Raw genomic sequence first — 144,179 nt, 5'->3', positions numbered from 1 at the left:
TTATTCCCTGGGAGACCTGTCTCCCTCTGCTCTACCTACAGGCTGGTAGCTCCAGCCGATCTCTTGCCCTCAATATATTCTCAGGCACAGAGCCCATGACTATTCTTTTGCCCTCAAGTCATGTGGGATTTCTGTTTTTCTCCTGAATGGTCCTGTCACCACCCTCCTGCTTGACTTGAGGAGAGAGGGAAGTCCTTCCTTCCATTCCCTCTGTGGGCTGGGGGAAGAACACAGCACACACTGTCAATGCTCTTGGAAGAAGTCATCCCTCCCCCTCAGACCCTTCAACTCTTTTGTATCCCAAAGTGGCTCATGAGCTCACAAATTCAACTTAGAGCATCCCCTTTGCAAGCCCAGCACGTTTGGTCTAGTATCCCACTTTGAAATATGATAGCACTTGGCACCTATTTTTTCTGTCTCAAACGTTGAGGTCTTAGCAGCAATTGAGGCACAAAAAGAAAGAGTTTCGTTTTGATAAATGACAATGGAGCATTTGACAAGTGCTAAAATAGAAATCCTTTATGCAGAGAAAGATGGCTCTTTTTCCTGGAGTAATAAGAAAAGATTTCACAAAAGAGTTGATACCTGAACTGCTTTCCAGGAAGAGGGTGTATTATATGCAAAATCATGAAAATACAAGTAAGGCATGCTCTGTGAAGGGCGCATTGCAGTGAGAACATAAGATGTGTGCTGACGATGGTGGGAGATGAACCTCAGCAGCCAGATTATAGGGGCCCCTTGTGCCCTGCTAGAGAGTTTGACCTTCCTTGGAGTACAAAAGGGAGCCGGTGAAGGAGGTGTGGTAAGGAAGAGGTCTGAGCAGTTCACATAACCCAGGAAGTTGCATGAAAGCTGACTAGGAGGAAGGAGGGAAAGGACAGTAGAGCAGGTGGAAAGGGTTTACATGGAGACATGAAGCTGTGCTGGCTCTCGAGCTTCCGTCTTGATTATTTGCATGCGTGTTGACTTCGAGAGCATTATGCCTATGAGACAGCTCTTGTTTTTTTAACTCTATGTTGATTTTCCACTGAGGTCATACTTTATTTTTAGAAACACATTCTATGCAAAATATATATAAAAGAAACTTAGAGTAATCCAAACACAGGACTAAGTACCCCCTGAGAAAAAGAAAACCTTTGGGGTCTTTTTCCTAACTGGATTCAGCCTTATGAAAAGTCACTTGAAAATTATTTTTTAAGTCAAAAAACAACAGAATCAGGTATAATCATGAACATCTGAGTTGCACTCACTAATTCTTTACTTGCAGGTCTTGTTTTATGATAGGTTATTCAGAAATAATCTTATCCCCGATGCTACTCATTTCTCCCCCACCTTACCATGCACACAGCTGCATATTATTTTCATGGAAATTTGGAACTTGCTGTCTCCTGAAAAAAACTCATAAAAATTCTGAGAGAAATAATAGCTAAACCATATAAATCCAGCCTAGGCCATCCTATTTGGTTCCTATTTGAAGGATTACTCAGTATGTTCCACACTTCAAGGCTAAGGGGAAAGGAGATCATTTCCTCAAAGTTACTGTCTCATTTTCCTATTTCCTTAATTGGGTTCCCTATTGCCTATAATATCAGCCTTTACCAAACATTATGATAATCTTATTGGAGTTTCCAAGGGGATTATGAGATTTTTCTTAATTAAACATGAAGCACATTTCAAAACTCAAATCTCATAGAAAACACAGAGCCTTCTTGTCAAACAGTTTCTAACTGTTCTTCTTATTACTAGACATAACTGTAGGTCAGTATCAATCACAAACCCATTGGTCACATGACCAAAACACCCCTAGAGAGGGTCACTCAAGTCCACTATTCTTCTGTAGGAAGATCCCATGACTAGGCTTAAGTTCTGCCTCTGTAACACCCACACCTCCCCCGGGCTCCCTGAAGGCCAATCTACGTCACCTTCATCTCAGCATCTCCAGAGCCCCACATCAAGCCCAGTGCATAGTAGGCCTTCAATAAATGTAGACTGAATTGTCTACTGAATTTTAAGCAAGAATAGCCAGACCTCTTAGAAATCATGTCACCAATGTTTTGAAGATCTTTTCTTTGGGGGTGGGGGGCTTTGCTCACAATCAGCAATTGTTTTATTGCTTTTACAATGAAAATTAAATCAAGGAAGAATCACTCACAGAAGGAAGTGGAGCTTCATTGATTTAAGGCTATTTCATGTCTCTCCTCTGCTCTGCTTTGGTCTTCTACTGAGCAACTATGCCTTTAGGTTTAAATAAAGAAAGAGAAAAGAAGAGGGGGAAAGTTAGAAATACTGGATCAGCTTTTCAGGAGAGGAAAGAAACATAACCTTTGTCATAAACTACAGGAAACATTTCTTGAGTGTACTAATTTGGGTGCAACTACAAGATCAATGAAATTACTTGGAAAGATCTGTTTTGGAAAGGACACCTATGAAGGGCAAAAGAGGCATAACTTTCAACTTGCTTAGACTGCTATTTTTTAAAAAGAGGCCTAAACTATCTAAATAAGACTCCAACACGCTTTATAATTTAAAAGCAGAATAAATTGTTGTTCATAATGTATTGAAAATATTCATTTTAATGTATATGTTAATTTTAGGATAAATTTATGATAGAGTAGGGTTTAGTTTTATGTTTTACATAATTCCAGGCATCCTCTTTTAATCAGTATGCTTATGACCTATTTTATAGGACTTAGAGCATGATTTTATTATGTTAAATTATTTTAGAGGTTTGCAGTTGTACTTTGTCTTTTTGACGAGTTATTGATTATAACTGCATTTTATCTGCTACTGAGTCCTTGGTCAGCCCTTAATTACAACCGTGTCACTAGAAGAGAAATGTTTCATTTTATGAAAGACAAGCTTTCTAAGAATACAATGTGGAAAAAAGAAGACTGGGAAAGGGAGGGCTGACTATAAAATCTAAGAACATGTATTTATGGCTGCAGCCAAAGGGATAACAGGAAATGTCTTAGGAAGAAGGAGCCTGGCTAACAGATTTTAAGATGGATAATCAGCAAAGACATTCCAGAGCAAATATGTCTCAATCTGTTATTTGAAGGAAAGAAAGTAGAGTAGATGAGAAGACACACTATAGTTGGTTACAGTTATTGTTATTTAACATCTGTTGAACAGAAAGTGTTTTATTTCTTAGGCCAAGTCACTCTCCTCTACCTACTCCAGTTACTCACACCAAGTAACAGAACACTCGTGGCATAGACAGTGTGTGCATTTGCTTTCCCTTATAATGTAACAAATCATTATTGTTTGCCTGCCATGACCCAGGCACTCTCCTGGGCATTGGGGACTGTAAAGACAATTGCAATTTGGTCTTCATTCTCAAAAGGTTTTCAGTCTAACGGGAGAGACAGACAAGTAGATAGTGCAGTAAGGTAAACGCTACTATAATAGAAGTAGTATTGCCCTGGCCAGTTTGCCTCAGTGGCTAGAGCATCGGCCTGTGGACTGAAAGATCCCAGATTCGATTCTGGCTGAGGGCACATACCTCGGTTGCAGGTTTGATCCCCAGCTCTGGTCCGGGCACATGTGGGAGGCAACCAATCCATGTGTCTCTCTCACATCGATGTTTCTCTCTCTCTCTCTCTCCCTTCCACTCTCTCTGAAAAGCAATGGAAAGAATATCCTCAGGTGAGGATTTAAAAAAAAGAAGTAGTATTGGAGCACAAAGAAGCCAATATTTATTTTTATTTTTTTTATGTTTTTACTGATTTTTTATGTTTACTGATTTAGAGAGAGAGGAAGGGGAGAGAGAGAGAGCTAGAAACATCAATGAGAGAGAAACATCGGTTGTCTGCCTCCTGCATGCCCCCTACTGGGGATCAAGCCTGTGCCCTGACTGGGAATCAAACCGGCGACCTCTTGGTGCATGGGACGGTGTTCAACAGACTGAGCCACACTAGCTGGGCAAGAGGCCAACATTAAAACTTTGTTGCACAAAGAAGGATCCCCAAGGAAAAGTATGAAAGGATAAAGACGTCCAAAATGTGGCCCCGCTGATCCTGCTAGCCCTGCCAGGGCAGCAGCCTCTCCCAAACAGGCAAATTCAGCCCATCTTACTCCCTCGCCACATAAAAACACTGCTCCACAGAGAAGACTCAAAGGCACTGAATTCTTCCCACTAAAGCCCCCGCTCCCTCCCTAGGATCAGCTGAACATCCCTGGTCATCCCATTGGTGACAGACCTCTCCCAGAGTCCCTCCTCTGAAACTAAGAGAAAACATTGAGCTCCTCCTAGAACTTAGAGACTGGGACTTGAGCATATGTGATGTTTGGAGAAGTCACAGCATTTGACTCCCCTCGTGTCATGGAAAATAGTGAGGTAGAGCGGCACGGGAGGCCCCCCCGTCAGCACCCCATCCGTGTCTCAGCCTCCCATTTCCTCTCCAGTTCTCCCTTCCGTGACCCAGGTGAGAGAAGTCTTATCTCTTCTATTCATCTTTTAAATCTCTCTGCCTTATACAAAGATCGAGACTTTTCTAACTTAACCCAAAAGTTGATACCTGTGTTCTCTGGCTTCACTTCCCCTTGGGAACTAGGGACCTACTTCTAGCTGGCCAAATTAAGGATGGGGTGATTTATCTATCTATTTAGGTACCCCAGGGCTTTTGAGATCTCAGACTTGTAACTCCAGCCCCAACTTCTCCCCTGAACACTTCACACCCATATGTAGTTGCCTATTTAAAATCCTTACTAAGGAGGTACCTCAAACTTAAAATATATAAAATAGAACTCCCTACCATCACATACAGACATGCATACACCCAAACATGCCTCCCATAGTATTCCTCATCTCAAAAGGCATCTCCTTTCATTCAATTCTTGCAATTTCTCAAGCTGAACACCTTGGAGTCGTCACTGACTCTTCTCTTTCTCTCATATGCAATCTATATCCAGGATCCAGTAACATTTTGCCCTCACTTCTGTCGCCTTGATCCAAGCCAGCATCATCTCTCACCTGGATTATTACAATAGCTGACTAATTGGCTTCTTTGCCTCCACCACTTCTTTCCTGAAGTCTATTCTCCACAGAGTAGACAGAGTTAGTTTCTTAAAATATTAAGTCTGATCAGGCTACTTCACTCCTCATAGTCCTCCCATGTCTTCTGTTTCACACAGAATAAAACCCCAAGTCCTTCACCAAAGCTTACAAAACCACCTGCCTTCCCTGACTTTGAAGCTCTGACCTTACCTCTGTCCCACCCCCTCAAACCCCTTCACTCTCTCTTAGCTCCAACACACAGGCTTACCTCAGACATGGAAGCGGCTTCCCCATCACCTATGCACCTGCTGCTCTCTCTGCCTGAAATATTCTTCCCTGAGATAATCTTTACTTGAAATTTCTGCTCAGATATCACCTTATCAGAGATGTCCCTGGCTATCCTCTGCAAAAGGCAAACTGCCCAGCCTTCCCCTAGTCCCCTCCCCCAGCCTCGTTTCTCCACACAGCACTCACAACCTGACATATTATTCATGTTTGTGTTTGTCAGCTATCTTTCCACGCTACTCCATATGCCCCATGAAGACAGGGACTTGGGGGGCATTATTCTCTACCCTGCCCACAGTAACTATGACCAAGGTTTGCACAGGGTCAGAGCTTTTTAATACTTATGGAATAAATAAACAAAAGTGTTTTAGAGACCCCAAGACATCGTGGTCCCTAACAGCTGGCCACAGGGTTGCTGGCTATCGCTGGAGGATGTTCCACTGGAACTGCCCTCCTTCGGCCAGAACAGTCAATGATAACCTGAGTATCATGATGAGTATTGGCAACACTCACCTAAAAGCATTATCCTGCCCTGGCACCCAACCCTAGAGAGCCTGCACATGCAATATTACATGCAAGCTTAGCTGTTATATCTCAAGAAAAGTCCAGATAAAAGCAAGTGCAAAGATCTAGGAACTAGAGAGGACTGTCAGAATAAGGAGTTGGCCATTTCAGTCTGAAGGGACAAAAAATGAGGAAACATGATCAAAACCTAGAAAACCATAATGCTGTGATCAAGCCCAAGGTGAACTTGCACACCAAGTCCAATAAAAAAAAAAGGGGAGGGAGGACTCTTTACAACTTGGGAGGTAGTGTAGTGTGATGGACAATGGTTTAGGCACACTTGAGTTTAAATTTAAGGTCTAGCTGCATGATCTTGGACATGAATTACTATGAACTAATGTTTGTATGTAAATTAAGATAATGGCACTGTAGGGGAACGAGTCACCCCAAGACCTGCCGCTGTGGAATGCAGATTGCTTTGAGCTGAAGGTAGCTTTAGCAGCAGGCTCAAATGAAACTTCTGCCCTTCCCCCATTCACTACCTAGAAGAACTTGAATTAGAGGGCTCGCCCATGAGAGATTATCAGAGATAACTTTTTTGGCTTATCTATAGGGCAGGCCAAACTTCTATTTGCAAAAAAGTCTGTTCTTTTTATCCTGCAATGGCCTTTTGAAACCCCCGAGGCACTTTACCTCATCCCTAGCTCGGGATGTCTTACATACCCACGTTCCCTTTCTATCTCTGAACCTCTCATTCATGTGGGGTCTCTGACTCTCTCAAGTATGTGGGGTCCCCATACGTATGTATGTATTAAATTTGATTGTTTTCTCTTGCTAATCTGTCTCATGTCTATTTGATTATTAGACAATCAGAAGAACCCTGAGGGTAGAGGAAGGTTTTGTTCCTCCCCCAACAGCATCCGTGTCACAAGCACCATTATGAAGACAATGCACATACAAGACACACAGCAAATGCTTATTCCCTTCCTATAATGAGGAAAATATTGGGATAAATAAAAGGAACTCCTAAAGCAGGAGGCAAGTTTAGGAAAGTTTTGTTATAAGATGGAAAAAGTAGGTGAATTAATAGAGGTAAAAAGCATGTATTATCTTATATTCATTCTGCATGTTACAATCATCAGACCATTTTCACTGACTTAATCTCCTTTGAACTCACAAGCTATCTTATGAGATAAGAAAGGTAGATGTTATTAAACCCATTTTACAGATGAGGAAACAGAGGATAGGGATTTTTTTTTAAGTCCTCTTAATACAAATGCAGGAATCCTCTCACCACTCCACAGGGCCTCTTTATACAATTTAAATCACTTCACAGAACAGCTTAGTCACAAAGGAGAGACTCACTATGGGTAATTAATGAAAACAAAGATGTCAGAGGATTTAGTCTGTAAGTGGGGTCAAAACCGACAAACTCTCAGCATACCTCATAGGTCTGTTATGAAACTATTTAACTGGATGGCACCTGGATCTAATTCTCTAGGGCAAGTTTCTCAGGCCACTGTTTGCTGTCCTTAACCGGGCATGAATGCAGTCCACCAGCGAGGCATGCCCAGGGAGATTTTCTTCCTGCCTCTGGTTTGGGAGGGCATGTTGTTATGCATTCCCAAGGGTGGAGGGCAGACTTGGGAAGCCTGGGTCTGCAGTCACAATAACCCCAGTTACCAGAAACAGCTAAACCAAATTTATAGCATATGTTTCCACAGCCTCAAATACCCATCACTTGTCCCATGACCTTCTGTCTTTAAACAAATGCCAAACAAGGAGATTCAATTATTCAGTCAGTCTAATAAGGAATCAGTTTATGCTGAAACTCGGTGCTGGGTTTATGTAATTTTACACTGTGGGTCATCCTGAAATCTTTATGGGAGCTTGTAGCTGCAGTCAAGGAAGATTCCTACCTTTCTTTATAGTTACACTAGTATCAAGGCAAAATTGATCCTCAAAGGAGGAAAAGCCAGTCACACCACGCCAGTTTTGGGAAGGAAAAACAACAGAGAAACTGTGTTCATTCATCCATTCAATAAATATTTACTGTGCTCTTTTGAGGTGGCAGGCACCATACAAGGTACTGGGAATATAAAATGAAACAAAGAATAAAACAGTTCTTGGTCTCAGGAGTTCAGGGTTTTGTGGTCTGGTAGACACTGAACAGTCTGAGTCATTTACAACACAAGGTAATAAATATTATCATGGAAAGAATGACAAAGTGCAGTGGGAATCTATGCTGCATAATTCCTAAGTGTAGCTAGGAGATGTCACCTCAGCAATTAGGGCGACTCATCCTAGTTAGCCGGGGACTTTCCTGGGTTCCCCACTGATGGTCCCATGTCCTGGTGAATCTCCCAGTTCCAAGCAAAGTGGAACAGTGGAATGGCTGGTCACCCTACCTGCGATGCTAAACCAAAAAAAAAAAAAGTTATTTTGTTCTCTTTGCAAACGATCAAGTTCATTCCCAGTGGTACGTGGGATCAGCATGGCCTCATCAGACTGAAGACTCAGTAGTTGATGGAAAAATCGATTGTCTTTTATGGCTCTGCCAGGCACAAATGAGATTCAGCCTGACGTGTTAATAGAACTGATCATACATGGTTTCCCTGGCGCTTGACTAGAGTCTTGGGCCATCTGTCTAACCTGTACGAGCATTTGTTTTGTTTGTTCATTTATAAAAGTGCTATAGATACGGTGTTAGAATAAGGCAGGTTATGCTGCTAAATCTTAGTCGCTTATAATTACAAAAGCTTATTTGCCTTTCACCTCAGCTGTGGCTGTGCTTCTCATCTCCTCACTCCAGACAGACCCTTGTTTTCTGTCATCAGGTCAGAAGAAAAGAGAAACATTCTTCCTGCCTCAGAAAATGTTTTCTCACCATCCACCAGCAATCTCTAAACGAGTGCCAGATGATTTTAGATTTTTTTTGCAGCAGCAGCAGCATAACCTGCCTATTCTGACTGATGGGGACACTCTATGGTACAGATGTGACCTATAGAGGAAGTAAAAGTAGTAAAGAATGTTTGGTGCTCTCTTAAGAGGTGATGTGAATGCGCTTGGACACTGTCTGCTCAGATTACTCATATAAACTTCCTTATTTAAAAACCAAAGTTAGGTTCTGCCCAGGGAGCTCAGCTGGTTAGAGCATTTGTCCCAATACATGAAGGTTTTGGGTTTGATCTCTGGTCAAGGGCACATTCTTGTATGAATGTATAACCGATGAACGTATAAATAAGTGAAACAAATAGATGTTTCTCTCTCTCTCTGCCTCATCAATAAATATTTTTAAAATTAAAAACCAAAGTTAGTGTTGAGGTTAAGGTTAGGGTTAGGGTGCTGCTGAGGAGCCAGCATTCCTGTTTGACCTTTATACAAATCTGTGAGTTTCTCACAGAGAAGCACCTTTTCCATAGCCAGAGACTGCAGCCATGGTCCCCTCAGCTATTCTGACAAACAATGAGCAGCTGATCACAGGGCCAGAAAGTGTGGTTGGCACAGCCATGCCCCTCATTGCTACTGGAAAAACAACTATGCTGCATCATTCTCATGCTTTAAAAATGGACTTTTTAAAGCCACTGGATCATTTGGAACATATTTCCCATGAGTTTTATAACATTTTAACTCTATACCCCTCCATTTGAGTTTCATTGTCAGTTTCCTGTTCCTGTTCAAGATAGTCATAAACAAACTCTGTGGTCTGTATCTCAAGAAGGGGAACATATGCAAAGTCCAATTATCATCACTTTTCTCTGAGAAGGGAAGAGCTTCACTCTTTGATAGGCAATAAATGACACATCTAAACTAGTGGCCTCTCCTTTTTAGAACTCACTTGAAAGGACTGGGTAAACAGCTATGATATATGGTTATAAAGTAAGTAATGAGAAGGTTTTCCACTGGAATCGTTCAGCAGAAGTTTCAATGTGGCTGAACTTTTTAGTAACTGAAGTCACTCATTAAGTTCTGATGAGCATTTGCATAATATATTGCCTATGTAGCTGGGACATCAAAAATTTCTGAACTTTTGGTTAAGTAAAATGAAGTGTTTCTCTAAGTTTGATGGATGAATGGGTATTTTTTTATAAAAAGTTTATAAAAGTTTAATTCTTTTTAAATGGTATTGCTCGGAAGTGAGTTGTCCTACAGCATGAGTTTTTTGGGGGGGTTTCATCATGTTTTATAGTGACTGATTTCATTTTCTGCTCAATATAGCAATTGCTTAGCTGTGTTCTTATGTATTAAAGCACATTCTCTTGAATTCAATTTAGTTAGTTTTACTCCTGATGACACGGAGTAAAATGCCAGCATAATCTCATAAGGATCCATGGACAGAAAATTGTCTTACTACAAAACCCCAGCGAGACAGCATCTAAAGTTGGTATTGGATGGTGAGAGCCTGGAAACAAGCACCAAGAAAATGGCTCCTGGGGGCAGAGAGAAGTATCCCAGGCAGCACTCAGTTCAAGAAACAATTCCCTTTCCTACCAAAATTCTTAGAGGTCTACTCGGTCACTCCTTTGTTCATGGCAGAAGGCCTTCACAGGCTCAGAGGCAGTGGGAATTCTAGAGGAGACATTGTATGAACAGTATTCTCACAATGCACTCTGAGTATAAGGAACTGCAGAGCCACGTTGCCTGCATTGCACAAATCTGTGAAGTCCCAAACAAGACCAGAAAAGGAATTAATATTTCCCAACATGGGCATCTCAGGTCTTAAGTTTCCATGAAGGGGATTAGGGGATTCAGAAACTATGCTGAAGATTCAAAAAACTCTCATTCACTTAATCATTGATTCCTTCAATGAGTGTCTATCAAGGGCCTGTTATTATTATGTGTAAGGTGCTCTGCTAGGCCTTGAGAATTAATCAGCAAATGAGACAGCCCTAGTCCCCAACAGGATGAAGTTCATGTTCTACTGAAATTGTCTGGCATTATACAACTATGTTCAAAATTAATTATTTAATTAAAATTATGGTAAATGTTGCAAAAGAGAAATATAAGATATTAGGAAAGCATATAACGGGACATTACCTGGTTTAACGTTCAAGGAAGGCTTCTTTGAGGGAATATTGTAGAAATTGAGAGGCACTGAAGAAAGAGTTACCATTAATTAGGCGAAGAGGTGAGGGGAGAACATGACAGACAGAGAGAAGAGGAGTGTGAAGGCCCTCGGGTGAAAAGGAGAATGGCTCGCTGGAGGGACTGAGAGGCAGCCTCGTGGCTGCAGCAGAGGCGATGAGCAGGTGAGGCGAGGGCAAGGCTGTAAAGGCTGTCAAGGGATTGGGGCCTGAGCTCAGGGAGGGGAAAGGGTTGACTATTAAATTATACAATTAATACAAGTTGTTTTACTTAGAATCTAACAATAAATCAAACCACATAACAAAATAATATGAAAAGCTCAATAAGAGACTCCTTTCTCCATCTGCCCTCCACCCCAATCTCATGTTAGTCATGTTAAGGGATAACCAGTGTGAACAGCTTTGTGTGTGGGTTTCCAAATCTATTGCTATAAATATTTCAAAGGGACAGTTGCTTTGCTTTGTACTTACATAAACTATATTATGCATATTATTGTGAAATTTTCCTTTTCATTTAGTAATACAACTTAGAAATCTTTTCATACTTTCCATATTTAGATCTACCTCATTCTCTTATTTAACTATTCTTCTATTAGTAGACTTTTTTTTTTCAAGGCTGTAAGTAATATTGCCGAAGACTTACAGAAATATGGCATTCTAACCCAGCACTGAAGCCTCCATCTTCCACTCTAAACAACAGAAACTCTCAACCAACTGTGATCAAAATAATGTTTTAAGTACATAGCTAAACTCAAAAGATGGAAAGGAAAACCTTCAGAAACAGAGAGGGAATACAAAGCTAGAATGGGGTATCAGTCTTGATTAGAGGCCTAGGCATCTCAGGCCTGCGGTTTCATGCCAGCAGGAGCAGGAGATGAGAACTCCATCCTGTAGAAGGATATAAGCAAGAACTTAGTTCCTGCAAGAAACTGGGCTCATCAAATGGATCAGTGAAAAAACGTCAGAAACATATGGTCTACCGACTCAAAGGAGTCATCAGTAAGCTTGCCATAAACCAAGACCATTCTTGGAAGAAAAACAATCATCTTGTGAAATTGAAACTTCAAGCCTGAGCCATAGAAGGTGTGTGGGAATCTCAAGGTAAGTAATTAGTATAAAAACCTCTACTCAGAAAACTATAAAACATTACTAAAAGAGTATAAAGGAGATAAAAATAAACAGAGGAGTATACCATGTTCAAGGACTAAAAAACTTTACGTTGTAAGATGTCACATATCCTCAAGCTGATTTATAGACTCTGCAATTCCAATTCAAAATCTCAACAGCTTTTTTATGTAAAAATCAACAAGCCAATTCTAGAATTCTGTGAAAAAGAAAAAGCCCAGAAATAGCCAAAACACTCTTGAAGAAGAACGAGATGAGACTTATTCTACCAGATATTGATATTTAGGGTTAAGAGAGTATGGTATTGGCATAAGAATGACAAATTGACCAATGGAGCAAAATAGAGAGTCCAGAAATAAATTCATGGACGTATGATTAAGACGGCATGCAGAGTAGTAAAGAAAGACAGTCTTTTCAATAAGTGGTTTGGGGTCAGTTGGACATGTATATGGAAAAAATAAATAAAACGACGTAACTCTCATGATACCCAAAAATCATTTCCAAATGAGTTACAGATCTAATGTGAAAGATAAAACAATAAAACCTCTAAGATTTAACACATAGAGAATATCTTTGTGACCTGGAGGCAGGAAAGAAGGGAGAAAATGAGTAATTTTAAAAAAAGAAAGAAGAAAAAAATGGAGAAGAGAAAAAGAGAGGAGGAGAGAGAGGTGAAGCAGACAAAAATGGAGGAGAGAAAAAGAGAGGAGGAGAGAGAGGTGAGGCAGACAAACCAAAAGCAAAACACTTCTGCTGGGAGATATCCAAAACACAGAAGACACATGAATCCAAAAACATAGAACAAAAACAATACCTTCTAAAGATGACCTCTCAATAAAATTACAAATCACACCCAGAAACAAATGCTCAATTGGAAATGCATTCAACGCACAGATTATCTTAAAGATAATTGCTGTATTTTGTGTAATAGATAACCTATTAAGTATTTATTATGTGCCTAGCACTGGGCTGTGTTCTAAACAGATCATTTTATTTAATTCTCATAATTGATACGCAAGTTAACTAATACTATTACTCTCATTTTAGAAACAAAGCAGCTGAGCCTTAGAGGAGTGAAGCGGCTTTCCTGAGATGACACGGGAAGGAACTGGTAAAGATGACGTTCAGACTCAGGCGGGCAGGCCGCAGGCTCATACCATCTGCGCAGAAACACGGAGCATATGCTCACAGATTCGGGTATTCTTTTTCTAGCTTTCAATACAGCTTAGAAAGTCTTTTAAAATATGGATTGACGTATTTTTATTAAGTTTGTTTCAAGGTATTTTATAGTTTTTATGCTAGGGTGAATTAGATTCTTTGTTTCCGTAACATTTTCTAAATGATTACTGCTAGAGATCTATTGATTTTTTAAATCTTGTATTTGACTACTAAGCTGTCTTACTAGTTTTTCAGTTGAGTCTCTTGGATATTCCAGATAGTCAAGCTGAGGTATGTAAATAATGACAGGTTCCTCTCTTTCTTTTGGGGCTACCTCATTTACCAATATTTGTGTAGTATGAGAGGGGGTGGGGAGTCTTTACTGCATTCCAGGCAGAAGGAACTCTAAGTTTTAAGCACAAGGTTATGAAACAACTTGACAGATTCTAGAAATTAGGAGTAGTTTGACATGACTGTGAGTAGGGTACAAATGAGGAAAGCAAAAGATAACTTGAAAGGGAAGACAGGGCATCTTGAAGGGTGACAAGCCATTAAAAGACTTTAAGCAAGAATGTGGCATGGTAAGATTTACATTTTAGGAAAACACCAAGGTCAGCAGTCTGAAGAATTGATTGAGGAAGGTAATACTGAAGAAAGGGAGAAAGGTTAGGAGACTAGAGCAATAATACAAACAAGGGATGAGCCATCCAGGAAATAATAGGAAAAGGGCATAAAGCTCTGAAGACGGAATCCCTACTCATTTAGCCTCTCTCGCTGCGATCTTGAACCAGTTATTCAATCTCCCCAAGCTTCAACTCTTCTGATCTCTAAAATTAGGATAATGGCATGAACCTGACGTGGCTATTAAGTTTAAGTAAGATCATGCGTGTGAAGTGCACTAAAAAATGATAGCTCTTTATTATTGCACTAGACAATGGTAGTGCGAATAAAGTTGAGCTCAGATTTGTAGAAATGCACATCCATCAAAGTGCCATGTCAAAGCTATCACTTCCTCTTCTTAGTTATCACAGAAGATAAATCTTGATGTCTAAGTTATGGGGGAAGATAAAGCTGCATTTTAGCACCCTTTCAGTCACACCCCAAGTTTCACCTCTCCAGTGCTCTTTGTTCTCTCCCTGCCCACACTCCACCTTGAACACTGCTGTGGGTGTTGGATATGTGTCATGACACAGCTGAACTTCATGGCTCAAAAATTAGTATGCCACCCTGGCCGGTGTGGCTCGGTGGTTCAAGTATCAGCCTGCGCACCCAGGGGTCTCGGGTTCGATTTCCAGTCAAGGGCACATAGCTGGGTTGCAGGTTCGATCCCCAGCCCCAGTTGGGTGCATGTGGGAGTCAACCAATTGATGTGTCTCTCTCACACAGACATTTCTCTCTCTCTCTCTCCCTCCCTCCCTCCTTTGCACTCTCCTTAAAAAAAAAAAAGAAAATGGAAAAAATATCCACGAGTGAGGATTAACAACAACAACAAAAAATAGTATGCCAACTCAGCAACAACAACAACAAATCCAATTTAAAAATAGACAAAGGCCTTGAATATACATTTCTCATTTCTCCAAAGAAGGTATACAGATGGCCAAAAAGCACATGAAAAGATGCTTATCATTAGGAAAATGTAAATCAAAACCACAATGAGGTACCATTTCCCACCTATTAGTATGGCTATATTTTTTTTTTTTCAAAAAAAGGAAAATAAATGTTAGCAAGAATGTGGAGAAATTGGAATCCTAGTACATTGCTGGTGGGAATATAAAATGGTTCAACCACTTGTAGAAAACAGTTCGGTGATTCCTCAAAAAGTTAAACACAAAACTATCATATGATAATTCTATCCCCAGTAACTCTACTTTTATATATGTACTCAAAAGAACTGAAAACATGTGCTTAGACAAGTACAGGTACAATCGTGGTATGGTCTGAATGTTTGTGTTCATTCAAAATCACATGTTGGAATCCTAACACCCAATGTGATGATATTAGAAGGTGGAGCCTTTAGGAGGTGATTAGGTCGTGAGGGTGGTATTAATGTTTTTATAACAGAGATTCCACAGAGCTCCCTAGCCCCTTCCACCATTTGAGGATACAACAAGAAGTCTATGACCCCAAAAAAGCCCCTCACCCAATGGTGCTGGCACCCTGACTTCAGACTTCCAGCCTCCACAACTGACAGCAATGAATTTCTGTTATTTATAAGCTACCCAGTCTGTGGCATTTTGTTATAGCAGCCCAAATGGACTCAGACAACACATGTTTATAGAAGCATTATTATAATAGTGAAAAGGTAGAAACAACCCAAATGTCTATTAATGGATGAATGAGCAGCAAAATGTTCTATATACATATAATAGGATATTACTCACCCATAAAAAAATGAAGTACTGATATATGCTACAACAGGAATGAACCTCAAAAACATTATTGTAAGTGAAAGAAGCCAGACACAAAAGTTTCCACATTGTATGATTCCATATTTAATACATATCCAGAATAGGTAAATCCATAGAAACAGAACAAAGACTGGTTATTACCATGGGCAGGGAAGAGGGAGAACACGGAACAATTACTTAGTACTTTTGGGGTGATGAAATATTACCGAACAAAATAGAGGTGATGTTTGTACAACACTGTGAATATATTAAATGCCACTGAAATGTTCACTTTTAAATGGTTAATTTTATGTTATGTTAATTATGCCTCAATAAAATAAATAATATATGTATTTTTTTAATTATTCTGCAAACCGCTTCACAGAAACTGGATATGATTGGCCATTAGAGCTCATAAACACCTGCCTCAAGTTACCAGTGAAATAAAAGCAGTTTGCATTCAACCACTGTGGTACCCGCTCCAGCCCGAGCTTTAAGGCCCACGCATTCTTGACTGTTTAATAAGGGCGTAGCCCCAGTCAGGAGCAGTGCAGTCCCCACTGATGTCTTTACTTTCCATCGAAAGCTGCATCGGAGCCCTCGTTTCTCCTCCTCATTACCTTGCCTCCCCACAGCCCCTCTGAACACTCCCAGCCTTGGGCTGGCTTCGGGGGCCTTTGGGAGGTAATTTTTCTTCCTCTGAGTTGCTAAATTTTCTTTGACTATAATGTCTCTTTTTAAAAGTCCTCACATACTGTTAGATGAAAGTACAGTACTATGTCTTTTTTTCTTTTTAAATATATCTTTATTGATTTCAGAGAGAGGAAAGGAGAGGGAGAGAGAGAGAGAAACATCAATGATGAGAGAGTCACTGATCGAGCCCGCAGCCCGGGCATGTGCCCTGACCGGGAATCGAACCCCGATCGCCTGGATCCCAGGTTGACGCTCAACCGCCGAGCCACGCCCGGCTGGGCCAGTCCTATGTCTTTTTAAGCCTAGACTACAAGCTCCATGAGGGCACGAACCATGCTGCCTGGTTCACCACTCCACCTAGGCCCCGTTCACACCACAAAGCAAGTTAGGCAGGTAGACGCCCATCTCAGTGGACCCAGGTATCCTTGCCTGGCCTTTTGCCTGTTTTGAGTATAACAGCACTTAAACCAAAAAGTCAGAGAAATAAATTATTTTTTAGTTTTAACATTTGAATTTATTATTATTCTCTGTGCACAGAAAGAAAGATTGACTAGAAACTAGCTAATGCTTCTCTGATAGCACGCTTCTCCTCCCCAATCAAAATGCCACCTTGGCTCCCGTGTCAGCTGAGAAGACAGAGGATCCTCTCAACCTCCTCCACCTGCAGCTCTCCCACGGCGCTTGTTCATTACGGCCTGAAGGTAGAAATTCTAGAAGGTTAATTCAACATAGCTGGAAAAGTGAAATAACATTTTCATTTGTTTCTTTCTACTCAGAATCCCGATTGCTTAAATTAGTTGCATTTTAAAAAGACAAAGCATTAAACGCCCTCTCACTTCATTTTCTCTTATTCAGAATGACTCGCTTTTGTCCAGTTACTGACTTCCTGGGCAATATTTCCAGTACTAGCTGCTGAGATTAGACTATTTTATTTTAAACAAAGCCTTAATCTGTCCTTAAGGCTCAAAGAAAGACTCTGCAGGTAATAATTACAGACAAGTGGTGTCCCAAAAGAAAAAGATATTTTGACACTGCGAAGAATCACCATGCGTGGGTGTCTCCGATGTCAAGCCCCATACGTAGAAAGAATACCAATTTACTAATCACAGACTTTGAGGTTTCACTCTCAACCCTGCCACTTACTATGTGAGCTTGAGCTAGTTATTAAACATCTCTGAGCATCAGTTTATTAATCTTATAAAAGTGGAAATAACAATTAATTCATAGGGCTGCTGTTAAATATGTTATTGCGTTTAAAGATTGTCTGACACATATTACGCTTTCAATTAATAGCCATAATTCCTATTCTAAGCAGGACTCATTGGGGTAAAATTTCATTTATCTCTTGTTTACACACTCACACACAAGCATTTTCTTACCTGATTTCTAGGCTTACTTAATAGTTAAACTGTCAAAAGATAAAAATAAGACAAACTCTCAAATGTATATAAGCCATAAAAACAGTTTTCAAAAACTCACTCTATGTTAATTCTGTTAGGTCAAACAATTCTGCATTCATTTTACCCACATTCACCAAATGTTACACAATTTTTGCTGCTGCTTTCCTTGCCACAATCCCTAATTTACTATCACAAATATATGCCCATGTTTCCACAACAGACGTGGATCCCCATGGGAAACTAAACCAGATGTAATAAAAATAGCATCGAGGAATATGTTTTCAAACACCGTCTGATTCTTAGGAGGCCCAGAAATGACTTTTACAATAATCTAAATTTAAATAAATTTAATAACTATTTAGAGGATGACTACAGTATTCAAGACACCAGAGAGATTCAAAGATAAATGCAATAGTTTGTGTCTTCAAGCAGCTTACAGTCTAGTAAAAATTTGATAAAATCATCCATGTGGCAGATTTTATTATTCTGACAAATCTACTTCATTCCAAGATGGTCTGTTCAGTGGTTCTCACGGAAATAGTTCCGACAAAATCAGTTGGAAAGAGTAGATAATTTTCTATATTCTTTGGACAAATAATCTTCCTCTAAAAAATAACAAAACCAAATAAAGGCTTTTCTGAATTACCTCTGTGTCTGGCTCTGTTGTTTGCATTCACCTGGAAATTGCTCAATTATCCTTTTCTATGTAGATGACACCGTTATATATGAGACCATAACAGAGAAGCTCCGGAAAGATTATTTGCAAAATGATGCATTTCCTATTTTCTACCAAACACCATGACATTTAAACAACTCAAGGGAAATAAATTCTTACACTGTGCTAGATATTCTGTGCTAAGAATTGTTATGTGTTGCACTAAGTAAAACTCCATATAAAATAATTTTCCCTAAGAAACAAAATGCTCACATAGACACCCTTGCTAATTTATTTATTTATTTATTTTTAAATATATCTTTATTGATTTCAGAGAGTAAGGGAGAGGGAGAGGGAGAAACATCAATGATGAGTCATTGAACGGCTGCCTCCTGCACTTCCCCTGCTGGGGATCAAACCCGAAACCCGGGCATGTGCCCTGACCTGGAATCAAACTTCAATCTCCTGGATCATAGGTTCATGCTCAACCACTGAGCCACTCCAACTGGGCTTGCTAATTTTTCTCATCAAAAAATGTTAATCCAGTCCCGCTAGGCGTGGCTCAGCAGCTGAGCATCGACCAAGGATCCAGAAGATTGTGGTTCAATTTCCAGTCAGGGCACATGCCTGGGTTGCGGGCTTGGTCCCTGGTCGGGGGCATGCAGGAGGCAGCCGATCAGTGACAACTCTCTCATCATTGATGTTTCTATCTCTCTCTCTTTCCCTCTCCCTTCCACTCTCTGAAATCAATAAAGATATTTTTTTTAAAAATGCTAATCCAAACTTTGACCCTATAAACAATACCAGCACACAACGAGTCAGACACTTGTGAGTCAATGTCATCCTCTGGTACAATAAACGTGGGGGGGATGGGGAGAGGAATGGTACATTATTTTCACTCCACCACTAGGGAACTATTTATAGTCCAATATTCTAATGAAAATCCTAGTGACCTGGAAAAGTTAATGTGCCTTTCAGTGTCTTATTTATACCCAGGGAATAACTCAGGGTCAAATCCAAGATGTATGTTTGTTTTCTCTCTCTCTCTCTCTCTCTCTCTCTCTCTCTCTCTCTCTCTCTCTCTCACACACACACACATACACACACACACACACACACACACACACGAGCTCATGAGTTCATCCCATTCAATACGAAAGCCAGAGTTACACAGTCTATGTTAATTTGGGTTCTCACATGGCACAACTCATGATCTGATGCTTGAAGACATTGCAGAATACTGAAGTTCTACGAGAAATGCCTCCAGGAAAATGATGGACCAAATTTGTTAGGTAATTAAGTCCACACACACACTCACACACACACAAAATCACAGAATTTCTCTCCTTAAAAACTTGAAAATCAAAGGCGACATCAGAAAGTGAAACCAGTAGAATGGGAAATGTAGCCTGTAATAAGTTTAAATGTCTGTTATCTATACTAATGTTATTAAGATGATAATGTAATTATTTGTGACATAAGAGTGTATCAGAGTTTACAAGGCCCTTTTCTTTTTTAGGTGTTTGCTTAGACTTCATTCCCCTTAAGAAGACTACTCTTTATTCTTCTTAGACCAGCCACGAGCTCCTTATCTTAGCACTTTTCAAGTAAGCCTGGCAAGACAGGTGTGGTTTTGTTTGCCATTTTAACAGGTAAGAACACTGAGTTCAGAGAAACTGAGTAACGAAGATCACAGAACAGAGCCAGGAACCGAATTCCTATCCAATGTTTCCAAAGCCCACAATCTGGAAAAGGTCATTCGGTGGAATTCTCTTCCACTTTAAGATTTCATCTATTAAACATTAAGAAAGTAGGAAGGTGAGCAATTATCTATTGGCTTTGGGCAATAAACATAGAGCATTTAGATAATTATGATAAGAATGTATTGTGCATCAGTGTGTGCCAAGTGCTCGGCTAAGTGCTTAGTGCATTCTCTCGTTTCATTCTCACAACATCCTGTAAGATACAAATGATGAGTATTCCCCTCCACCCACTTTTGCATTTTACACTTAAAGAAACTGAGGCTGAAAGAGGTTACACCATTAGAATGTGACAGAGCACAACTCTTTACCCAGGATTCTGACTCTGAGTTCACTTGCTTAACCACCACACCTATTGCCCACGTCAAGCCTCTCCTCCCAGACCCTTTTTCTTAGATATTTACTTAAGGGAGGGGATGTAGGAGCTTCCCTGAATTGTCATAATAACTGTTCAATTCTTTCTTTTTCTTAACACATATAGACCTACACTAAAAAAATTTTCCAGACTTGTGTTCTACTGGTTCAGCCACTTACTAAACGCAATGACTATGTTCACATTACTAAACCTCCAAAGCTCAGTTTCCCCATTTGACAAAAAAAGATAATAGGATGCAGGGTGGTTGTACCTGAAGTGAAATCATGTGAGTAATGGAAATCTTCTAATACAGAACCTAGTAGACAGAATCACTCAATAGATATCGAATTCATCTCTTTTCCTTCCCCTGAGTTCTAGCTTTAAATATGGATATAACTCAAGCCCATACTGGATAACAGAAAAATCTTCATTCATTTATTAACTCAGTCATTGCCTTAAAAATATTGTTGACCTTTCTTTTTTATTTATTTATTTATCTTTATTGTTGAAAGAATTACAGGTGTCCCCTTTTTTTCCCCATTGACCCCTCCTACCCTGTACCCACCCCCGCCCCAGGCCTTCACCACACTATTGTCTGTGTCCATGGGTTATGCATTTATGCATGACCTTTCTTGAATCTCTTCAGTTAAGGAGTTTTAAGATGACAACTTCCTAAAAAAAATTTTTTTTTGGTTCTATATATGGATGGCAACAGCCCTTGAACACTTACCTAAATTTGTTTGTATAAGTGCACAAATTTATCTATATTTTAAACATAGTATCTATGATGATAGATGCACTATTTAATTCAACAATTAAGTGCCACCTGTGCTAAAAACCATCCCTACCTCCAAGGAGCTCACAGTTTATTGGGTAAACAAACACAAGAATAGCTAAGACACTATGTAATAATGGCACCATAACAGAGGCATGTACCAAGTCCCATGGGAGCAATTAATCCTGCTTAAGGTGTTGGGGACTAGTTCACAACAGAGGTGACATTTGAATTTAGCTATGAAGAATGAATCAGCTTCTCCAAGAACTGATGAGCATTGCAGCATCAGAGTCAAATTTCAAAGAGGAAGTCTCGCTAAAAGTATGACCACAAGAGTGTCACATTAGAAAAAATTCTCTCCTTTTGCTTGGTCCAGATTATTAAAGACAAAACAGTTGTGATGACTTTCAGGGTTAGTCCGCTAAAGTCATTCGATGATGGTTTTACAAAGCAAATGGGTGGTATTTCACTATCCCAAAGCCACCATTGTGTAGCACTTAGGATTCTGGACAACGCAAGTTTCTCCTTTGAGGGCTCATATATAATGAATGTGTGTTACATTAGAGATTATTGAAGATTGTAAGCCTTCTTTTTTCATGTGTAAGATTGGTAGCTTTTAAAATATTGATACATTTGTGCAAGTTACTTGACTTGAATTTTACAGTAAACTCAGAAAAGAAAATGTCAAAGTTGAACAAATTTTAAATGAATTCTCTATAGAAAAAAAAAAAAGCTTCTTAAAATAGGTAACATTTTGAGATAAATTAGTCTACAGAGCTCATCCTGGATCTGAAAGTAAAGTAGCTCAAGGATGCAGAAATGAAATGGCAATTTTCAAGATTTAACTATTTTTAACTTGTTCTTTGTGTAACCCATGTTTCCCTACTTTTTGCCTCTAATCACTCTTCTTATGAACATATTGGATACACCGACACCTGCCACCATCTCTTTCCCATTGCCTCCATCCTGCCATCGTTCATCCTGTTCAGAAGACACTGCCACCTCCTGCCACAGCTGATGTCAGGATGACAAGCCATTAGTGTTGTGCTGCCCAGTTGGGAAGAATTTCTCTCTTCCCTTCCTAGCTTACCCCTTGTTAGGGAGAAAAGACCAAGGAAGACCTTGTCAGTGCAGTGGCCCTTTCAAGTTTTACTAACAAAGTTCCCATCCCCCTCTCCACAGGCTCAGATGTCAGGCTCTGGCAGGAGACAACCTTCCTGACAGCCCCAAACCTCTCCCAGTGACCAAAGCTTTGTTTCTGGGCCCAGCTTGTGCCTGGCTGTCTTGACTGTCAGAACAATCCTCACCAAAGAAGCCCTGGGACCATGTCATAGGGACAACCTGGCATGCCAGCTCCTCAGATACTTCAGAGATGTAATTGGTTTTGGATTATAGGATTCTTGATATTATTCCTACTTTCTTTAGTTACTTGGTGAAAATAGGTTAAGCTTCAAAACAAACCTTGGAGGAAGCTAATGTCTGTTTTTATTTAAGGAGGGGAGGGGAGGGGAGGGGAGGGGAGGGGAGGGCAGGGGAGGGGAGGGGAGGGGAGGGAGGGAGGGAGGGAGGGAGGGAGGGAGGGAGGGAGGGAGGGAGGGAGGAAGGAAGGTCCATTTAAAGCTGTAACTTTCCCCAAGTGAAGGTTTGGTAGAAGCATTCCGTCTATGTAACCACTTTGACTAGATCACTCTTAGGATTTCAAGTTTTTGTCCATTTTCCTTAAGAACAGTAATAGCTAAAATTGATACCACATTTTACAAAGCCTTTTCCATATACATTCAATCATTTAGCTTTGAAGTATCCCGTGAAATAGGTATCACTGTGCTCTCCATTTCTCAAAAGAGAAAATTAAGCAGTTCCTCTCGCGCATTAGTAACCCCGCTCCCTTTGTCACTAAGCTTTACTAACCCTTTAAGCTACACCTAGACATCGTTTTCTGCAGGAAGACCTACACGGGGATGACAACTGAACCCTCCTTATAGAGTTGTTATAAGGATTAATTTTTTTCTTTTTTATTGTATTTATTGGGGTGGCATTGACTAATAAAATTATACAGGCTTCAGAGGTACAATTCTATAATACACCATCTGTGTATTGTGTTGTGTGTCCACCGCCCCAAGCCAAGTCTCCTTCCATCATTATTTATTCTCCCCTTTACCCTCTCCTACGTTCCCCCCACCTCCAAGGATTAAATTTGATAATCTGTGTGTAAAGGATGCTCTTTTTGTCTCAGAATTGTAACTGGGGACCAAAACCACAAGTACCCCCATCACTTCCCTTCAGGGTTTCCTGGAAGGTACCAGTTCAGAGAACTGGGCTTACTACCCACAATCATGCCACCTGACTTCCACCACCCAGCCAACCTGAATTGACTCACAGCCCGGCCGATGAGGCTCGGCTGGGTGGAGCATCATCCTGTGCACCAGGCCTCAGGCTTGATTCCCAGTCAGGAGCATACCTAGGTGGTGGGTTCTATCCCCGGTCAGGGCTCATAAGGGAGGCAATGGATAGATGTATCCCTCTTGAGTAGATGCTTCTCTCTATCTCCTCCCCTCCCTGCCTCCCTCCCTAAAATCAATTTTAAAAAAAGAGATTCACAGACCTGCCTCATTGTGATCAGAGCCGAGGAAGGAGATGTGAGGAGATGGATGTTGCGGCTGTGCTGCTGGGTGAGGGGATATCAGTTCTGCAGCCCCTTTTCCTAAAAAGATAGATTCTGCACTTGGCCATGGCCCCAAGAATGTCTGGCCACAGAGGGTAGTTGGAACTGGGAGTTCCATCTTGCCATGATTGGCACTGCATGGTGGGCAAAGAGGCACTTGCAACAAGGTGTTAGAGCATGATGCCACCACCAGAAATGAGGGGTCATCTGGAGAAGATGACCTTGCGAGGGGTCACGAGTGTTTAGGGACACTGCACTGGGTGAGTTCCTTCCTGATGGGCCACGCTGAAGTCCCCTTATGCCCTCACCTGTGAAACGTGGGAACTGTGGGCCTTTCCCCACAGGACTGCGGTGAAAGCTCAATGAGATCATGTGTGTGGGATCCCCTCTGCAAAGCAGACCCACGATTAACATTTGTTCCCTCGCCACACTCCTGCTACTTGGTGTTTAAAGCCTGGATAACTACTTGGAGTGTGGGAAGAAAGCAGTAGCTTTTCATAATGTCAGGTTCAACCAAAAAAGCAAAGTCTGTTTGCAGAGTTCTATCTCCCTGGATTACCAGGCAGATTCTGAAATTTATTAACCTTTTTAGTCATTTGTGAGCACCAGCATGGGGACTTTTTTGAATAATCAAAAAAATCTCCTCACTCTGGCAGCGAAATAAAAGGAGGCCAGGTGTTCAGGATTAAAAATGCATTACCCCTACCACTGACTTTCTGCGGATGGTGTCAACTATTTTCTCTTTCATAATATGTACCTTATCAAAGTAGAGAAAGAAGAGGGCAAATGAACAGAGATGATAAGAGGATTTCAGGAGAAATGGGAGTGGGCAGAAAAATAGAGGGTGAAAGTGGCAAAGAGAAGAGGGGGGAGAATCCTATTTTGAACCAGTTATGGTCTTCTTTCCTCCACTCAAAAATAGATCCTCTCCCTGCCCACAGTGAATACAGTGGGTAATATCTGGGGTTGCATAATGCCATTTGTGTCTATTTAAGGCACTGATAATGTGTATCTTTGGGGCAAGTTTGGGCAAGCCTTTTAACACTAGATACACAACCACCAAATTTCCTGTAGAAATGTTTCTAAGAAAAATTTATCTATCATTTCTAAAAATTATCCTTAGCACAATAAAGCTATTTTCTTGAAGTAAAACTAGGATAATTTCTGGATGCAAGTAGTACTCCTAGCACACATTTTGACCGTATGCACTCTGGGCCAGGCACCACACTAAGCCCTTGACATTTGTAGTGCACTTTTGTTATCAGTGGGGAGTCATCTGCATCCCCACCTGTTGCAGGTGGAAGTGGGCTTCTTGGGGTGCCATGGGAATAAAAATTTCCTGAGGCCCCACAAGAGGATGAGGCATCATGGAAAGCTTTATTTCTGTGGAATTAAACTCCTGGGTTTCCAAGGTCCCATCTGCCTCCAGCCAGCCAGGGGAAAAGTCCCATTTTGTCTTTAGCAGGGGGGCCTGAGATCCAAGCCACTGTCCGAAGTTTCTGCTCCGTATTTGCACAGAGCAGTCCAGCATCCGGCTAGGTTAGCTCATATTCCCAGCTGCGGTCCACTGCGTGTGGGCTCCACAGGCCATGGCCCTGCGGCTTCTAGGGCCACCCGGCTATGGAGCCAGCAGGGGCACATGCAGGGAAGCAGGAGCAAAGCCAGAGGAGCAAGAAAGAGAGTTCTTTGTCTGAGGATCATGTATTCCAAAATTTTGGGGGCTTCCAAGGGGTCCTCCCTCCTAGCCAATGACCTTTGTTCCCAGGTTAGACTGAGAGACAAGCACCTTTCCTATGGCACCCTGACTTCACTGTGCATGAGCCCATCTTCCCCTGTCCCCAGTGACTTGCAGGGAATGCACCAGCAGCTGGTTCCCTGTAGAGCATAAAATTGGAGCTTCCTGGTAAAGCTGCCCAGATGACATGCTTACAGTGTCTGGCCTCCCCTTTGCTCCTTTGCTATTATTAATATCAGCTGGCTAGTTAGGACAATAACACTTTCGGCAGATGAGGAAATTAAGGCTCAGGAAGCTAGATACCTGGATCAGGGCCTCAGAGCTACTATGTGGTAGAATTAGGATTCAAACCCAGGTCTGCCTCCAACCCCTGAGCTCATCACCTCTGCCCTAACATCTACTTTAGAAACTTTCAGTGGCTGCCGCTCTGGCACCCAGGCTGAGTTCTGCCACTGAGCGCAGGAAGAAGCCTTGTTCATGGGAAAGGCAAGAGCTAAGACACAGAGCCGGTTGTTACAGAAAGGAGGATTGTATTGCAAACAAGCCCTTCAAACTTTGTACACAACAAGCTCATGGCGCACCATGAGGCCATTCTGAGGTTCAAGGATTACTTTGGAAAGCCTTCTGTCATTTCAGAGTTTAATAATATGAAATTAGACCCAGAATCCTCAAACAAACCCATTTCAAAACTACAATACCCTTGGAAATGAGCACTTCCATTAGATTTGAGACCATTACCTATCCATCTCTATGTGAGTGAAATGGATGCTTTTACGTTGGAACAAATACAAAACATCAGTACAATTTCATCTAGTACAATTTCCTAAACTCCTTTTATCCAATTTCCCAATTTTGTCAGATGTTTGAAACTGAAACAAAGCTCCCCTCTTGGCCCAGTTTCTAGTTCACTTTACTCTGCAACAAATTTATTCTTAGGTTTCATCATCAACCTGTTCCTTAGGTAGGGCTAGGGTTTCATTATTTAAACATGTGATCAAAATATACAAAGAAATGTTCCAGAAACAGATTTTTGTTATTTTCTTTGTAATATAATAATTAAATCTTTATGCCATTTTTGGTCAAGATTTGAGTGTACACAAACATTGTAAGGGAAATCATTAAACAGTTACAAATCTACTATAAACAATCATTTCTGATACTTAGGTAATGAGAAATGTCTACAGAAATCATAAACAAAAGACATTTACGACAGGATAAGTGACTGAACAACCTAAATATATGGAAAATATTTTTCCAATCTTATGTGAATAAAGGTTGCATACACCATAATTAGGGAAAGTTTTATATTTTTTAAACACAATAAAATGTTTTCAATCCCGGCCAGTATAAAAAAAATCCTCAGTTAAACATATTTATTGTATACAGTCAATTTTTACAAGGTATTTTTTACAAGGTATTTTCTATACAGTTGATTTTTACAAGATATTTTCGAAGACGCCATTGAGGTACTGGGATAAATAACAAATACATGAGTCACTACCTTCAAGAATCTTTCACTCTTGTAGGAGAGGTAAGAAAGTGTTTACAAGTTATAATATAAAAAAGTATGTGATGAGGGCCACAAAGAAAGGTTCAAAGCATTGTGGGAGTTCAGAGGAAAGAGGAGGGATCATATCTAGGTGAAGGCATCAGAAGACAAAGGGCAGGCCACTCCTGGCTAATGAAACACGTGAGAAAAGGCAATTAATACCTGCTCAGGAAAGAGTCTCCTATGACTGGAATTCAAGACGTCAGTGGTAGATACAGGTAAGAATGTTAGCCTGAAACCAGATCATGGAGAGTAAATGCCAGGCCGAAGGTTTTGGAGGTTATTCAATTGGAAAAACACAGATTACACTAGGCGTAGCCAATAGTTAGCACTTTACTTATTTTTATCTATCTACAATACCTCTTTTTTAAACAGCTTTATTGATTTATAATCGACATACAATTAACTGTAACTGTTTAAAGTGTAAAATTTGGTAAGCTTTCACAGGAGTATGCACCCATGAAACCATCACCACAATCACAATAATAAACATATCAGTCATCCCCAAAAGTTTCCTTGTGCCCCTCTGCATTCCCTTCCTCCTGCTTCATCCCCAGGCAACTGCCAGTGTGCTTTCTGCTATTATAGATTAATTTGCTCTTTCAAGAACTTTATATAAATGGAATCATATAGTCTGGGCTCTGTAGCCTGACTTCTTTCACTCAGCACAAATTTTTGAAATTCATCCATATTGTTGGCTGTATCAATAGTTTGTTACTTTTTACTAGTAAGTAGTAGTCCGCTGTATGGATGTACCATACTTTGTTTATCCATTGACCTTTTTCATGGGCATTTGTGTTGTTTCTTGTTTGGGGCTACTCCAAATAAAGCTGCTATGAATATTCATATATAAGTGTTTTATGGACACATGTTTTCATTTCTCTTGGGTTAATACCTAGCCATGAAGTGGCTGAGTCCCACAGTAGGTTTATGTTATACTTCTTTAAATAATTGCCAAACTATTTGCCAAAGTGATTTACCACTTTACATTCCCACCAGCAGTGTGTGAGAATTCCATTTGTTCCACACCCTTGTAACCACCTGGTATGGTCACTGCTTTTTAATTTTGAATATTCTAATAGGTGTGTAGTGATACCTTACTATGGTTTTAATTTGCATTTTCTCAATGACTAATGACTTTTCATGTTTTTGTCACTTTTATAGCTTCTTTGATAAAGGGACTGTTTAAATCTTTTGCCCATCTTAAATTATTGTTGATATTTTAGAGTTCTTTATATATTCTGGATATAAGCCCTTTATCAAATATATGATTAGCAAATATTTTCTTCCAGTCTTTGGCTTGTCTTTCAAAGAGAAGCCGTTCTTAATTTTGATGACATCTCATGTATTCATTTTTTATAGTGGATTATTCTTTTGATACTGCATCTAAGAAATCTTTGCCTAACTCAAGGTCACAAAGATTTTTCTCCTGTTTTCTCCCTGTTTTATAGTTTTACATTTAGGTCTAAAATCCGCTTTGACTTAATTTTTTTGTGTATAGTGCAAGGTATGGATTGAAGTTTTTTGTTTTGGGGGAGATTTCTTTGCAGTTTTGTTGTTGTTGCTGCTGTTGCTTGCAGATGAATGTCTAATTGTTCCAGCATTAGTTGTTGAAAAAATTATCCCTTTTTGTCTTTATAATCCTGATTTGTCTTTATACCCTTGTCAAAATCAATTGACCATTCTGTGTAGGTATATTTCTGGATGCTATTCTGTTCCATTGATCTATTTGTCAACATTGATGCCAATACCACACTGTCTTAGTTACTGTAATGTTATAATAAGCCTTGAAGTCAGGTGGTATAAGTTCTTCAAATTTGTGCTCGTATTTCAAATTGCTTAAGCTATTCTAGGTCCCTTGCATTTCCATATAAATTTTAGAATCAGCTTATCCATTTCTTTCTTTTTTTTTTTTTTTTTGCAGTCAAATGACACAGCATGTAATTGAGACCTCATTGCTGGATGGCTGAATTCCTCTTCCTCTGTGTAAATCAGAAGGCTTCCCAGCATGCCATGTCTACTCCTCTGAGAGGCAAGTTATAGCATCATTCCCATTTACAGATGAGAAAACTGAGGCACAGAGAGCCCCAACCCCACAGCTGATGAGCGGCAGGGCTAGCATACAAACCCAGGCAGTCTGACTGTGGAACCTATCTTCTAACTGCCAGACTCTGGAAGATAATTCTTTAGAAGTACGTATGCTGATGTGTGACACCCGGGAGGTTGCATTTTTTGGCCAAAAATTAAAAACAAAAGTTTTGTAACAGCATTTTTGATTTTCAACAAAAATGTGAATAATGAGCAGCTTATCCATTTCTATCAAAAAAACAAAACCTGCTAGTATTTTCATTGGGATTGTGTTGAATCTGTATATTAATTTAGAGAGAACTTAATCATGTTGAGTCTTCCAATCTGTAAATACAATATATCTCTATTTTTGGCCTTCTTTCACTTCTCTCAGCAATGCTTTATAGTTTTCCATTTACAGGTCTTTCACATCATTTTCCAAATTATTCCTTAAATATTTCATATATTCATGTTATTTTAAATGCCTTTTATTTCAATGTCTGATGATTCATTGTTAGTATATTGAAATACAATTGATTTATGTATTTTACCTTGTATTCTATAACCGTGCTAAAGCCACTTAGTTCTAGGAATTATTTTGTAGAGTACATAGAATTTTCTGTATAGATGATTATTATCTGTGACTAAAGAGACTTTTACTTCTTTCTTGCCAATTAGGATGCCTTTATATCTTTCTCTTGTTTAATTGCAATAAAACTATGATTGCAAGCTCCCAGCTTCCCCACAAAGAGCATCAGGTGCCTGACTTCCTGCTGCCCCCGGCACTGCTGTGCAAGGATCTCTCAAGTGCGAGCAGAGATGACTCTCCAGTATTAGACCTGCTGTGAAGACCCAAATCACTAATTTAAGAGCACTGAACTCTTAAATTAGCCCTTCCATGATTTGGTTTATAGTATGTACACACTTACACATACATATGCACACATTGTTTTTTTTTTAAAAAACACTCTCCATTCTAATCACTACTGGTATATGACCTTGGTCATCACTCTGGGTTCTCCTTTCTCTTATGGTAAGTTTCTCCTCAAAAGCAGTTTATGTCTTTGCCAAATGATTTCAGTTTGGTTCGTTTTAATCCATTTTTAATATTCTTCTAATAATAGTAAACTTTTAAATTAACAGTATCAGAGCTTGCCCGGCTGGCATGGCTCAGCAGTTGAGCATCGACCTAGGATCCAGGAGATCGAGGTTCGATTCCGGTCAGGGCACAGGCCCGGGTCGCGGCTCGATCCCCAGTCGGGGGCGTGCGGGAGGCAGCCGATCAATGACTCTCTCATCATTGATGTTTCTCTCTCTCTCCTTCTTCCTTCCTCTCTCTGAAATCAGTAAAGATATATATATATTTTAAAAAGTATCAGAGCTTTATCTACTGCTTCCCAGGAGAGTCTTTGCACCTTATGCAAATACACCTATACTTTTTTTTTTTTTTTGGCAACCTCCCAGAAGGGCAGTATTTGCCATATAAAACATAAGTTCTGTTTACATACTTTCCCCCAAATAATAATATCTATTGGCCACACATCTATCTTTAAAAAGACCATTTGAGAGATTCTTCTCAGATAAAAAGATACCTGACTCGGCCGGCTGGTGTTGCTCAGTGGTTGCGCATAACCTAGGATCCAGGAGATCACGGTTCAATTCCCAGTCAGGGCACATGCCCGGGTTGTGGGCTCAATCGCCAATTGGGGGCATGCAGGAGGCAGCTGATCAATGACTCTCTCATCATTGATGTTTCTACCTCTCTCTCTCCCCCTCCTTTCCTTTCTCTGAAATCAATAAAGATATATGAAAACAAAACAAAAAAAGATACCTGACACAAGGAAATTTGTAAATCTAACACTGGAAATAGAAGCTACTGACAATTTTGAAATAACAATGTATCCTAATTTTAAAAGACTATTACAACTTAGTCTCCCTGGGCATTCCCTTACAGAAGGTTTTCCAAAAGTAAGAGGAATGTTTTAGGAAAATGAATATAACAGTGATCTGAAGAGTAAATGAGAGTTAGAGAGTTGAGTCAGGAAGATCAGTTACTAGACTATTGTAAAGATCCAATTCGTATGTAATAAAAATGTGGCCTAGAGATAACAGTAATAAAGGAAAAGAAAGGATGAAAATAAGAGATTTTTAAATGGAGAGATAAATAAGATTTGGGGAATAAATTGTGGAGAACAGGGAGAGAAGGAAGTCAAGGATGGCAAATTAATGGAGGAGATGGTAGCACACCTTTAGAAGAAAATGGTCAGTACATGGAAAGACGAAGGGCAAGTCTGGATGGAAAGGTAATCAGTAAGATGGTGGACACGTTGAGTCTGGTTCAAATGGTGGTGATCAGGAAACCTGAGTTCTAGTTGTAGCTCTACCACTCACTCACTGTGAGATAGTGGCAGACACTGTTGGAACCTGCCCAACATTCATTTCCCACTGTACCTTCCTCCTTTCTAATCTAAGAGAAATCAGGTTTAGTTTCTGCATCTACTCAACTTGGTAGTGTCATGTGCTTAAGAAGAGGCTGGACTCAGCCTCAAAGACAGAATTCTGGTTGATCTAAGCCAGTTACATGTCCCATTCCCAGGGCATGTCACAAGTCTGACCAATGAGGCGTGAAGGAAAGTTGGCTGTGTGCTTCAGGGTAGTGAGCGCTCACTCTGAAGATATGTCTCCTTTTCTCACTGGACATTGTCAGGTCTGAATGGGACCTTAGGTACAGCTATCTAACCATCAGGAGCAGGCCTGGGGGACAGACCAACATGCTAAGGATGGCAGAGCCTGTAGATAGAGAGAACCTGGGCCTTTGACACTGCCATTGAACTGCTACATTAACCGGCCCTAGCATGCCCTACTCTCGTACTTCTTGTTACGGGAGAGCATACACTTACGTCAGTTACGTTGGAACTTCTGTTATTTGAAGCTGAAGCCACTCTTACTGACCCAGCAGCCTTGATCCAAATCAATTTACTCTTCACACCACCATTTTCTCCCCTGTAAATTGATATGGTCTCTCTAAGAACTCTTCCACCTACAATCACCCCAAGATTTTATTATTTCAAGTAGAAATGGATGTGTAGCAGTCCATTAAAAAGGAATAGTGAACATCTAAAGAAAGATCATAACAAAAATACGGATATAGGAGTCATCTGTGTAGTGTGAAACACACAGCTCTGGGGGTAAATGAGGTAAAAACTGATAGCTATATGTATTAAAAATAACACCTGATTGTATCCTCAAAAGCTTCTGCAAAGCTGACATCATTGCCATTTTCTATGAGCAAACCAAGACATAAATGTCAAGAAAAGTATAAAAGTGTCCCATACTCAAGAGATTGTCAGGATTTCGACTGCATCCCATGTTCAGACAGGTCAAGGGAATGAAGGCTCAGAAAAGGTCAAATGCCTTGATGATGAGGTGGTTCTTAATGCTTTCAAGATAACAGTTTCTGCAAAGTCCTAGGGGCAAAAGAAGGGAGCAAAGAGTGAGGGATGTTAAGGAAGTGAAGACCACTTTTAGCAGAAGCTTAACAGTCAAAGAAATGGGAAAGATGAACAGTACTTCAAGGGAGCAACAAGTTTGAGGGGAAAACTAGTTTGTTTTGTTTCTTTTTTGTAAGGAGGAAAAGACCCACCAAGCATATCGGTGGGCAGACGAAAAGGAGCAAATGGAGAAGAGCAGAAGGTACAGGAGCAGGAGGGCCTCACTGAGGGAGCAAGATCCCGAGGACACAGAAGATTCGCCCTTTGTTGTTCCTCCGTTGCTTGCTCCCTGAGCTCCAGCTGAAGTGAGGGCTCTGATCAATGGCCAGACTCAGCTGGTGTAATCACTGATACAAGGTATTAATAATGAATGAATGTGCATTTCTTTTATGCATTATTTTAGTAGCCCTTTATAAAAAAGTACTATTGGAAAAAGACCAAAGGGTCTTTTCTAAGTTTATTTTTTAAATGCGTAATTACTACAGAAAAGTGTGACTGTACAGTTAAAACTAATATTTATCTCATTCTCCTAATAGAGCATAACCTACAAAGAAGAAAACTATGAAAAAATTACTGTTAAAAATAAAATGGTTTTATAATGGGTCCTGAATTTCACTGTTAAATTACCTAAGCCTACATTACAGAGGGAAAATTAAAATAGAATAATAGAAGTTACCATTTAGTAGGAACTTACTATATGCCAGGCCCTGTGCTAAGCACTTCACATATATTATTTTATTTCATCCTTATGACACCCTTTGAGATGACAACCTTTGAGATGAGTGTTATTAATTTTATTTTATTCTGAAAGAAGTGAGGCTGAGAGAAGTCATATCCCCAAAATATAACTGTACTATTCTACACCAGTGTTCATAAATCAAACAATTATTCCTATATCCTGAGTGTTACCCGTGTTCCAGGAAGTGGTAGGTACTGCCCTAGACGCATGGCCACCAGGCGAGGTGTCTGTTTTTACTATCCTAATTGCAGGTGCAAATCTCAGGGCCAGAAAATTAGCCATGGGATGCTAGAGTCCGTCCTTTCAACCAATGTGCTCTGATGCCTACAAAGATTTCAAAAAATAAAGTGGAGGTAAGGCTAATTTGAAAATGGCTGTATAGGATCATGTAACATATCCAGAAAGTATGAGCCAAGTCACCAACTCCCTGAAAGGAAGAAAGTCTACTATAAATTTCCAAGGATGAACATGTTGCCTCTAGCACATAAGCTTAATAGTATAATTAAAAATCTTTTGAGTCAAAACTGAATGCCAGTCATGGGACACTAAAATGTGATGTTTTTAGCACTTTCCCCTTTATAAAATAGTTGGTAATTGATGTTTCAAAAAAAACCAACAATGTGTTTGTTCTATGGTGCAATTCACTGTTGGCTTCCAAGTGCACATCGGCTTGGTCCTTTAAAGGGTCCTAGCTCATCAGTTTTCTCCGAATTCAAAAATAAAAACTAGAATAACCAGAAATACTGCAAAGCATTGCTCCACTTAGTAGAAAAAAGAAATAGTACATTAAAAAAACACATTCTAAAGTCATACTGCCTTGGTTTAAATATAGGCTCTGCCACTATCTTACCTATGTGATGTTTGGTGATTTTCTTATCCATGCCTCATCTCCCCAACTATAAAATGGGGATATAATGATGATTATATGCAAAGCCTGGCATATGGTAAGCACTATGTAAATGTTAGCTGTTACATGCACTCAGATGTTTATAACACCACTTATGGTGTCTGTGTTCTGGTTTACTCTTGCCTGGCTGGATAAATAAAAATTATAACTTTTTTAAGGCAAGTTTTCAGTGCTGTCTTAGAGCATTCTCTTTTGCCATCAGGACTGGCTGTAACATTTCCAGAGCCCAATGAAAAATGAAAATGTCAGGCCCCTTATTAAAAAAAATATTAATATTTCCACAATGGCAATAGTGCTGATCCAAGAGTGAAGCACCTCTAAGTGCAGACCCCTGCAGTGGTGCGGACCACAGGCCCATGCAGCCGGCCCGGCTCCGCATCATTTCCTTTGATGAGAAGGTAAGGCTCAGAGAGCTCTCTAAGTTTACTTGATTGTTTATTTATTGTTTAGAATATTTGTTTCTAACCCTACTTTGTCCAGGAAAAGCTTTAAGGAAATTCTCCTTCTATGGAGAGAGTCTGAGATAGAAAATGTTATTCAGAAAACCAACTTCCTGTTCCCAGGAAGATTTTCACTGTATCATTAAACACAACTGCTCTCCTGGAGTGTGGGGAAAAAATCAAGCAATTTTTAAGTTAATAAGTATTCCTTCTGTTCAGCAATAAGTTCAGAAACCTTTTCCTGGACTGGGAACTGCCCAGTCACCTCCCAACAGGCAGAGCATCAGTGAAGCCTGAGGCACAGGGGCCATTCTCCACCCCCAAACAACAGCATAAGTCCTAAACTAGCAACTAAAGGTTTTTATTCCCACTGAGAGAACCAAAAGAATTTAACATGCTTTTTTCCTTCGTGATTTTTCTCAAGTTGTTTCCTAGATCATTCAAGAATATTCAAGGCTGAAATCTATTAACGTTAGTTTTGTATCAATATTAGGTTACCAGTGTTAACATCTACTGAACATTAAGAGAAATGCTAACCCCTCTTTCTTAATGAAGAACCTTGATTTTATTAGGTTCAAACAACAAATAAGTATAAGGCTACACATAAGTACAGTGTCTTTTATTTCAAAAATGTCTGGTGTTTAGCCCAGATTTACCCCATATGTCCTTCCCATGGGCTATCAAGGAGAAACTCAATCTATAAAAGACTCCCATGTTCACTCAGTCCCCTCCCAACTCTGAACTGGCAGCTAGGGAAGAGCTGCCATTTGTTTAACTCATTTGCTCCATTTTTTTAACCGAGGCACCGTTCAAAACTCTAAGCAGTCTTGGCTCTTCAGGAATTGTTTAGAAATAAAGCAACTCTGGTCTTTGCGAGTATTGCTAGATATTGATAACACTAAAATATTAATATCTGCATCAATCAGCTTATTTTCTCATACTGCTACGTATCAGCAGGTGAATTTCAGTTGTGGTTGGCTAAGCCAAAGCCAGGAAGCCAGACAGCTCTGCAATCAGATCATGGAATAAATCCAGGGGTCTGTTATTAAAGCAAAAAGAATGAGAATCCTGAGTCCAAAGATAAATCCAAAACTAGGAAGACATGCAGGATAGAAGAACCATGAGATAGAGCCAAAGCAAGTCCAAACGCCAGGGCATGTATTCAAGTAGTAGTGGGACAGGTAGGCAATAGAAAGCAGTTAGCATGTGATGGTCCAAGCGAGCGTCCATATATGAGTGCTGTCCCATTACATGGTGCAGAACCTGAACAACTCAGTCACCTCTGACTCAAGAAAGCATCAGAGGGAAACTAATATTCAGGGCAAAAAACAGTCTCTGCAAGGATGGTGGTATCAATTAAAGACATATTGAAAACCAAAATAGTAAACACTCAAAAGTCATCACTTCTTAACTATTTCACTACATTTTACGCTTCAGGTCATTTCCATTTATGGTAACTGTGTGGTGGAAATATTTTATAATGACACGATACTGTGCATCTCTTCCCACATCCATGTTTAGTAATGTCACATTGGCAGCTTGAAATTGGCCATGATGGGAACATGTACACCATGGAAATAAAAAAACACGTCAAACCAAGGTTTTTGGAAATGAAATGGGGAGGAGACAAGTGTTAAACATGTATTAGCACAGCACTGGTTAGTGTCTTCTAGTATAGAATTTTAGCATTGAAAAGTGTAATGTTCATGGATGTGAAAACAAAAAAACATTTTGTGATTGCGAATTCCTAAAGCTAGTGTATAGTGTTGCCTTCAATCTACCTGTTTAGGTTTAGCCCATATCCTCTATTCTCTGGCCCCATCTAATGTCCCCCCAGTAATAGACCGTTTTCTCATAACTCCGTTTATCCAACAGACATTCTCCAAGCCCTTACCGAACGCTGGCACTGTGCTCTGGATTGAGGAATCAGAGACGTGAGGAATCCTTTCTGACCTTAGGGAGCTCACAGTTTAGGAAAGAAAAGAAATAGCAAATAAGCACACGCTTCTCATAGAGCTTGGCAAGTGCCATGGTGAAGAGAGGTGTGTCACGTGCTTCATGGGAACACGGGACACGCATCCACAGGGGAGGGCTTCCTGGAAGAGGCATTCAAGCTGAGTCTTGATGAGGCAACATGCTTTAGAGGTTAAGTACATGAGTTGAATCACATTTCTTGGGTTGAAAGCCCAAATCCACCACTTTACTAGCTAATTAATCTTGAACAAGTACTTAACCTCTTTAAACCTCAGTTTTCTCATCTTCAAAATGAGACCCCCTTCTCCACAGAATTATTGTGAGGAATGATTGAAACAATGAATGTAAGGTATTCGGCGCAACGTGAATTGCTTTTACAACGCTTGTTTTATATTATGAAGAAAGGAGTAAGGAGGGTTTCTGGTAGAGAAAATAGTGAGAGCGAAAACATAGAGGCATAAATTATGACGTCTCCCCAAATACATCTTTTAAAATATGACTGTAACCCAAAGTAGGAGGGAAGTGGGAATTTACTGTCTTTCAAAAGAAGTGGCTACTTCGGCACCTCCCTGTAACTACCACACCCAGCTGTCAGGGCAAGAGTCACGTTACACTCCTTCCCTCCACACGCTCCCGTGTTCACTCCGTCGCCAAGCCCTACAGACGAGTGCTTCTCAACCATGATGAGGTCCATTTGCACTCCCTGCCCATGGTCCAATACTTTTTTAAAATAACTTACTAAAAAATTTAAATAGAAAGCAAAAATTTATCTATAACAAGTCTAATTTTTTCCTTATTACATTTAACAGTTATAAAATGACTCTTTGAACTTACTACAGAAGTTTCTAAATTCTTACTCTCAATTTCTGTAGTCATCGCATTAACAGACTGATAACAAACAGTTCACAGACTGTCGCCAGTCCAGGAGCCATACTTTGAGAATCAGTGCTGTAGAACATACTGCCTTGATGTATTTTAAATGGAGGTGAGACAAAATCCCTGACTGGGTTTTGGAAAGATGGGCCTGGCAACAGCATGGATGGATGGACTGCGAGGAGGAGGAAACAGGTGAGCCCGGGGAGACAAGTTCAGTATCCACTGCAGCAACCCAGGCAAGGAGCGGGGTGAAGGCTGGTTCCAGAGAAAGTTAGGGGGTGAACCATGAGAGCTTTAGTGATCAGTAGGAATGGGGGGTAATTTCCAGGTTTCTGTTTGGATCATTGGTGCCAATCGTCGACCAGAGGAATAGGGTAAGAAGCAGGAAGGGGAGGGAAGCAACCTGAGCTCCTTCCTCTCTACTCAGGGGCCGCTTCAAAGCTTCGCACTTTTCTCATTTCACCTCTGGGGCGCCCAGCACCGCATATGCCCAGCAGAGAACCTCACTTGTTTCTCCTTCAGAAAATAGTGGTCATCAGGCAAGAATCTCCCCACTTCCTGATTCCCACTGACTAGTCCGTCTGCATCTTCCCCATTCAGGCCTCGGCAGGGGGGTGCCCCGCAGGCCCCCAGCCCGCTGCCCGGGGCGCGGCCCCATGAGAGCCTCTTGGCTCTGACCTCTCCCTCTCCGCTGTCTCCCATGTTGAAGTGCTCTTAGCACATCTCCTTCCACCTGTTGCCTATTTCCTGCTTTTCTTTAACAACCAACTTTCTTTAAGATAAATACTTACTGTTAGCTTCAATTATATTTGCAGTACATTATCATTGTAAAAAGCTTAAAAAATACTTAGAGGGATGAAGGAGAAATTACTTGTAATTGTACATCCAAAAATAGTTCTTGCTAATACCTTAGTATATTTCTCTCTAGAATTTTTTTCTATGCAGAGATACAAGTATATATAAACATCTACCTTATAAATACTTTTCACTTCAAATTATATTTTGCCATTTTTTTATTGTTTTCCATGAACATCATTTTAAAGGATGTGTGAATAGTCCACTGTCTGGCTATACAAAAATTTATTTTTCTCTTACTAATGAATTTTTTAATTTTTCTAGTATCTGGTTAAAATAAATATCATTGCATATTATAAACAGCTTTGCTCACATTTCAGATTGTTTCCTTAGGATAAATTTCTGAAAGCGGGAATCCTGTGTCCAAGAGAGCAAACATCTTTAACGTTTTTGATACACATTCCCAAACTGCTTTCCGGAAAGACCGTGCAAAATACATCCCTAGTCATGCGGCCACTGTTGCAGGTATTCTCATTTAAAAAAAAAAGAAGAGAGACTTTTTTCATCTAATGGTCAAAAACGGTATCTGATTGTTTTGTTCTGCATTTCTTTTCTAATTTTTTTTTATATATCTTTATTGATTTCAGAGAGAGGAAGAGGGAGAGATAGAAACATCAATGATGAGAAAGTCATTGATCGAGCCCGAAACCCGGGTATGTGCCCTCACCGGGAATCGAACCCTGATCTCCTGGATCCTAGGCCGATGCTCAACCGCTGAGCCACGCCCAGCTGGGCTGTTCTGCATTTCTTTAATTAAAAGTGTAGTCGGCCACTGAACTGTACACTTAAAGTTGGTTAAAGTGATAAATTTTATGTGTCTTTTACCACAATAAAAAATTTTTGAAAAAATTGACATTGAACATTTTTAATATTAATCATATCTATTTTCTCTTTGGGGAATTTTTTATTTATGTCCTTTGCCCATTCAAGTATGGGGCTCATAATATTTTTCTTATTGATTTTTATGAGTTCTTTATATATTAAAGGCATTAAATCTCTTGCTGTCAAGTTTAGTGAAAGTATTTTTCTGTATTTATTTTGTCATTTAAGCTTGATTATGGGTTTGGACATTTATGGAGGAGGGGGTTAGTGTAGGAACATACTACATTTTTATACTCTATATTCAAATTTTTCAAAAATTTCCTTTGGGGTTTCTTCCATTGCTATTGTGTTCAAAAAATTCTTTTCCTGCCAGCCATCAGGTAATTAACTGTTCATCTCCATGATTCTATTACAGGTATTGGTCTCTAGTCTTAGCAGTAAAACAAAGATGAAAACACTCATTATCTATCTCAAGGAACTCTACTCGCCAGTGAGGGAGACAAACATACACACAGATAAATTCAAATGCATAATAGACTGTCTGCTGAAAGAGAACTGTTCATTCTACTTAATAGAGGTCTGTGACTCAGTCAGGGGGCCAAACTTGCCTAAAGAGTTTCATTCCTGGTTTTATCATTATTTATTAATTTTGGACCATTTAGTACATTCACAAAACTGTGCTGTTTTTAGAAAATATGAATTGGGAATATGATAGCCCATCCCAGCTAATCAGCCCCTTCTTCCTGGCTCGGGAGGTTTTAAAAACAATGACTCATGTAATGTTCCCCAGGCAACCATCCATCCAGTCTTCCCACAAGTCTGAGTTTGTCAGCCTGTCTCAATTTTATCTAGGCAATTAAATCTTAATTTTAGCATTATTAGCAAGTTTATTGGTTTGCGATTTTTCAGAAAACACTTTAAAAAGAAGCATTTACATTACAACGAAGATAACAAGAAATGCAAAGCCTCGGGTACAATGGCTATGACTGTTAACAAATGACCATCAACAAATGTTTCAAGAAATTAATCAGCACAGGTGGGCGTGGCAATCGCATGTGAAAGAATCTTAACAGAAGTGCTTTGCTTCGAGGGTTCTGGAAAATGCTGAGTCTCATACACTGCTAACCGGAGCATAAAATTGGTACAACCTTTCCACGGGATAATTTTTCAGTATGAGCTGAGGCTTTAAGGGGTTTATAGCTTTTTTTTTTAATCTTCACCCAAGGATATGTTTCCATTGTTTTTAGAGAGAGAGGAAGGGAGAGGGAGAGGGAAATAGAGTGGAAGGGAGAGAGAGAAACATTCATGTGAGAGAAAAACATTGATCCGGTCCAACCCTCAACCTAGGTATGTGCCTGGGTCGGGAATCAAACCTACAGCCTTTTGGCACATGGGACAACACAACAGACTGAGCCAGCTGGCCAGAGCATATGCCTTCTAATGTAATAATTCCATTGCTTGAAACCTGTTTTTAAAAAATCACCAGAGATTTATGCATACAGATGATCACTGCAGTGATAGGTACTATGGCAAATATTCTAAACAGCCTGGAAAAAATAGAGAAATAATCAAAATAGTGGGAGAGCCATACTACACAATACTACATAACCATTCAAAACTTTGTTTTAAAAAAATTATTATGTTTAATGATATAAGAATATGCTTTCTGTATAGTGTAAGATGAAAAAAAAAAAGGATTACAAAAGATATGTATGGCTGATTCCAATTTAGTTAGATATATGTTACATGAAAGAGATTGGAATAAAATACACCAAAATGGTTTTCTCTGGCTAATGTAATTATGGATGCTCTTTACATTCTGGATTTTCCAAACTTTCTACAATAATACAAGTTCTATGAGGGGGAAAAGCTAGTTTTTGTGAATGTATGCTCTGTGCAATAAAAAGGCCAATCCTTGTGATTGCTCTGAGTAGGCCTTTTTCCACCCAGATCCATATCCAGAAAACTGGGTGATATTTAGAGGTAAGGAGCTTTCTAAATGCTTCTATGGAAAGGGTATAAAAAGATATGCTTCACCCTTTACTTAAAAGATGAATCAAAATGTATCTCATATTTATGTTCCCACTCAGGCTTACAGCATTCTCCAAAAAGACCCATCACTTCTTAGGGGAAATAATTAAGAAAGAAAAATATATTGAATGCCTGCCATATGCAGGTAATTTCACTTACATTATCTTATTTGATCCTCACAGAACCCTGTAACATTGAGTTTGAATATATTTAAGCAACTTATTCATCTTTATAGAGGTATTAAGTATTAGAGCTGAGATTCAAAATTCAGTCCACCAATGCCAAGTCAAGAGTTCATCACAATTGCCTCCTGTATGTATTTCTGCACATCTGAGATATGTATGGCCCAAAAAGTATCTGTGTCATTTCAACTAGTCAGCTTAGAGAAATGAGACATTCATACTTTGCACTCATTTGTTAGGTATATGATAATATATATATACACACATATATATGTATACACACATATATATGTATACACATATATATGTGTGTCTATATATTTTTATATATGTATATGTACATGATACCATTGGAATAATCTGATTATTATTTAACAAGAATGGAGTAAAGGGAAAACTAAATAATATAGGCATGCCATTTATACAGCTGTGCTAATTTAATTCTCCAATCTGTTCCCCACTGATGGATGGGGGAAGGGACTGGACAAAGGCAGTTTGGACACATGCCCAGTAAGATCTGAGTCATGTGGGAAGGTGCTTGTCTGTTGGTCACACCTGGGAACAGGTAATTGGCCAGAACAGGCATGGCCAATGCAAAAGTGTAAAACCTGAGTATTTAAACTTCTGAACAAAGGGAGTTTGCTCTCTTGGCTCTTGGCCCTCTGGCTCTCTTGGGACTCCTGTTGCAGGGGACCCATTCCTCTGCATTCACCCACCTGGCCCACAGCCATGTGGGCTCCACCCAATGGACTAATGGACTTTAATTAGCCTGAATGCTAAACTGGACCCAGCTGCAACATGGAATGGAAGCTCTGGACACTGGCCCTACCTTTGGCTCTACTGGAACCCAAGCTGTACCTCTTTCAGGACTGGGTTAAGGGACATGGGACTTTGCAACCTGAGGAATGTAACTCCATGCAAATAAAGTCTTTACCACACCTCATTCTCTCATGGGGGCTTCTGAAAGTGCTCATTTCAATGGCATCCCAAGAACCTCACTAGCAATGGAGGAATCCTACTCACATACTCCTCTGGTACCATGTACAGAGGTGGGGAAAAGTAGTAGTTTTACTGTGCCATTCTGACATTCTTTTGAGTTAATAAAGCTGTTGTAATAATCATAACCTGCATGCCTTGTTCCATATGAACAACTGTAAGCCTACTTTAGCCCACCCTTGAATGTGGTACTTTTCTAGGCTTTCTATTCTATTCCATTCTATTCCATAAATACAAATATATGTATTTGTATATCTTTGCACAAATATGACATTATTTTATTATCTTATATTTATGATAAACATTGATATCTGCTCGCACAAGTCCCCAGAATCCTTCTTCAAAATTGGCTTAGCTTTTGTTCTTTCTAATGGATTTTAGTATCAGCCTGACAGGTTCCATGAAAAGCAGTGAATTTGTACATTGATTTGGGGAAAATGACATTATTATAATATTCCTTATCATAAAAATGTTATACATTTCTATTTATTCAGATCTTTAATGTTATTCAGTAGTATTCTATTTTCTCCATAAATTTTTACAAATATTGTATTAGATGTATTCAAAAACACCTTATAGTTTTGTTGCTGTTATGAATTATGTATTTTTCCACTAATTTTCCAAACCATTATTACCAATATAAGAATGCTATTGTGTTTAGCAAACTTGCTGATTTTTATTGGTTATAATAAATGGTCTTCAATGTCTCTATAGATAATAATATCCTTTACAAATAAGAAAAAGATTTTTGTCTTCCTCTTCAATGTCTTATTTCTTTTCCTTATCTTATTGCATTTGCTGGGACTGCCAATACCATATTGACTAGAAGTGCTGCCAAAGGCCTCTCAGTCCTGCTCTTAACTTTAACAAGAATGCCTCCAAATTTTCACTACTAAACTATGGTAAAGTAAATTATTACCAGGCTTTTAAAGTTTCCTTTCTATTCATAGTTTTCTATGAGTCCGTATAGCTACGTGTGTGTGTGAGAACGAGTTTTGAATTTTTTCAAATGTACTTTCAGCACCTACCAAGGTGATCATATGGTGATCAGGAAGACAGGGCTAACAAGGAGACTTATTCCTGTAAATCCTTTTGTACCTGTTGAATTTGTACCAGGACTTCCATTTCCAATAGTAGCATGCCCTAAATAACTGGACCAACTGTCCAGCTGAAAACAATGGAAAATACTAGATTAAATTTTAGTAAAATCTTTAGAGCATCACAGGAATGTTAGGAAGAAATTATTAAGCCAAAATCTTAGTGAAGATGGGAACCCAGAAATGAACAGGACACTGAAGGCATGTGGCAAACCTGGCCACTCTCAACCTTGGCTGCCATGGCCTCAGCAGATGTGTGGGAACAGAACAGAAAGCCCACAGCCTGCTTGGGGATCTACTCAGATCCCAAAGGACTAGTATAAGGATGAACCCTTGGTGTAAGGATGAATCAAAAACAAACCCCACAGCTCCTGCCCCAAAGACAATGATAAAGGAGAGGAAGTCCCCTGATGAGCTGCAATGACAAACTAATCCTCATGGGGATTTACAGCCCAAATTCACACAACCCGGATGATTCAAGAAAAAGTCAAGAACTGGTACTGTTCCCAGACATGCAGCCAAAGCAAAAATAAATCCCCACTGGAAGAACCCACCATCATCCAAGGGCTCAAAGGATGCCCACAAATAATTTTCTAAAGAAAATGAATGTCTCATAGTCATTAAGGAAAAACACTACAGCAAAAACCAGCAGAAGTAATAGAAAGCAGAAACAGAACTGCAAAACATTTGATACTGCAATTATCAGACACATTACAAAATCTATTAAATAAAACTCAAGCTTGAAAATAAATCCAGATAATAAGAAACTATATAGAATGACCAAGCAGATTTTTAGAAAAAGTTCAATGTAACCTCAAAAACTGACAACTATAATAATTGTAAGTAAAAACTAAATGAATGGTTTTAACAACGTATTAGGCATAGCTGAAGAAAGAATTATAAATGGAGACTAGACCAGAAGAACTTGTCTAGAAAGAAACACAAAGAGGCAAAGAGTTGTAAAACATAAAAGAAAGGTTAAAACTCATGGAAGATAGATTGAGAAAGTAACGTGCCTCTAATCAGAGTTCCAAAGAAAAACGAGTGAGAATTACGCAATATTTGAAGAGACAATACCTGAGAGTTTTTCCAAGTGGACGACCTCAATTACAAATTAAAGAAATCCAATGAATTTTAAGAGGGGTGAATTTCAGGCTCTGAATGTATTACATATTTGAATTTTTTTAATTTTAAATAGTTTTTGAAAAATAAATCTGTTTGGGAGGAATGGGGCAGGAGAGTCTAAAAAGAAAGTTGCATATTGTGTGAGCAGCTCTGATTAAACTTACCTTTGTGACTTAACTCGTACATCAGAAAGTACACTGAAAATATAGGGGAAAAGCAGATATATGTATTCATTTAATATTTCATTATATGAAAACTGTTGTGGACAAAATGGGACCACATGCTAACCTGACTAGCTCAGGGAAGGCCTGAGTGGCAGCCTTGCAAACTTAGAGACCTAAAGTAACCACAAAGAATGGTCTGAAATGGTTTTAACTGAAAGCAATTTATGGTGGGGAGTCATGTCCTAGACTCAAATCTTCCCTGACAAAGGTCAGTCTTTACCCTAACAGAGCCTGTCTATTGTCTTTTTGCATCTAAGATAACATATCTTTGAAATGTCAAAGTAATTTTCCTTTTTCCGGACCCCTCAAAGCACAGGCACCGATCTGCAGAGACCACGAATCCCCTCATTGTTACTGAGTTAATTGTTGACTGTTAATGTCCTGTATCCACCTACGTAAAAGAAAAGTGTGCCCGTCATTTTACTTTTTATCCAATCCCAGAGGTTTCCCAGCTTTGCTTTCTCCCGCCCCCCTAATCTATCACGAATGAATTTCAAGTAACTCACATACCTCTCCTCTTTTGATTGTAACATCTAAAATAAGGTGCAAAACTACCATTCTCTGGAGCATTATCTCAATCCACTGAGATTTTGCTTTCCGGCGATTGTCAACAGTTAAACTCAAATAAACTCACAAAAATTCTTCACAGGTTTGAACTTTTCTTACATTGACACTGCTTATCCAAATTTCCCCTACATCTATTGAAACACAAATTATTTAATGTTCTCATTTAAAAAAAAAAAAAAAAAAAGTATTGGCTAAGGAAACTAGCCCACTGAGAACTTTTTTAACCAGAATTTTACTTTGATCACAGGGACATTAATTGAATCAGAAACCTGAACTAAAGTAAACCCTGAATCAAAAACCCAAAATGAAATACACTAATCTGCAGAAACACAAAGGGAACCAAACACATATATGGTAAGAACTTCACAGAACCAAAAATCTCTTAGAAAGTAAGTTGCTTCTTTCTGGAGGTGGGGTGGTTCTTTTTGATAAATTACATTTTTTTGATACGTTTAGAAAAATATTATCCAATATTTTTATTAGATAGTGTGTCCTTAAGAAGAACAAGCTGGATATTAAATAAGATGGCCATTCCGCGCTCCTCTCCAGAACCCCCCATCCAACCCAGTCTGAACACAGGGTTCTGAGGACCCGGCCTTAAAGGGAGGCCAGGGAAGCCAGGAAAACACGGTAACAAAACCGAGGAAGAAGCTGCGAGTCCCTGGCCCTGTTCTGAGGTGCAGAAAGATCTCAAAGCTGGTAGAAAAGGTATGAGAAAGCTAATCTCTTTTTTGACTCTGCTCCCCCTTCCCAGGCCCTTCCCCCCTTTCCTTCTCTCTTCTGCACCCACCGTCTTAGGCCTACACGTCCTTGGCTGATTTCCATGTGCTTGGCTTCTGCATCTTCTGCTCTTCTCTCCCCCATGGTCTTCTCTCTCACCCCTTTCATTCCCTCCCCTTTCCCTTCTCTTCTTCTCCTGCTTTTTCTTTCTCTGGACCCTGGTATTTTCTTTTTCAATCTTACCCTTCCTTCGTCAAACTCTCCTTTTCAATTATCTGACCTCATTCCCCACCCAAAGCATAGTAAATTTATAATCTTATGGAGCAGATTTGAAAGTATTTACTTATTTGCTTTATCCAACATGATGACTGACATACATTGTTCATAACTTGGGGGAGAAAATATTATTTATACACCTATCAGGCCTTTTTATTAAACACTATTTCCATTTTTGCACCATCGTCACTGCCCCATAATTTTCAAAGCACTTTTTAGTGAACATTGGTAATCCATTCAAAATTCCTAACAGTGTTAGATTTTAAGAGAAAACCCTGATATTTCTCACTGTGATGAGGTCCTTACCTCCTTGTATTTATTTCCTCATGTGGTCCCTACCCACATTGTATAAGGATTGGTTTGTGTGACTAGCTGATCATGGTGGAAGTGATGGTGTGTGACTAAAGTTAGGTCATAAAAAAATCAGCAACTTACACAGGGTTTACTTGAAACTCTTGCTCTGGGGGAAGTCAACCACCATATTGTAAAGACACTCAAATAGTCCTAAGGAGAAGCGCACGTCATGAAGAACAATGGTCTCCTGCCAACAACCAGCACATAGGTGCCAGCCTTGTGGGCGAGCCATACTGAAGCAGATCCTCCAGCACCAGGCAGGCCTCCAGGCGTCTGCAACCTCATGAAGCACTCCCCAGCCAGAACGACTAACTAAGCTGCTCCCTAATTTCTCACGGAAACTCTAAGAGATAAATGTTTATTTTTGTCTTAAGCAACTAAATTTTGTGGTAATTTGTTTGTTACACAGAAATAGGTAACTATTTCTGTACATGTTGGAGACAAAACTAAAACAATTTGTGCATAAACACCTAAAAACAGTTATTCTTTTACCAGTAACAAATATGCATATGACAATTTCAGAAAGGACATTTTGAAAAAGTTCTGGAATTTTTTTATGCTCTCAGCTTACTTAGCAGTGCTTCTGTTATTTTTCTCTGATGTGGATGGAGAAAATGGTATACATAGAATACAATTAATACTTTTATGTCTAACAAGTCTAGCTAATTATAAAACAGGCCCTTATGACAACATATCAGAAATAAGATTATCCAAAAAATCAAAGTAATAAGATAGGAAGTAGAAAAAGAGTTCTACACTCTCAAAACAATGCATCTGTATTCTGAAATATCTTCTTTTAATTATCGATAATATGGAGCTAAAGAACATTTTTGGTGTTCTTATTTTGAAGACATTTATACATTCCCTATTCATAATTATATTTTCAAGAAAATTTAATCAAAGTAATATTAAATCTTGCTGACTCTTATAAATGGGTATTACTATCTAGCTCCTACCACTGAATTTTTTTCTTAAATTAAAAAAAAAAGTGAATCCATCCTTCTAATGACCCCTCCTTCTATTAGAATGTAATCGAATAATGTTATTAACCTAAAGCTAAAATTGAACATCAAAACATTCCTCCATGTGAAAAACTGAACTCTACTGTTATATCATTTAATTGAATCTCTAGATTCGCTTTGAGTGCAAAGAGGCTATAATTCTGAATTTTTTTCTTGCAAAGTATCCTGATGGGTATAATGTGATCATCATTTACACCATCCAAGATTAGAATACCAATAAAAAGGAATTAGATCAAAATACCAGCCATAGAATCCTTCAGTATGTATTTCCTTTGTAATAATAACCACACTAGATTTGTAGTGGCCTGTGAGGATTTTGATAATCTTTACACATTAGATGCTGAGTGAAATTCATTAAACGATTCAACAAATACTTACTGAACCTTGATTAGGTGCCAGGCATTATCCTAGAGCTTGAGAAGCAGCAACGGACAAGGAGCATTAGTTCTCTGCTTTTATGGTCTTGGTAGAGCAGTAGCTGGCAGACGGAACAAAGCCAGCAAAATATAAATGAACAGAATCACTTCAGATGGTAAGAAGTGTCGTGGAGAAAATTCAAAGGGTGACGTGCAGGGGAAAACTTTGTCAGAAGTGGTCAGAGAAGGCGTCTCTCAGGGGTGATGCAACTGAAATTCTGGGTCAGAGCATTCCAGTTGTTGGAAATATCTGATGACACTGAAACATTTCTTTAGGTGATACACCATTATTGTTTTCATACCCCCAAATCCCTAAGACGCTGTGAACTATGGTCCAATATATTTTTGTTTATTGATTTACACTGTAGCCCTCTAGATTGGATCCTAGAAGAGATATGATCCTGTATGTTGATCACCTTCACTTGAACCCTAGCAGCCTTGGCTACTGAAGAATCCTTTGGGAATATTAGATACCCAATTTATCTGGTTCTGAATTTATCCCTCATGCTCAAGGATTTTTAATTGATTTTGAAAAAACTGGTGTTATTAGATGTTTATGAAAGGCAAGGCTAGGATCTTAACGTTCTTTGTTGTTCTACTAAAGCTCATTATTTTCCATCAGCCAGTCTCTGAAATTAACATCGTTTTGAAGTCTAGGCAGTTCAAAGACTGCAAAATCAACTTGATGCCTGGTGTTTTTTATAGTCATGCTTCCAAGTACCTGTCCATGCAGTCTCTTAAGGCACAGTAGCTTCCCACAGACGATGACAGTTCACAAAGCAGTGATTCTGCCCATAAAGTAGCTCATTTAACCAAGATGCCATGAGGGCCTCTCGCACCCCCTCAAGGATTTCAGTAAACCCATCTAGATCTGTGAATGTCAAGAGGCCTCCCCACAATATCTCAGAAATTCCTAAACACTTTTTCTCAGCCGCTTTTCTCTGCCTCTGCTCTTGGATCCTCACAAATTAACTCTGTTCTCCGTTGATCAAGGCACAACCCAGCCCTTACACAAGTTTCCACCAAAAAATAAAAAAAATAAAAAAAATGACTTGCACCATATATTTAAGCAGCTCAGTAACTTCAGGGAGCTTTTGTGCGGAGGGAGGAGAGGCAGAGTCCCCTGCGCCCTCCCATTGGCTGCAGGCGTCACACCGAGGCCGCAGCTGCTTCTTGAGAAAGTGCTCACATTGCCTCAGAAACATTCCGCCCACACCCTAGCCCCTCTGGGGCCCTCTTCTAGCTCCGTTTCTTATCAGGGTATTTTTCAAAGTAAATAACTTCCATTTCTGAGAGGAATTCTGGTGCAACTGTTCATAAAATAACGCTCCTCCACCTTACTGTACGTGGTGCACCAATTTTCACACTGGGGCCCCTTCCTCTGCTGGAATTAACAGCAGGAGGTTTCCTGTGTTTTAGATCTTGGTAAGCCTAACTTTTACCAGTTATGAAATAGTTTAAAAACAAAGTGGAGCCACAGAGAGGAGTGTTTTGAGGGGAGGAACTAACAAGTGGTTTTCCACATTTGCTCAAAGAGAAGGCTGTTGATCTGTGTGGTTTCTCGCGTCCAAAGCCAAGTTACATCAAGTTCAGACCTCGCTTTCTATAGGGCTGTATTTTGCTGCAAACTGTGACATGCATAATGAGCTTCTGATACATTTCTTTCAAGTTGCTCTACAGAAACATAGGGTTTTGCCTTTTCTGATCCTCCCCCTAACTGAGGGATTGCCACACAAGATGACATCACGAATTCCTTAGTTTCATTAGAAACAGCCTCTACTTAGGTCAGGTTGTAAGCATCGCTTTTCTGCGGGAAATATATTTAACTGAAAATCACAGAAAATTTCTAAATATAGGGTAGCTTACTGAAACAGCAGGAGCTAGTACCTCCCAGATACTTATTTATATGAGATAATGAAATTTGACTCTTTTGAAATTGACAAGTAAATATAAGTAAAGGAAAAACTGACTGTCATTTTTTTTAAGGAAACATTTCGTGGAGATCTTAGGTTTCATATTATTACATGTTCCTTGGCTCAGTTGATAATGGGCATGTAAACTGTTTTATGCAATTGAGAGGAGTATAATTTTCACATAATTCAGGGGTGTGATTATTATTCAAACATTTATGCATAATTATTATAAACAAACACCCATAGAATTAATTAATCTGGCCTGTATTTCCATGACCAAGCCTCCCTTCTATCCTTCCTTGACCCCGGCTTGGTAATTTCTTCTGACTCATTTTAATCACGTTTTATCATCACAGCGCTTCTTAGTAAGACAATCATACTTGCCATCTCTCTGCAGTGAAATGCTATTCATGAAGCTTGATCTGCACGACCTAAATGATTTCTGCAGTCAGTACCAGAGAGTTGTTTGTCCCAAATGGACAGTAAATGTTTCTAAAGCAGTTCTCCCTAACAAATGCCTAATTTACAAGGCCTTTCAAAGGTGTTAATAATATTAGCAATGACTCGTCTAATAAATTTTCTCTCTGTATCTGTTTGACCATCTCATGAAAAAGCAAGTGACAAGAATGTAACCCAGCTCAGCCTATGTTGGCTCAGTGGTTGAGCGTCGACCTATGAACCAGGAGGTCATGGTTCAATTCCCGGTCAGGGCACATGCCCAGGTTTCAGGCTCGATCCCCAGTGGGGGGCCTGCGGGAGGCAGCAGGTTGGTGATTCTCTCTCGTCATTGATGTACCTCTCTCTCCCTCTCACTTGCTCTATCTGAAATCAATAAAAACATATTAAAAAAAAAAAAGAATGTAACCCAGAGCAAACAAAAATGACAGTTTTCTCAGCAAAGCTGTTCAGAACTTCAATTGTCTGATTTCTACAACTGTGAATCTCTTCATGTACCCAAGGCCTCTACTAGCTCCATAAAAATCAAGCTCCCAGGGAATATGCTTTTGAGAAATACACCATGAATTTATTTTTAGGGCAGTAGAGCTTCAAACACTCAATTTGACAACTCCTACTAGGAGAGCATGCTGATTATAATAATCATATTTTTGCAAAGCCTGGGGCCAATTGCAACACACTGAGATTTGTTAAAATGTGGGTTCTAGTCCATTAAATAGACAGTTATTAAACACCGACGCCAGACAAGCTATCGTGAGGATCACAAGGTGAGTAAAATAGTTCTTTCCTCAAGAAAGGTATGTCCTCACAGTGAGCAGGGAGGGAGTTAGTAGTAAAAATAACCCTGACTAATATTTGCTGAGTGTTTGCCATGTGCCAGATGTTCCACATACGTTATCTCATATAATCTTCATGACAACTGTTCAAAAAATGATTCGTTGTGCACCTGAAATTTACATGATATTATATACCAATTGTACCTCAAAAAATGATTAAATAAGACAATTTAGGTAATAGAAACTTTATTTAACACTTCCTGAAGTTAACAGTCTTCTTTCAGAGAAGGGCAAAATGGGGCAGAAGACAAGAAGCTTTATGGCATAAAGAATAGAGAACAGGGAAGAGACAGACAGAAAGTATCTGATTGCCCGGGCCACACAGCCAGCCTTGTCTGCGATGGGAAGCCCAGAGCCAGCTCAGCACTTGGGGACTGGCTGACTGAGCTTCACTGTGTTTCAGGTCAAGCAGAGGGACAGGAAAGTTATCTAAGTTTCAGTTTGCTAACCTGACACCTAGGCAGGAGCAGCTCCCATCTTGGGCCTAGAAACTTATTTTAACATAACTTTGAGATATGCACACCCATTGCAGATGAGGAAACTGAGAGTTTAAAAAAACGTACAAGGACAGAAGAGAGTGGTGAAGCCAAGATTCAAATTCCAAGTCTACGTTGCAGGCATTTTCACCCCTGATCACTCTACTATACCGCACCCATAATCATGACACTGAAACTGAAATGCACGGGGGCCTAACAGGGAGTGGGGAGCAGATGAGTTGAAAGAACTGGGAGAGAAATTTTGAAAAGCCCAGATGTCTTCTCTGCCTTTCTCTCCCTCTCCCTCTCCCTCTCTCTCTCACATACACACAGTGTCCATTCACTTGAACTGAGAAAACTAAAAGGATTATTCAAAAAATATAAGGAAAACATTTCCCCATTCTCATCCTCACCTCTAAATATCAGTTTATTTCAAATGTAAGGTTTGGGGGCTGAATTGTCCTGATCATTGTTTAAATGTGCCACTTTACACATGTAGTCAAAGCTTCTGTCTGAACTCACTCTCACAACTTTTATAAGGAAAATGATCTCTATAGAGTAGAAATGGCATTAATTATGCTTGTTTGAGTCCAGACATTTTGACTATCTCATATTCTAAAATTGTCAAGATTTGATTTCCAACCATGGTTCCCTATTTCATGGGCAAAGTTCCCAGCATCTTCAGTGGGGCTAAGTTTCACACAACAAGTTTAACAGCTGAGTTGGTGGGAGGTCTTTATTGAATTTAATACCCAAATAAATTAATGTTTTTCAGAGTTGATTTCAATCCTCATGAGTCACACACAGAGGTAACACAGAGAAGAATATTGGTAACACAGAGAAGAATATTAGATCTCATTGATTCAATTCCCCGATTTGCTACTGAAGTCATTTATGATTTTTAGGTTGACTCAGAGGGAGACACACAGATAACTAGCTAATACAAACAATAATATCGACACATGATTAAAAAATAAAGAGTAACAAGATAGGAGAAAAAATAAGCCCTAGCAACAGAAAATAAAACAAGCAAACAAGGTTAGCAGCAGTGTCCATGTACCCCAGCCTCAACAATTTCCATTTTCTGAATGTACACGTTTCCTCCAATAACAAAGTCAAAACCATCTTAACAACTTCCTACCTTCTCTCCTTCCCCTGCTCCCTCCACTAAAGAGCAGCCCCAGTGGGTGGTCCTATGTCTCAGCAATGTTTGTAGATTTATGGCCTAAACTCTTTCACTACACGGAGGAGAGGAAGAGGCTAACAGATGTTCCTGGTTGACCTTGCTCTTGCTCTCACAGTGCCACCTTTAAACAGGGCGAGGAGCAGGCCCCATTAGTCTCTGTGGGAGCCAAGACTGCATTGTCACATAGCCTCAGATCAGCATTTGGATCTGGACTTTCTTTTCCTATATGACCTTGGGTACAGTACTGATTTTCCCATTGCCTCAGTTTCCTTGTAAATAAAACCTAAACAATATTTATCCCATAGGGCTTTCATAAAAATTAAACTTTGTTTAAACATCAACATGTCAGAGGCATAGTAGCAGTTACCAGCCTCTATTTGAGCACACACACACACACACACACACACACACACACGCCCTTAAGTACTTCCAGTTCCCTGCAGTTGAGGACAATATCCAAGGATCCTTTCCTCTCTAGATCACCCTACCTCGGCCTAATTTTTCCTACTCTGTCCCTCCCTATTATCAAAAGAACTTACTCTCCCACTCCCAGAGAATCTGATCTCCACCATGGGGGTTACCTCCCCTTTCTTTTCTGCATTTTTTCTTTGATAATAACTTGTAATTGCTTAGCCTCTCTGACAGTCTAAATGGTTGTGTCACCCCAAAAGTCATATGTTAAAATCCCTAATGCAATGCTATTTAGAGGTAGGGTAGGGCCTTCGTGAATGGGATCAGTGCACTTATAAAAGAAATCCCAAGAAAGTTCCTTTGTCCCTTCCACCATGTGAGGACATAGCAAAAAGACAGCTGCCTATGAACCAAGAAGCGGGCCCTTACCAGAGACCGAATCTGCTGGCACCCTGATCTTGGACTCCTCAGCTTCCAGAACTGTGAGAAATAAATGTCTGTTGTTTATGTAAGCCACATCGTCAGTGGTACTTTTGTTCTAGCAGCCGGAACAGACTGAGATATCCCCTGACAGCTTATGAAGCACCATCGTAGCCAAGCTCCCATTTGACCCTCCTCAAGTTTCTATAAGACGGGCGGGATGGGTATTATTTGTTCTCCTCATTACATATAAAGAAATCAGGGCCCAAGCCATGAAGGGATTTGTTCAAGGTCACATGAAGAGAGAAGGAAGCAAGGCTGGGGTTGGATGCCAGGTCTTCTGCCTTGAGATCCCTTGGTCTTCTCCATTAGTCCAACTGTTGAGTGGCAGCCTAATAGTTCATCCAGCTGTTTGTTGAGTGCCAGCCTTGCACGAGGCACCATTCCAGAGCTGAAGATACGTCCATGAGCAAAGCCACATCTGCCCTCAATGGAGCTTCCATTTTAAGTACAATAGAGTTATCAAAAATAATTGATTATTACATAATGACAATTATGTGATTTATAATGCCAAGAGTTATAAGTGCCATGAAAAAAATAATAAAGTAGGGGAAGGGGATAGAAGTGACTGGGTGGGGGTAGAAGAGGGGGCTCTTTCAGACAGGATAGTCAGGGAAGAGAGCTCCTGAGTGGGGACCTGAATAAAGTGGGTCATGTGAATATCCGTAGAAACAACACTCCAGGCTGCGGGATCGGCAAGGACAAAGGCCCTGAGGTGGGTGTGTTCCTGGCGGGTTCAAGGAACAGTGTGTCCATTGAACATTAATTTCGTGGGTTGTTATTAGGTGTTGCTTGAAAGGAGCATTCTGCAGTCCAGTAACTTTGGGAACTTCTGGGGAAAGCAGGACGTTCAAGAGCCTGTAACACAAGAACCCCTTCTGGATCTCCTTGAGCGTGTACAGCGCTGTTCAGCCCGTGGAAACCCTTCCTCAAGGAGCATCTGAGGGGATTACTGTTCCACAGACACTCTGGAAAATGCTGCACCACACCCTGCTCTGACTGGAAAGAGGAAGTTGGGACAGGAACTAGAACTTCAGGCCGTGTGCTGGGCGCCCCGCGAGGACACCGGCAGGGCACAGGAATCTATCAGGCAGCAGCCGGCTCCGCGTATCCAGGGGGTGAATGTTCAGCCAGCCCTGTTTTGTCAACTATCTGAGCCTACTCTTGGCCCCTATTTCCTATCTGGACCTCCGGTGTTTTCCACAACTAGCTGAGTCCAAGCTCTGCTAGCCTTCCTTAGTGTTTTCACTTGGGGAAATGGTACAAGGGCAGAACAGGAACATAAAGAAATGTGCTTAGGTGGTGCTGCACCTCAGGTTGAGGGTGGGAGGAAGGGCAGGGGGATTTCCAGGGCCCAGAATGAAGTGTGCAGTTGGTGGCCTCCCCTACAGCCCAGGGAAGGAATTCAATTCAGCCCAGGTTGTGTCACATGTTCTGAGCTCCAGCTGCCCTGAACACGTCCAGAAGCAATTCAGCTGTAGGCAGGTGGGGCCTGCAAGAGAAAGACTCCGATTTGGCAGGAAAACTGCCAGCTGTGAAGAATGCTGATCATTGCCTCACTTGAGAATTCCCAAGCCCTTTGCAAGCTATGAAGCCAGGAAATGAATGGGAAGCAGCTGGAGCCGGCCAGGCAGAGGGGACAGCCCAGAGAGAGCAAGGGAGGGCCAGGCAGTGACCCCACCCCAGGGAGCCCAGCAGAGGTCAGCTGGGCCTGCTTCACCACAGGAGGCTGTCAGGAAGGAATGGCTGGTCCCAGGGATATCACCCTGCAGGCTTGGACCAAGTCACGTCGGAAGAGTGCCAGCGGGAATCATCTGCTGGAATTATTAAAAAAATAAACTGTATAAATAGATGTTAATTCCAGATGTTGCTTACTCCTAAAACACATAAAATGTAAGTGATCGACTGTAAATGCTAAATGAATTCTTTCTTTCAGGACTTGCAAAAGAATCTTGTGAAAAATCTGGCTAAGTGCTTGACTACAGACTAACAAATACATCTTAGGTAAAATTAGAATTTTTTCATTGTGATGGCTTGTCATCGTAGTTTAAAAAGTTAGCTCAGGACTATAATTTATGCACAACTAAGAAAGTCTACTGAAAACAGCAAATGGCCAGTGACCCAGGCCACAATTCATGGCTGTTGTCTCTTTGTGTGACATAATAGATAAAATTAAAGATAAAAGAACTATTATAACTTTAAGTAAATGTTGAGGCCTTTCTGAGCGCCATTTTACACACAGCATTTTTAATGTTTACAATAAGGTAGCATTTTATGCCCGTTTTACAGATGAAGAAACTGAGGTTCAGAAGGTTAAGTAACCTGTCCAATGCCACAAGGTTAATTAAGTGGTTGATCTGAGATGCAGACCCAGATCTCTCTGACAGGAAAGTCAAACTCTTATCACATGGTGACGGTTATCACATAGATAACACCATAGGGTAGTTAGAACTGAGGGGTTAAAGTACAAGACATCATTAAATTCCTTCTTAGCACACTCACCTGCCCACTAGCAACTTATAAAATACTTTGGGATGGTGTATCTCCTTTGTCAGATGTTGGGAAGATCAATAAATATTTGCATGGTGCTTTGAGAGAACTGGAAGGAAAATGCTAGACTTCTAAAAAAATTACTTATGCCACAAGATAGACCAGACATAGACTTAGACCGGTTTGACTCCTGCTCTAAGTCACCCACATGTCAGTAGCTTTGGACCCTTATGTGAAGCTCCATACAAGACAACTAAAGGCAATCACAGAGCCCCTGTCACCACCTTGCCAGCTTCTGGGAAACTTTGTGTTCTCATTCTTCCCTGCTCCTCAAACTACTCTTTAAATTCTGAAGACCCTTTCAGCCTGGCGGGGTGTGGCTCAGCGGTTGAGCGTAGACCTAGGATCCAGGCGATCAGGGTTCGATTCCCGGTCAGGGCACGTGCCCGGGTTGCGGGCTCGGTCAATGACTCTCTCATCATTGATGTTTCTATCTCTCTCTCCCTCTCCTTTTCTCTCCCTCAAATCAATACAGATATATATTTTTTTAATTAAAAATAAAAAAATAAATTCTGAAGACCGTTTCAGAAGCAGGTACAAGTGCGATCAAATAACTATCACACTGGACTTTGTAAGTAAGGTCTATGTGAAACCCTCAGGGATCCTCATATTCTTGATCACTTAAGTGATCACTTTTTTCTGCTCCCTCCAATACGTCTTCCCAGAGCTAAATGTCATTCACATTCTTAGCTAATGATTAAGTAAAGCCTTTCTGTTTACTCTGCTTTTATTTTAATGAGGTATTCCATTATTCCATTCATAAGCCTCCTAGCGTGTGCCCACCATATGCCCCCGCAAAAGGACGGAGGGGGGATTGGTTCCCATGAAACGACCAACCATCGGTGTTGCCTAGGCATTTGTTCTTATTGACAAGATTGGGCATTTACACATTTTTAATCTACATATCATTGCAATACACAATCGGAGCTGGAGATAATACCTAAATTCTCAACCATGGTAATAGTATGACCAATATATAATTCATGTAACCCCTTAAGTTTCCTAAGGTAATCTAACTTCAGTTAACAGTGATATCAGTGAGAAAGCACAAAAGGGAAAGCATGCTTTAGTTATATCAGTACGATATGCACACTGTACCATGATCATATTTTAGAAAGAATCAAGTATTATAAAAACATTTTTCATAGTTTTTTATTAACAGTCTCTATCCCCATACTATACTCATAGATTGAAAATATCTACAATTGAAAGTGAAATCGAGGGACGAAATTAATTCATTTACATAAAACCACCAAGAAAGTTAATAAGAGTATGCAGTCTGAAATCTAGTTCAAGTTCAACATTAAAGCTACTGCATAACAATTTCTTTGTAGTAAAATGAGTTTTTTAATTTTTAGAGGCTTTGTAGCCATTCTTGTAATCTTTTAAGATCAAATGCAAAAAGATATAGCAAATAAGAACAAAGCTTGCCTATGTTTGCAAAAACAGTGGCAAATTTCCTTTCAATCTTTTTTCTACCTCAACAAACTGAAACCAAGCCTTCTCCAACCTAGTTCTATGCAACTATATTCACTCTTACTTGCCTACCATCTGATTTGTTGCAGCTTTAAGTGATTTATTTTAGCATTTGGACCAAAGCAACATCCATTTTATGCACAGGTGGAGTTAGTTAGTATTAAAATCTGAAGACAGTAGAATAACTTCCCTTTGTCTTTGATAACCTGAATTCCACTACCAAAAAAAATGAATTTCTTTGGGTGAAGATATTACCCCTTATTAAAACATAAATATTCACTTTTTATCATGCATTATAATCACTAGAGGGCTTTAACCTATTAAAAGACAGATTTCTGGGCCCCATGCCCAGAGTTTCTTATTCTTAGGGGTAAGAAATTCCCAGCCATGGCCGGTTTGGCTCAGTTGGCTGGAGAGTCATCCCATGCACCAAAAGGTCGCAGGTTCAATTCTCCGTCAAGGCACATGCATAGGTTGAGGGTTCAGTCGCTTGTCTGGGCACATACAGGAGCAGGGCAGGTAACCAATCAATGTATCTCTCTCACATCTCTCTCTCTTCCTCCCTCTCTAGAATCAATAAAAATTAAAATTAAAATAAAAAGAAATCCCCAAATTCTTGGGACCAAAAATTTACATTTCTAATAACTTCCCAGGTGATACTCATGCTTTGTCCAGGGACACTTAGAGAGTTTAGTATATATTAGTGCTGCAGATTTGGGAGGATACCACACCTCAGTCCATCGGGGGAAATAAAGATCTGAGCCTAGGACTGCTAGCATGTATAGAGCTAGACACAGGGTTCCAAGCAGCAAAACACTGTGGATAGGGTGGCATAAAAATAAATAGGAAACATGAAAAGGGAAAGAAACACTGAAGGCATAATGGGAGTAAGTACTTCTGAGAAAAATACCACCACTTCCCATGAAGAATTTGGATACTTGATGAAGCAGTTTACAAGAAGAAAAATAATTTCCCAGGTGTTAGACTTGAGAATCATAGCACTGTTTAGGGTCCAAACATTATATTCCTTTGTGTTTTGCTGAAAGAGGGCATTCCCAGATTAAACAGGAGAGAGTAAAATATGTAGGTGTGTCCGAGTGGATGCTTGGATGATCCAAAGGCGAGTGACTCCTCTTGAAATCATGGCTAGTTAATGTTCATAGTGTGATATATTTAGTCTTTTCTTTTTTTTCTTCTCTTTTCTTTCACATACAGAGTGTGGCAAAAGTAGGTTTGCAGTTGTTCATATTTCCATATAATAATTAATAAATAATAATACAAAGATAAACTCTGTGTTTCAAGTACTCTCAGTTGTAAACCTACTTCACCCCGCCCTGTATGAAAGCATCATCCCATCAGGAAGAATTTATTAAGTATGCAGTTAATTCTCCCATACTATCCGACCTAACAATTGAAGCCCTAAAACAAAAGAGGAAGGCTCTACCATGCCAGTCCTTTCAATGGCAGAGCACAAATCATATACATATTATTCATTCATTGAGTGTTACAATAGTCTCAACACAAAAAATTTTAACTTAATAACCTAACATCATCTTTCTTAAATTATTAAAATACTATTCAAGGATAGTTTAAAATAAACTGCCTCTAAGGCAATATTCTAAGAGGAAAAAATTCTACAGGTTTTTATGGCTCCAGATGATTTTTACTATATTTGCCAGATGTCCATCATGATTCTACCTGATTACATACATTTGAGCCTCACTGTCATGCAGTGGATTTCTTAATTTTAAAATATGGTGAACAAATGATTTCTCACCCTAGCTTTCATATTGTCAGAGTTTACCTATCACCACATTTCTTTGTCTGTTTACAGAATGTATGGTTCATTTTTCTCCAACCTTTCAGCTTTTCAAGAAATGCTGGGCAACAGGAAAGAATGAGTTCATGACTCACCAGCTTATTAGACTACTCTTCACAGTTACTATAAATGCTGCCGTCAGTCTCGTTTTTATGGTGCTGATAAAAGAAGGTAACCTGTACAAAGAAGTTAGTTAAATGATCCAAAATGTCATTGCTCAGCACTGGAGATGCATTAATTTGTAGTCCTATAATTGCAAAACAGGAAATGAAGGCTTTAGGGGCTGGCTGGCCAGCTGGTCAACCAAATAGTATACCATTACAACAGCAAAAGGAAATGTCATACAGCTCTTCCCTAAGTGCATAAGATTTATTTTGCAAATGCTTTTCTTTTTACATTTTATTGGCTCTTTCACAGCTTATATTCGCTTTAGCTTCTAGCTAAAACATGCTTTACAATGACTGTGTCCTTTCTGAAAATTATCTGTACTCGTTTCCAAAGGACAGTTTCTCTGTTTAGTATTATGAAGTGATGTTTATGGTCACTTTGGAAAGTAGCACAGTTAATGAGATTACTGTTAAATCAATAACACAATGAAATGCAGAGAGACTCAAGTTCTATATATTTTCCTCTTGTGACATTGTTTGACATTTTATGATCACATTGTTTAAATAGTCATATAAATCATTCAGTATATGGAAACTGAACATATTGATATACATAAGCACAGAAAATAAAGTGTGTTGGGGAATCAAAATCTATATTTAGGGATTATATTAAGGCAAAGAAAATTTTTTGGTAAAATTATGAAAATAATGTTGAGATGTGATTTGACAGAGGTCCTGGCAGGTGAGGCCTTATTCTGTATTTAGAAGATTATACCACCAACAACAATATCATAGAAAACACATTTGATAAAACAAAAACTCATTAGAGATTCTTTTTAAAGGGGGAGTAAAAGAATGTACATTTAACCACACCCAGACCAAAACAGAAGTGAACATATATTATTGCATAGAAACCATAAGGTTAATGAGAAATTTGATTATCCTTGAAAATGAAAGGAACCTTGTTTTCAAATATCCTGGAATAAAATTACGTATTTACTATGGCAAAGATCTAGCTCTGAGTAAAACAGTGTATCAACTAAATAAAGGTATGGACAAAACATATTTTAGTAGTCTTGTGACCATAAGCATAAAGAAAGGAGCGGCCAACATAAACAATTTTTTTTTTAAGGGAGAGAAAGGAAGAAAAGAGGCCAAAGAAAAGATTGTGATAAGAAGTTTTCTGAAATATCAAAAGATTTCCACAGTCAACACAACCAGGGCCCTCCCAGTGATAAGTCAGAAACATTGTTGAAATTAGATTCACTTCTGCTTCACATGAGAGGTCTTTGAGTTTGAGTAGGAGTCTGCAATGGATAGGTCCAAGTTGCTAAAGTAAGTTATAAGCATAAGCATTGAACTGTGAAATGTTGAAGACTCTACATTCAAGAAATATTTCTGTTTGTTTCTAAAATTCACAGGCGAAAACAAGGTTATGAGATTCTTCTAATGATACTCTTTCAGATGTACACCCACTTCACTTCATGAGTCTCCAAGAAGCTTTTCCGAATATGGTTCTCACAACATCAATCAATTCCTGGTAGAACTGATTCAATTCCTAATTTTGCCTCTTGATAGCTGCAGTTCAGCCATAACTGAGAAAATATAAGGTGAAAGTAACCTAAGGCCTGAGTCATGGCAATCATGAGTGCCTTGATCTCCAGAAGAATGCTATCAACCGACCTTTCCTGATATGCAAGAGCAAAGGACACTCGTCACCTTCTGGATTGTCCTCTCTCTAGGATTCAGCTTAGTGGTAAAATTTGCCCAACCTAAACTCTACCCTACCCAGCCCATCTCAAGCAGCTGGAAACTACTGCACAGCAGTACTTTGGCTGATCCCAATTGAAAGGGAAACATTTATGCAAAAACAAGTAATTTTCTTACTGACCAAATCCAAACTCAAGGACCCTTTACTATTCATTTCATGGTGCTTCTTCCACAAAGGAGGTAGGTGGATGAAACCAATTGAAAACCAATTAAATCTACAAAAAAAAACTGTGAAATTATATTGTATAAAAATGTAGCATTATTATGCCATAATTCTTTAAATATGCTGATATAGAATCACATAGCTACTTCCCCTCTAAAAAATGTGAAGACATAAAAATTTTAATTTTAAAATATGTTATTCAATTTAATTAGTTCCTTTTTTTTTTTTTTTCCCTTGTGCCCAACACCAATATAGGCACCGAAGAAAGAAATGAACATTACAGAACAAATTGTGTACTAAGAGATTGTGTCCCAGAGGAGACAGGCAAGAAAATCAATGATAACCATATAGTGTAGCAAGCACTATGCTATGTTCAAGGAGTTGTGGGAATATACTGGAGGACCTATATTCAACAGTCAGGACGTGTCCGCTGAGTACTTACCCTGAATACTGAAGAATAAGTGTGATACAGCTAGGCAAAGGAAAGGGGAAATATTTCTATGCAGAGGGAACTGCATGGGCAAAATCACCAAGGTAGGAAAAAGTATATGGTACTTTGAAGGGACTGTAGGCAGAATGTTGTGACTGGGAACACAGAGGGTTTACTGGAAAATAAGACTCGAAAAGAGACAAGAGTGCTATGGAAAGATCCTATATCCTGCTGAGGAGTCTTTCTTTGATCCTAAAGGTGCCAATGAAGGATTTTCAGCAGAGGAGCTACATAGTCATTTTTGGCTTTAGTAAAAAGCACTATTAGTAAGAAGAATATCTGTAAAAAGGAATGGATTGTAGTAGAGCAAACCTAAAGCAGAGAGGCCAGTTAGGATACCAGAAGCAGTTGCTTATCCAGGCACTTAGAATGGAGCTGCAGATTAGCAGGATAATCCAAAGACAAAATGGAGCCAACAAGATCTGAGGATCAGTTAGTTATGGAGCTGGGAAAAGGAGAGCCTAGGATTGACCTCCTAGTTTCTGGTTTGGGCACCTGGGAGGACCAAGGGCAATAGATTTGAGAAGAAAGATGTTCACTTCAGGACATTTCGAATTTGAAGTACCTGAAGACAACCAAGGCAAGGTGCCAGAAAAATGGTTAGTAATGCCAGCTCAGGGGAACTGCCTGGTGGGAGGTACAGGACTAGGAGTCATCTGTGTACAAAATGAAAGCCAAAGGTGTCACCGAGATGGCCTGGAAAGAGTGTATGCGATTACAAGAGGGCCGAGGAGAGAACCTTGGAAACACTAACAAAATTAAGGGTTTTTTTTAAACTAGTAAGTTTTGTTTGGAGCAGTGTTCCTAAGGTAGCAAGTCATGATTGATGTTAATGATATCCAAATAATAATCTAAGTTTCTTTCAATATTTCATGCATTGGCGCTAACATGAGATGGTGGCTTTCTCACTGCAAACCCAAATGTCCCTGCCAATAACAATTACCACAGGTTCCAATATGAGACCGACCTGGGAATCATCAATTCAAATACCACTGCAGGAGTATTTCAGAGAATCCAGGAGATCACATTTATTTTCAGGACAAAACCAAGGCATTATCTGTCCTTTTCACCCTACTGATAGTTGCAAGGACATTGGACAAAACTGCTGGCACCTTAGAGCAAATCAGGGAAGTGGCACTAACTGTACTAGGTACTAGTTAGTAGTCATGGTTTCTCACCACCAGGCACTCACAGCAAAAAAAAACCCTAATACTGCCATCACTTAAGAATGTGCCTATGAAGCAGTAAAAAGTAATCATTTCTTACATCTCTACTTCTGGGGACATTTTGTGTGATGAAATGGGAAATACACATAAAGCACTTCTGTATACCAGAGTCCAATGAATGTCCCTAAAAAAGGCACTTGTACAACTGTTTGAGATGCAAGGCTGAACAAACCACATTTTTTCTCATGGACCACATTTATATTCAAAAGAACAACTGACAGAAAAACCATGATGATTTAGATCTGAGCATATGGCAGACATTGTCTCAGAAATGAATGAAGTGAGCCTGTCACTTCAAGGAAAACACCTAACAGTATTTGTTCACAATGATACAATTCAAGGTTAAAGTAAAAATTAGAGTCATGGAAAATTTACATTCACCACATTAAACTTGACAGCTCCCCCATGCTTAAAGACTTTTCCAATGACATGAATGGTGGCATTAACAAATGTAATTTTTAAAATACTGTATAATATATTGTGTCAACCTTTGGGATATTTGCATAATTCAGTGAACTAGTATTTTCCAGATGACCCATGACTGATGTTACAAAATCAAAATTTGCAAAAGATTTATTCAAAGTACAAATAGATCACTCATATGGGTTTATATTGCAACTAACCTTTATGTTAAGATGCAATAAGTCTATTATTGTTATTTAAAATAGTTTTAAATTCCTTGGGTTTTATTTTGAATATAGTAAATATTAATAGATATAAGCTACATAAACAAAAGTTCTTTAAGGGTCTCAATAATTTTTAAGAATTTAAGAGGACCTTAAGAACAAAAGTTTGAGAACCATTCTTTTAGGGAAAAACAAAACAGGTTTTAGGAAGGATATTCTCACTGCCCCATTGCCTTTCAATCTTCCCTTCTCTCTTACCTTCTCCATAAGCCCTGCCGAAGTAGTATTTAGAAATGTCAGTCCGCTTTTTTCATTGACCATCTTTGTCTGCTTCTTTAATACACATTCAGTAACAAGTCATGGTTTTATTGTGGGGGAAGTTCTGCATTATTAAATTGAGAATCTGCCCTTCTCAGAAGCTGATCTGGCCTGCAACAACAAAAATATCTTCTCACTCTGATGAATACATATTTTTTCACAATATTTTTAGAATCACTAAGAACTCTGGTCATTTTTATATGACTCTAGCCCATTCTTAGTTTTGAATGCCTGTGTTTTATTAGCTAAGCTGTTCAAGCAGAAAGATAATTATTGCTAACTCTCCTAGTCAATAAAATTTCATTAGATCATCTCCATGCACATGTTGAACTTTAATTATTGTGGTTTCATCATGGTGTGTAAATACATTACAATGAGTAAGTTATTCTGGCCCTAATCAATGGGACTAACAAGAAATTTATATTTATGAGCAAATAATATTCTTAAAGAAATATCCACATGCCTAACTTGGGTTCAATGCTGGTACAAATGTAACTTAAGAATAACATGCTACAGATATAGGTACATGAACGTTTCCTATGCTTTCTGCCTCTTCATTCAATCCACATTTGAGTTAAATGAATTTCCTTTGCCCTAAATAAATTGTGTTGCATTGAAATCACTTAATTTCTAAGACATGTAGCCAGTGTTTTGGGGCCTCAAATAGCAATTTCCATTTCATAGGTACACATAAAATTTAAAATTTATTCTGACAGAGTGGATGGACAATTGACACATACAACATATATTCAACATTCTTCTAGCAGAGGAAGTAAAGGCAAAAACTGTACTTATTAGACTTTTCTGAAGCTAGGGTTCTGCGTTAGTGAGGATCCACCAATCAGATGCAATCATGTGGGAAATGATTTTGCAATGGAGTTAAGTAGGCAAGAAAGAGCAAGAAGCACCGTTTTGGTGTGGATCAAGTTGGATCTGACTGAGGCTGCAGCAGTGTCACTCTGGAGCCAGGACCTCAAACGAGACTCTAGATTTAACAGATGGCTTCTTGATTATAGCAGAAGCAGCAGTGCGACCCTTTGGGGGCTTTGGGAGTTGTCCATGGGAGCTCAACCTAGGGCCTATTTCTTCAGCTACCCATCCCCAATGATCCTGTGAGCCATTTTAAACCTAGCAATACATTCTATTCTGCTTCTACCAGCTAGAGTCGATTCTGTCTTCTCAACAGTGACCAAGACTTTCATTTAAGACATAGTTCATCAGATATGATACTATCATTGACAATTACTTTCTTTACCCATATCACAGTTATAGTACATGTAGCTGTCATCATTTAACTGATGACACAATAGTTTAATTTCTACCTAAACTTAGAAAATGCATTATCAGAAGTTGACAAGTCAATATAGAAATGGGATTGTTTCTTGGTGTCTAGGTGTGATTAGTTTACTGGGAGATCTGCTGAGCCTACTCATCTCTGATTATAGCTCTCAGGCATCCTGAAGTCACAACATACAGACCCTTGAATTTATGCAATGTTTTTATAGTTGTAAAAGTGTTTTCAAAAGCACTGCCTCAGTTAAAGTTCACAACAATTAGAAAGCAAAAAGGCAAAGAATGGTCATATCCACATTAAAAATGAAAAAAAATAAACCTTCAAGAAACTTAAGTAATTTGCTTATGATGTTCTAGATGAAAGGGAGAGGCGGGAGTCGGATGCAGCACATCTACCCACTAGTCCAGTGCCCTTTCTTGAGTATGTCTCCGAAACAGATTCAGTGTATACTTCAGTTCCCATGTATGTACTGTCACAGGATCACAGCTGTTATCTAGTGGCATTCCCTTCTCTCTTTTACAAATAGAACCCCAGTTTGATTGGAGGCAAAAATATACCTAATTATGAGGTTACATTTCCCATTCTCCCTTGAACCTAGGTGGGGCTGTGTGACTAAGTTCTGGTCACCGAAATATGAGCAGAAGTGTGAATGGCTTATTTACAGAAAAGGCTGCTAAAAAGAAGTTAACTCAATTGGGAGAACATTTGTATCCTTCTGTTGGGGGAAAAATTAGTTTTGTTAATGTGTCCAAGGTTCTCTCCTGGGCCCTCTTTTAATGGTACTCACTCTATCTGGGTCATCTCCCGCACACCCCTGGCTTTAGCGCCCATTATTTTATACACAGTCGACTCTTGATCCCATCCCTCCCACCTGGCAATTACCCTGAGCTCTGAGCCAGCCTTTCCAATCATTTCCTGGACACTTTCCCTTGGGTGTCAGGCACTTCAAATCCAAGGTGTCCCAAATTGAACATCTGTCTTCTCAAATCTGCTACTTGAGTCCAGATATAATGGCCAGGGCTCAATCAGCTATAGTGAATTATAAGACTAGATGTCACTTTTGAAGAATGGAGTAGCAAAACGTGAGAGAGACCCTGTCTCAGTGACTTCACAGAGATGTGCTGCTCCTGAACTTCTTACCTCTGAACTGCTTTTTTTTTTTTTTTTTTACAAAAAAATAGATAAATATCTATTTTGGTTAAGCTACTGTGATTTAGGGTTTTCAATTATATGCAGCGGGTCTTAATCCTAACCGATACACATAATTTTCCTGAATTATTTCTATTTTAAGGTTATGTTCTTTTAAATAAATGCTTTCACCAATGAGTAATAAAAGAAAGGAGTGATTATCTCAAGATAATAGCTGTCCCAAGTTACAGCGTCAACCTCTGTATATATTGTTAGATCATATTAAATGTTCAAGAGTAAAAGCTAGATTCTCCTGTATGCATCTTTAAGAATAAAAACTTGAGTTGAGTCAGTGTGTTTTTACAAATTAGGTTTCCCCCTCAAGCTGGATAAAAGAGAACTTACAACATAGGCAACCTTGTGTATGGGTAGTTACTTAACACAGTGCATAGAAACACCACAGCTCACCTCGGTTCACACCTTTGTACCAACTCTCTAGGGGCTCTTAACCTAATCTGTGCCATATACCCCTAATGGGACTGCAAGCTAATTATATTGAAATACAGTTATCAACATATATTTTGAATTTGATATTGTGATATATGTGATTCTTTATTAAAATATTAAATTTCAAGTGTTGCAGTATGTCCAATAATTACCATGACTTTAAAGTAGGAGAATAAATGATATTTTATAGCATCCCACATCACAGAGTCAACTTCTGGATATATTGTTAGATCCATATTAAATGTTCAAGAGTAAAAGCTACATTCTCTTGTATGTATCTTTAAGAATAAAAACTTGAGTTCAGTCAGTGTGTTTTTACAAATTAGATTTCCCCCTCAAGCTGGGTAAAGGAGAACTTACAACATATCAGTGATATCAGTAACAATTGTAATATAAAAGGAAAATATCTAAAATTTCTATCAGAGTCAGAATCATGGTATTATCAATAGGTAATGTGATTGTGGTTTCTGGCCTACATTTATAAGGAAAGAAAATACTAAATTTCATCTACAGATTGGTAAAAAATCAACATATGGATTTTTTTTCCACATCAAGTTCATGGACCCTTTAATTCTAAACACAGATGCCTAGGGAGTATGTGAATCCCAGGTTAAGTCTATGAATCCTGCTTTAAATCATGAAAGAATCCTTGCGATTTCCGCATTCTGCATAAGAGACCACATAAGAGTTCTGGTTTGTGATATGACTAATGCCTAATGGGATTGGTCCTGGGTTTTAGCACCCTTCACAGTTTAAGAACCTTATGAAAGCTGTACTGCATGGATATCTAATTCCAGCCACTGTCATCCAGAAAGGCTGAGATTTTAAAATGGTAATTCCACTGCAAAATGACAAATGACATCAGATTGCAGTTATAGCCAATGCACGGATTAAAGGAAAAATTAACTACCAGCTAGCGGCTCAAAGATCTCTTTAGCAGAGGATTGAGACCCAGGAAACTGGCTATGCATCTACTCTGTACAGATTAGGTTTTGGCAGATCTGCAGATAAAAGACTTCAGTCTCAAAGGCCTTATTTGGGACATCCTTCGGAACACTAAAATCAAATGTGAAACTAAAATAATAATAATACTAAAAATCAAATTCCTTTGAAAATTCCCCATAAACATTAAGCTTTAAGCACTCTCCAAAATCCAATTTAATAAAAGAAATTTCTACAATAAAGTGTGCCTAATGAGAACAATTTAAGGAAATAGTTCTAGTGCCTTTGTCTACTATTAAAGAGACATACACAAGTAAAATATGATGGAGTGCTCATTGCAAAGAACATGTTTTAAAATTTTATCAACACCATAGGAGATTTTAAAAGACAGTCTCAGTGTTATCCATAAAAACAGACCTTAACCCAGCCTTGGAGTAATTTTTGAAGCCTATATTTAATCAGTTTGGTGAAATTAAGAAAAATCAAGAGACAATATTTCTGACTTAGAAGGTAGTTTCCAGTGGCCCAAAATTTGAGGGCAAAATGAACTTTTAACAAAATGATACATTCTGCTGAGACAATTTATTATCACAAATTTCATTAATAGATGCAGAGGTCATACAAAAAAATTATAAATGTGTCCTGGCAATTCTAAGCACACAAAAGCACCACACAATGCCAGATTTAGAGTCAGAGAAACCTATTTTAAATCTTGGCTGTGCCACATATTTCACTGTGTGAACCTGAAGAAGTTACTTAGCCTCTCTGATCCTCAATTTTTTCATCCATAGGAATTATATTTGCACCTGTCTCTTAGACTTGTAGTGAGAATTAAGTAAGTAAATAACTGTAAGACACCTAGAACAGTGCCTGGTATATCTAAGCACTATATATTTTTATCATGAAAAATTTTTTGTGAGGACTAAATGTGATGTTACCTACAAAGTTCTTGGCATGTTGTCTGGCATATACTTAATGCTCAGTAAGTGACAGTTTGCATCAGAAATAGAAGTACTAGCATTGGCACTTAATAATGTTGGAACTAGTGTTGATATCAGAATGAATAGAGTAAAATCTTACCCTTTGCAACAGCAATGGACTGACCTGGAGAGCATTATACTAAGTGAAATAGAATTACTGTAATAGAGTGTTGCTATTAGTATGTGCATTGATGTTGGTCTGGCTATCAATACTGGTATCAGTTCAGTTTGACATTATCTTGGAATGCATGCCACAGTAAGGAGCTCCTCCTCAACATGCTGTTGCTCTGAGGAACTCTTTTTCTGCCTTTCCTCAAAAAAGATGAGGGCTGGAACCCACCATCCTTCTTTAAGCATATCTTAGAAGTGGATTTCAAATCAACAATTCCCTGGCTGTGTACAGCATGGCCACAGACTCAGTGCCATTGTGTTTGGGTTCAGGCAATAGGGCCATGCAGCCCGAATAATACAGTTCTCTCTCAGGATTACCTTACTGGCAAGGAACTAAATATACCTGAGACAGTTACACTGTCTTTGGTCCCTACAGCCACCAGCCCAGTTCTAGAAAGGCCAGCTATTTCTGTGCTTAAGCTGGATACATTAAGAAAAAATTCAACAGCCCAATAATTTACTAATTTGTTAGTTGTGAAAAAAAAATTCCATAAAATCCCATTATCTGGAATATACAGAAATAAGATCTTGAAATTAGCTACATTCCCTGGGAACAGAGATTACCCTGGAAACCATCCATAAATCACCAACCAACGATAATGAGGTCGTGAGGAGTGTCCTGGTTCCCATGCCCATCTCAGGAATTCTGAGCTATCTCCTGTTGGCCAAAAGAAATGTGCCCATTTTAATAATGATCTTAGTCACCCATTAATTAAGTACCTACTATTTGCCAGATATCTTCTATAAAATACCCCTATTTCTTCTCATAACAATACTGTGAAGAAGGCATTATCATCTCCAATTATTTAATAAAGTAACGAAGTCCCAAATCTTAAATAATTTGCCCAAAGTCACTGGGTTACTAGGTGGAAGAGCTAAGATGCAAACCTAGGTCTTCTCAGTTCCAAAACCACTTAAAGGTCCATTCTCCACTTAAAGTTAGACAAGGTTGACAGGAAGAGCCATCACTATTCAGGAGCAAATGTCTCATCTAACTCCTGGGTCAGCTGGGCAAGAGCAGCAATGCTGAGCACATCAGAGCAGACAGCACTGCGGGTGGTGGCAGGAAAAAGGGGAATAAAGAAAGAGCAGTCAAAATGGGAACCTGAGTGACAAAAGGAACAGCAAGGTGGCCAGGAGCTACAGCTATCACCAGGCCCAAGCAATGCAGCTCAGAGGAGGCCGAGTGCAGAGCTATAGTGAGTCCCAGCCTTGTCCTCCCCGTGTCCTACTTAGATACACACACCGACCCGGTGACCCGAATAAAGAGTGAGCGTAAGTGCCAATTAGGCCCAAGTAGCAAGATGCTGGGGAAATGTCACTAGGTGACAGAGCCAGCTCAACTGCACCCAGACATGGGCAGAGCACACCTTCATTCTTTTGAAGAAATAGATTCACCCACTGCCCGAAGGTCATCCTGGGCCCATCTCTGCAAAGACCTCTGTATGAATCATCCCTGAGTGGGCAACGGTGCGTCTCCAGGAATGGCGTAGGTCAGGGACTTCATCCGACTTCAATAGCAGCTGGGGTTTTTCCCTTTATTTATTTATTTTTTTTATTAAGTAGAGGAAGAAGATATGCAAGGTAAAGAGAGGTTCCAGAGAGATTTTGTAGTGCACATGACATTTGTCTTTAGAACTTCACTTCCTTCTCTGTGCACTTGCACCTCCCTTTTTCTGGGCACATTTTCCCTTCATCCTGCTATCTGGCTGACCAAAGTCCCCCTCCAGGGCCCCCAGTAAAGGTTTCTTCTCCCCTAAAATGCCCACCACTCAAAAATGTACCCTTTATACATCTCCTCCCTCAATTCCCCACCCTCCTCAGAAATCCCTTTTCCTCAGTATAAGTATCAGAAAACCAATCTGATTACACGCATCTCTTCCAGGTGTAAATGAAAGATATCCTAGCTCAGGGAACCCTCCAGGTAGATTTCTGATGGAAACCTAGTGACCGAGAAAATACCCTTGAGCCAAGAGCCTTTCCTTCAAGCACATCTTTGAGATTCCTGATAGGTCTCCTCCGCTCCTGTTGGGAGGAAGAAAAGAAGGAGTTGGGAAGCCTAGGGTTTTCTCCAGGACTGTGGGGTAATTATGCAGCCAGGTCCTCTCACGTGGCTGAGGTGGGGTGCTCCACGAGCCAGGTGTTCTGTGAGACCCTCAGTGTGTCAGTGCAACGACTAAAGTGTCAGAAATCAGAGCACAGTGCTAATAGAAAGCAGGTGGTAGTTTTGCTAAAAGCAATGATTCCATCACTCTGCTCTGGGTGTTGCCTTCGGCATTGTTTGCTAAGGGTTGGATTCTGGTAACTAAAACTCCCGATCCAAGCTAGAAGCTGGTGTAAAAAGAGAATAGTAGCTGGTTCTCCCACCAGTAGGAAAGGAGGTGAGCTCTTTTCCCTCCTCCCAAGGAAAGAAGAGGTCACGGGAACTTCTTGTCCCTCCTCCTTCCAAAACCACTTCTCAGCTGCCTGCCTTTTTCCGGAAAAACACAGCTTCCAAGGCCCTTGAGTAACAGATTCAAGACCTTCAAAGAGGCCCTCAGGGCAGTTTCCCTGCTCTTCATTTTATTTTTCCCTTTCAAGGCTTTGGTTGTACAAAATAATTACAACGACCCTTAATATGTGCTACTTACCATTTATGCCTTGTTACCATGATGCACAATAATTATGGCTATCATTATATATATGTCTAACTTTATTATAGATGTTATTTGAATGGAATTCTAAACTCTGTTCGCACATACTCCTACTTCATAACTTATTGCTCAAGTGGTGTAATCATTCACTCACAACTTTAAAAATATTAGGAGAACCATTAATTAAGAGGTCAGGTTCTAGTCCCAACTCTGATTATAATTAGCTGTGTGATTTTGGGCAATTCCCTTTGTCCATTTGGGTCTTGGTTTTCTCCAACATAAAATGATGTAATGGAACTAAAAAGCTCTCTAATTCACCATCCACCTCTAAAATTCTGCAATGTTGGGATTACACTGATATCAAACATTCTTTAACATTATTAAGGAGACTTTATCTTCAAGGAGACTTACACAACCTCAAAAAGTATTATAAAAGCTGCCTATGTTGTGAAAGCCTGCCATTCACTGGGCATCATATCTGTCCTAAGTGCTATTTCAGGCATTTCGCAAACATGGTCTCATTTAACCTTCTTAACAAACTTACTATTACTCTGATTTTAGAGATAAGGAAACAAGTTCAGTCTCTCTAAGTCAGCAGAGCTGGAATTCAAATAACTGAACTCTGACTCTGAAGCCTGTGTTCTTCGAGTCACATTGCGATGCCTCCAAAATAATTTTGCATAATGTAAATGAGGTATGAGATTGGTTTGAATCTTTCCCAAATTTGAAATACACCTGGAGATTTGTGTGTGTGTGTGTGTTTTTCCTCCTATCCCTTCTCCTTTCTTCCCCTCCTTCTTAGTCAGCTAAAATTTCCTGTAAATTAACTTTTTTTAATTATCTGTTTCTTTCCCATAAAATAAAAACTTGAGTGGCTACAAATATTTCTGTTACTGGAATTCATTGGCTGTTGAATATTTGATAAATTCAAATTTACTGATTTATCCTAAAAGTCAACAATCACACAGAAAATGTCCTAGAATGATTTATATGCAGAGAAAGGCTCTGGAACTACATAGGTGAAGTTTAACTATCAGCTCTGCTGGTGAAGAGTTCGGTGACTTGAGGTGGGTTACTAAACGTCACTGGTTATGAGTTTACTCATCTGTTAAAAAGATGCAATAATGCCTGCCTCACAAGGTAATACTAAGGACTGAGGCTGCTAATGTAAGTGAAGACAGCTACAACAGTAAGAATGAATGCTGATTAAGGACCAGGTATTGTGCTAAATATTTTATTGTATTATTTAATTAATCCTCACAACTGCATATGAACCGAGTCCTGTAATTATTCCCATTTTACAAATGACAAAACTAAGATACTGCAAGATTAAGTAATTTGCCCAAGTCGTGTAGGTAGAGAATAGCAGGGTCCAGATTTCAATCTATCTTCAGGGCCTAGACTCAAAATAAGTTGCTTGAACTAGAAGAGAAAGCTGATAAAGGTATATTTTTTTCAGCCTTATAAGTGTTCAAAGAGATTTATAATAAGAAACTGATCAACACATTATTTGATAAAGTGAATTTAATTTTTCAAAAGTCCTAAATTTCATAGAGAATATTGTATCTGAATGTTGGAAAGTATAGAATGACCTACTTTAAGCAAAGAAGCTTTAAATAAGGTCTGTTTTAAATAGCACACCCTAGAGTACTCACCACAAAAATTGCCAACCATTTATCAAGTGAGCTGGCAGTGTGCGTGTGTGTGTGTGTGTGTGTGTGTGTGTGTGTGTGTGAGAGAGAGAGAGAGAGAGAGAGAGAGAGAGAGAGAGAGAGAGAGACGGTATTTCACCCACTGACTTTTTTCTTCTGACATTTGGTAAATAGACTTTTGTTATTGCCTTTGATACCAAATAATTTAGTCTTGACTCTTAAGCTTGAACACAGAATCAAGATCAGTCACATTTTAGGGGAAAATATTTAGGCATCTGAGATCCTTATTAGATTTCTAATTTTATAACTTGATTTTTATCAAATGATACAAATCCCACAAAAGCAAGGAAAGAACGGAGGAAGGAAAGGGGGGAGGAAAGTAAGGAGGGAGGGGGGAGGGAGGCAGAGAAGAAGGAAGAAGGGAAGAGCTAGAAACTAAGGCAAAAGGATATAGCCACGAACATCCAAGTCAATAGAAGAATATCTCAGAAATGAATTTAAAAGATGAATACATAAAGATGTTCATCAAATACTTTGAAGATAAAAATAAATGAAACACTTTACTGAGGCAAAAACATACTGTTCATATACTTATCAAGTATATTAAAATTCAGGCCTATATTCTGTAGGTCTGAGGATGAGAGAACCAATCTAGTCCTGCAAATGAGAACAGGAAGTGGTTTCACTGGCAATAAAATGCATCACTTAGTAGGAATTGGGAAGGATGTCTGCAGGCTTGTGGGTGTGGACAATTAGACAAGCAATGTGACATGACGTCACATGTAGAAGGGCAGAAGTGTCTCTTCTAGCTAGAAATCACCAGTTCTGGGCTCTCCTTCAGTCCTGTTATTTAAGTTCCTATGTGGTTTACAGTAAATTATTTAAACTCTTTTAATGCATCAGAAATGACGATACAACCGCAGTTAAGCTCTATAGTCCATCTGAAACTCAATTTAGAAAAGCATTTTGAATGAAATAGTGACATGGTTTTCCATTTCTATTTGACTAAGTTTGTTTTCAATGTACTTAAGGTGAGTTGAGGCTAAACATGTATATTTCAAATACGGTGGATCGCTCCATATTTGCGGCGAGTAAGAAGAGATGTAGATAGAGAATTCTTGCTAATGGGTTCTTCTCTTGGGGTCATTCTTCATGTTCTAGGGAAAATCTGTGTGAAAAAATGTGAGAATACGAAGCCCACTGGATAGGGGAGGAGGGTGTTAATCAAGAACAAAATTAAAGCTCTAGGAAATTGCACAGCCTACATTCTGAATTTTGTTTTCTTGACTGAAGTTAGATATTAAAAAATAAAAATACTGCCCACCCGGGCGTGGCTCAGCAGTTGAGCATCAACCTAGGATCCAGGAGATCGGGGTTCGATTCCCAGTCAGGGCACATGCCCGGGTTGTCGGCTAGGGAGCCGATCAATGACTCTCTCATCATTGATGTTTCTATCTCTCTCTCTCCCTCTCCTTTCCTCTCTCTGAAATCAATAAAGATATATTTTTTAAAAAGAAACACTAAGTACTGTGGGATTCAACATCAGGAAAGAGAGAGCAACCAAAACTGATCACAGTATTTTTTCCATTTAAATCGATTTGTTAATTGGGTTAGGATCCTACTGCTAAAAGACTAGGACTGGTGAAGATTAGTTTATTTTTAGATAGTTGTTATAAAATTCTCCAGTGCTTCTTTCAGACTGGAGTCCAAAGAAGGGTAAATGTTTTTTAAAGTAACAAAAGGTTAAAATTTCTTTCACATTGGCGGCTTTGTTCTCATGAGCAGAGAGTTCGATTTGAAGACATCACATCTGTGCTCTGTTCCTTGCTGTATACCACGACTAGCTTCCAGGCCTCCGGCTTCTATCGGAGGAAGTTTTACCTTTCCCAGCATTAATGTATTGTGGTTGAGCCCCTTATAACTTTAAAACATATACCACAACTTCATACATGTATTCATTTCAAACTATTTACCAACTCACTATTTTTTCTTCCATGAATAATGCATAAGAAAATGAAATAAATGGAATCAGCCTCTTAAAAACAAAACTGAAAGTGAAAAACTATCCTTGCAGAACACCTTTCCAATCAAAGTCAGATGACTGGGAAGCACCAGTGACCTATCCTCCAACATTTCAATTCCTCCATTTCTCTTAAGACCCATCCCTTTGTCTGCCTTGTGTTGTTGTTGTTCTATTTGTGTTATTTCCTTTTCTTAAGTCTTAAATTCCTTGAGAGCACTGTATACACTTATTCCATCTTTGATTACGCCCCCGGGCCAACCTCAGTGTCCTGCGGATGGTGTATATTCAATAAATTTTGCTATCATTCTTCTTTTTACAAAAAGGATTGTCCTACTTCATAGATAAGGAAATTGAAGAATTAACAAGACTTGCTCAATGTCACACAGTAAAGGAGAAAGTGGCAATTTGCAAGGTTGCTTCATGGTCTTTATCATTCTATTATATGAGCCTATAAAATCATCCCCATCATTAAGTTACTTTGTCAGAGAACTTTAAGTGAAAGCTCCCAGATTTGGCTGGCTACACGTGCACGACTTCGGGCCATTCACTGCAAAGCCACAAACCTCTGAGATCACTAAAAGTTTTATTTCCAGTTTCACTGGGATGTTGGACTGTACTTACTCAAATCTGCCTCAAAGCACAATGTTGTCAACTGTCACAAGGTGGATATGGCTGGGCTGCTCTATCCAGTATTTGGTGGAAGGCTTCCAAAAAAGTCCAGGTAATGCAGGAAGTGGCAGGTGACTCACTGTTAGTCACCTTCATTCTGAATCATTCTCCGCCAAACTGCTCAAGACAGTAAGAAAAAGACAGCTAGAACATCATGACCCCAGGGAATTTTGAAAGAAGCCACTTTGGCTTTTCTCTAATTTTCCACACTCTTCTCTTGCTGCCTCCCTGACCCTGCCTTCCCTTCAGGTTGCCCAACCTGGTCACCACCATTCTTGTCTTCCTCTTACTCAGACTGTCTCTCCCGATTCTTTAGGGCCAGGTATTAAACTCCTAGGAAAGAAGCTCTCACTCTTGGTCAAGGCAATCTCTTCCTAGCCAAGCAACATGTTTTCATTTAACTAGAGCCTTTTCAAGTTAATGCCCATTTTCATGCTCTAATCCAAGGGTGACAAGTAGGTTTCATCTCATGTGTTAATTGCAGCTGATTGGCAGTGGGGCCTGGGTTGCTGAGCAGTTAGAGATGCTGAGGTCATACCTGGGCTCAGTGGTGAAGAGGGTTTAATAGATAGTTGGTGCTCTGGGCGTCTTCCATGCATTTGTCATCCCTGACCTCACAGGAAGGGCTTTCAATGGTAGACATCTAGAGAGGGGCAAGAGGAAAGGAATTACCATAGCAGTCCAGTGTGACTGGCGTATTTAAGTAGATCAGACTCTGTGGCGTTCTGCAAATTATTTAACTCAAGAATCTTCAGACTCCACCACATGCAAGGTTAGTTTAAGCCAGAAATGCTATTCAGCAGATATAATGTTCTTATGAGGTTTTAACTCACTTATATTATCTAAAGCACTGAGGGTTTTATTTTTGTTTCATTCATTTATTTTTGTTTCAAATATTTGTATTGTTTTATTCAAAAGTAAAGGTTGAGACTCTATCTTTTGGTCCTAGTTATAAATTGGTTAAGTACTTACTGTCATCCCTCCCCCACTGAGTCCCAACTACACAAATTACTTTTAATTTCCCTTTCTAAAAACAATGTTATCTAATGTCATTGCCTAGCTACCACGTACCACTAAGCTGAAAATACTGCAAGAGTTGGAATCAACTTTGATTTACTATGTATTCACAGAAATATAAATATTTGAGAAACGAATGAATTCCCTCCTCTACCTTACAGATCTGATGTGCTTCCAAACAAATACAGGAGGTATATTTTCATAAAAAGACTCATAACTTGCATTTTTCTTCTGTTTAATTTGCAGAGGTGCTAGAGGCACCTGACAATGGCAGAGCCATAGCTACCACGACAAAAGTCTGTAAGACTTTTGTACTTGTCCTTAAAATGGAGGCTGCTTCAAAGCCTGTCACTTTGGAGTCTGCCAAAGTGACCAAAGTGACCATTGCCAATGGATCCAAACCACAACCAGCAGCTGAGAGCTCCTTGCCTCCACTCTCAGAGCTACAACATAGTGACCGGGTCACCGGCAGTATCAGCAGTGCAGCCTCTACAGAAGCCAACGACAGCCTAAGAAAGCCTGGAAAGTGGAAAAAATCTATCTTCATTGCTGGCCTTTTGCTGTTATCCAAAAAAGACTCTAAGCTCTGTGAGGGTGGAAACCACAACTATCTTGCTCATTTTTGCATTCCTAATTTATAGCACAGTGCAGGGTACATAGCTGGTACTTAAGAAATCACTGTTGAACGTGTAGAGGATGGATGGAAGGATGGATGGATGGATGGATGGATGGATGGATGGATGGATGGATGGATGGATGGATGATGGATGGATGGATGATGGATGGATGATCAATGGATAGATGGATGGATGATGGATGGATGGACAAATGAATTAATATTGTTCCCTCCAATTGCTTTATGTTAACATGTTGGCATGAAACAAACAACAAGTACACAGATGGCTGTAGTCAGGGAAAACATTAGATAATTTGACACAGGAAGTAACTATCAAGCAAATGATTTTTTTTTTCTTCATAAAAGGAGAAGCCTTTTTGATGTAGCACTTAACCTGAAAGTTGTTTTCTTCCTGTGAGGTTAGGGCAGTATAACACATTGAAAAGAGAGTAAAGAAATTCCTGGGTGTTCACAGGCAGCTGTAGAAATCAGCATCGGAGAATTTTCCTTGGAGGATGGTTTCTTACACTCCAGTAATGCTTGAATCTGTACAACAGCAAAGACGAATGGACATACCCAGAGCTATATAAATACAGTTCATAAAGACTCCTACCCAGAATCTCAGTGCAGAGTACTCTTATACTACATTGTCTATACATAATTTATCAACCCTGAAAATAAGAAGTCACTACTCTAGGGTGCATCGGTGGGGGAGACAGGGTGGATATTGGGCATAAAATATGAATCAAAAAGAGGTTCAGCAAATAGTGTTGGGCTAACACATATTTACTCTTAAGTATTTTTAGCTATAGTTTTGTACTGGTAAATCAGTCAAAATGAATATAGTACAGAAACAACTTATTGAAGTATAATTTACATACCATAAAATTCACCTGTTAAAAAGTATACATTTCAATTTCATAGTAACTCCATGCAGTTGTACATGAAGTAGTGATTACAGCATAGTTTTAGAACATTTCTATCACTTTCAAATTTTCTCTTACCCCATATGCAGTCAATCCCCACTTCCATGCTTAAGCCAGGTAATTACTGTCCTGCTTTTCTGTTTCTGTAGATTTGCCATTTCCAGAAATTTAATATAAATAGGATCATGCAAGATAATAGTCTTTGTGTCTGTCTTCCTTCAATTTTCATGATGTTTTTGAGGTTCACCAATGATATGCATACATCAATAATTTGTTTCTTTTCATTGCTGAATAGTATTCCATTGTATAATACCCATTTTGCTTAACCAGACAATGGGCACTTCAATTGTGTCCATTTCTTAGCTATTATAAATAATGAGTCTATGAGCATTTTTCTACAACTTTTTGTGAACATATTTATTTCTCTTGGGTATATACCTAGGAAAGGAATTGCTGAGTCTTTAGCTAAATTTGTTTTACTTTTAAGGCACTGCCAAATGATTTGCATAAGTGTGTGCACCATTTATATTCTCACCAGTAATGTGCGTGGCCTCCAGTTTCCCACATCTCCTGACCTTGATAAAGTCAGCCTTTTGGAGCACAGCCTTTTGGAGCACCAGTGAATTTATGGTGATATCTCATTGTGGTTTTTAATTTGCATTTCCCAAACCAAGGATGTCGAGCATCTTTTCATGTGTTTATTAGCCATGCAGATTGCTTTTTAGTGAAATGTCTTTCAAATCTTCTGCCCATTTTTAAATTGGTTTGTCATCTTATTGAATTGTCAGTGTTCTTTTTTTCTAGACACAAGTCCTTCAGCAGATGTATGACTTACAAATATTTTCTCCTAGTCTGTGGCTTGTCTGTTCATTCCCTTAATGGCACTTTTTGAAGAGCAAAAGTTTTTAATTTCAATGATGTCCAATTTATCTTTTTTTTTTTCTTTTACAAACTGTGCTTTTCGTGTTGCATCCATATTTTTTCCTTTTTTGGTTTGGTTTTTCTTTTCTTTTTTTCTTTTTTTTTTTTTTACTTCATTTCTTTGTACTTTATATCCATATATTTCTAAAGTTGTATCTTTATGTTGAAATTAAACTTAATCAGCATCTCATAACAAAGTGTTTATCTAATTACACTCCTCTTTCTTTCATAAAATTACATGTTAAAAGAGCCCCACTGGGAATTTTTAAAGTGAGGTGAACTCATTTGGCAATTTCAATAAATATTATGATGCCCCAAAGGCCAGATAATAATAGTGATTTCTCACTAAGGGCTTACTATGCCTGATACTGTTTTAAGCTCTTTGCTGGTATTAACTCATTCAATCCTAACGCTCATGTAGTAAGTATAATTACTATCACCACTCTAGAGGTAAGCAAACAGAATATTTAAGTAAGTTGCCCAGAAAATGGCAGAGCTGAGAGTCGAGCTGGCAGTCTAGCCCAAGTCTGCCTGTACTCTTAACCACTGCCTCTAAGCAACTTCCCCTACAGAATGACTCCCCAGATAAGACCTGTTTCTGTGGGGATATGTGGTGGGTGTCTAACACAGTGTCACCCCAGCTCCTCTTCTCTGGAAATTGCCTAGTCTGCCCATGGGAAGGGTTCCTGTTTCTGTGGTGTGACCTTCCCACTGCACCCATCCCTTCCCCGCCCCACACACAGACATTGCTGATTAAGCCAACTGTGAATAATACCTTAACTGAGCATATATTGTCACTCTCACTTGGTGCTTAAGAAACAATGGAATTGGGAGCCAAGTCAAGTCACTGGACTGCTACAGGCTGGGACTTCTACCAACGGCGACTGTAGTCCCAGGGCCTTCCTTGCCTTCTCCCTTCCCGAGGCCTGGCTGTTCCGTAATTCCATGGTTTCCTGAGATGCCTCTATATTCTTCTAATAAGAACTCAGGTTGGTATCTGTTACTTGCAGCCAACAAGCCATCGCTACTACAGGCAGCCATGGCTGAGGATCACTCTGTCTGCCCAGGGTCCACAGGCTGCCCCATCACAACATGGGTTTCAGGACCCCTCCCCAGACCTGCAGGCCTCACTGAGCCCTCACCGAGAGCTGGTGACACCTGCTTATCAACTGTGTCTTTGATGAGATAGTCTTTCTAGGCTTTCTGGGAGACAACTAGCTTACTTGATAAACTAAACTGCTAATGAGAGAGCTGGAAGAAACCTCAGTCCCTCCTTCTTACTCCCAGGTAGCACAAGTAAACTGTAACAAGGGACTTCTGAAGACAATGGCACTATTGTTTTCAAAACCAAGTGGCTTTAATAGGTGCTATTTGGGCTATTTTCGTACAGAAGAGAGAAGGAGTTCTTCTGGGCAAGAGGGGCTTTATTGCGCCCCTGCATTGGCTTTCTCTGAACAGCAGCTTCTTTCCTCCTCGCAGAGGGCAAGCTGGTAAGCAAAGAGCCATCACTAAACTCCATCAGTGACAACTGTAGTTCCAGAGAATGACTTGGAAACCTGCAGCAGCTCCAAAAGTGACTCTAGCTCCAGTGTCAGTAACAAGTGACAAGGAGTTCTGTTTGGGGGAAAGAGCATGGGCATTGGAGTCAAATCAACCACTACTCAAATTCTAGCTCACTGCACACACAGGCAACTTCTGGGCCCATTTCCCCAGCTTTAAAATGCAGTTGATGATAGTAGCCACATTGAAGGGTTGAGGAATCATTTGTAAAAAGCCTGGCACACTGTCCCCTCTATATTATTCAGGTTTACCCTTTTCAAAAAGCACCAACTCCACAGCTCATTGTTATTTCTCTCTCTCACACACACACACAAGCACAAGATAATTCACAAAAGAATCATAATTCTGAGTGTAAAAGTGAGACATTTCACAAGTAGTTTTGTGGAATTATTTAAGTCAGCTGATACATACTCAGTGCCAGCTTTCTAAGAAGGCCATGATGTAAGCTAGAGGAAATTTTCCATAGTTGCAATTTGGCGAGCATCTCTTGGACTATGCAGCAAATGTTACCAAACAATTGAAAAGCTATCTAAAGCTTCAGAATATTAAAAATTCAGTATTGTTTTCCTTGCTACTTACTTTTGAACAGTTGCAAGAAAATGGCTGAAAATTTCACTTTCCAAACATAAAGGGACACTTTTCTAATTTTTTCAATACCTTTTTTTTTTCCACCAAACATGCCATTCATCAGTATCTCTAGATCAACTACCTTTGTAGCTGATGTGGATACTGAAATCACCCACTGAAAGAACATAATAAAGATATCTAAATCTGGAGTGAATTCCTAAAAACCCATAGGAAAATCTACCAATTTAACCTTTCAAGAGTGCATCCAGATGTAAATAAATAATAATAAAATCACACTGGCTAACATTTGAGTGCTATGTACAAGGCAATGTGCAAACGATTTAAAATTGATTTTTAACTTTAATCATCACAAGTCTATAAGGTACATACTGTTCTTATTCCAGTATTTTTAGGTGAAGAAACTCAAATTTAAGATGTGGAAATAGTGTGGGTTCTCACAGCTAATAAGTTATGGAGTCAGAATTTTAACTCTGGCATTTTGACCCAGAACCCAAGTTCTTAACCAAGATATTTTTTAATTGTCATAAAATATGCATAACCTAAAATTTACCAATGTAACCATCCTTAAGTGTACAGTTCTGTGGCATGAAGTACATTTATATTGCTCTGTAACCATCCCCATCACCCATCTGCAGAACATTTCCATCTTCCCAAACTGAAGCTCTGTCACCATAACACGCTAACTCCCCATTACCCTCCAGCCCCTCACAACGACCATTCTACTTTGTCTCTATGAATTTGACCACTCTAGGTACCTCATATGAGTGAAATGATACAGTATTTTTCCTTTTGTGGCTGGCTTATTTCGCTTAGCAAAATGACTTCAAGCTTCATCCATGCTGTAGCATGGAACAGAATTTTCTTCCTCTCTAAGGTTGAGTAATATTCCATTCTATGTAGATACCACATTTGGTTTATCCATTTATTTGTGAATGGAGACTTGGGTTGCTTCCACCTTCTGGCTCTTGTGAATGGTGCTGCTATGAGCATGAGTGTAATGAATATCTGTTCTAGACCCTGCTTTCAATTCCTTTGGGAATATACCCACTAACCAAGACATTTTAAATAGTTTTCTTCTCTTTGCTATTGGCCAGTTACTCTTTGTGTTTTGTTCGCTTTTTGTAAATGTCTCCACTTTTGAAGCAATTACAAATGTGTAATATCCGGGAAGATTCTTATGTTCTCTTAAGCTGGTAGCATGCAGAACAGCAGGAGAAGGCTGGGCTGGCTCACAGCTTGGGTTAATATAGGCACATGCAGGCCAACTAGTGAAGCAGACAGAATTTTTCAGGCCAAATATATTTTAAATATAATTTTTCTCCCTTGGCTAACATGGCATTTTGACATGCTTTTTTAGGCATTAAGGGCATGACAAGCCACTAAAGAATTTAGATAGAGACAGAAGGGGAAAGGGATCCTAGTTTAAAAAAAAAAAGTTGTGGTTCTGAGGTTGACTGAAAAGTAGGAAGGAAATGTATATGCACATTAGTGATGTTAAAGGCATCTTTAAAAAGGCAAAAGGATGTAATTTAAAACGAAAAAAAAAAAATGGATAGGATCAGTTAGAGCAGGGCACTGAGAGATAAATGCCCTTAGAAGCTGCTTCTACCACTGTTAAACTTTTATCGAACATTTACCAATTTTTATCAGAATCGCACTGAGTAATGGTTTTCTTCAAATATATTCCCTAAGCCAAAATAGCCTACTCCCCCTGACATACAGTCGGGTAGGACTCTTTTCTTTCTTTTTTATCTGGGTTGAGCATCTTCCAGAATTGTCTTTGGTAGTTTCTCCCCTATTTAAGCCATCCTTCATTACTTCATCCCTCTACCACCACAGCAGCATGGCAGGGTAGAGGGACCACGAGCCCTTGGGAAAGAGCCTGGGCTTCAGTCCTGGCCCTGCCTCAGACTGACATTATGGCCTCATACTTTTTATTTAGACTCCATTAAGCTGTTTCCTAACCTGAAAACAGGGATAAAAATACACAACTCAGAGAATTTTTTTAATGGATCATATGAGATAAGTTCCTAGTACATAGTATATGCTTAATAACTGCACTTCTTGTCTGGATTTTGGGAAGAATTAATAGTTCTCACTCCATCTTTCATATTTTTTTTACATGATGTAAATATCTGAAAGGGAGGTCCTTACTTTCTCAGTCTCATATTTATAAAGACAGGTAATGTAAAAGCTATAAGATTTTTGCCACAGAATGCTTATGAAGGTATCAATCAAAAGTGATGTCATTTATACAGAAGCTGAAAAATATAGAAAAGCACATTGCAAAAGAAAATATACAAATAATCATTCACTCAACGAAAGGAGGGACTATTAGAAATTGAAAGAGATTTAAGAAGTTTAATAGTTAAATGTAATGCTTAAACTTGTTTGAATGGTGAACTGAGCATACCAAGTTAAAAAGCCATCTTTGATAGAGAAATTTTATTTTATTTTATTTTTATTTATTTATTTTTTAAATATATCTTTATTGATTTCGGAAAGAGGGAGGGAGAGAGAGAGAGAGAGAGAGAGAGACAGAAACATCAATGATGAGAGAGTCATTGATTGAGCCCACAACCCAGGCATGTGCCCTGACCGGCAATTGAACCCCGATCGCCTGGATCCTAGGTGGATGCTCAACCGCTGAGCCATGCCCAGCTGGGCTGATAGAGAAATTTTGAATATATACTGAGTATTATACTTTGTTATGGAATCTTTTAAAATTTTGTTAGATATTGTGTTGTTGTCTGTGGGAAATGTGTACTGAAATATTCATAAGATTTTTTTTTCTTTTTTTTTTCTTTTTAAATATATCTTTATTGATTTCAGAGAGAGGAAAGGAGAGGGAGAGAGAGAGATAGAAACATCAATGATGAGAGAGTCATTGATGCAGCCCGCAACCCGGGCATGTGCCCTGACCGGGAACCGAACCCCAATCGCCTGGAACCTAGGTCGACACTCAACCAGTGAGCCACGCCCGGCCAGGCTGATAGAGAAATTTTGAATATATACTGAGTATTATACTTTGTTAAGGAATCTTTTAAAATTTTGTTAGATATTGCGTTGTTGTCTGTGGGAGATGTGTACTGAAATATTTATAAGATTTTCCTTAAACTACTCTAACAGGGCGTGGGAGGGGGAGACAGATGAAACAAGAGTAGCAAAAGTTAGGAGACATGTTGAGACTGAGCTATGTATACATGGGGACTCATTAAATTCTTCTATGTACATTTGAAAATTTCTACTATAAAAAGGTCTTTTAAAAAATTAAGGCCAGTATTTACAGAATGGATGGGAGGAGAGACGAAGTAAAAGTACATAAACCAACCAGACAATGGAAATGAAGAAGTGGTCACGTTTTAGGGATTTTGGAAGGAGAATCAATAGGATTTGGTAAAGAATTTATAATCAACTTGGAGACTCTAACCAAGATTAGCAAGACTACATTCTCCATTTCCCCCCAAAGTGGAGTAAGGTAAAGGGAAGTGTTAGATTTCTGTTTTTAAAAGCTGGTACCATTCACAGAGGTGAAAATTCCTGGAGGAAGAGCAGGTTTGGGGGAGGTCAATCAAGGAAAGCTTTCCAGGAGGCAATTGGCTCTGAGCACCTGGAGCTCAGCAGAGAAGTCTAAACTGCAGATATAGATCTGTGAGCCGCTGGCATTTAGATGACATAGAAAACTATGGGAAAGACTAGAATTGCCCAGAAGAAAATATCCAGTAAGGAAAGGGACTCCAACCCTTAAGAGTCAGGAGGAAGAAGAGAGAGCCCAAAGAGGGTAGGAAAAACCGGCCAGAGAGAAAAGAAGAAAACCACAAGAATAAGGTGCTGTGAAAACTGAGGGAACAGTGTTACAAATGCTGATTAGCAGTAGTTGAAATAATGCTTAGTATCAATGGATTAAAATAGGCTTTTTAGCTTCCCTAATAATCAAGTCATGCTTTAAGATACCATGCTATAATCTTTATAGCATTGTTTCCATTGCATAAATATTTTCAAGTTACAAGCTACTTTAGAACATAAACAAACATTGAGGACTGTCATAAGCAAAGCAAAAGGAAAGTTTAACAAACATGTGTTGAATGTTTACTGTGTTTGCACAAAGTTTTATTGAGCTAGGGGATGTAACAGGAACCAACATTTACTGAGAACCTTTTAGATGATGATAGCTAGCATTTATAGAGTGCTTACTTTGTGGTGGACACTATTCTGTTTGTGTCGTTAACTCTTTTAATCTTCACAATAATCCCATAATGTAGCCTATACTATTGTACTCATTTTACAAATGAGGAAACAGAGGGGCCAGAAGTAAATTCCCTAAGATAAATGAAGCCTGTATTTGAACAGTTGCAATCTGATTCCAGAGCCAATCCCTTTAATAGCTACTCTGATTACTTCCATTTTTATATCTGGCCTCTTTTTTTTTTTTCTTTTTTTTTAATGTAAAGCCCTACACTGTAGATATTATGTGCATTTATTTTAAAGATCACTAAAGAAAACTTGGAAAGGTTAAAAAACTGCCAGAGGTCACAAATCCACTATGATCAACTTGGAGAGTCTAACCAAGATTAGCAAAACTACATCCCCCATTCCCCCCGCCCCCCACCGAACTATATTTTATTTCTAATATGCCAGGCAGTATGACAGATACAAAGAAGTGTAAGTTATGGTTTTGTTCTCAAGGACCTCAGGGTGGAGGGAAGACAAAAGCAGTTTAAGTAAGACAAATCTGATAAGTACCAAATAATGGTATAAACAATTATTAGGGAAATTTTGAGAAACAAGAAACCAGTGGGTCTTGAACAATTATTAAGATATAAATAAATACAAAAGAGACAGGAGAGGTTTTCTGGCTGCCAGATAGCATTTATAAAGGAATAGTAGGGCAACATGGTACCAGAAGAAGGCAGACACAAATTTCACCTCTGCCCACATATTTATATATAGCCTTGGCCACCTAGCTTTTCTAAGTTTTAGTGTTCTCATTAAACTTACCTCTTGGAATTTGGTAATTATTACTGAGGTATGTGATTCACACACAGGACTTGGAATGGGTAAGTGAGACTAGAAGCTAAATACTATCATAATGATAAAGTCAGAGGGGATGCCAAACCTGGAGAATCTTTGGCAAAGTTATATTGGCTGTTTGATTTAGGGACAGACCAGATTCTGAACATAATTTTTTGTGGTTTTTGAAGATTTTCTTAATTTGAATTTCCTTTGAAAATTTCATGACAAGGGGTATTTTCGTTACATTGGTTCTTCCAGTGGTTTTCTGCTTTAACACTCATTGACATGATGGGTCTGAAAATGTCATTTTCATTTGTATGGTTTTTCTCAGCTACAGCTTAAGAAAATGGGGAATTTTAAGTAAAATCTGTTCCTTACATCATAGACATTAGCAATGACAAAATTATAGAACTGCTATATTTATTTAATGTGGTGCAGGCAAGTTTGGTGGCCAAGCCTACAACTGCTGAAATAGAGTACAGACAGAATTTGAAATATATCTTGAGACAAGTAAGCAGTTATTACACCAAGTAGAAAACATACCATGTTGCCTCATTTTTCTTATATATAAGTACTTGGTTTCCCCAAGACAGAAATCTTAAAGAAACACAACATACCCTAGGGGAGTATGCGTTCTGAGTTGTTTTCCTATGATAGCAATGGTCTAATATGTTCTTACCTGGTCTCTTGAATGATTAAGTGCTAGAATTTATAAAACAACTGCATAGAGTTTGAACACAGACTTTGACCAAGGAAACAGAATTTATCTAACTGGGGGTTTAAGCCATGGTTTTTCCTTTTTTGCATGAACAAGCAGCCTTCTTATCCTTTTCAACTTCCAATTCCAGCTATGCAGGGGGCTGCAAAGGAACAGAACTACAGTGGTCCCTCGGTTTTCGAATGTGATCTGTTCCAGAAGACCGTTTGAGTTCTGAAACATTCGATAACCGAGGGATCCACAGGCGACAGCTGGGGCCTCAGGATCTTGCATCATCGGAAGCCACGTGGCATGTTCGACTTCCGAGGCATGTTCGAAAACCGAAGCATTTACTTCCAGGTTTATGGTGTTCATAAACCGAAATGCTTGTCGATGGAGATGTTTGAAAACCGAGGAACCACTATATATTTATATACTATATACTATATACACACACATATACCTGTACATATCATCATAATAAATATAGATAATGTATATATACACACATACATATATGCATACACACATGCACACACACACAATGGAGGGAAAACCAGTGAAAAAGTGCCTTGAGAGAATCAATTTTCAATGTTGTTTTGTGAATGAAATAATATAATACTTAAGGTTAATGACTATCAATGCTACTGATAACCATGCTTAACTGGAAGCTAAACAGCATGACTCTTGTTAATGCTAATAATCACTAATTGTTAATTAAGAAAATTGGAAATTTGGGGTGTTTTCATCAAATTTGGATTTGCAATATGACCTTTACTTATGAGGACTTTTGAAATGAAACTGATGAGGTACAGACGTTACTTGTAGTAAAACTGTTAAAGAGGCAAATAACATGAAAAATCAGAAATATTGTATCAGGTTAACTAGACAAGAGTTATGGGTGAGCACACTATTAATTCACTTCCCCTGAAAGAGGAAAAACTAATGTTGAGCTTCTTCTAGTTCCAGGGGCTAAGACACGGCTATTTTCTATATTTTATCTGAAAACAGTCTGTAAGGCAAAGGTTATTATCCCCATGTTATAGATGAGAAAACTATGTCTCAGCATAGTTAAGGAATTTGCCCAAGAGCACACAGCTAGTAAGTGGCAGAGCTGAACACTGACTCTAGTGTCCTCCACTATTTCACAGTACCCTAGGAATAGAAAACTCAACAAACACACTTTGGATGCCTATTATGTGAAAAGCACCAGGCCAAACATGAGACACATACATCCTAATCTTATGGATTTTATCTTCTACTACAGGCAGGGCCAGCTAAGTAATTTGAGGGACCCTGTGCAAAACGAAAAAGCAGGCCTCTTGTTCAAAAATCATTAAAACTTTCAAGATGGTGACATCAAAGCATTAAATCAATCATGGAGTCTTTCTAAGCACAGAGCCCTGTCACATACTCATGAAGCTAGCTAGCCCTGAGTACAGAGGGCAATGACCTCCCGGCCAAATCCAGTCTACTGACTGTTTGTTTTTTAAATATGTTTTTATTGACTTCAGAGAGAGGAAGAAAGAGAGAGAGATAGAAACATAAATGATGAGAGAGAATCATTGATCAGCTGCCTCCTGCATGCCCCCTACTAGAGATTGAGCCTAAAACCCCGGTATGTGCCCTGACCGGGAATCAAACCGTGATCTCCTTGTTCATAGGTCAGCACTCAACCACTGAGCCATGGCAGCTGGGCCACTGCCTGTTTTTGTTCAGCCATGAGCTAAGAATAGTATTCACATTTTTAAATAGTTAAAAAAAAAGAAAAGGAAGAATATTTGTGACGTGGAAAATTTTATAAAATTCAAATTTTAGTGTCCATAAAGGAAGTTTTATTAGAGTATAGCTATACTCATTCTTTATGTATCCTACGGATGATTTTGCACAAGAAAAGCAGAGTTGAGTATCTGCAACAAAGACTATCTGGCTGGCCCACAAAGCCCTAAATATTTACTATCTGTCTCTTTACAGAAAAAGTTTGCTAACCCCTGTGTAGGCAGGAAGGTAGAAAACAAGTAACAAAAGAAAGGAGTACTAGAGTGTTATGGGGATTCAAAAGAGAAGAAACTACATTAGACTGGAAATATCAGAAAAGATGCTCTTTCTGGGAGAAAGTAAAGCGACTTTGAATAACGGGCATGGATGGGAAGAGCCACCCCAGGCAGAGGAAATTACATCTACACACCAGAGAAGTAGGAAAACACTCTATATTTTGGCTAGATGTAAAGTCCACTCTGACTGTAAGACAGTTTTAAGTGAAAGGAAAAAGTAAGATACAAGAATGTTAACTTTATTTTGGTAGGGCAGGAAGTAACTGAAGGCTCTTTGAGGAAGAGGGTGACTTGCTCAGTAAGCTTTAAGATAATTCATCTGGCAACAGTGTGTAGAATGGATCACAGCAGGAACAGACCAGAGATCAGACCAGAGACCGCAAGACAAGGTAGGAAGGTATGGCATACGTTTAGGAGTTAAGAAGTAGTGCCAACCTAAACAAGTATGGTCTTAGTAGAAATGAATTACTACCTAACAAATGGGCCAATTAACTGATAGTTTAAGAAAAGGCAGAGAATAGTGTCAAACTAGAAGACTAGGGAGTTTCAAAAACGTTGATACAATTAACCAAAGAAAGGAGAGGAAACTGGCTTGGTGACAAAAATGATGAGTCCAGTTTGCACACAACCAGTTCAAGTTGACAGTGGAATATCCTGGTGAAGATTTCTTTTTTTTTTTTTTTTTCCAAATATATCTTTATTGATTTCAGAGAGAGGAAGAGAGAGAGATAGAAACATCAATGATGAGAGAGTTATTGACTGGCTGCAGCCCCCAACCTGGGCATGTGACCTGACGGGGGATAGAACCCTGATCGCCTGGATCCTAGGTCGATGCTCAACCGATGAGCCATGCCCGGCTGGGCATGAAGATTTCAATAAGATAGGAACAAGAGGCTCAAATCCAAAAATGAGTCAATGCTAAGAGATGCAGATCCTGGCACTCTCTACACAGAGATAAGTTTAACACAAATGTAATGATTTCTAGTATAACAGAGGGAAACAAATGTATTTTAAGTTAAAATAAAATATTTTACACGTTCTCTCAAATTCTAAATAATCCTAGTTTCAATCTTCTAAAACTGACTTTCTGAAAGGAATCATCATCATCATCATCATCATCTGCCCTGGCCAGTGTGGCTCAGTGGTAAAGCGTCAGCACAAGCACTGAAGGGTCTCGGGTTCAACTCTGATCCAGGGCATGTACCTGGATTGCAGGTTCTATCCCTGCCCCTGTTGGGGAGAAAACCAATCAATGTGTCTCTCTCACACTGGTGTTTCTTTCTCTCTCTCTCCCCCTTCCTCCCTTCCACTCGCTCTAAAAATCAATGGAAAAAATATCCTCGGGTAAGGATTAACCAAAAAACAAAACAAAATCTATTGCCCAAAGTTCAAAAAGAGTTCAGAAAGAAAAAAGAAAAGATCAGTATACCCAGGTAACATCTGCTTCCATGAACTAAAAGTTTCACGCTTTCAGACTTTTCAAAGTTTCATGCAGTAATTGAAAAGCAGTAAGGGCCCCACCGGTGTGGCTTGGTAGATGGGCATCGGCTTATGATCCAGGAGATCGCAGTTCCATTCCTGGTCAGGGCACATAGCAGGTTGTGGGCTCAGTCCTCAGTAGAGGGTGTGCAGGAGGCAGTCGATCAATGACTCTCTCATCATTGATGTTTCTATCTCTCTCTTCCTCTCTCTGTAATCAATAAAGATATATTTTTTAAAATAAAAAGCAGTAAGGCTGAAATTTATTTGAAATTAATTCAGAATTTTTAATAATTCCTCTAGAATGCTCTGAAATTTGCCTTTGAATTTTCTATTAAAAACGGTTTTTTAAGGAAACAAAAATTATTAAATATGAAACATTTTTAATTAACCTAAATTGTGAAACACATACAGAAAACTTAGGATAATTACAATTCATTCTTATATATTCCTTTAACTTAGTTTAGTTTTCAATAAAAAGGAGTGAAACTAATCATACTTTTCATTAATCCTTCAAATTTATCCAAGTTCATAAAAACTATTTCAGGAATACAGGGCCCAATTAAACCATGAAGTAAGCAAAAGTTAGTCTTCAATGGCACCCCTAAACCTCTATCTCTGCACTTTGCTCTTTTGGCATCTCTTAGCCCATCAAAACCTCGTTTCATAAAAAAGCCTACGTCCTGTACTAAGAGTAGCTGTATTTTAGGCTTTTCTCTAAAAAAACTTAAGGTCTCTTGTTAAGTTCCCGCCCTTTTTGGAACAAGACATTTTTGGAACAGAAAGTGCTTTCTGTTGCCCAGTACTGTAGTCACATCATAAACCTACCTATGGGTAATCCTTTAAAGTGCAGAGTAATGCATTTAAATATGCAATTTATTTTATTCATATAAACAGCGATTTAGGTACAGAGAACAAAGTTACTTGGGATCGTCGATTTGTTAACTGAGTTTAGCAAAGTAATTTGGGAAGAGTTCACCCAGGTTAAAACACCAGTGGATAAAATACTTGCCAATTCAAGAGAAAAACCATTTCAAGAATGAAAAAGACTATGCCCTGGCCTAGGCTCCTTCCCAGAGCTCTAGGTGTGTAAAACCGCGCGCTCTGTTACTTCTCCAGCCTCTCTCCCCAGCACAAAAGAATACGCGAGCACCAACTGTTCGGTGGCACTGGTGATTGAACTAGTTTGCCTGAAACACACCTTTTGCGTCTTGGAGGGCGTCTAAGCCCTTCACACTACTGCAAACCGCCGGTGTCCCGGAGCCTCCAGGCTAATGATTCCCGAGCCCGAGGGCAGAGGCGAGACTAAAGGGGGGGGGGCGGGGGAGAAACGTCGCGGAGGAAACGCCGCGAGGGGCGCGCGTGTCCGCTCGACGCGGCGGCGGCGCGAAGGCCCCGCCCCTTGGTTCCCTTCGCCCCGCCCCACGACCCCGCCCATTCCCGGGCCGCGTACCCGCGCGCCCCGCCCGCGGACGGAAGCGGGAGCGAGGCTGAACGCCTGACGTCAAGGCGACACCGCCAAACCTCGCCCAGAGTCAGGCGTGTAAACCAGCCGGAGCGGCGGCAGCGCAGGACCGCCGTGGCGCGGGGAGCAGCGACCCGGAGGGAGCGCAACGCGTGGGGCGACGCTGGCTACAGGGACCCGGTGACAGCGTGAGAGGTTCGCGGAGTGCGTGCGTGGCCGCTGAGGGGAGCTGCGGCGGCGGCGGCCGTGCGGGGCGGGGGCCCAGGCGCCGGCTGAGGGGAGCGGGTGGGGTGCGGCGCGGGCCGGGCGGGGCGCGCGCTGCAGTCCGGGGCCCGGGCGGCGGCGACGGCAGTCTGTCGGAGCGCGGCAGGTGTGTGAGGGCCTGGCGCCGGGCCGGCGAGCGCTCTGCCTCGGGCTGGCGGGGGCGAGCCGCTGCCGCTCCCGCCGCCGCGGGGGAACAGCGCGCTTTGCGGAAGGGGTCAAATGTCTGAAATATGGCGGAGGAAGTGAGAGCCCGAGGACCCCCCCTACCGCGCCCGCTCCCTCCTGCCCGCGGCCGCCGCAGCCTCTCCCCTTGCCGGTCTTCCTCGCCGGCTCCCGGGAGGACTCGTTCCCGCCCCCGAGCCCCCAAGCTGGCCGCCTGGGTTCCCTCCCGGGTGTGGGTGGAAGTTAGAACGGAAACCAGAAAGTTGCCTTTTGCGAAGACCCAGCTTCCCTCAGCCTTGAGCCAGGGCGAGGACCGTTCGGGGGAAACCACTTCCCGGCGCCCTGCGGGCTCGAGCCTGACAGGGAAAAAGTTTGCCTGAAACGGGGCTGGTTTGCTCCATTTGTTGCGGGAAGTGGCAGGAGGGCGGCAGCGGAGGGAGCCCCACCTAGTCTGGCAGCAGCCACCGGGTAGAGAAAAACTGTTAAAGGGGCCTTTCCCTTCGTCAGCAAGAGGAAATCTGTTTCTCTTACAGTGAGAGAGAAAATCCAGGAAGTTTGTCCTCTTTTTCGCCATCTCTATGTGTCTAATCCTAAAACTGTCAGTGCCTCACATTTTGTTTAAAACTACTCCCAGTGAACCGGGCCATCCGAATTTTTTCCTCTGAAAAAACTGATAGCTTTCGGAGAAGAAATCATCCTTGGTAGTTTTAAGTTTAAGTAGATTTGCTTTCCCTTCGCCTGCCCCCCTCCCATTCTCTTTATTAGTTTGGAAAAACATTTTGGCCCTTCTTCTTCTGTTTCTTATGAGCATAAGCAGTTCTGTTTTACAGTAATGGGAAATCACATTTTAATGGGGTAGAAAGTTTACGGTAAATGGAGGTTTATTTTAATATTTTAAAATTAATTCATTCTAACTGGATTTTTGTTTCGCTAGTAGCATGTAATATATATCGAGCGTTTTATAACTTACAGCTTAACTCTTTTTTTGTAATTAAAATGCTGTTTGGACTTGCTCAACAGAACCTTATCTTAGCAAGAAGTAACTTACGAAAAGGGAAGCCGTTCATTTAACTTCAAGCTCACATCACTCCCAAAAGCTGACTCGAATAGTATTTGAGTCATAATGGAGTCATGGGACTTTTTTAAGGCCCGGAAAGAACTATTGAGATCATCCAGTCCCACCCTCTCATTTTATGGAGGAGGAAACTGAGGCCTAGGAAAGATAACTAGTTAGCGGTCCATAATAGGGAATCTAGAGGAAGAAATACAACATTTTTGCATTTTACAGAGGATAGTACTCCCATCATACCCAAGAAAAGATGGGTGCCTTAGTCAAATAGTGTGGAGGAACCACTTGGGTAGTTTCATTCCAGGTATTAAGAGAGGACATTGCTACTCAGGAGATTAAAGAAGTTTAAGAACACAGAGCCCTGAATGATAGTTTTATTTGAACCCATCTCCTCTTTTAATCTCTGCACTACACAGTGTTTTCCCCTGCATTTTCTTGTTTGGCATTCACAATAAATTGTGAGGCTACCTTATCTGAGGACTCCCCAAAGTAAATCTTGGAAATACATATAGCCAGTTTGATTTTAATGTGCCATGTACCAGGATACAACTGAAGAGCCCAATAATAATTTGGTGTAATTTTAAAATGTGGAATGGGGCATGGAAAGGAATGCATTTCTTGTCTTTTGCCTCCCCCACCCCCACCTATAAAAGTCATCTCTTTTCCTATGACACATACCACTTCCTATCTTCTGTTATCTTTGTATGTATTTTTGTTACGTATTCCGCTAAATTGTAAACTCCAAGGACAGGATGTGTTCCTTGTATGCCCCAAAACACTGGCATGATACCTTGCACATAGAGAATACCAGTTTGTCAAATGTAAGCACCATGAGGGTAGGAACTTTTTTCCTTTCATTCTCTGCTGTATTCTTAGTTCCTAGAACCTTGCCTATGCACACAGTAGTTGTTTAGCATTTAGATTTAGAGATTAACTGTAATGAACATTTCAAGAGAAGGTATTTGAAAGAGAACCTTGTATTCCTTCTAAATGAAACATTTTCACAATAGCTTTGGAAAACAATTCTTTACTATAGAATTTCATTATATTCTCTTAGTTATATAAAAAGAAGGTAAGCCCCCATAGTAAGGAGCTACCTTGTAAGGAGGGCCTAGCCAGATGTAATAAAGAATCAGTCATAAAAACAAACAAACCTTGATCCATGTACGTAAGGACCTTATCAAATGTGTCTTCCAATTTAATTCAAGATTGGTAGGCCTATGCATAGTTTGATAACATGGTAACTAATTATACATGCTATTTTAAATATAAAGTCTTAAGATTTGGATGAGAAACTGCTCATGTTCAATTTTCTTTGTCCTCAGTTGTAGGTACTTGATAAATCTGTAAAGGAAGTAAAATTAATCAGTGGAACTAGATCTGATACAAAGAGAATTTGGGTAATTTTACAAAGGCGTCATTTCTTCCCCCCCCCCCCCCCCAAAAAATGTACTTTAAAGACAAATTTATTATTGAATATCAAGATCTTACTGATATGCACATATCATTGTCCTAAAGACTTAAAATAATGTTTTCCTGTGTGTGTCTTGATAAGAGGGTAGGTATTGATCTGCAGTGTCTAGATTTAACTGGCACCAAGAATAGTTTAGTATTTATTAACTAAATATTCAAAAGCTCTTTTTTTCCATTATAACAATGATGTCACATGTTCAGTCTAGAAAAACTTTAAATAAAGATTGATCTTTCTTAAACTTGGCAAGACTGAATAAGGTTGTGACTAAATAATGCCTTGATTTTTTTTCCTCCCTACTATCATTTTTGAGGGTTTTGTGCTTGGTCTTAGAGATTAGGCTCAAGTTTTGCTGTTAACCTTTTCAAATGTAATTTCTTTTAGAAATTAAGAAACAGACATTTTGGCTGATGTAAACATTGAACAAGTTTTCCAATAAACAGGAAGGAATACTGTACCATGGCTTACCCTTGTGCTGAAAAAGCCTAATATTTTTCAGTGTTTTAGGTATTTTGCAGTAGTGTTAAAAGGTACTAATTACCTTTTGAGGGTTTAAGTCTTAATTTATTAGTTCTCTGGAAATCTCTTGAACTCAATGGAAGCAGTAGCTACATAGGATAAATTTGTACATTTGCAGTAAAGACTTGGCTTGATAGATACACAGGGTGGGGCAAAAATAGGTTTACAGTTGTGAGTACGAGAAACAGTTTATTCTTGTATTATTATTATTGTATTTTCCATATGAACAACTGTAAACCTACTTTTGCTCCCACCCTGTATAGTCTGTCGTACTTCATTGAACCTAGTTGAGCACTGGATTATAAAACCAATCCCTTTAGTCACAGGTTTATATTTTAAAGAAGAAAAATTATGAGGAACTTTTGTGCTGCCTTTAAAAAATTGAAATCACTTTTTAAAATGTACCACTAACAAAAAGAATACAGTGGTACCTTGGTTTTCAAACGTCTCTGTTGACGAACATTTCAGTTTACAAATGCCGTAAACCTGGAAGTAAATGCTTCAGTTTTCGAACACGCCTCGGAAGTTTAGCATGCCACACGGCTTCCGCTGAGTGCAAGATCCTAGGGCCTAGCTGCCAGCTGTTGATCCCTCGGTTTTTGAACGTTTCAGAACTCGAACGGTCTCTGGTACGGATTACATTCGAAAACCAAGGTACCACTGTACATCCTGACACTGGTGTGTTTATTCCTGATGTTAGTCAAATTAAGGGTACATAGCAACTGGCTATTATTTCAGTAGCAATTTAGAGAGAATTTTTGCTTTGCATCAGTAGAGGATCAAAAAATTTTAAACTCTGTTTCCAAGGAGACTTAAAATTTATAAAAGAAAGAAGGGAAAATTCAGGGGAAAGAAAGTACCAGGTTTTAAAATAATATTTAAATTATTTATCAAAAGTAAAATACATGCAACATTAATTGCAGAATTTCCATCTGGTTTTTATTATACAAAGCAATATTCTAGAGTATCACTATGCTTAAAATTGATTGCATATGAGGTACTTGAGTACTAGAAATATATTCACTTTTAAATTAAGGTTCTTAATCTCTCTGACCATAGAGAGTAATTATCTAATGTTCAGATTTTGAATTTTACATTGAGCTGGTTCCTTAAGGTTAATGTTTTACAAGTAGACTGAATAAAGAAGTTAAAGGAAGAGAGCATCTATTAAAAGCAGTTATAAATGATATTGATCACTTTAAATTGCTGACTTAGAATCACAGAGATTTTGCTGAGTTTTTCAGTAGTTGGTTTAAAATTTTATATCACTAAATATGTTCTTTTAATAAAATAATTTTTTCTATGCTTAACAGTTAGCATTTCGTTAAGTAATTTTATTTTGAAAATATACAGTGAGCCCATTGCCCCATTGGTAATCCATTGTTGGATTACCTCTATCTGTTGCTTTCTTCTTAGTCTTGTGGGAAGGGAAAAAAGATGATAGAAAATCTGTTTTGTTCATTTAATAGCAATTTTTGGCAAAAGCTTCTGGAGAGGAAATGGAAAATGTTTTATAAAATAAAATTCTAATTATCTGTAGCTTCTAAAAATTCTCTTTCTCATTAGAATATAATTTTAAAGTCACTTTATTCTAAAAAACAAAAAACTTGGGTGATTGTAAAAGTTTAGTTAATAGGACTGAGATGATCAATAAAGACCATTAATATAAGTTCTTTTCATTTTATTAATAATTTTTAGGTTCAGAATCATACACATATTGCATCCAACTGTTGCTACATAGAGATAGCTGCTGCTTCTAAGATTATAAGTTATTAAGCCTCCTTAGTGACAATAGCAAAACTTAGGAATCCCTCAAGAATCTGGAATTCTGCACTGTACAGATAATAAAGAAGGATAGGTATGAAGTATATAAACATGTGTGTATTAGTTTCTTCTGCTCTTGAAATTATTAAACTAGGATATTTCACTGAATTTGTATTGGTAAGATTGGTTGAGTTTTCAAATATGTTTGTCTTTATAATTTTCTTATTAAAGTGTTTAGAATATGAAAAAATATACAGAAGGAAATTAATATAATTTGTAATCCTGCCAGTACAATGAATTTTTAGGCACAATTTGTACTTCCCTTTATGAATCTTTTCTACCTTCTTCCTCATTGGGAAAGATGACATATACTACTTAGAGTTGTTGAGGATTAGATGGAGCAGGATTAGATGGAGCATAAGTGTATATAAAAGAATATACTAATGTATTAATTTTTGTTTATTATAAAGCTATTCCCCTGTAGCATGGCTACTCCCAGTTGAAGTTGTTTTTATTATTTGATCTTAAGATTTCCACTAAGGTATGAATGAAAAAATAATTGTGATTGTGAACAGCTTAACAAATAAATTGTCTAGTTCAGTGGTTTCCAAAGTATGGTCCAGGGAATCCTGGAGATTGCCTAGACATTTTCAGGGAGTCTGAAAGTATAAAACTATTTTTTCAATAATACTGAGATGTTCTTTGCTTTTTCCCTATGTTGATATTTGTACAAATGGCACAAAAGCTGTGATAGGGAAAACTTCTGGCACCTTAGAATGAATCAGGTCAGAGTGCCACACTGTATTAGTAATCGTTATATTCTTCACTACCATGCATTCACAATTTTAAAAAAGCAAAAACAAAGCTTAAAACTTTCACCTAGCCCAGCTGGGCGTGGCTCAGCGGTTGAGCATCGACCTAGGATCCAGGAGATCAAGGTTCAATTCCCAGTCAGGGCACATGCCCAGGTTGCAGGCTCAATCCCCAGTAGGGGGCATACAGGAGGCAGCCGATCAGTGACACTCATCATTGATGTTTCTCTCTCTCTCCCTTCCTCTCTCTGAAATCAGTAAAGATATATTAAAAAAAAAAAAAACCAACTTCCCCCTAAATGCTGTTGAAGAAGTAAACATTTTGTTATTGTTGTTAATCCTCACCCAAGGATATTTTTTCCATTGATATTTAGAGGGAGGGAGGGAGGGAAGGAAGGAAGAGAAAGAGAAACATCAGTGTGAGAGAGACATGTGAATTGGATGCCTCCCACACACAGCTTGAAGGGGCTGGGGATTGAACCTGCAACCCAGGTATGTGCCCTTGACTGGGAATCAAACCTGCGATCCTTTGTTGCGTGGGCCAGTGCTCTAACCACTGTGCACACAGGCCATGGCAAAGAAGTATACATTTTAAAATTATTCTCAACTCTTGTATACATCATTTTAATGTACTGTGACAAAATGGGAAGAATGCTTAATACACTTTTTTGCTGCCATGGTTGTCTCTGGGAAAAGCATTTGTGTGATTATTTGAATTGCAAGTTTGGCCATTTTTTCATGAACACCATTTTCACTTGAAAGAATCCCTGACAAACTGGTTATTTGGATTTGGGTATTAGGCTGACGTTTTTCTCAAAAATAAAGTGAGCCTGTTGCTTTCAGGAAAAGATTGACAGTATTTATAGTCAGTGATAAAATTAGAATTTTTGAAAACTTGTATCAGCCACTGTGCTCTTGACAACTTCCCAGTATTTAAAAGATTTTTCTGATGATGTGATGTTAATGAACTTTTTTTTAATAAAATGTAATTAAGTGTGACAGTATTTGAAGATCTGCATAACTCTGTGAACTAATATTTTCCAAGTGACTAATGCATGATATTACCAAATCATGCATGGGCAATAAATTTTTCCACAGTTCTAGCTAGACCAGTGGATTTTAATGTTAAAGAGAACATAAAGTTTATTGATAAGGTTTCTCATTCCAATATATTGCAACCAATTGTCAAGTTTTGGTGTAGTAGTAAAGGAAAATATCCACAGTTATCTAAAAGTGCTATTTAAATATTACCACTGTCTGTCTGGTTATTCACTGTTTTCTTTTTGTATTACCCATTTTTCCATGCTGTGCTCTGGGTGTTTAACATCACTTTTGATTGATTGATTGATTGGAAGAGAAGCATAGGAACCATAAATAAATGAGAGGCAGTGTTTTCATGTGCTTTATCTTGAAATCTCTTATTAGTAAAGAGCATTTTAGGTTTAATTTCTTTGCAGTCTTCTTTTGAGTAGTCCATTCAACTTTTAATTACAGTGTAATGGATTAGGTAATTGTTATTTTTTAAGCCTATTTTTTTGTTTTAATTCTTGTTTTGTACACCTGATTACTCATAGATAGATTGCATGTGTGTCCCAAGTTTTGGCGTAACCTTAAAAAGAGCAGTTTTGTGTTTTGTTTTATCCTCACCCAAGGATATGTTTATTGATTTTAGAGAGGGGGAGGGAGGGAGAGAAACATCGATGATCTGTTGTCTCCTGTACTCTTCGTAGCCCTGACAGGGATCGAACCCACAACCTTTTGGTGTACGGGATGATGCGCCAACCAGTTGAGCCACCTGGCCAGGGCAAAAGATCAGACTTTTAAGATAATAGTGACTTCCACAATTTTAGGATATGTGGTAGCTTTCTTATAGTGAAGCTATGGACTTTTTCCCATTTCAAGTTTAATAATGTGTCCTTGACCTGAGAATTTTGTGTGTTGTCTACCTTCAGTAGATACTTTTCCAAAACGAACAATAATGGACAATGCTCTTAACTTCTGGGAGAAAGCTGTCCCTTTTTCATGTTTAAGAACAGTTGTAGCAATTCTTGTTAAACAACTGTCTTTATAAAACATCATGTCATAGGACAGTTCCAAATTTTAAAGGATTTTTGGCTCACCTGCATTTGATTCAGCTAATAAGTTTCAGATTATGAAAGAAGTAAATTCTAGTTTATACTGTACCCAATTTCTTGGAAATTTAGTGCCATTTATTTCCCTAGAGATAATAAAATTTGTATGTTCTGTGAAGAAAGAGGATATTGAGTCTGAGCATCACTATTTGAAAGAACAGAGTTGACTTCAGAGGAAGAGAAGGGTGTGGAGTGGTGTAGAGAGGAATAAGTGTTAAACTGCTAATTTAAGGGCCTCTTCAGGGATTAAACATCATAGATCTCCTGCCTACCAGAGCTTAATCCCACACTAAGGGAGGGAATTTAATAAGCAGCTTTGGTTCTCCCTGTAGTAAATAATTAACTGGTCAGCTGTTCTGTCCGTTCTGAATTAGGGGACATACTGAGATCATATTTTATGTCCAGGACATCCATATTAGTTGCAAGGTTGTCCCTGGCTATTGCTTATGCAGTTTTAGTTGCTAGTTAAGAAAAAAAAAAAAAATTGTATGAAATTTTGTCTCAGGTTTTTTTATGCTTAAGCTTTTTTTGTCTTCCAAGGGCCCAGTCACCTTACTTCATCGTCCTTAAATAAAGAGGAGACAGAATTTGCAAGCTTTTAAAAATAGAAGAGCATTTATAACATTTTTCTATTGTTTACATGAAAGTGATAGTGATAATAATGAAGAGGTAAAGGGGCAGTAAGTAGAGCAGAAAAAGAGTGAGGATGGTAAGAGGGTCTCATTCTAAATGAGCAGGGCTACTGTTATTGCTGTTTAGAGTTCTAGTTTGAACGGGAATGATAAAGTCCACTTTGAAAAGCACTTGTGCTTTTTGTGATAATTCTTGTCCTCCAGAGGGTCCTATGTAGAGGATAAATTGGTATTTGTCAGTTAGAGATTATAGTGTTAAAGTTTCATCACTAAGCAGTGTGAGTTGAGAGTACTTTTGCTTTTTTTACTCCCCAATAAATAGGTCCTTAACGCACTTTTCTCTGCTCAAAGTGGACACATTTCATTTTACTCATAAGTTTTAGCTGATTTCTTTGAGCATGAGAGGTAAATCTGAAAAATGATGTGCTAATTTTGATTAGTTGCTAGACCTTTGATTCCACTCTGTTTTAAATATAGCATGGTTAGTGGTAATAACTTTGACCTGGGTGCCCTTAGCTTCAGTTCTTTCTCTGGCACTGGCCAGGAAACCTTGAACAAGTTAACTCCTCTCTTTATGTAGAAAAGTTTGATTGAATGGCTGATAAGGTCTTTTTGAGCTCTGAAATCCTGTGCTTCTGTGATAATGCCCTTGTTGAGGCTGCCACAGTCATCTGTTGTCTGTACTTCTATAGGAGCTTCCTAACTTGTTCTCATTTTTGTCCTCCTTTTACCTCAGTCTCCACCCAAAAGACAGAGTCACCTTTTAAAAATGTAAATCAGATCCTGTAACACCCTCCCATCCCAGTTTCCCCCCAGTGACTTAAAATAAAAACCAGATTCAAGTCTTACTACTTCTCAAGTTTACCTCCTTTCACTAAGCTCTAGATATATACTGCACTTTTATTTTTAATTAAGTATAGTTGGCATACAATACTGGACTTCTTTCTGGTCTTGACCCAAGTCCTTTATGACCTTTTGAGTTTTGGTGCTTACAACTACTATCATCATCTTTCTTGACTCAGCTGTCTGCAATTTTGCCTCATTCTCAACATTGGATCTCAGCTCAGATGTCATATCTGCAGTTTTTCCTGATCACTTTATATAAAGGAGCATTCCCCCTTCATTACCTTCATAGTTCTTATCACAGTTAATAATTATGTTTGTCAATTTACCCTCTCTTCCCCTCTAAATTATATCAAGAAGACAGGAATACTGTGTCACTTTTACACCGCAGTGTCAAATGGTTACCCAGTAACTGGCACATAGTAAGTGCTCAAAAATTATTTTAACTAAAAGAACACATAAAGTGTTCAATTATTTGTTTTTACCAGTTCCCATCATAGGCTACCTTTATATAATTTTAAATGTTATTCTTATTTCCAACTATAATTCCTCATTTAGGGCATCTGTCCCTTGAGGATTCACAACTCATCTGACTGCACATTGAGAGCTAATTGTTATTGTTATAGGATTAAATTGGAAAAATTAGACACAAAAAGGTTCTTAGCAAGGACATGAAAAGTTAATGTGAAATGTAAATAGCAGTTCAAAATAATAATAATAATAATTACCCAAATGAGTAATACTGATGAGTGCTTATAGAGTCAGAGGAAGAAATAAAAACTCTTAGGCTCTCACAGTCCAAGAAGACATTAAAAATAAGGTGAGATCTTGCATGATTTAAATAGGTATGCAAATTTGAGGCTAACAGTGAATCTCACAAAGTTTGTTCAAGGGACTGTGTTCCTGTTGTAGATGTCTATGAAATAGATTATAGGTGCATAATCCCTCACCTATAACTCTTGGTACCAGGTATTTTGGAATTCAGAATTTTGAGGAAAGATATGTTTTGAATTTTGGTAAGATTAATCAAAATTCGAGAGTGAAACACGAATAGTCACACTAAATAGGATAAATAAAAACTATAAATAGCCTCATATCAGTGCTTAGGTGAAGTTTTGCTGTATAAAAAATTTGTCAGGCTTTGCCACCAAATTAGTTGAGAAACTTTCAGGTTTCAAAGGTATTAGGATTTCAGAATTTCTAAAGTCTGAAATCATTACTTTGTGTCTTTGGGGAGGACATCAGGGCCTGAAAAATGTTACTTTAAGCAACATTACTTTTAGCTTAGGAACAGTCTCTACTGAGGAATTCCTTTTGACACTGGTGGAATGCACCAGAGAGGGTGATGAATATTTAAGGGTAAGGGAGAAACACTTTTTTTTTTTTAAGTTTTAATGATTGAAAGCTCATATTTTAGCCACAATTTCTTCTTGATAGGTTTTTAGTCTTATAAGATACCATGCCATTTTTCCCAATTAATATGGTTTCTAAGGATTATATGATACTTTTAATTATGAAGTAAGTACAATAGAAGATTAGAATAGGAATATTACAGGACTAACATAATCTCTATTTAAAAATCCATGGTGGAATCACTTGGTATTGACCAGAAAAAAAGTTAAATATCTGAAGATACTGTTCTGAAACTAAGGATTACAAGAAGTGCCTGCCTACTTTTTGTGTTTTCTCCATATTCTGCTTATTCTAGTAGCCCAGTTAACACCCAAACTTCAGTTCTCATTGCCTTTTTCCATTCATTTGATGTTAATAATGTCCAAGAATGCAAACGTGTATGTGCTGCTGGGGTTTTTTGTTTGTTTTGGTTTTGGTGGGGGTTTTTTTGATACCTTTTTTTGATATCTCATTAAATTGCAAAGACGGGCATGTTTCAAAGCTGCTTTTTTTTAAAAGTGCTTACGGACCTAACAATTATCAAGTAAATGGAATAGTGTATGGAAAAGCCAAATATAAGCATTATTTATGACTTCTAAAGTGTGGCGTGTTTTTTATTTTTCTAAGTGGTCTTTGTTTTCCTGGATACTAAACGCATCTTTGAATAAACTGGAGGGTAGAGTATCAAAAGAAGAACGTTAAGTCCTTTTTAAAAACTTCATAAAACAATTAGCTGAACAAGCCAGTGAGGGCATTAAGCAGCTAGCGTAAACTGTTGCTTAGATTGAGATATTAAAATTATTCAAGAAAATTATGGAAAGTACCTGGGCTTCCATGGTTTTTTTTTTAAGTTGGTTAATTTTTCTCCTCTGAACTTTTGGGAGGTTTACTGGGGAATTTTCCATTAAGAATGTCCTGGTCTTGAAATTTTATTTAGAATGTACTATAGTCATGCAAATGATGAACCCACAATCAAAAATCATAATATTTTTATAATGGTTTCAAATGCATTTGGGGGCAGTCATGTTAAGCTTTGTCATTTAATCCTGGTTAACAGTAAAATGAAATAAAACATGTTTTGTAGTAATTTGTTCCTTCTCTACTGGAAGACACTAATTGAGTTTACTTCTGAATACAGCGTTATGTTGAAACAGACTGTAAAATTATGTTTTAAAAAGTGTTTTCCCATCCTTGTGGAGAGAGATATATCTGAGAAGTTATGTTAAAAGAAATATTTGTGGTGGTCTTCCATTCATGAAAACTAGTGTGGTTTGTTCTGGAATCCTTACCCTTAACTTGAATTCTAATAATCTGCTAGCACTAAAGAGCTTCACCTTTAATTTCTTATACCTCTGCCCTAACAGCTCATAAACTATACTTTGTATAGTATTTGCTTGAAATACAGGAAAACAAATACTTTTCCTAACGAATGGGGAGGAGATGTCTCTGGTGTTGTAGTTATCTTATTCTGCAACCTGTTCAGCAAACGTTATTGAGCATCTTTGGTGTTAGTGTTAAATTCTGGAATCACAAATTTGGGAGACTTGGAAAAGATGTGGCTTCAGCTAGGAACGTAGAAGAACATCTAGTCTTTTTACCCCCAATAATGGTCGTCCCTTTGGAGTGGTGGGATCTCTTTTTTCCTCCTGTGATTATGGGAGCTAACTCGTTGACAGCAGGTTATTTAAATGACTAAAGAATCTGCCCTGTCTTGTGTGGTTCACTTCGTTGGGAGTCATCCTGTGCACCAAAAGTTCCGGGTCAGGGCCAGGGCACATGCCCAGGTTGCAGGTTCTCTCCTGGTAAGGGACATGCTGGAGGCAGCCAATAGATGTTTCTTTCTCTCCCTATCCCCCCTTCTTCCCTCTCTAAACATAAATTTAAAAAATCTTTTTGAAAAAGTACTAAAGAATCTGATTTCTGGAGACTTGAGAAACAACAGAGACTGCTTTTCTTACTAAATTGGGGGACATGTGTTTGGAGACAAGATGAATAAGATGGTCTCTGGTGGAACATCACCTTTTTTGCTAGAAATGTAGGTCTTAGGGTGTTTAGGAGGAAGGGAGGTGTTATCAGAGCCTCCAGAGGTGCTTTTAAAAACTTACACACACACACACACACACACACACACACACACACACACACACACACACACACACACACACACACACACAGAGAGTCTCCATCCAGGTTTGAATTTGATGTGATCTTGAGACATCCCCTGCCACCATTCCCAGTAGTGACTTTGTTTTCCACGTCTTCAAGTACCCCGGTCTCTGGTGGAACATCACCTTTTTTGCTAGAAATGTAGGTCTTAGGGTGTTTAGGAGGAAGGGAGGTGTTATCAGAGCCTCCAGAGGTGCTTTTAAAAACTTACACACACACACACACACACACACACACACACACACACACACACACACACACACACACACACACACACACACACACACACACACACTTATCAGAGCCTCCAGAGGTGCTTTTAAAAACTTACACACACACACACACACACACACACACACACACACACACACACACACACACACACACACACACACACACACAGAGTCTCCATCCAGGTTTGAATTTGATGTGATCTTGAGACATCCCCTGCCACCATTCCCAGTAGTGACTTTGTTTTCCACGTCTTCAAGTACCCCGTGCATGGTTCCTTCCTGTCATGCCAGGGTGTGACCCATATGGGCCAGACTACATCTACCAGAAACATAACATCTGGCTAAAAATGTCTTGTTACATAGTGTTCACATTTATCTTTAGAGTCTCAACCTGTCTGAAAAGACAGACTTAAATGAGTCTGTTGCAAACAAAGGATTATTCTAAAATAATCTGAATGAAAACTTTGCAAAGCCCTAATGGCATGAATGCTTTAATGTTAGACTGTTTATCATATTAACTATTTCCAGAATCAAAGTGGTCAGATTTAGCTTCATATGCAAAAACGTATTTTACCCAAGATGTCCTTTTCAATTTTATCTGTAAAGCTTGATGGAGTTTTTGAATACGTTGGGGGCTTACCTTCATGCTACAGATTCTTCTGATAACACTGCTTTATCATCCTCATGAATGGCCTTAAACAACTAAATCTGTTGAGTAGTGAATAAGGTGCCTGTTGAATGTTGTAAAAACGAGCAACATCATTATACTGGAACCAAAATCAGTGTTTCTGGTTGACAGTCCTCAAGCATGCATGGACCATTCTCAGTGATTCCTTTCAGGGTCTTTTGTTGGGGTGGGGGGTGGGGGGGAAGCACTGCATATTATTTTGCAGGTAGTTAATTCATCTTTGTAATATTCAACACAGTGCTAGCTATTTAAAATGTGTTCTACAGCAGAAGTTTTCAAATGTTTTTAGAGTTAACCTGTTTCTCCTAAACCACAGTAGACGTTGATAATTAAGAACTGAATTATTTCCCTTTGACTCCAGAGTTGATCTCAAAATCTTTCTGTCAATGTAGGAAACATTCAAACCTGTGTTATTGGTTGGGGAGCTCTACTTGTCCCCACCTGTTGCCAGGGGAAGTGGGTTTCTTGTGATGTCATGAGAAAAAGAATTTTCTGAGACTCTCACAGGAGGATGAGATGTTGCAGAAAGCTTTATTTCTGTGGAATCAAACCCCTGAGTCTCCAAGGTCCCATTTCCCTTTGTCTTGCCAAGAAAGAAGTCCAGCTGTGTCTTTAGCAGGGCTAGGATTAAAGCTGTTGCCCAGACAGAGTTTCCATTCCATGTCTGTACAGTCCAAACCAGCATCGGGCTAGCTTAGTTTGTGTTCCCAACTGCAGTTCATCAGTCCATTGCATGGGGTGTCTATGGCGGTGCAGCCTCTAGGGCTGCATGGCTGTGGAGGGAACACGGGCGAATGCAAGATAGTGAACTCCTTTGTCTGGGGATTATGTATTCCCAAAATTTCGTGGGCTTACAGTGGCTCTGCCCCCTCTATCCAGTGCTCTCTGTTCCCAGGTTTGACTGACAGACACCTTCCCTACGTCGCCCTGACTTGACTGAGCATGCCTCCAGCTCCCCTTTGTTAGACCTCTTCTCCCAGTGATCTGTGGGGAATGGGCTGGTGGTTCCCTGAGGACTATAAAGTTGCAGCTTCCTGGTGAAGCTGTCCAGATGGCCATGCTTACAATGCCTTGCCTGACGTCCCTTGTGCTCCTTCCTATTATTAATAACTAGCTAATGACAATGATAACACCTGTAGAGAATTTTTTGAGTTTATTTGAGCCAAACTGTCAACAATTTCAAGGAAGCAAAATCTCAACGAATTGAGAAAATGCTCCAGAGAATGGCAGGTTTTTGTTTTGTCTGTTTTTATTTTTTGTTAATCCTCACCCGAGGATATATTTTCCATTGATTTTTAGGGAGGGAGGGAAGGAAGAAAGGAGGGAAAGAAGAAGGGAGGGGAGGGGAGGGGAGGGAGGGGGGGAGGAAACGAAACAAACATGATGTGAGAGAGACACATTGATTTGTTGCCTTCCATGCGCACCTCAACCGGGGATCGAACCTGCAACCTAGGTATGTGCTCCTGATCAGAATTAAACCCACAAACCCTTCAGTTTGTGGGCCAGCGCTCTGACCACTGAACACACCAGCCAGGGCCAGAGAATGGCAGTTTTGCATCTTATTTTATACATTCCAAAAAAAGGGAAGACATAAATGGGTTACATGAAATTTATTGTCAGGGAACCTTTGGGATTGGATAAAAAGTGAAATGATAAAAACATACTTCTTTTACATAGTTGGGTATAGTTCAGGGTAGTTAACAGCAGTTAATAACAGGGGATTTGTGGCCTCCACTTGGATGCAGTACCTGTGCTTTGAGGGGTCCAGAAAAAGGAAATTACTTTGACATTTCTAAGGCATGTTTATTGTAGATGCAAAAAGACAATAGACAGCCTTAATTAAGGTGAAAATTGACCTTTGTCAGGAAAGATTCTAGCCTAGGACATGACTACCCACCATAAACTACTTTTAGTTAAAAAGTTTTAATTTCAGACCATCCTTTGTGGTTATTTTAGGTCTCTGAGTTTGTAAGGCTGCCACACAGGCCTTCCCTGAGCTTATCAGGGTTAGTATGTAGCCCCTTTTTGTCCACAGTTCTTAACTTTGTAGTCCAAGTTACTTAATATTTTGAGTTGTTTTTTGAGCTAAAACCCATTTCCCGCCAGTCAATTAATGGACAGGATCTCGCCTGTCTCTTCCAGGTTCTAGCCTGTAGGGCAGGTATCAGCAAATAGGCTTAGTGGAACATACAGGTCTCTGTCACAGCCACTCAACTCTGCTGCTGTGCTATGAGTAACCATAGACCATATACAGTTGAATGGCTGTACAAAAAGATAGGCAGCAGATGGGATTTGACCTGAGAGCTGGAGTTTGCCAGCCCTTGCTCTAGGAAAAGAAACTGCTTTTGATTGATTCAGTAATAATTGCCTTCTGTATTCCTCACACTGTGTTAAGTGTTGGCTATGCAGCAATTAACATACACAGATCTCTGGCCATGAGGTTTTTAAGCCCTGAGAATTTTTCATGCACATGGCAGATCCAAAGCAGGTTGAGAAAAAACATGGCCATACATCTGCCTTATTTGTGAGATCTTAGGCAGATACTCTAAGTGCCATGTTCTGTGGTAGTGATATAAGTAATCTCAATATGCCTTTTTTTTTTAATCTTTATTGTTGGAAGTGTTACAGATATTCCCCCCTTTTCTCATTGATACCCTCCACCCCGGATCTGCCCCCCCTCTAGCGCCCCCCCCCCCCCCCCCCCGGTCTTCACTACACTGTTGTCTGTGTCTAGAGGTTATGGATATATGCATATAAGTTATTTGATTAATTCCTCCCCACCCACTCCTCCACCCCCACCGTCCCACTGCAGTTCATCAGTCTGTTCCATGCTTCTATGTCTCTGGATCTATTTTGTTCCCTCATTCTGTTTTGTTTATGAGATTCCACATATGAGTGAGATCATCTAAAACTGAATCAGGAAGAATCAGGAAACCTGAATAGGCCAATAACAACTAATGAAATCAAAGCAGCAATAAAAAAAACTCCCAGCATACAAAAGCCCTGGTCCAGGTGGCTTCACAGGGGAGCTTTCTAATTCTTTTAAGTTGTGGGGTTAGTGTTGACATTTTGTCTGGAAGATCTATCCAGTAAAGTCAGTGGGGTGTTAAAGTCCATGACTGTGACTGTATTGCTGTTGATCTCTCCCTTAAAGTCCTTAAGGTTATTATTGGTAGGTCCTTATTTATTGCTATTTTAGTTCTTTATGCCTATATTTCTCTATTATTATTATAGCAGTCCCTTTAACATTTCTTGCAATGCTTTTATTTCTAATTACAGCAGTCCCTTTAACATTTCCTGCAATGCTGGTTTGGTGGTGATAAACTCCTTTAGTCTTTTTTTGTCTGGGAAGCTCTTTATTTTGCCATCTATTCTGAATGATAGCCTTGCTGGATAGAGTAGTCTTGGTTTCAGATCCTTGTTTTGCATTACCTTGAATACTTCATGCCATTCCCTTCTGGCCTATAGAGTTTCTGATGAGAAGTTATCTGACAGCCTTGTGGGAGCTCCTTTGTAGGTAACAGGTTGCTTTTCTCTTGCCTTTAATATTCTCTCTTTGTCTTGAATTTTTGGCATTTTAACTATGATGTGTCTGGGTGTGGGCCTCTTTGGATTCTTCTTGCTTGGGACTTTCTGTGCCTCTTGAACTTGTGTGACTTTTTCCTTTACCAGGTTAGGGAAGTTTTCTGCCATTATTTCTTCAAACAGGTTCTCTAACTCTTGCTTACTTTCGACCTCCTCTAGCATTCCAATGATGCGAATATTGTTACATTTCATGTTGTCCCACAGCTCCCTTAGACTGTCCTCCTGTTTTTTAATTGTTTTTTCTTTTTGGATCTCTGATTGAGTGATTTTTTTTTTCTACCCTGTCTTCTAATTCACTGATCTTATCCTCAGCTTCATTTAATCTGCTGTTTATTCCTTCCAATATGTCACTTATTTCTGCTATGTCATCCTTCATTTCCTTCATAGTTTCCATATCTTTTTTCTTGCTGTTGAGCATCTTTATGATCAGTATTCTGAACTCTGTATCTGATAGGTTACTTATCTCCATTTCATTTAGCTTTCTTTCTGGAGACTTCTCTTGTTCTTTCATTTGGGTTTTGGTTTTTTGTCTCCTCATTTTGGCTGCCTATTTGGGTTTGTTTCTCTGTATTAGGTAGGCCTGCTAGGACTCTCAGTCTTTTTGGAAGGTCTGTGGTGCAGGCCAGTGTCAGGCGCTGTTTATGACTGGCCTTGAGTACCCTGTTTGGAGCTATCAACAACCTACTGTTGAACCTGAGTGGGTTTGGGCACGACCAAGATGCCCACCAAAGTCTGCCTTTCCAAGGCCCAGGTCCAGAAGCACATAAGACAAAAGACTCAAAGCACTCTGAAGTCTGCCTCTGCCTGCAGGCTGATTAATCTGATTCCTTAATGAGCCTCAGGCTGTAGAAACTCCACAGGGTGTGGTGGCTGATTGTTATGAGTCTCTTAATGAGCCTTAGGCTGTAGAAACTCTAAGGGGTAGGGGAGAGGTTTTTCAGCAGGGTGGAGCAATTGGTTCCCCCTCAGGCAAAAGCTGCTTGGGAGGTAAATATCTGCCTTTGCAGTATGGGGGAATGACTCCTAGGCACAGGAGTCCAGAGGGGTGCCCTCTGAGCTCTGCCTCCAGAGCCCATAACCCTAGATTCTCCTCACATGACGCCAGTCCACTCTGCCCTCCCTCTGATGGAGCCCAAGGTGAGTGGCTGCACATGAAACATTGTGCATTGGCTCTTTAAGACAGTGTCTGCATTTCCAGCAGTCTCTCCCTGACAGACAGAAACCTGGCTGCTTTTCACAGCCAAATGTTATATGGGCATTCTTCTCAGTTCTGGTGCTCTTGGCTGGGGGCCCCAGCCTGGGGTTTAGGCCCCAGAGTCTTCGGTAGGAACCCCCCACAGCTGAGATATACCTCTGGACCTTCAGCTACTGCCTGTGGGAGCCCAACCATCCCTCTCGTGCCTCTGCACTTCCTGCCAGTCTCTGTGTGGTCTCCACTTTTCCTCCTTGGTTGTGAGGGTGCTCTCCAGCTCATCTTCAGTTGCAGTTGATTATTCAGGATGGTTTTTCTATATTTTAGTTGTAATTCCAATTTGATCCTGGGATAGTGTCAGTGTTGCTACCATTCAGTTTGCTGTCTTCTTTAATCTCCCTCACTATGCTTTAGATACCAGATGCTATAGTATCAGTTAACATCCTGTTGTGAAAAATAGGGGACCTAAGATATGTACATTTCGTATCTGCACTACCTACAAATAGCAAGTGCTTAGTATTCATACAGTGTTGTAGAATGGAGCTGAAATTACTGGTTATCTTAACTGTCTTTTGTCAGTCTCTTACAATTTCCTTCAAATCTATGCAGTGTATATGTTTCTGACCTCTTATTTTTGTTTTTTTCATCTTCTTACAGGTTTTTGTTGTAAACCAATTAATGTGCCTTAAAAGTAGATAGTATATTGATCATATTTTAAGAAAATGCTAAACATTTCTAGATGTATTATCAAGACTTCTACTGTCAGAACATTTTTAATTCATTTTTTAAGTACCTTTAGTTGCCCAAGATGACCGACCGTGTTGGTTTGCTCAGGACTGAGGATTTCTTGGGACACAAGACTTTTCAGTACTAAAACCCGGACTGTTGGTCACCCTGACTTCACTTAATAATGTAGCTATCTCCTTTACATACCACTGTGCTAACACAGTTTCAAGGAAATGTAATAAATGCTTGGTAACTAGGTGATTGACTTGGTAGGAAAGGATTACTGGGGACACTTGGGCTTTTATTTATTAAGTTTCTGAATGTTATTTTGGACAGCCATTCCTTAATGTTCAAATGAAAATACAAAAATATTTTATTAACTCATCTATTTAAAGATATTTGCTTATGACATAGCATACTGGTCTTTTCAGAAGGTGGTGCTACTTAAATTTTTAATTAAAAATTTCATAATCTGTCAGATGAATAATATTTAAATGTGTTTTATTAGCTGTAGCAAGGTCTGAGGCAGCTTGAAATTTTCCTTCATTCCCTTTAAAGTGGTTTAAGCTTTAGTCATAGATTTGCAGAGACTGTTTCTAAAGCAGTGTCTAGGATAGTCTGTGCCTTGTCATTTCTTTGTTGGAATTAGCATTTGTATGTGTTAATGTTATATAAATCCACAAAACTCCATGGTTGAGATCTCTCTGATAGCAGGTATACAACTTAAAGTGGCTACTGAAAATCCTTGCAAATTTTATCAGTTTAGCCGTAGTGGGACATGAACTGTTCTGGGACATGTACTGTGCCTGATAGTATTGTTGGAAAAGAACCATTAAAAATATTGATATTTTATACCAAAAAGAACTTTAAAGACCTGATTCCTTCTCTCTGCCACCCCCTTCCCCCCTTTTTTGGTTACTCCCATTTTGCAATGATTAAATTGTAACATGCCTCATGGGGCTATGTGGAATAATAATAGTGTCCTTAATCTGATTAATCTGTTGGCTAAAATAGGCTCTTCTGGGATGGTTTGTTTGGTTGTTATTTTTCTTGTTTTAAAAATGTGAAGAGTCCATTTGATGGTATTTTAGCTTTTTATGGGTTGTTTTTTTTACCAGCTCGTGAGACTTGTCAGCTTATATCCTGGACCACATTGTTATAGAAAAATTATTGTGCCTTTAAAGCAGATGTATCCAACATTATATTGATGTGTAGAAATGTAAAGATGAGATTTGGGTGATGAAAAAATTTGAGAAGACAAGAAAACAGAAAATTTAACATTGAGAAACAATGGTTTCCTTTTCATAAGGAGGAGGAAATCTTTACTTTTTTGCTTATAATAGTTTTGGTTGGTTTTTAGTAGAGACATATAAATGTATGTATGTATATAATTTAAGACTAGACCAACATTGACAGTGGTGTCACCATACCAGTAGTATTTGTTTAATCCTAGAGAAATCAAAAATAGGATGTAAGATGGTACTCTCCTGTTTACGAAAGCCTTCAGATAAAGAGAAAAAGGAGCAAGTCCAAAGGCACTCACTGTGTGGCAAATAATTTTTATATTGTATGGTTTATTGTACAATACAAGCTAGTTACTAAGTGTTTTACACTGAGAAACTCATTAAGACTAAAAAGGTTTTTGATTTTGTATAATATTAGTCATTTCTGTTCATGTTTTTATTTCTCAAACTGGCAAAAGAGTCCATCAAAGTTTATTTGATGAAGCTTTACAACTAAAGCTATAAAATCTTAGAATTGAGATTTGTAATCATCTAAATCATACATTTCAAATTAATAAGCCAGAAATACTGAGTGAAACAAAATTACACATTATATACTTATAATCTCACTAAACAAATCAATGTTCCATGCCTGAAGCCTTTTGAACACAGGCAGTGAGCATCTTCTTTCTAATCTCTTTAGGAATAAAAGACGCTGCTGTCATGTCCATACCATTGTCAGTTTTTACTCCACTGTCTTTGAGACCTATTCCAAAAGATATCTACTAAACCAAGTCTGTTCCTCTTAGGTGCCTTTCCCTTAATGGCCTTACTAACCATCTGTTTGATCATGGTGCATTTTATTGTTCTGTTCACACCCACCTAGTCATTCACCATGTTCTCTTGATTGTGACTTATACATTTCTCAAATATGCCTTCTATTTATTTCTTCTGTCACTGCCTTGACTAAGGTCACTGTGGTAAACTTTTACTGAATTTCCAAAATTCAGAAAACTAATATTTAGTTTATGTGATCTTTCTAAAACAGATATGTTTATGTCATTTCCCAATTTGCAAAACTCTTTGTCTCTCAGTTTCTTATAGAATACAGGTCAAACTCTTAAGCAAAGAAGGTCCCTTCCTCTTCTACCTACCCCTGCCCCTGTGCATTCATGATGTGATGAATTCTCTCATGTTAATACTTTCTCCCAGAAGATCATCTTCCAGTGAATGTCCCTATTCCCTTAAAAATGTTTTCCCTTCATACTTGCCTCCTGTATCCCCCTTTTCCCATGTGAGAAATAATGAGGGCTCTTATAAGGTAATGGAGTGGAGAGAATGAAACTGATGCCAGAGACACCAAGGTAGAATGAATGAAACTTGATAATGGAGTGAAGAAGAGAGACAAATCAATGACAGGTCCCCCAGGTGTACAGTTTATAGTATAGTATAGTATAGTATAGTATAGTATAGTATAGTATAGTATAGTATAGTATAGTATAGTATAGTATAGTATGTATAGTATGCTTTTAAAGCCCTTCAAATTTTAAGCACTGTAAATAGACAGATGGGATTTTTTTTTTTTAAATACCAATTGTAATTCTACTGGAATTATAATTCATACAGGGCCAGTATAAGAAGTTTTTTATTTTTTTATGCCAAGGTTTATGTAGTTTGTTTTTAATTGGGATTTGTGATATCTGTCAATAATTGGTGTGAACTTAAATGGCAATTTAAGTACAAAAGGTAACTTGTTAGTGGTCTTTTAAAAATCTAAATATTTATTTTAAAAATAGACTGCTTATTTGTTACTCACTGGTGTTAAACATTTTGTGTAGGATAAGTTATTTCATTTGAATCTTAAAAACTTTAAGCAGTAGGTACTGTTAATCCCATTTTCAGAAGAGGAAATGAATCAAAAAGGTTAAATAACATGACCAAGGTCACTTAGCTAATCTGTGTTAGAACTGACATTCTAACCCCAGAAACCAGATCTAGAGCTTGTACTCTTTTTTTCTTTAATTTAAAATACAGTTTACTAAGGAGTTGTGTGTGTATCAGATTCTAAAACAGCAAATAATAATAAAAAAATAAAATAAAAAATAAAACAGCAAATAATAAAGTTAATATTCATATTCAGGTTACCTAAATTTTGTTTGGAACACATAGCAGATCTTTGAGTCACTATGTGTGCCTATAGAATTTACAGTTAGATCTGACATGAGAGGTGGGGTTGGGGCGGGGACTGACAAGAGCAAATAAGTCTTGGGAGCAGGGAGAGTTTTACACACATTCAACCCTTGTGGAAGGATCTGCTAGAAACTAATAAGGTGATCTTGAGGCCACATTATTTCTTCTTGCCTGCTTTTGAAACATTGTTGGAACCTTTTTTATTTATTTATTTATTTATTGTCACTTAACTACCTTGCTAATTTATTGACTTGGCTGAGAAATCTATAAAGAAACTGGTTCTTCTGCACTTGTCACATTACTGATAAATTGTTATACTCTAGTTAATACATTCTCTCAGAGATGTGATCAAGTACTGAACTGAAAGGTAACTACAGTTAAAACTTCAGTGATAAAACTGGAAAACATGACCTTCAATTAATTGCATGTCACAGCATATGTTGGAATAATCTTTATTTACTGGCAATATTAATCCATGGAAAGGGCAAGGTAAGAATTTTTTTCCGACTTGAGGTATTATAAATATGGTCAGAATAGAGAAAATGCTGTAAACAATTTGATAGTCTACAAGTTCTACACTTGACTAGATTTAGAAATTTAGTTCACAGGGAAGACCTTTCTCAGCAGACTATAAGAATGAAAACATTTCCCATTTGTCCCCATTATGAGATAGGCAGACAACTCAGAAAGTAAATATGGCAAGCAGTACTCATTTTAACAGCTTTCTGTTTGTTTTATAGTTCCCTGTTATAAGTCTTATTTTTAAAAGGCTATGAGAGGTAGTGTTTAGACCTTATTTCTTCCTCCAAAAATAATTTTTAAATCTGCTCAGAAGTTTTGAATTCTATCATTGTGTCCAACAGATTAACCAGGTCCTTCTTACATTTGAATTAATTTTATTTGGGAATGAGAAGAGAATACAGTAATTCTCTTTAGCTGCTAACGTACCACTTTGGGAGTTGGAGGTGGAAAGGAGAAATCAGATCATCTTTTCCAGAAAGTGTTTAGTGGAAGAAGTAATGTCACTTGACTTTGGGAACCAGCAGTTAAATGTTTTTACTTAGGCCTTTATTTATCATTTAAGATAAAAAAATTTCAGACTGGTTGGAGGAGTGAGGTGGATTGTGGTTAAACAACTTGAGAATAAGAGAATTGCTTGAGTTACCAATGCTTTAGGAAAGTTTTAATTTACAGCTCTTTGGAGACCCTTTGACATAATATTTTAGGGGAAAGGACTTGTACTTTTTTAAGTGTCGCTTATCACTTTTCAAGGATTTGATTCTTGTCATAACCTACCTTTTGTTTGTTTTTTGTTAATCCTCACCTGAGGATATTTTTTCCAATGCTTTTCAGCAAGAGTAGAAGGGGGGAGAGAGAGAGAGATAAATGTGAAAGGGACATATTGACTGGTTGCCTCTCACTGGCACCCTGACGGGTGGGGAGCAAACCTTCAACCCTTCTATGTGCAGGCTGCCACTCTAACCATTGGAACACACTGGCCAGGGCACATAACCTACTTTTTACATTTATTAACGAGATTAATTTAAATAAAATTATATGGTTGAGAACAAGTGTCTCTGGAACCCAGAAGTTCTGGTTCAGGTAATGCTGTATTTGCAGATTAGCATAGGCATATTGTTAATTAGCAATTCTTAACTTTACATATAACTTCCAAACTGCTTTCAGTTTTTACAAATAAATGCAGTTATTTACAAGGAATACCATAAAAGAGAGCATATGTAAACCAACAAAATCTCATCACCTGTACTGGAAATTCAAACTAGAATGTTTCATAGTTGACCATGCAAAATGTTTAACCAAGATATCCCCTATTGCTGATACATGCATGTTTATTCAACACATGTTGTCACCATCAGTATTATATTCATTTACCTAAAAAAAATACTTTTTTGTCAGCATTAATATTTTATTCAGAGTTGAGTGACTTGCTAAACTTGGTATTTTTTAGTTTCTAATAGCCACTTTTTAAAAATGCCAGTAATTATCAACATTTTTAAATTTTAACAACATGAGGTAATTACAAGACAGCTGTACAACTTTTTTTTTTTACCTCCAGGTTTTTTTAAGTTCAAGAAAATTAAATACAATCTCAGGATTTTCTCAGTATACCTAAAGTTGTAACACTGAGATTTTCCCTAGACTATCCAAATTACAGTCTTTATAACTTGCAGCACAATTTAGGTCATTGACTTGTGTAATTAATATTAAGGGTCAGAAAACACCAGTATTAATAAGACTTTTGTGTAGTAATCTGTTTTTGTGTGTGTGTTTTTTAATTTATTTTTTTGTGTGTTTATTTTTGTTTAAAATATTACAGATGTCCCTTTTTCTCCCCAATGACCCATTCCACTCTTTCCCACACCCTCTCCCCAGTCCCTCTCCATACCATTGTCCATGTCCTTGGGTTGTGCATATATACATATGAATTCTTTGGTTAATCTCCACCCACCTACCCTCCTCCCTCCCTCTGAGATTCATCAGTCTGATCCATGCTTCCATGTCATTGAATCTATTCTGTTCATCAGTTTATTAAGTTCTTTAGATTCCACGTATAAGTGAGATCATTTGATGTTTGTCTTTCTCTGCCTGGCTTATTTCGCTTAACATAATATTCTCCAGGTCCATCCATACTGTCCCAAAGGATACGAGGTCCTTCTTCTTTATAGCTGCGTAATCTGTTTTTTAAAGACTTACAAGAAGGGGTTATTTCCCAGTCTTTCTACCTGAACTACATTTTTAAAAAATATATATCTTTATTGATTTCAGAAAGAGGAAGGGAAAGAAAGATAGAAACATCAATGATGAGAGAGTAGCCATTGATCAGCTGCTTCCTGCACGCCCCCTAGTGGGGATCGAGCCCACAAACCTGGGCATGTGCCCTGATGGAATCCAACCTCTATCTCCTGGATCCTAGGTGGATGCTCAGCAGCTGAGCCATGCCGGGCCGGGCTGAACTACATTTTTTAACAAGTCACAATACTAATATGTACTTAGCTTTTTGCTTTTTGTCAATACTGGGGAGGGAGGTTTCTGTAAGACACATTCCAATTTCAGAGATGTTAAAATGTATTTAGTGGAATATAGTAGTAAGCCTTAGAGTCTGTAGCTAAAGAATTATAGTTTAGTTGATTTTAACATATACAGTGAGTGACAGGAATACTGAAATAAAGATAGAACCCCCATATGGTTGGAAACCAGTTTTAGTCTATGCATTTTGTCTCATCACTTACCTGGAAGAAACTTTATCAGACTAACACAGCAGTCCCTAACTGCATTCTTATATGTTTTATTGAGCTAGTAGGTAAAAGGGTATAGAGCAGTGGTTCTAACCAAAAGAACAGCAGTTCTGCTGCACTGTATTGAGCAGTAGCACTCAGACCGTTGCTATTATTATTTTAAAAGCTATCTTTTATTGATTGTTAGTATGTGCCAGGTGCCATGACTCTTAAGGAAAACTACTACATACTATTCTTTAATTTATTGAGCACATAGTATATACTAGGCACTGTTTCAGATTCTGAGGATATAGCAGTGATGAATAAACAGACCAAAATGCTAGTTTTTGTGGAATTTACATTCTTGTCATTTCCTTCACAACCTTATCATGTAGGATTACTGTCTCCATTTTCCCTGTAATGAAAGTGAAGCTCTGAAAATTTTCATGACTTGCCTGATATTATACAAAACCTAGATTTTAAACTTTGGTGCTGTGAACACTATGCTATGCTGTCAACATTGTCCCTCTTTGAAGATCTGTGAAAGAGAATAATAATTCTCAATATCTCAAACAGTAATTATCACAGATCCCCTTGAAATCCTTATGTCACTCTTCCCATCTTGAAATTCTGCATGAAATTTTAGGAATTTCATAGGTTCCCAAGTGCTCATTCATAACCTTAAAGTTAAGAACACTAATAGAAGAAAGTTCTGCAAACAGCTCACAAATATGCAGTTGCCACCGCTTTCTTTCCTATTCCCCCCAACAAGCCAATGACAAACATTACTTATTAATCAACATTCTCTTTTCTGCTAAAGCTGGAAGCATCCACACAATCATCCTGAAAACTAATGGTCATTGCCAAAATTGACATTCACAGTGAAATCAATTTTTTTATCAGTCTTAGAATCTAGAAATAATTTTTCAAAGCTGGTTTACTAGAAGGCACAGATTTGAAAAATAATATTAGTTTAAGTGTTGGCTATTGTACTGTTAGATTTTATTTTTAAGGAAAAAATACTTCTAGCGTTGGTATTTATCAGGATTTAAATTAAAATATTATGGTGGCTGGGTCCATATGAGGAAATAGTGATAAAAAATTAATGAAAAGTAATGACTATGCTTAGTTGTATTTTCTTCTTATTGGCATTCCTTGTTAGAAAACTTACTGGCAAGTTAGATGTGTTTTGTCACTATATTTTTAGATTTGAAAGTCTATTGCTGACTACTGCCACATTTCTCTACTTCAAAATTTGAATTATTTTCAATTTCCTATGACCATAGGGTTCTGTGCTAAAAATTCTTCTTGGCTGAGTTACTAAAATTAAAATAAACTCTAAGCATTATTTATAATATCCACCAGCTGGAAACAATCCAAATACCCACCAACTGGTGAATGGATAAAGAAAATGTCCTATATCCATGCAAAGGATATATTTTTTATCAGTAATAAAAAAATAGAAGGAAGAGATTACTTATAGAGGTACTAATATGAGTGAACATGACTCATTCTAGCAACAAGTAACATTTATGGATAAATGAAGCAACTGGGAAAAAGAGTCCTTACCATCTCATTAGGAAATGTAATTCTGCTCTGGCCAATGTGGCTCAGTTGGTTGGAGCATCATCCCATGCACCAAAAGGTCTCGGGTTTGATTCTCAGTCAGGGCACAGGCCTGGTTAGTGGGTTCAATCCTAGGTAGGGGTGGGTGTGGGAAGCGATCCAATGTTTCATCCTGGAGTCCACGTTCCTCTCCCCCCCCACTTTTCCTTCTCCCTCTGTCCCTGTCTCTTCCCCTCTCTCTAAATCAATACAAGCATGTTTTTGGGTGAGGATTTTAAAAATAAAATAAAAATATTTTTTTAAAAAAAGAAAGAAACGTAGTTCCCATAAATGTTTACTTTTTATAGTCAGTATTTTTTAAATGGTAATTTTATGTTGATTCAGTCAGTTGTGTCAGTGTTTTTGTTTTAGGGTTTTAGTAACTTTATGCAGTTGTGCAGTCATCACTACCGCCAGTTTTAGAACACTTCCATCACCCCAGAATAGTCCCTATGACTCTAGTCAGTCCACTCCCACCCCCAGTGAAGAAAGGTCAGGGAATTGTTGGGTGCTCATGTTTTCCCTTGGAGCAGCATTATGGGACAAATATGGGATCTTTCTACTTTCTTTTCTTAGTAAGCATGGAACTTTGATTCTTCCTATGGCTCTACTTGCAGTATGTACAGGTATCCTATTCCATAGGCTCCCATTTCTTAGAAAATTTCTAGCTTGTTTACTTTGTGAGGATCTCTGAAAATGCTCAGCCATTTGTATATTTTCTAAGTTATCAATTTTCCATTTTAAGTTTAATCTGGTCAGAAAGAAGGGACATGTCTCCCTTTACCTCAGCTCTAGGATCTACCACAGAATTTTTAAAATATATATATTTATTCCAGAGAGAAAGGAAGGGAGAGGGAGAGAGATAGAAACATCAATGATGAGTCATTGATCGGCTGCCGCTTGCACATCCCCTGCTGGGGATCAACCCCGAAACCAGTGCATGTGCCCTGACCAGGAACTGAATATTTTTTAAGTTTTCCTGAAGTTATACTTTTTTTCTATCAAGTCATTTTTATTTTGTTTGCAACTTTAAATCTTCACCAATCTACTCCTAAGAAAGACTTCTGAACTAGAACCTAAATAGGTTCTTGTTCTCTCAAGGTCAATTTTTTTAAAGCTGTTTGAATCTGGTCTTTCTTATTCTTACGTTTTTAACCTTTTTTCCTTTATGGGGAAATTAATTAGTAATTAAGTTGGAATTTTTGTAACAAATTTGTCAGTCTTCCTGAGAATTAGGAAAATCCTTAAGCATAAATTCAACTAAATTCTAGGTCATTGTTTAAATTCAATTTTTATAGCTCTTCTTTCTACTTTAGCAATTAAAAGGCTCTTTATTGTTTAGTATAATTGTTCCTCTGCTGAGAAATCCTTAGAAAGGTAGTTCATTGCAGAGGTAAAGGGAAGGAGCAGAAGAAATAGAAGGTTTTGTGGGTAATATAAATAGACAGAATGAATCAGGGAGGATAGGTTTCCAAAGATTTGAGCAACGTAGAAGAAAAGAGAGACTATTTCAGTCATATTTTGAAGCCCCAGAGTACCAGTTAAAGAAGTTGATTAGTCAGTGTTACTTTTGTCTCATAAATCTTTCTATAATTATAGTTTCTCTTAAGGTATTAATTTTGACATTCCAAAAGTTGACCATCAGTCCAGTTGTTAAGTCACAGTTGCCAGTCACAATTTTTGTCATTTACCAATTTAAGTGTCAGAGTCAAAATTACATTGGAAGTTTACAAAATACGCAGATTCTTCCTAGAGATGGTTTTGGCTTTGACAAATAAGAAAGAGATCACTAGAGTCAAGAAAAATTGTGTTGTGATAATTACTTAGGAAGAGAGACAGTGAGAACTGTCTGGGTAATAGAATGTTTTAAGTGTTAATAAGGGCTGCTAGGCCAGTGTGGCTCAGTGGTTGAGCACCAACTTATGGACCAGGAGGTCACAGTTCCATTCCCAGTCAGGGCACGTGCCCAGGTTGCAGGCTTGATCCCAGGTAGTAGACTTACAAGAGGTACCCGATCAATGAGTCTCTCATCATTGATATTTCTATCTCTCTGTCTCTTTCCCTTCCTCTCTCTGAAATCAATAAAAACTTTTTAAAAAAAAAAAAAAAGCTAAAGAACTAAAAATAAATTTTTTTTAAATGTTAATGAGGGCTGTGTTTATGGTTGCCAGGGGTACTAGGATATGTCAAAACTAATTTAACTGTAAGCCTAAGACCTACTTGTTTCACTGGATGTAAATTATTCCTAAATAAAAATGATTTAAGAGTGCTTTACAAAAAATAATAATAATAATAAATGTGTCCTTACAAACAGATTCTCAGGTTTCCTAACCAAGTTAGGAAGGAGCCACATAATCAACAATCCCACAATTAATGACCTTTATAATATGCCATCATGAAGGTTTTGTAAGTGACCCAAGGGGAAGTTTGACCAGTCATTCACCTTTGCTTGGTCACTCATCTTCAACCTTATAGTGCTTGGGGCTAGTTTGAATTGGGCTGGAAGCTTATTGGGCCTATTCCTCCATCCATTCCAAAGGGAGCACTCTCTATTCAGTGAGTAAAACTAGACAGTCCAGTACAAAACAAAACACATGAGACAAAACTTTGCACAAATAGATGAACAGAAACAAAGCAAGTAACTGAAGAATTAAACTAATGGCAAAAATATTTACCAAACAATACACCTCCAAGCCAAAACCAAAAGGCTTAATTGCCTTACACAAAGATCTATTTGGTGTAATTCCTAGAATAACAAAATAAATTTAGCAATGAAAGCTCAAGGAACCAATTGGAGCTCCCATCATTTGTTAAGACTGACTCATCTGACAGCAAGTTCAAAGAACAAACAGAAGTGGGTCACAAGCAGCCCATTTAGTACACTTGTTTATCTAAGGGCATCATTTGGAATGGTGCCAAATGAAGGTCTTAGGTCAACTGTCAAAGAATAAGAGAGACCATTCATATCTGAAACAAAAAACAAAGCTGAAGTTATGATTACTTAATAAGGAATAGCTATCCCAATCAGACACTGCCTCCCCTGAGCAGAGCAGACTGCTAGTCTTAAATAGTTGTAGGGAATTAGAGTCCAAAGATCAACAACCTTTCAAAGGCAGGAGTGAATTAATGTCAGTGATAGAAGCACTGTCTCTCAAGCAACACAGTTGTTGATTGGTTGGCATTTAGGTTCATTGACATGAGTTGTTTTTAAGTTGTATATAAAGAAAAATGACAAGTCATTAAAAAGTGACATAACCCAGCTACATAATGGATAAAAGAATGCAGGAGATGAGTCTTATTTGTGTTAAAGTAGTTCGTTTGTTCTTTGGGATGTTTAGGAAATTCTTGTCCCCATAGTTACCACATTCCCTTTAGTGTTAGGTTCAGAAACACAAATTTGGAGGCATCTTTCATTAAAACCCTAAGTTTTTAAAAATATTTCTCAACTAGAAATTATTATAGGTCTATATGGTTGGGTGATATCCACGTGGCACTGTTAATAGAAATGTCACCTACGTAATTATTTTTTTTGTTTTTGCTTTTTGTTGTTGTTTGGGTTTTTTGTTGTTGTTGTTAATCCTTGCCTGAAGATATTTTTTCCATTGCTTTTCAGAGAGGGAGGGAGGGAGGGGAAGAGAGAGAGAAACATCAATGTGAGGGAGAAACCTAGACTAGTTGCCTCCCATACTCGCCCCACAGGGCAGGGAGCAAACCCGAAACCCAGGTACATGCCCTTGACCGGTAATCAAACCCGACACCCTTCATTGCACAGGGCAATGCTCTAACCTACTGAGCCACACCAGCCAAGGCTGTAATTTTATTTTTAAATATTTTTTTACAATAAATAAACCTGACTTTGGTTAAACTTTACAGAGAGTAATTTCTTTATTTGTCCCAAATTTATATGCATGCTATAGGGTAGAATATTCTTAAAGCTGAAAGTTGGTTCAATTTATTTTATATCCTCTTTCCTAAAATTATAATTTGGTAAGAACTGTGTACTCACAGAAGGACACTATGTTCAAGAACTGGGAAAAGGTCTATGGGAATTATGGGTTCAAGTTTCGAAATAAAATATAGGAACTAGTAAATGGGAAAGTTTGCAGTTAACTTTCTATGGAGTGGGGTGGGGGGGCTCCCCATTCAGGAACAGAAGAAAATACACAGTAGATTAGCAGAAGTGAAGGATATAGTTTTGGAAGGAAGCCCATGCAATAGGCCTGGCATCCTAAGGAGAAATAAAGGAGTGTCATAGGTAGGTAAAACAAAGGATATCTTTTCCAAGAGTATAGGCTGGAAGGAAAGAACATATAAAGAGATTTAACACAAATATACCAGCGTGAGTCCATTTGTGATTGACTGACTTTCAGAAGGGACTATCAGTAATTGACTAGTTTGCAGAAGCATATTTAATGAAACAAGCGGTTATTGGTTGATTAAATGTGTTTAAACTTGTTACCATGACTAAAGAACTGTCATTTCTTTATTACGAAGGTTTAAAACCTGTTCTGGTGGCTACTTTTGTACCATGGCTACTGACCAATTTTTTTTTCTAGGGATGTGGGAACTTTGTGTTCTCATGTTATCCCCTGTTCTGGATACTTTAGGATCTTCTTTCTCTATCTTTAGTATACTGAAATTTTATAATGATAATTATAAATTTTATAATGAGAAGCAAAGTATGGTTTGCTTCTTTTTGGTTTTATTATTGATATTCAGTATTTCATCATATTGAACAGTCAGTAGATTTTTTGAGTCTGAACATTAATATTCTTCAGTTCTGCTACTGATTCCTGACCATTTTCAGACACTTTGTAACTCCCATTTCAGTATGGATATTTGGTCTGCTTTCTCTGCTAACTCATTTACCGTTCGTGTATTTCAGGGGTCAGTAAATTTTTTCTATAAATGCCAGAGTAAATATTTTAGGCTTTGCAGACCAAATTGTTTCTGCTGTAACTTCTTAACTCTGCCATCACAGCAAGATAGCAGCCACAGACAATACACAAATGAATAGGCATGGCTGTATTTCACTAAAACTTTATGTACAAAAACAGATAGTGGGCTGGATTTGTCCACAGACTCCTGCCCTATCCTCTTTATCTTTCTAGAATATTAGCTCAATGAAAGGCAGAATTATTTCTCCCCCATTTGGTATATTCCTTTCTTAGTAGGCATTCAACCGCTCGTAACTCAGGGTACAGATTATTCAGGAAAGCGGGGTAAACGTGTCTGTTGCTGCCATCTTGTAACCAATAGAATGCCCCTTCAAGCTTTTCTTTAGCTCTCCCCCCCCCCTTTTTTCTTAATAGCATAAATATTTTACTCTAATTGAATTTAGGAAGCACTGAAAGTCATGTCTGTAATCCTGCAGTTTCTTTCTACATTTGATACATTAAAAAGACCCATTCTTTAGTAAATCTGTTTATGGGATGCTCCGTATTAGTATGGTATAGTAATAATTTTTAAATAAATCTACTTGTTTGAATGTCTTACTTATATAAGAACCATATGATTAAAAAGATTACTTAAGAATTCTTTTTTTTCTTTTCTAGGTACTAGCTTTTGACAAGTTTGCACCATGCGTGAGTATAAGCTAGTTGTTCTTGGCTCAGGAGGCGTTGGAAAATCTGCTCTGGTAAGTCATTCTCACTGTACCTAAGCTATTCGCTCCAAGACTTGTTCTTCTGTTAAGCTTTAGGTTTGATTATTTGTTTTCATTTATTTGTTAAGGTGAAGTCTCATAGTGATTTTAGAAGCAATATAATATTTTTCCTGTAATTTTAGTCAACTTTTAGTTACATCTGGGTAGATCGTATTCTCTCTGGAACATTGGTTCCAGACCAACATGAAATATGCCAGAATACAGTTTGAGCTGAAGCACAGAGGGTGAGAGCATATAAAAATGTGTGTGTGTCTGCATTTCAGAGCCAGATAAGAGTTAGTTTTGGTCTTTCTCATTGAGAGTTGGCATATATATATATAAAATGTTAGAAAATATCAAATTAAGCTTATGAAAAAACCTTTTTCAAATAATACCTTTGACTATGCAGTTTTTAAGTTATTTTGGCAGCCATGTTTTCTATATCAAGGAACAGTATAGGAAGAAAAATGACACAGCTTGATGGTGGTTGCAGAAAGGAAGAAACTCAGGGAAAATAACTTGATGAATAGTTGAGAGTTTCACAAAGCCCCAAATGAGATAGATTGACCATCTCGCTTAGCTACTTAGCACAGAACTTGACATGCTGGAATCAAACTGAGAAGTGTGTACAACAGAGCACGAGCTGCTTTTTCATTTGTAATTTTATCCAAAGTAATGGGGGGGTGTCTTGAGTGTACACATATGTGTGTACACAAAACAATTATCCACTTTCTAATTAAAATTCAATTAAGAATGAAACTGGAAACATTAAAAAATTTTTAAATATAGTATGATCTCTAAATTTAGAATTAATTACCTAATAAAGAGCATGGTGATTACTTAAAATAAAAAGGCTTTCTAAGGTAATCTCACCAAATGCATGCATTCAAATGTAGTAGTGGTTTTTCATCAATGGCAGAACTACCTGTGTGAAATCAATAGTTTGAAATGTACAGATTTGGATTTGTTCTTTTCTTTAGAAATATAATGGTATGTTCATTTTTTTTCAGACTGTACAGTTTGTTCAAGGAATTTTTGTTGAAAAATATGATCCTACGATAGAAGATTCTTACAGAAAGGTATATGTTACATTAAAAGGCCTTTTGCTTTTGACTTGACTATAGATATAAATTATTGGTTTTAGCTTTATAATTATTGAATGTTATTTACAAAGTAGGATAAAGAAGCAGAGTTAATTTATAAAATGAGTGGGAAAAGTTGATTATTTCTTGTCATTGCATGTTTACCAGTTTATGAGAATCTTAAACACTTGACCCTCACTGTCCCTCTCTCTCATTCTGTTTCATTCTTTTCCTCTGAGAATTTTAAGTTTACCCTGACCCCAACATTGTAATTTGGCAAATAAGTGTAAGAGCTAAGTCATCCATTTCAAGTGATAGCTCCATGTTCCATCCCACCCCTATTCCAAATACTAAAAAGTAGTCTCAGGTTCCCTTCTTTTTAACCTAAAGATGTAAGTACAGAAATCTCCCTAACCTTCCTACTAATAACTCCTTGAGAAAGTGCCACTGCTCATAATAGAAAGGTTTATTTTGATGTTTACTAACACAACATATGACAATAAAACAATGTGCAGACATTTTTAATGTAGTAGGGAGAAAGTTATCTCCCATCTTACGTAAGATACAGCATGGCCCCTGCTGCTATGCAGACATTGTGTTTCATTCCTCCTGCTGTCTACAGTCTACCAAAAACAAAAAAAAACTGGAAAGCCCTTCCTGCACCCCCACTGTGAGGTAGTATAACTCTTTTTTATCCACAGCTAATTTTAAATAACTTTTCCTAGAAAATGTTATGTGAAAAGGTGTAACAGAGAAACACAATTTATTTTATAGCTGCCCCTCTGCTTCCTTGCTACCAGAAATTTTGTTGCAGTACAATGAAGGGGATGTGGTTAGCTAGAAAAAAGAAACTCTGAAGTATGGCAGAATTGAGGTAGACAGAGTTACTTCTGATATTATTGGAACTACAACTGATTTTAATTTTTTGAGCTTTTTGAAATAATTCTTTTTAGAACTAAGTGCTGAGTGATTCATATTGAGCTTGGATCTTGTCAGTATCCGAGTGTTGAGTCAGTATACATGGTTTTTGCACCTAATATAGTTTGGAGTTGGTGGACCTTGATTATCTAGCTATTTTTCCTCCTGTTAAAATACTGCTTGAGATTACAGTTGCTATAATCTTTGTCTCTGTTTTAAATGTCACATTAGCTTTTGTGCATTTTAAGATAGTGTTGTTTACATTAAAAAGTGAAGGCGTATTTTGATTTCTTCCCCCCAGCAAGTTGAAGTAGATGCACAACAGTGTATGCTTGAAATCTTGGATACTGCAGGAACGGTATGTAAAACAAAGTACCAAAGTATATGCACAACTTGTGCAGTATTGACTTTGTAAATGCTAGTACTCTATAGACAAATACTAGTTGAGCTTATTTAAAAGTACGACTTGGGTTAAATTATAAAGCTGTTTTTCTTATTCTTGAATTCTACTTTTTTTGTGTATCCTTTGTAATTACAGGGGGTCAGTTATTAAAAAAAATACTTAGAAACTGTTGGGATGAAAATTTTCAGTCTCACTAGTACTTTTAAAACAAGTTAAAATTTATTACCATATTTTAAATAATGTGGAAAATATTTGGGTATACTTATTTATTGATTTACATAATACACATTTATTCCTCTGTGGCTGTGTGAAGTATTTTGAATGATATCTTCCCTCCTTCAAAGTATTTATGGACCAACTAGATTTGTTGGTATCTGAAGGTGAAGGGAAGATTTATTCTGCATATATGGTATTCATTCAACTAATGTTTGAGTACCTGATATGTACCATGGACTGTGTCCTTACCCTCAAAGTCTCACAGTCTAATGAAAGAGAAAATATATGGGAATATGGCAAGCTATAGGTAAGCATACTGGAGGACCCCGTAGAACTAGGGCATTCATTGTGAGCTAGCTGTAACTTAGAGATTCAGTTTGGGTGCCCTACACATTATGAAATATTAAAAAGCTTCCTTTAAGTAGCTTTTAGAGACAGGATATTTCTGTCCCACTGGAGTATATTTATTGCACATAAATCTGCTTTGGTGTATCATTTTTAAATTAAAAGCTTATTTTTTAAAATACCACTTTTCAAATATCTTTCCGTGGACTGTAATTTTAAGATATGTTACATAATACTACAATATTCTTCATTGAACTCTAATTATAGACTTTGAAAATTGTCAAATTAACTGTCACAACATTATTGTTCTATAATGACTCTTTCTATTGTAGGAACAATTTACAGCAATGAGGGATTTGTACATGAAAAATGGACAAGGCTTTGCATTAGTTTATTCCATCACAGCACAGTCCACATTTAATGACTTACAAGATCTGAGAGAACAGATTCTTCGAGTTAAAGACACTGATGATGTAAGCTGACATCCTAATAAATAAATGTACTTTATTTTAAACTCTTATTGTATGATATCCAATTTAAAAGTTTAAATTTAAACCCAATTTAAAGTTGATGTTTTTATTTTCGGGGGCTTGTGTTTCAAAAGATTTTCCTTGAAAAGCCAAAATATATCTTTAACCCTCAGACATATTTCAAATATATATAATGTGAAAATAAAAACTCCTCTCCCCTTAACCTGTGTAAAATAAAATTTTTGCCTTTCCCATTTTTAAAGCATGCATTTGGTGGGGAGGAAGGAGAGGTGTGGGTGACAACTGTTACTAATAGAGTGAGTGATGATGTTCTGGCCACATTACTGGTAGACTTAAGAGCCTTTTTAGCCTGGCTGGTGTGTTCAGTGGTTGAGCGCCGACCCATGAACCAGGAGGTCACAGTTCGATTCCCAGTCAGGGCACGTGCCCAGGTTGCAGGCTTGATCCCCAGTATGGGGCATGCAGGAGGCAGCCGATCAATGATTCTCTCTCATCATTGATGTTTCTATCTCTCTCCCTATCCCTTCTTCTCTCTGAAATCAATAAAACATATTTAAAAAAAAAAAAAAATCAGTATTATATATAAGCACATCTAAAGCAACTATGACAGAAAAAGAGCATAATAATTTTTAAAGGGAACCAAAAAATATATTAGACTCTAATGTTAATTTACATGCCCCTTCAAAGTGCCCCATAATGGAGTTTAATCTCTGTAGGAAGCTTCAAAAAGATTACTTTAATTCCTCATCTTACTATATATAGCAGTGATAAACTTTGAGGTACCCTACATATTTATAGCAACCTCAGTGAAGCACTTCTGTTTTCAGTGAAGTAAGTCTGTTTTGTACTGTCTCTAGTAACTACTGTAGTTTTCTTCTATTAGTTGCATTAAACAAGTACTTATTAATATAATACTCTATATCTTCCTAAAAAGCCAAAGTTTTTGATTTTCTAATTTGGATTTTTTTCCCAAAAAGTTTCTAGGGAGTCAGTCTCTAAATGAGTAAAGGGAGTTTTGCAGAATAAGTATTATTTTTCCATAATGTCCTTTCAAATTATAAACATCACACGTATCCAAACACATTATTAATGTGGTCTAGAGTTTTAGTAAATAAAGATGATTTTACTTTCTGACATTTTAATACACTATATGAGAAACTAAAAATTCTACTTTTAGGGACTTTCCAGATTTCTCCTTTTTGAGTTGTAAAATTGGGAATAATTATTTGATAAATGCGTGTCAGGAAACCAGAAAACTTGAAGTTGGTTCACATCTCTACGAGAAACATTTAAAATTTTTGAGCTATATTGGCTTTTTACAGCAACACCCTTTGGTATTTCCTTTTTAAAAAAGTTTTTTATTTTGCTTACTATAGTCAGTTATAAGTCCATTATGATATAATCTTAAGGGTTATTTTTCCCCTTCATAAACAGATCATAGTTTGTTTTCTAAAATTTTCACGTGAAAGATTCTTTAATTGTTAAGACTTTCATATTTAACTGTAAATTTTATTGCAAATTATTAATTGAATATTTTTCTCTGGCATAATATAAAAAATTAATCCTTAGAGTTGACTTAGAATTCTTTCAATTTGAATTTATATCGTGTATTTATTTACTTATTTCTTTTTACCCTCAAAAATATATTTTTAGGTTCCAATGATTCTGGTTGGTAATAAGTGTGACTTGGAAGATGAAAGAGTTGTAGGAAAGGAGCAAGGTCAAAATCTAGCAAGACAGTGGAACAACTGTGCATTCTTAGAATCCTCTGCAAAATCAAAAATAAATGTTAATGAGGTATGGTGAAATATACTTTAAAAACTCTATTTGGAATTCAACATTCAGAATTAATGGAAAATAATGTGTGTATATTAACACAACCCAAAGTTAATGTGTACTCAGGGTGCTTTGTTGATCTTTGTAGACAGAAATCTTACATTAAATATATGCATATTAATAAGCAACTATGGTATTTTAGCCTCTTTATTAAAGTGGAGTTAACCATGAGAAGGAAGGAAGACTGGACAAAAAATGGTAGGGGTGGGGAAGACAGATTAAGTCTTAAGGTATATAAAGGATGTTATGTAAAAGAGCACATTCAAAAAGGCATGCACCGTTCTTGCCTTGAAGGGGCTTAAAGTTATGTTGTAAAGATACATAGAAAGGTTTGAAGAAGAATAAGGCTTGTTTTCTTTGTATGATGGTAAATGTTCTAACTGAACTAAGATTAAGATCTCTATACCTCCTTTAACTCAGTACTTATTTTAAGGAGAACAATTTTAGCCCTACTAAAAAATAAACAGAAAAGAACTTGGCAGTTATAAGAATACCTGGTTTTACTCTCATTTCTTAACTGAATAAAATATTTGCTTTCTGGGGTTCATTTATATCCAGTTCAATTTTTTCATTTTACTTTTTCATTTTTCGTTTTGTTGGGGGTTTTTTTGAGTTTTTTCCTTCCTGTAATTAAAAAAAATAATTTGTTTGCAGATCTTTTATGATCTAGTGCGGCAAATTAACAGAAAAACTCCAGTGCCTGGGAAGGCCCGCAAAAAGTCGTCATGTCAGCTGCTTTAATATCCTAAATGCATTGTAGCTCTGAGCCAGGTATGTTCATTTCTTTTCCTCTTTTTTAAAATCATTTTCTCTTTTAATCTCTACTTCATTTAGGGCACTCTTGTTAAGACAGCAAGTATACGATTTTTTATTGTCGTAAAAAAGAAAATAGTTACTTCCCTTTTAAGATATCCATGAGTTAGTCTAATATCCTAGTGAATAAAACAATTATTTCATTTACATATCATCATCATAAGTAAAGTATTCCACATAAGTGAATATTCTAGTTAATTTAATATGTACGAGCCCCAATGGGACACTGGTTTGTGCTGACAGTACAGTGATGAGCAAAACTGACCTTTTCTCTTTGCCTCTTCATTGCCTTAATAAGTTAAGGTCTAGTGGAAGAGTTGGACAAATAATTACAAAATATGATAAATGCTGTTACTATAGAATAAGTCTATCTTAGTACTGATAATAAGAACCCCTGACACATTTATCCTATGCCAGGCACTCTTAAGTACTGTATATTACAAACAAGTGAACTGAAACACAAAAAGATTGTCACTTGTTCAAGCCCTGCAGTTAGTAAATACAGAGCCAGAATTTGAATCCAGCAATCTGGAGTACATGGCTCATAATTTGAGCCATAGACTGGCTCCCAAGTCCATGCTTAGTTATTATGAGTACTATAGGAGCACGTAACTGGGACACCAAACCAGGTATATCACATGTAAACTATGGATTCAGAATACGAGACATCTGAGCTGATAATGAAAGTTAAATAAAAATTGTGTAGGGGATGGACAGTTCCAGGCAGAGAGAACCACAAATTTCAGCCCACAGATGAGACAGCAAAGGAAAACTGAGCATGTAACATTTTTATATAGTTTTTGAAAATAATCATATTAAATGAGTTAATCCTTATAAAGCAATTAGACCAGTGCCTGGTACATGATAAATCCTCAATCATTTAGCTACTGATGTTTGCCAACAAAATGATTTCCTGCTCAGTGTTCATTAAACCATATTGTACTGTATCCTTGGGCACATTATATGTTTGTGGTTCTGCTTCTTCCTATGTTAAATGGCCCTGTCCTACCATAGCACTCTGATTCTGTATCTTTTGGGGGGTTTTGATCTTACTCTCTGTTTAAGGCTTTCTGTTTAGAGGTAAATCCTGTCACTTCTGATATTCTGTCATTCCTGACCACATACATGCCCATTCTCACAGGTGTACCTGAACTCATATATTCCCACCTGTCCCTTCCAATTTGCTACATTCAGTCTGCTAGGAAAACTTAGCAAACTCAGACTCTGAATGAGGGCTTGTAGTTCAAGGCATTTGGGAAAATCAGTAGCCACATACATACTAACAGCGTTTCTGGAGCTTGCAACAAAGTCTGATTCCCACAAAAACAATAAAAGGGGGAACCTTTTTTTGTCCAGGCACGTATGCAGAAAATCACCCAAAGTAAATAAATATTTGGCAAACAATGTGTTCTGATTTTACTTCTTTTATTTACATCACTCACAATTTTCTTAAGTTTAATTATATGATTTTAGTGTAATACCAACTTTTTCTGGCATTCATCTAAAAGTTGATAGAATGTGTGTAAATACGGAATTAAAAAGTATATAACTGTCAACCCTAAGGAGCCATCATGAAATAAATTCTGTTTTGTCTACTTCTCTGAGCTAGCTTTTGAGCCACTCTTATTGGAAGAATGAGGAAGAAACGTCTTGATTTTCTGACACTAGAAATTCTAGCGAGATGTGCATTCTATACTTACGGTGTAATTCTAGGATTGTAAACACTCTTGTAGTATCACACATTTTGTTAATATTGCTGTCTTTCTTTTAATCTGAATTCTAATAAAGTTGGCCTGACCTAAAATTTTAATGTGGTCCTGTCTCCCTTCCCCGTTTTTAATCTTCAGAAGGTAATACACAGAAGTTTGCACTAAGGAACACTCCCCTTTTTTATCTAAAACTTTCATTTGACTAACTTTCAAGAGAGCAGCAGAAGAGATGAAGTCTTTCCAAAAAGATGAAAACATTTACACTTGCTTTGCTTTGCTATGAGTTGTGGTACCTTGTCATTAATGTAATGAGGACAAGAGCCTGCATTCTATTCATTTGTAACATTGTTGTCTTAATGGGTTCCTTTGGCTCTTTTGTGTGCTATTTTCAACCCATTTTGCAATTTATTTATTTTTTTCTTTTGACAGGTCTGAAGAACTGTTGCCCAATTCAACAGTGCCAGCATTCCAACTTTGTTAAACCTACCAACATCTTAAATGGACTTTCTGTGGTGGTACCCTTTAAGAGGCGGATGAAAGCTACTACATCAGTTTGCACATTCTAATCACTTTCCAGTATCACAAGAGAGATTTTTACTTATATAATAGCCCTAGAGTATGCAGCTGGTAAAACCAGAGGCTACAAATCCAGTATTACTGCTAAGAGACATTTTCATCCACCAATGTTGTACATGTATGAAAATGGTGTACTGTATACTTTAACACGCCCCATACTTTGTATTGGAGAGTACAATAATGTAAATCCTAAAAGCACCACTATTTTAGCATAATAAAAGAAAGTCCAAAGAGCTCCTATATAGACTACTCCAGATAACTTCGCTTCTTTGATACTTGTAGCTTATTGTAATTTTTTTTAAGAAAATCAAGGTCATTATCATTGTATTGTACAAATAAGCGCTTTGATTAACACAGCTATATAGTTTTTTTAATTTTTAAAAAACCTGTGGAGACAGTGATCTTGTCTTTAAAATACGATAGTCCTTTCAGTATAATGTCTTAGATTAAAGACGCCTTTAATATCTGTTGGGAAGGAAATGTCCAGATTTTTCAAATCTCTTATTATATGTTTCCTTTTTTGTTTACATAGGGAACAATGTTTATAGTTGTGTGTACAGTGGGGGTCTACAACAAGAAGTGTATATTTTCAAACAATTTTTTAATGATTTAACAATTTTTGTAAATCATTTTCAGGCTTCTGCAGCTGTAGATTCTCACTGTGAATTCCTTGCTTGCTCATGCATAAGTGTATTTGCAATACCAAATATACAGGTTTAGTATTTTTGCCTGTTAGTGATTGTTTCACATGTGTAACGTTTTGGTTGAGATGTTAAATGGTGGACGAGTACTGTGGATGTGAATGTGGGAAGTAATTTTAATCATGTATAATTGGTCACAAGGCCTAAGTTGCAGTAACTATTGCTGTTTTATTTAACAATGCCTTGTTGCTTTGTATGCATTAACGTTTGGGTGTAAAGATTGTGTGTCTATCTATCCAACAGGGAGCCACAGTATTTAAATTGACCAACCTAATGTTACAACTACTTAGAGGTGGCCAAATGTAAACTAAAAGCCTTAATTAAAGTGGTGCAATTTTGTATAACTTAGCATCAGTAGTTCAATAAATTTGGATTGCCATGCAAGGGCTTGCATTATAATTACTTGCCACTTGAATGTGTTTTGTGTAATGTTTAACAGTGCTTAGTAAATAAATATAGATTTAACTTCTTTTTAAATGTAATAGATGCATTTTACATAGTGTGGTTTCATAATTTAACATTTGGGCAAGCCAGACTGATTCATTAAGTACAGAACTGATTAGTGAAAGATGTCAGATTTTCCCCCTAGTATTGTTTGAATATCCACATATGACCTTTTGAATTTTTCCCTGAGAAAGAATTTTGTAAATCAAGCAATATTACTTATGAACATACGCCTTCTGCATAACGTTCAATAGCTCTTTGAAGTGTAAGAGGAAGAATTGAAAACACTTTGACAGATGTTATGCCTATGGATTTTTAAAAAAATATATAGGATGAAGTTATACCTAGAATATTATGGTTATAAAATTTTTTGAATGAAGTGGACTCAAGTACTACTTTCTTTTTAGATAACAGATCTGTCTTTGTCTTATGTGTGCTATAATTCAGTTTTGAGGGTTTTTTTGACACTTGCAAACAAATGTTAACTCAAACTTTCTCAAAATATTTGTCAGACACTAGAGCATATCATCAATTAGTTAGTGAAACCATCTAATTTAGGGGTGTCTGCTAATCCTCTAAATAGATGCTATTCAAATGGGATATTTAAAGGCTTTCATTTAAAGAAGAAAGGATCCTATGCCTTACATATTTAACTCACAGAGTTCCATATATTTAAAGCTTTCATGGATCTATAAAAAAATAAATGTATGTTCTCTCAGTAGCCCCACATAACTAAGAGAGTTGTTTTGGCAGAACTGGTTTTATTTATAGTCATTGGGAGAAAAGCCCAAAAGATACGGGATTATGGAGCACTAAAGTCACTTTAATTTACTATATGCTGTTGCATCCATTTGACCCTCTTTAAAGGCACCCTCCTTAATTCAAATGTTTGTTGCCTACCAACCTGTATCAGGCTGAGTTCTAGGCTCTTAAAACAAATATTCAACAGATAAAATTGAAGTACTTCCATATCAAGCATTGTTCTAGGTCTGAGGATAGAGCAGTAAATGAGAGTAACTTAGGATCCTGCCCTCCTAGAATTTATACTCTATTATAGGGTTTCTCAGCCTCAGCACTGTGGATGTTTTGTGCTGGATAATGAGGTGTGGGAGGCTGCCCTGTACATTATAGGATTCTTGCAGCATCCCTGGTCTCCACTCACTAGATGCCAGTAATGCCATTGCCAAGTGTCCTCCAGTTAGTTTTCGGGAGCGGGGAGGAGAGCGGATGTTGAAGGGCAAAGTCACCCTGGTTGAGAACCACTGATCTGGTAGGAAATACATTAATTTATTTAAAATTAAAAATACATTCTGGTGAGTGTTAGGGGTACAAAATGGACAGCTTTGTGAATAAGAATGTACGCTCTGGAACCAGATTTCCAGGGTTTCTAATCCCAGCTCTGCTTCTTCCTAGCATGTGACCCTGGTTAGATGCCTCAATTCCCTTATCTGTGAAAGGGAATGATAATAGCACCTACTTCATAGGAGTCAAAAAGAGTGAAAGAAATGCCAGGGGTTTTTTTTATGTTTTGCTGATAGAAATAGGGCTGTGGTTACACAGAATGCACCATTGCCTCACATACAAAACAGAAACTGCACCTTAGGAATGCAAATCATATGTAGAAGGACTTAAGTGCTTAAATGAAAAAATGCTAAAGTAGTTCGGTCAGAAAACACATGAGTTCCTTTTCATGTCCCCAAGGATGCTTGTAGAAACTTGAATTTTAGGAAAAAACCAGAAGAATATTTCACTTAATTTTTCTGAAAAGTATAAAAACCCTATTTTGACTTTTGTGTTGACTCAGCTTTTTTTCTTAAATATATCATCTTTACCACGTGAATATTACGAGTAGAAAGTTTTAAAACCACTATTTTTGAAAGTTTTGCTTTGCTTTTTTAATCATCTTGACTTTAGATGTGGGACAGCAAACTTAGAATCAGTGCGACCTGTGTTTCGTGTACCTCAGTCTGTGTCTTCATTGAATTTAATCCCCATCTGTTTTTCTGTCTCCTCTCTATTAAATCTTGGAAATGTAGGAAAGAGTTATAGTATTTTATAATTAATATTCCTATGACCTTATCTTAGAATTCTTAAGTGTTTGTGGGCTTAGAGCCTTAGCCAATCATGATTTATAGGACTCAAATTATCTTTAAAAATCTGTTCTGTAATTTACTGCAGTGCATCAATACAGCTGGTATTTATGAATGCATGAGAGAAGTGTAATAGGTTGAGAGCAGAACTAAATTTATGTTCCCTTAACTGACTATTAAGAGAAATATGCATCAGTCTTTGTTGGGATATTGATACTTATCAAAACTGGCTACTAAACCTATTAATGGCACAGCTAAGTTTGTAGGTTTGATATTAGTGTATCTTTGAAAGGTAGAAATAAACTACTTATTGCTAAATAGGTCTGTTTTCTAAATGCAGGGGTTTTTTTTTCAGATTTTTAAAAAATATATTCCACATGTTGTACATACTTTGAACTTGCTCCCTTAAAACATGTTAGTGGCCTGTAGATTACTGACTTTAAGAATTAAAGATTTTGCCCCAAATTAAGGATAGCTACTTGATTTTTTTTTAATCTGAGAATCAACAAATGTATTCAGTATTGCATGTCTGCCTTGTTTCATCATTTATAGGCAATCAATATCTCCTGAGTTGTCTGAAAGGGTTTGGAGACAATTTTTACTATTTTATATTATGAACTTGGTTTAAACTGATTTTCCTTATACAGTGACATAAATGAAATAATTATGCAGATTCAGCATTTGGGTGAAAATGCAGGTTTTTTTCTGAAAACTAGCACAGATCTTACAGGATTTTTATGTGAATAATATATTCATTTAAGTCAAAAAGTTTTCAGGAGTTGTTAAGTAGGCAGAGATCAAATGCTTTAATGTTTTTGTCATCTGCCATTATTAACCATTCAGATTTATATTTATAATGTTGTAGTTTATGTCCCCTGTAAGCACTCAGTTCAGAACAGGAAACTGTTAGTCATGTGCTGCATAATAGTTCCATCAACGACAGACTGCTTACACAGTGGCATACTCTAGAGCCCAGGAGTGCAGTAGGCTATGCCATCTAGGTTTGTGTAAGTGCACTCTGATGTTCGCATCACAAATCATCTAATGAAGGATTTCTCAAAATGGGTCCCATTGTTAAGCTGCTCATGACTTTATTGTCAAACTTTTGAATGTACAAGGTGCTATGCTTGGGGTAGAGGGAAGGAGCAGAGAGTAAATGATAAACCCAGTCCCTGCTGGCAAGGTACTTAATGCATCAGTGGTGGGGAAGACAAGTCAAAAAGTTTTGAAAATCTAGTAACCTATCTAATAACAGATCATTCTCTGTTATCCCTACTATGCAACTAAAACTAAAAATTGTATTTTGTTTTAAAATGTATGGGCTATTTGATTTATATTTCTATTAGTTTTACTCAGGTCAATGTTAGATTCTCTAACCAAATCAACCAGTGATGGAGAACTACATGGCTGGCAGAAAAAATGAGTATATTTCCATATTGGAAGTGGAGTACAATCAGATTGGTATGGTATATAGCAAATAGTTACCAGGGAGCCACTCTACTGTTCTGAGTAATATGACTGAAGTAACATTTGACAGCTGTGTGAAAGAGATGGTAGAGCTAGGGTTAACCCAGCCTGCTTGTAGGCTGCTTGGGCCTGGAAGCATGTGAATAGGTTTGGAGCTCTGATGAGAAAGGGAGCCCAAGAAATTCTTTAAAAGTACTGGAAAATTGGCCAATGGCTTAGATGCGGGGGCTGAAGGAAAGAGTGTAAAATATCTGATTATATTAGCAGTACCAGAGGGATTGAGCACCAATGATGATGAAACCAGCAAGGAGTTGGTTTTTAGTGCCTGAGTGAAATAATGTTTTGGTAATACAAAGTTTACATTAAGTGAAATATTTTCATGAGTATCTTCTGAGGAGAGATTTTAACAGTTGGACCTTGAAGTCACTGACCTACAGGAGGGCAGCTGAAACCATGAATGAATGAAATTATTTTTGTAAGGATTAGGCATGAAGGAAGAAAATAGGACAGCCTGGCCTAAGGGCTGAGGATGGGGAGGTGAGGGTTGGAATACAAAGGACTGCTATTAAAAGACAAGGGCGGACAGGCATAGATAGCCTTCTATTGTCTGAGAATACAGTGTCTTTGATGGCAAGTAACAAGATAATGTTCCGCTATGCTATGCTATGCTATGCTATGCTATGCTATGCTATGCTATGCTATGCTATGCTATGCTATGCTATGCTATGCTATGCTATGCTATGCGCCAGCAGCAATTCCATTCTCTAGACACATAATTTTTATCTGTCCCTATATGTACTACTTAGTGGAGAATTGGCTACTAATCTAAAGAGATGATAGGGTAGTTTTGGAAATAACGTCCTCTAATTAGTACCAGGTCTCTGGATGTCTATGCAGGGACTCTTCAGAGCCAGGGTTGACAAACTTCAAATTCAGCTCCACCAGGGCCACAGGCATCTTTCAGATACATGTCATGGAAATATTTCTCTACATACCTTTCCAATAATATAAACATTTTTGTTCTTGTTTTTCTTAAATGGCACTTTGGTATTTTACCAAAATATGTTAGAGGGATTCTTAATAATCCTTATAAACTAGGTTCTCATGTTGATCTATTTCTATTACTTCCTAAAAATATATTAATGTCCTAGTTAAACAGTATGTATTAGTTCCCAAGGCTACTATAACAAATTTCCACAAATTTGGTGGCTTAAAACAAACTTGCTCACAGTTCTGGAGGCCAAAAGTGCAAAATCAAAGCATAGGCAAAGCCTCGCTCCCTCTAGTGGCTCCAGGAGAGAATCCATTCCTTGCTGCTGGTATTCCTTGGCATTAAGCCACAATCACTCCAGACTTTGCCTCCATCTTCATATCTCTCATAAAGTGTCCGTTTTCTCTCTCACTTTAAGGATATTTGTGATGGCATTTAGGGCCCCTCGGGATAATCCAGCATTTTCTCAAGAGCTTTAGCCACATCTACAAAGACCCTTTTTTAAAATCATTTTTTAATTTTTAATTATAGTTTACACACGATATTATATTAGTTTCAGGTGTACACCCCAATGATTAGACATTATAAAACTTAGTAAGTATGGAGTTTCCTCAAAAAAATAAAAATTGAACTGCCATTTGACCCAATAGATCCCATTTCTAGGAATATATCCTCAGAATCCTGAAACACCAATCAGAAAGAACTTATACACCCCTATGTCCATAGCAATGCAATTTACAATAGCTAAGATCTGGAAACAGCCCAGGTGCCCATCAGTAGATGAGTGGATAAAAAGCTGTGGGATATTTACACCATGGAATACTATGCAGCTGTAAAGAAGGATCTCATACCCTTTGGGACAGTTTGGAAGGACCTGGAGAATATTATGCTAAGTGAAATAAGCCAGGCAGAGAAAGACAAGTACCACATGATCTCACTCATATGTGGAACATAATAAAATAAACTGGTGAACAAAATAAAACCAGAGACAATAGAACACGGAACAGACTGAGGAATCTGAGAGGGAAGGCAGGGGTGGGGGAGTGGATGGGGAGAGATTAATCAAAGAACTTGTATGCATAACCCATGGACACAGACATTGGTATGGGGAAGGCCTGGGGGTGGAGTGGATGTAGGGTGGAGGGGATCAATAGCGGGGAAAGGGACATCTGTAATACTAAAGATAAAACTAGCATTCACAGGTTTGGGCATTAGCAGGTAGACATGTCTTTGGGAGACATTATCAGCCCACTATACAATGTTTTACTAATTTTGCAGTAACAAAAACTAGTGTGGGTCTACTCTAGAATTACCCAAAACATGCTGGATTAAATCAGACCTAAGGGATTCCCTAAAGAGATCCCACCTAGGAAAGCCCCAAAATTAAGCTATTCTGCAGAGATTCTTCTAAGGGAAGCTAGAATCAGATAAAACTTTCAGGAGTTAATAAGAGGGCCAGTCTGGGCTAGTTCCACAATTCTAGGATCAATATACTGTCCATGGAATGCTGTGTTAGACATCATCCCATTGAATTACCTTCCACTGGTGTTAGCATACATCCTGTTTACCATAATAAGTATTTTATGTTTTTCAGTGATGACAGAAATTTCCCTCTTCCACTGGGTGATATAAATAGCAAACTTTATTTTCTTTGTTTTCATTTTCAGACACGACGAGAGGGCTTTTCCTCCACCTCACCCCCCATCTTTAATGATATATACATGATTCATATTAGAAGAAAATGAGTGCTGCTTAAACCAGTGTTAGGATTTAGAAGGTTTTACTCAATTTCTGCACTGAATTGAATGTTTTGTGTTTTGTTTTAGTTTTAGTTTTTTAGTAATGGGCAGGCACAAGAATTAAGTGATAAAACTTCATTTGGTTAGCCCAGCCCGTGTGGCTCAGCGGTTGAGCATCAACCTATGATCCAGGAGATGGAGGTTCAATTCCAGGTCAGGGCACATGCCCGGGTTGCGGGCTCCATCCCCAGCAGGGAGCGTGCAGGAGGCAACCAATCAATGACTCATCATCAATGTTTCTTTTCATCTCCCTTCTCTCTCTGAGATCAATAAAGATATACTTTTTAATTCATTTTGTTAGAATGAAATACATTGAACATCCAAACAAATTAGGGATTGATTCAACCCAATGGGTTTGGGGTTTTTTTACATGTTCGTACATCCTGCATTAGGGGTGAGGTTTCTGTCACTGGACCTTCTCCAAATAGGCCTTATTCATTAATTATTTGAAGTGATGGTATAAGGAGATGGTATCATCTGTGTGGTTTATGTATTTAAGACATAGGTTCCCAGAAGTCGATTCAGTTATCCGCTTCTAGACCTATTCTGGAAATAGTTTCCATCACTTCACTCATTCATTCCTTTGCATTTTCTAACTTCAGTAAAATATGACTTGGGTTATACAGGATTTTAACTGAAGAGTTATAGAGTCTGTTTTATTAGACTAAAAGACAATAATTCCTGAACTACATCTTGGGCTCCTTGCAGAAACTGAACCAGCTGATAATTATTATTTAGCAAACACCTGACTTAATTTTTCAGCCAGCTCTTAATTTTTCAGAAACAGCCACCACCATGACACTTACTCATTCCACCGATGCCGTCATAGAGGATGTCCCTAAAGAAAGAAGTGGCACCCCCTACCCCTCCCCTCATTCTTCCACACTGAACCAGTACAGGATATTCCTGTGGTCAGGGCATTCTCCTCTTGGCAGGATGTGGCTAATGCCGGATACAGAATTAATTATTTTGTTGCCCTAGGCCCCGTGCCAAGGGTGTTGTTCAGGGACAGTAAAGAGGACAGGTCTCAGGATGTCATCCAAACAGAATGGATATAATTTGTCAGCCCTGGAAAGTGAGGACAGTTTACAGTACTACCTCTCCCACTATCGGTCAGAGGTGCATCTCCCCGTGAGCTCATCTACCCAAGGCTGTTACAACATAAGGAAGGAATTTTTAGCTCAGTTATTCATAAAACTCACTGAGAGGAACAGCAGAACTAGTCACAGTTGGCTCAATTGCTTTGTCTCATATTGAAGAAGAAAGGTAAATTCTAGGAAGCAAAAGATTTTGACACACAAATGAACCCTAAAACACCAGATGAGTTAACCCAAAATATATTCAATATCTAGCCTTAAACCTAATTTGACTATAACTTCTCTTTTCCAAAGGAAAATAATCTGTGGAATACTAATAACTGTTACATAATTATTAATCTGTTACTCTATGTATAACAATCTGTGGTATCAATTCCATAGGTAGACTGTTTCTCTGCTCTCCTACTATCCTGTCAAGGTGAGAGGATCACAAAAGTATAAGAAAGCTGTCACCCAGGCTCCCCCAAACCAATTAAAATGGGGAATGGTGACAGAATAAGAAAAACCAGCAAATGGTAGCTTAATTCTTGGTTCTTCAGCATAATGTTTCTATGAAAAAGACATTTCTATATTGAACAACTCACAAGCTCCGATAGTTAAGAAGTACTAATATTAGTTATTTCTTGGTTTCCTACTATGTGCCACCCACTGTTCTAAGCACTTTGTGTGTTTGTCTTAGGCCCTGAAACTATGCTAGGGAAATAGGGGCTA

At 38.4% G+C, this 144,179-nt stretch overlaps 1 protein-coding gene and 1 long non-coding RNA gene across 2 annotated transcripts; one reads left to right on the top strand and one right to left on the bottom strand.

The window, feature by feature from the left end:
- Nucleotides 1-55,767: 55,767 nt before the first annotated feature.
- Nucleotides 55,768-91,645, bottom strand: LOC107526939 (uncharacterized). The gene is made up of 5 exons (XR_015713999.1): nucleotides 91,428-91,645; nucleotides 77,145-77,249; nucleotides 76,559-76,723; nucleotides 64,548-64,718; nucleotides 55,768-55,879 (listed from the first exon to the last, which is right to left on the bottom strand). It is a non-coding gene; the product is annotated as an uncharacterized LOC107526939 (long non-coding RNA).
- A 1,474-nt stretch (nucleotides 91,646-93,119) lies between these two features.
- RAP1B (RAP1B, member of RAS oncogene family) lies at nucleotides 93,120-136,403 on the top strand. The gene is made up of 8 exons (XM_087814554.1): nucleotides 93,120-93,137; nucleotides 126,402-126,484; nucleotides 127,501-127,569; nucleotides 128,792-128,848; nucleotides 129,787-129,927; nucleotides 131,599-131,742; nucleotides 132,436-132,552; nucleotides 134,733-136,403. The coding sequence occupies exons 2-7, from the start codon at nucleotides 126,428-126,430 to the stop codon at nucleotides 132,520-132,522; spliced, it is 555 nt and encodes a 184-aa protein (XP_087670680.1). The 5' UTR covers nucleotides 93,120-93,137; nucleotides 126,402-126,427; the 3' UTR covers nucleotides 132,523-132,552; nucleotides 134,733-136,403.
- The last annotated feature ends 7,776 nt before the right edge of the window (nucleotides 136,404-144,179 follow it).

This window comes from Miniopterus natalensis, chromosome 2, assembly GCF_054644295.1.
Source record: "Miniopterus natalensis isolate mMinNat1 chromosome 2, mMinNat1.hap1, whole genome shotgun sequence".
NCBI lineage: Eukaryota > Metazoa > Chordata > Mammalia > Chiroptera > Miniopteridae > Miniopterus > Miniopterus natalensis.
The sequence above is the reverse complement of the archived record's forward strand: the minus strand, read 5'-3'. Positions and strand labels throughout refer to the sequence as shown.

Excerpts from the sequence above, each read along its gene's own strand:
- RAP1B (XM_087814554.1), top strand. The coding sequence starts at position 126,428 with ATGCGTGAGTATAAGCTAGTTGTTCTTGGCTCAGGAGGCGTTGGAAAA. Across the intron at positions 126,485-127,500 it reads GCGTTGGAAAATCTGCTCTG|ACTGTACAGTTTGTTCAAGG; the intron begins GTAAGTCATTCT and ends ATTTTTTTTCAG. Across the intron at positions 128,849-129,786 it reads TCTTGGATACTGCAGGAACG|GAACAATTTACAGCAATGAG; the intron begins GTATGTAAAACA and ends TTTCTATTGTAG.